This window comes from Clytia hemisphaerica, unplaced genomic scaffold (genome assembly GCF_902728285.1).
Source record: "Clytia hemisphaerica strain Z4C2 unplaced genomic scaffold, Clytia hemisphaerica genome assembly, whole genome shotgun sequence".
In the NCBI taxonomy this organism is placed as follows: domain Eukaryota; kingdom Metazoa; phylum Cnidaria; class Hydrozoa; order Leptothecata; family Clytiidae; genus Clytia; species Clytia hemisphaerica.
In genome coordinates this window covers 200,670-334,374 of record NW_027104114.1, presented here as the reverse complement: position 1 = coordinate 334,374, position 133,705 = coordinate 200,670, and the positions used below count along the sequence as shown (strand labels likewise).

Below are 133,705 nucleotides of genomic sequence, written 5' to 3'. Positions count from 1 at the left end.
AGACTAATTCAGTTTTTTTGTTCACTAGTTTGCGTTTGGAAGTGATAATGTGAAATTTTTCTGCCAAACAAAGGTTGCACGTTTTTGTTCCATTTTTGTAGGATGCAGCTTGATCAATAATTTCCCAGGAGAGAATTGGGTCAGTGACGCCTGATCTTTTCAAATCCCAATAGTAGTTTGAGAGCTGGGTGTGGCTTGTAGCATCTTCGTGTCTCAGTGTGTATTTGTGTGTGTTCCAACGGTCCTTGAAGGTGTTGCCAGTGAGACCAATGTAAAATTTGCCCGGGTCGTTGATAGTTGATTTGATGTGACATTGGTAGATGACGTTTTTTTCAAGGCAATTTCCTTGAAGTGGACAGATATTATTCTTACGACAGTTACACGCAGGGTCGTTAGTTGTTGGATTTTGATTGTTTGAAAGCACTTTCTTATATGTGAAGAAAATTATTCTTGAAATGTTTGGTAAACAACTATAACTAACTTTCAAAGTGTTTCTGTTCAAGATTTTTCGAAATTTGTGATTTTTTGGGAAATTCTTATCGACGATCGCAAGAAATCTTTTTGCAACGTTAGTTTTGACATTCAAACTGAATGGTGGATTAAACCATATAATTTTTCGTTTTCTTGATCTTGGGCGATTATTTGTTCGTTTTTTGTAGGTGATTGATTCTTTGTAACCGCTTGATGTAAGCGCATTGTTATATTGTGGTGCTGCTTTTTTGAAGATTTTTTCACTGGATGAAATTTTTGAAATTCGATCCGAGATCATAGACGGTATGTATTTTATTACATTTGGTGGGTGATTAGAGTTTCTGTTAATATACATTATATCGTTGTTCGGTTTGAAAGTTAGTTATAGTTGTTTACCAAACATTTCAAGAATAATTTCTTCACATAATAAGAAAGTGCTTTCAAACAATCAAAATCCAACAACTAACGACCCTGCGTGTAACTGTCGTAAGAATAATATCTGTCCACTTCAAGGAAATTGCCTTGAAAAAAACGTCATCTACCAATGTCACATCAAATCAACTATCAACGACCCGGGCAAATTTTACATTGGTCTCACTGGCAACACCTTCAAGGACCGTTGGAACACACACAAATACACACTGAGACACGAAGATGCTACAAGCCACACCCAGCTCTCAAACTACTATTGGGATTTGAAAAGATCAGGCGTCACTGACCCAATTCTCTCCTGGGAAATTATTGATCAAGCTGCATCCTACAAAAATGGAACAAAAACGTGCAACCTTTGTTTGGCAGAAAAATTTCACATTATCACTTCCAAACGCAAACTAGTGAACAAAAAAACTGAATTAGTCTCTAAATGCAGGCATACAAACAGATTCATTCTAAAGAACTATAAATCAGTCCCTCCGGACAAATAGCTTTTATTTGCACCTTTTCAACTTTTTAATCATGTACATTATGTAATCACTATCCTATTATGTTTTATATTTTAGCGCTTTATTTAGATATTCCCTTTGGGACTAGGTATTTCGATTTCTACGAGTAGAATTTGTTCTTAGAAAAATTTTTATCCACATCTGATGATCGCCTTGTGCGTGAAACACTGTGTAATGTTTGTTTTTAATATTTGAAGAGAAATATATGAAATGATTTAGCTCTACTTGTTATTGAGCACTATCTTCTTCACCGTTCTTCATGATTTGAAGTTTCAGTTTTTTGAAATTTTGGGTCTCATTGCTCTTATAACTCGTTCAAATGGGAATTTTCTTGTTTCGAAGAGGGCACACTAATCTGCCAAGTATTATTTCAGATAATCAGATAAACAGACAACCAGACCAGCGGACAGACAGACAGACAAACAAGTTGACGAGAAGGTAGAAAGAGAAGTTTGAGAGCTTTCAAACACATCTTATTTACATCTTGTCTAATTGCTGGGTTTTAATTACACTGTCTAGTCTTTTCTGACAGGTATGGTGTAAAGAACATCAAAACACTTCAAATATTTGGCTCACAATCAAATAAGCACCCGAAAGAGAGACAAAACAAGACGACTTGAAGTCGAAAATTTCGCCTAGAGTTTGAACTACATGGGAAAAACAAGAAGTAGATGAAGCTAATCTGAAATCTACTTTACATCGAGCCTTGATGAAACAATTTTACAACAAGAACAACGAGGCTTAAAATCGCTAAAAAAATAAGACCAATTTAAGAACAATTGCTGTTTAATTTTTAAAAATTCTCATAAAGTATATGCTTATAAAAAATTGATATGCTCTTATTGCACGCCATCCCTTGTTTACTTTGTAAGAACTAAGTACCGAAAGGTATATCACCATCCATCAAGAGTTATTGATTTGATTCTTATAAAGTAAATGCTTATAAGAAAAATAAATATGCTCATATTGTGCGCCGTCCCTTGTTTTCTTTGTAAGAACTAATTACCGGAAGGTATATCACCGTCTATCAAGAGTTATTGATTTGATTCTTATAAAGTAAATGCTTATAACAAAAATAAATATGCTCATATTGTACCCCAATCCTTGTTTACCTTGTAAGAACTAATTACGAAAGGTAGATCACCGTCTATCAGAGTTATTGATTTGATTCTTATAAAGTAAATGCTTATAACAAAAATAAATATGCTCATATTGTGCGCCGTCCCTTGTTTACTTTGTAAGAACTAATTACCGAAAGGTATATCACCGTCTATCAAGAGTTATTGATTTGATTCTTATAAAGTAAATGCTTAAGAAAAATAAATATGCTCATATTGTGCGCCGTCCCTTGTTTACATTGTAAGAACTAATTACCGAAGGTATATCACCGTCTATCAAGAGCTATTGATTTGATTCTTATAAAGTAAATGCTTATAAGAAAAATAAATATGATCATATTGTGCGCCATCCCTTGTTTACTTTGTAAGAACTAATTACCGAAAGGTATATCACCGTCTATCAAGAGTTATTGATTTGATTCTTATAAAGTATATGCTTATAAGAAAAATAAATATGCTCATATTGTGTGCCGTCCCTTGTTTACTTTGTAAGAACTAATTACCGGAAGGTAATCACCATCTATCAAGAGTTATTGATTTGATTCTTATAAAGTAAATGCTTTTAACAAAAATAAATATGCTCATATTGTGCGCCGTCCCTTGTTTACTTTGTAAGAACTAATTACCGAAAGGTATATCACCGTCTATCAAGAGTTATTGAGTTGGATGCTTATAAAGTATATGCTTATAAGAAAAATAAATATGCTCTTATTTTGCACCATCCCTTGTTTACTTAGTAAGAAGTAATTACCGGAAGGTATATCACCGTCTATCAAGAGTTATTGATTTGATTCTTATAAAGTAAATGCTTATAAGAAAAATAAATATGCTCATATTGTGCCCCATTCCTTGTTTACTTTGTAAGAACTGATTACCGAAAGGTATTTCACCGCTTTACAAGAGTTATTGATTTGATTCTTATAAAGTAAATGCTTATAACAAAAATAAATATGCTCATATTGTGCGCCGTCCCTTGTTTACTTTGTAAGAACTAATTACCGAAAGGTATATCACCGTCTATCAAGAGCTATTGATTTGATTCTTATAAAGTAAATGCTTATAAGAAAAATAAATATGCTCATATTGTGCGCCGTCCCTTGTTTACATTGTAAGAACTAATTACCGAAAGGTATATCACCGTCTATCAAGAGCTATTGATTTGATTCTTATAAAGTAAATGCTTATAAGAAAAATAAATATGATCATATTGTGCGCCATCCCTTGTTTACTTTGTAAGAACTAATTACCGAAAGGTATATCACCGTCTATCAAGAGTTATTGATTTGATTCTTATAAAGTATGCTTATAAGAAAAATAAATATGCTCATATTGTGTGCCGTCCCTTGTTTACTTTGTAAGAACTAATTACCGGAAGGTAATCACCATCTATCAAGAGTTATTGATTTGATTCTTATAAAGTAAATGCTTTTAACAAAAATAAATATGCTCATATTGTGCGCCGTCCCTTGTTTACTTTGTAAGAACTAATTACCGAAAGGTATATCACCGTCTATCAAGAGTTATTGATTTGATTCTTATAAAGTATATGCTTATAAGAAAAATAAATATGCTCTTATTTTGCACCATCCCTTGTTTACTTAGTAAGAAGTAATTACCGGAAGGTATATCACCGTCTATCAAGAGTTATTGATTTGATTCTTATAAAGTAAATGCTTATAAGAAAAATAAATATGCTCATATTGTGCCCCATTCCTTGTTTACTTTGTAAGAACTGATTACCGAAAGGTATTTCACCGCTTTACAAGAGTTATTGATTTGATTCTTATAAAGTATATGCTTATAAGAAAATAAAGAAAAATCAAAACTGTGAAGCTAAAGACACAAAGATATAATGACGTAATCCAAAGAAAACCTTCCGTGGTTATACGAGCGTGTAATTTGTAAATTGATTTTAGTGAGTTCGTCCACCGTATCAAGTACTTTCGTTTTCAAAATTTTCTTCCGATATCGCCGCACCATGCCTATTGTAATACTTTCGCTAAGGCGAAATTAATAAACCTCAATATGGAGTGGAGTGGAAACTTATTTCAAGAGATGGTTAAATGGTAAAGTCGGGAAAATGGACTTGCTTAGGTGAACAAGCTTATTGAAGTGACACAAATTAGGTAATCAGACCCTGCTCATACATCAAAATCGAAGGGCTAATTCAAAAGAAATGCTAAGAAAGCATAAGGAAAACAAATTAATAACAATCCCAGCCTCAGTTTTCAGAATAGGCTTATACAAAAATTAGAACAGCCGAGCCTCCTTATTGCATCAATTTGATTGTGTGAATGAAAAACAATGCAATTTCATTATGGTTTCATGTCAGCAAAAATAAACAAAGCGTTTCAGCGAGCAAGCTAGTCATTTGCGAAGCATAAAATGAGCTTATGCATGTATACTAATGCTGGTCTGTTCCAGAGAAAATGTAATCCGAAGAAAATACGTCAAACGGCACGTTTTAGGTAAGGGGCTGTGGTATTGTCTATTGTCAATGACCTAAATTGACCTCACGTTCTTATCTTATCATAAAAAGACAACGAACGAAAAAAGATAATTACAACTTTGGCAAAAAAGGTGGGCAAAATAAACTTAGTAACTTACAAATGAACCCAATATAAAGTGACACAAAATAAATTATCCAACACAATTCATGTCTTTGAATATTCAAAAATAATCATCAAAAATACAAAAATTTAATGCAAAAAAAAGCATACCATATTGACGTTCTTTAGGAATAGGAATTAGCTTTGTGTTTTGGTAAGAATATGAAGTTGTCTGGGACTGGTCCAAGAAGCATCTCGCTAAAATAAAATGAAAGAAAGAGAAATGAAATTCGATTATCAGCGCACAATAGCAAGAAACGCTTCAAAGGAAACAAGCAACATGCTGAATGGACCTACCTAATGATTAACATCAGATGAAAATAAGAAAAAAGTGACAATAATTATACAAAAATTCAGAATGGAAAAATAAAGCTTGTGTGTTGAATAATGTAAAATGGTAAAAAGGAATCACTTAAACCATTCAGGCCCAAAAAACCTTTTAAGCTGTTTTTGGCCCAAATTGGCCCAAAAAATTTCCTTAAAAATCTGGCTCCGTCACATTTTGGGCATTGCCATTTTGCATCATTGTGCAAAAAATCAGAAAAAAAATATGAGTCAACATTGAGAAAAGCTATATTTTCTTATTTGGTTAAAGGGAATTTCCCCAAAATACTAAAATCCGTCTTTTAAAAGGCGAATAAGAATTTTCCGGGAAAAACCACTTCAGCCATTCTTTAGAGAATCTTGCCCTCCATCTTTGTACAAAAAATCAGAAAAAAGTAATAACAGGATTATACACAAAGTCCAAAAAACCCTATTTTTAGGCAGTTTTTGGCCCAAATTTGTCCAAATATATATTTTTTCGAAAACCGGGCTCCGTCACATTTTAGGCATTGCTATTTTGCATCATTGTGCAAAAAATCAGAAAAAAATAATGAGTCAACTTTGAGAAAAGCTGGTAACAGACAGACGGACGGACGGACGAACGAACGGACATGGGTTAACCGGGGTACCCGGAGGTAGGTCCAAAAATACGTATGGTCATTACACGGAACAGGGAACAATTTTTCGAGTTTTGATCTTAGCTCTAGTTTAGACGGCCGACTTTCTGCCCTGCCTATTCTAATTGATAGAGTAGGCAGAAAGAGGGCATAAAGTTGGCAGTTAAAATCTTTGTTTGGAAAAGCTGGAAAAGTTTGAAAGAAGACATTGCATTGACGTCAAAAGAGGGCTATGCATTGGCATTTAGACAGCTCACTTTATGCCCACTTTAATTCACAATTAGAATAGGCAGGGTAAAAAATGGGCCGTCTAAACTAGAGCTTATTTATACGGAAAACTATGAACGAGTGTCTTTTTTAATGTTTTGTTCTTTCTCTTCTTGTTTTTTTCTCTCTCCTTTATTTTGATGAAATCAACATCAAAACATTCGAAAGAAAACCGAATGGTCATTAAATCTTGACAGCTCTTTTTTTTCAAAATGATGATGCTGATGATGATCAAAGAATCACTCGTGTGAAAATGATAATTATAGCACAGTTATTGAAGAAATTGATTTTCTTCTTCTTCCTTCATTTTCAATCTTCATTTTCAGACCTTTTTGGAATTTTATTTCCGATAATATTCCACTCATGTTTATCTTTTCAACAAGCACAAACCCGCTATTTCAATTCGAGCTCTATCAAGAGCTACAGCCTATTTGTCTCCGCTGCAGGTTATATTGAGACAGGTTTTAATTTTAAATATTTCTCCTCCCGAATTTAGAATTGTGTTTTTCTTTGAAAGAAATATTGTGAGTTGTTTAGGGGAATTTACGTGAAAATTGAAAGCGAAAGTAAAAGATACTCAAGTTAAGAAGTTTTTGCAGCCGGATATAATCTGATACTAGTAACTGACATCTCTTTGGCATCAACAAAACACTTAAACTCCTAAAATGCGAAATTCACGCAAAAGAAAACCCGCGAAATGACGTTATGGATCGATTGCAAGAAATATTTCACTCTTAAGCACCCTCAAGTAGGCCTGCAGTCCCGCACGGAATTTTGCAGAAATTTGGCGTTTGAACATTTCAGGACCTATATGAATTTTAGCTTTTAAAATTTTGCAAATCACTTGGTTCCTGATTTTCAAAACGATACCTAAACCAAAATTTTAAAATGACTTCTAATCCGCTGAAACAAGAATTGTTAGCTTAATTGAATTTAAAAAAAAATGTACCAGAGTGATTAACTCTTTAAGTGCCACGGTCATTTTTTCTAAGTTTTTTTGAAGAAAATCGCTAGTTAAAACTTTAAAGGCTTATATCTTTAGATCGTGCCTTTGCCACCACCCAATTTAGGAAGGGCAGGTTGGGCGGCATTCGGACGTAATAGGTGTTTTCTTTCTATATGTTTTTGCCAATTTCTGCACCCATTCGTAAAAGCATAACAAAATTGTCGACAACAAGCGGTTAGTGTAAAACACAGGTCACAGGTCACAGGTCACGGGTCACAGGTCACAGGTCATACAAATTACAGACCGGAAAACTGTAACGCACTCGTAACATACAACCCATAACATACAACTCATAACAAAAGTTCCTGAAAATAATAGATGTAATGGAAATGTAATATCAAAATATGGTATTTAGAAGACTTAAACGACAAATCATCAACCCCAAAAATTGACAACAAATGACACTTAAATTATGTAAATAATGATGTTATCTCGAAGTATGAGGTTTTGTACACCAATTAACAATAAAATATCTATCATGCGTAATAGGATGCCAACGCTGCAAGTGGATATAGATTGACAGGTTTTGAAAACAATAAATACTCCAAGAGAGCTGTTTTAGAGAGATGAAAATAGTGACGTCATTTTATCAAAAATACGAAGCAGGGGATAAAAATAATAAAACATTTATAAAATAATAATCCCATTGACGCTATTTTCATCAATTCTTGTTATCATACCCAAGGTGATGCAGGAGATAAAATGAGATATGACATTAGTGATTGTGAAATAGCTATTTTCCTGTTAGGGGCTGTATAAGGCAAAGGTGAGATCGATATTCGAATATTTCTTTATTCTTTGTATATAACATTCGTAACATGCGTATAACATTGAAAGGATAACTTTTTTGCATGTGTGATATAGATGTAATATATAATACAAGTATCACAGGTCCGTGTTATGCACGGCATAAAACGCGAAATCACGTGGTAAACACGTGGGATGATTTTTAGCTTTAAAATAGTTCTATATCAATAAAATACCTTTGGAATTATATCATTGACATTAACAACTGTTTTTCAAACATTTTTTTTGTGTTTCACAGTAATCAACGCTGACCTGTCAACACTGACCTGTGACCTGTGACCCGTGACCTGTGACCTGCGTTTTACACTAACCGGACAACAAGGCGGAAACAACAGGCGGCATGGTCCAACATTAACCTCAAAAGTATTTCTCTTTAAAGTTACAACAGTATACACTTGGTATTGCTCCCAACGGAAAAGGGGGATGTATTGTGTCAGTTTATTTCAGTCTATTTATTTGTTATTTCTTTCTAAAATTAAAGAAAAATACTTTTGAGGTTAATGTTGGACCATGTCACCTGTTGTTTCCGCCTTGTTGTCGACAATTTTGTTTATACTTTTACGAATGGGTGCAGAAATTGGCAAAACATATAGAAAGAAAACACCTATTACGTTTGAATGCAAGCTTTACTGCTGGTAAACAAGAAATTAGGTACAACCATTTTTATGAACTTGCTTGGAAAACTTCATTTAGGAGGTTATTTGTAACAATTTAAGGAGTAGACGACAAAGTTTTAGGGGAAAACCAGGAAGCATTATTCATTTACCGATTTACTTTGATTTATAGGGTAATTGGTTTGGGTATGAACGGACAATGGTATGAATTCGAAATACAAATCTCGAAATTACGTTTCAGTAAGATGATGTTTTTTGATCATTATATCTCTCCAGTACAGTAGGTCAAAGACTTCATTTGAATCGCGACAATTTAAATTCTAATAAAAAAAATGCTTACAAAATACTGCTGAAATACACCAAAAACTTGCTCACTTTCTGCGAACATTTTTGAACTTTATTGGTGACAAACAACATGGAAAAATATTTGTTTTGATGCAGCTTGCTTGATCTATTTCCGTCTCAAATGACGTACTTCGTCACCAAGCACTCATATTGTTAAAAAGCAAACTTTAACAAGAACTTTGCTAATGTAGCGCCAAATGGGCTTGAAATTGGTTAGAAATCAGATGCTAAGAAGGGGCATATCATTCATTTATGGTTTAAGTCAATAGTACATCATTTTTGTTATTAAAAGGTGACCTCAACATTCGAAATTTGTCCCCTTTTTATATGAAGAGCCAAGTCCAGATTTTTTTTGGGCGTTTCGGAAAAATAAATAACGTAATCTTGAATAATATACATAAAACGTCGTTTGACTGCTAAATACAAGGCCTCAAGAAGAACCACAAAAATATCAATTCAAGAGAAAAGCTACCTTGTCAAGAAATACGAGGGGTGACTAATATTTGGGCTAGACAGGTCTTTTTCAGGAATTTTGCCCATCTTTTATTTCCCGCCCGAAAATCCACCCAGTGAGAAATGCGCGATGAACAGAATAATGTAAAGGTGTTAAATTTGAAGCCAAGGCGTGATGAGAGGGTAACTAGGCTAATGAAAAGTAGAAAAGTAGAAGTCGGAAGGAGGCGACTCAAAGGTTCCTTTTTCAAAAGTATACCAATTTAAAGAAAATGATTCAAATTTCTCGAGGTACAAAACAATGCGCCGATTAAAATGCTTACCGACTAAAGTAAGCATCCATTCGCGCTAAAAAACTGTTAGTAAAGTAATACTTATCAGATGAGAAAATGTACTTGGCAGATTTAGGTACATAAATAAAATGACTTTAAAGGACAACCCATACGTGAGCAAAAAAGAAAAAAAATTCTTTAAGTACTTTTCTTTCTTTGGTCAAGACTCATCTGAAGTGTAAGGACGTTAAAACCCACCTAAAAGACCTTTTTGGAAAGTCTGCCAACTTTCTTTACCATTTTTTTTTTAGTAGCATCGGGTTCGAAAGTGACAGGTTAAACTTTTCCGCTTATCAAAAAAATTACACGTTCTCTTTATAAGAACATCCAGAGTTTTTGCAGCCTTCGAATGTTCTTAACTTTTTGAGTTTTAAGGCTTTAAGGTTCTTAACATGTTCTTATTTTCACCATTGTGTGAAATTTTTTTTCCATTTTCTTAATATTTTGGTGATTGAAGCCTCTTGTTCTTATATAGTTTGTTCTTATAAAAAACGTGTACATGGCCTACCAACGAAAATTGAATAGCAAGTTAATCTTAGGTTCCAATTAAACGCCTACCCCCGCTTGTTAATTTTTCGAAAATTTTCCAGCCCCCCCTCGTTTATTTATATTACTTGTTTTTCTGTAAGGAGGACGTTTATTATTATTTCTTAGATCCTGACTAAAAGGACGACGGTAAATCAGCGTTTTTAGCCTTCTTGATTGCAGGTCAAAACTGCAGGCTGGCTTTAAATACATTAAACATAATTTGACCAATCGATTGCCATTGGTTCAGGACATCTCACTTTAACCATCAGTTAATTTGAAAGTAAGACGTTTTATGAAACATTTTATGCTTGTAGATTTAGATTTTAGGTAACAAAAAGTCACGTATCACACAATCCTGAAAACCCGCAAATATCAAAAAAATCAAAAAAATATATTTTAGGTATTAAATTGGGCTCGAAATGTCGAGTGTTTTGGACTAAAACTGTTTTCCTTGGCCCTAATTTCAGAATGTTTGCCTCAAAATATTGCGTCGTTGCATGTTTGTGTAATAGCTTTACGCAGAAGTAAGATTTCGCCTTGGTCCCTTGCTTAGTAACATATTTTCATGGACTATAAGGCACGGTAAAAAATCTTAAAGTGTTTGTTTATTGTGCAGGTTATTTTAAGATGTTTTTCAAGATGGTATATAAGTTACTTTTTCCTTAACGTTTTCAAGACATTCAAAAGTGGGCTTTTTCAAGATGAAGTAACTACCTTTCTATATAAGGTAATGAGGTTTTGCAAGCACCATGATATGAACAATATTGATATTGGAATAACGGCCAAACCATGCTTAGAAGCAACAACATTTTTTAGTACCAACAACTTAATGGCAAAATTTTCAAATCTACATTGTGTTCCTTGTTCATTACTAATTTGTCCTCAAGCGTTTTTCGAATTTGTCGGATTATACGTTTTAATTTACTCTTTTTTTAGTTGCACCACGAAAAAGTTTACCAGTTTGAATTCAATTTCCTCAAGTTGTTCAAATATCAGAAAAATCAATTCTTTCGCATCGGAAAGAGGAAAGATCCCGGGTCAGTTTAAAAAGGACCGCAGGTGCGGCCAAATATTAGGCTTTTGAAATTGGACCCTCACAACGCAGAGAAAAAGTCAAATTCGAGTTAATTCGGGCGAAACATCGAGCCTTGCGTGCACTTTCCTGGATTTTTTTTTAATTTCAAGGCAGTAAATGATTTCCAATTTTTTTCCCAAAAGACTTCGTTTTGCTCACTTTTTACACGCAGAGTGCGCTTTCTCTCATTTTTACTCATTTCGACTCTTACAGTGCACATTTGTAAGCCTGAAAAACGCACTTTAAGGGCCGCACCTAGTAGGTCGCTTACCTTGAGTGCCCCTCCCCGGGGGAAAGATCAACTTAAATTTGAATGGATCATTTATCAAACTTCGTAAAGAAAATCAAAAGTCTTGATTTAAGGATAGAAGATTCAGAAAGAAGATAAAATGAGGATTCATTTCGCTAAGATCCAACCCCCATGGATTCTCCCTTTTTGTAGAATGATTAAAATTTCAAGAGCGGAAGAAAACTTCTCATATGGATAAACAATAGCGGAAAAGTCGAGTGCACTTTCAACTAATCTCCTCACCTAGTGATGGTGGGAAAGCAACACAAAAGTTTCAAGAGGAAAGAAAGTAGATAGGTAAGTATGTAGAGACTTTAAAGCTCGAGATTTCGTGTTATATCATGCGTAACAGTTGTATTTGAAAAAACTTTACTTTATGGTTGAAGATATTAAGCAATGTGCCCTGATATGTTTCCATCGACCACCCATGAAAGAAGTCAGAAGCTTTGTTCAAGGTGTGGAGGAGAGTAGTTTTAATTTTTATTTCCTTATCTAACAGAAGAAGGTTCTCCTCCGTAAAGATATGACTTTAGTGAACTTTAATATCGAAACTTGCTTTAATAGCATAACGAGGAACTTTTTTTAGGAATTTTTTAGTTTCAATGGTCTACCATGGTCTACTTTACATTCCGAGGCATTGAATTAGTGAGTCATGAGAATGTGGACTTTGAACTTACAGACAAACTTGTTTTTCCCTGATTTCAACCAGATTGATCGAGTATGCATCAAAGAAAAAGTAGTGACGTAGAATGTTGTTTTTTTAGTTCCCAGGCAAAAATGAGGTCCCCCGGAGTTTTAACCCCCCCCCCCAAAAAAAAAAAAAGAATTCATGAAATTTTTGGTAGCCCAAGCTCTTTCGACTCTCGACACGTTTAACGAAAAAAGGGTTATTCAATGTAAATTGCGTTGTTGTAGTTCGAAGGTTAAGATAAACTTTTTGGTCATTTTATCTGAAAATATTGCACCGCAGAGGAAAATCTTTCAGCTTCACGAGCTTTAACTTGAGTAATTGAAGCCATCATTTTAAGATGAAGTCTTCAGCCCCCACATTAAATGATGAAATTTCAGCTCCCCAAGTAAATCAGTCCCCCCCCCCCCCCAAATACTAATTGAAACATCTTTAGCCCCACATTTTTTGGGCTTTTTAGATGCTATGAAAATTAGGTTGAAATGACGTGCCGAGCCAATGTCCGAGCCAAGATCTGAAAATAGACTCTTACGAGGAAAATGTTTTGCCGTTTTTGGGATGAACAATATAGAAAGAAGACCATTAACAAATTTTTGTCCGAGTCTTGAAGTCAAGACCTTTTGAAATTTTCAATTTTCGTGATTTTTGGGACCTTTTCAAGGAGTGTTTTTTATAACTCTCGATAATTTCTGGAGCTCTAGAGAAGAAGATTAGTAACCTGTGAGCTTTTTTGGTGAAAGCTGATCAGTTCATTATTATTGTTTGATCTCTAACAGCAGAGGCCCAAGAAATGCAGGTTGTTTGTTATGCTTGATGGAGGGAGTGAACCAACTGACCAAATTGTTGAGAGCTATCATCGAGTTAGACATCACGAAAAAACAACAACCCTTGAGCTGTCAAAATGCGGTACGGATAACCTGTTTGCTACAGTCTAAACTACATATTAGGATAGAAAGGTTTTGTTTCATTTAAAAACAGTTTTAATTGATCTAAAATTAACATGGTGCGTGTATAAAACCCAATGCTACCAAGAAAATAGAAATCGAGGCTGAAATCCAACTTAGTCCTCATGCATTCCAGGCTTTATAAACGTTGATTGAGGCTATCAGCAAGCATCGAGAGGCTGAAAATGTACTAGGAAGTTGAAATATTGTATTACCTGAGCTTGACCCAATCATTTGCATTACGACTCGCCAGCATCGTCTCCATATCATCCCGCCCAACATAAGCTGGAGGGCGTTGATTGATCTTTTGTGGCGGCTGCTCTAACACACCTACTGGAATGTATCTAAAAGACAATCAATGGGGAAATTTAAAAGAGTAGTAGGATGCAGAAGAGAGGGGCCAGGAGTAGTTCTCTCGACAAACTTCATGCAAAACATTGGTATATTACCGAGTGACACATGAAAAAAGTATAGGGGTCTGATGACTAATTTGTGTCCGTGGAAATGTGAGTTTATTTGCATAAATGTTTAAGAAAACGAGGAGTTAATTATCCAAAGTCGCCTGAAAATAAAGCCATGTTATTCCTTGTTAATTGTTACGGCTTATATGAAGATCTCTTTTAATAAACAGGGGGGTCCAATTAGAACCAAGCCAAGTGTTCATTTATTAGGCTCCTAAGAGTACTTCTTTGTTGACGAATCTAGACTAACAAACACGCTTATCTTGTGTGAAATAATTATAAATCCAAATAACATACACATACTTTCAAAACATTCATCAGCCTTCGTTTACGACCTTATTGGGCCTAAGGAAATAGCCATGATACAACTATCCCCATCTGATCCTTTATCAAGGCTATGAATGGTGAAAATACTACAAGCACTGGATTGCTAATCTCGGGACGTAACTCCTAAAATTACCTTGGCTCTACTTGGAAAACAACTGACTTTCCATAGCCTAAACGACAATAATACAACTGATTTATAATTTATGACTACGTTGAATTTGCTTAAGATTTCTTAAATGTTTTAATCATAGTAACACATAGTAATTATTTTCAAGTGTGATGCCTGTCTAGTAGTCTAGATGGTCAATCTTAAGTAGCAAAAAGTCCAACAACCAATTCCAACAAACAACCACCGCTTCAATTCTGAAACTCGTAAAAAAATTTGAAATCGTGCCTAATTCGTATCGGGGAAAGTTCAATTTCAAAGACATTGCGTAATGTCTGAGGCTTGACTTTCTAACCTCTCGCCAGCTAAAAACTGTCTTTGCCGAACGGCTAAGAGCGGCAAATCTCTGGAAAGAGGATTTACCGACTATTAAGCATCCTCTATAAGAAGTACGAATTCAAGCAGCCTAAGCAAAACTTTGTTGTTGGCACGACGATTCAAAAGTTAACAACATTTTTTGAAGTTAAAACTCCTGATTAAGATGTGGTGCAAAAGCAAGTCAACACAAAGTCTAGAAGAAAAATTTGTGTTTGAGCACTTGATGATTTCAGCGGATTTATATCAATTACATACACTTAATTCTAAGTTATCTTTCTTCATTACAATGAACAGCAAATTTCGTAAAAACCGACATTTTCACTAACACATATAGGCATGGAACCCATACACTTCTTCGTGTGTCCATCAGAAATACATTATAAAAAACCCTTACCTTACCAGTCCGAACAAGAGGATACAGTAGACTAAAAACAAGCTCTCATGAAATTTATCTCGAAAAACTTTACCAGGATGATACTTCAGCCAATCAAAACTCACCTGTGCAAGAACGACAACCATTCTAGAAGAAACCTTCGTGTATTTTCAACTCCTTTGTGATCAGAACCCCAATGTTCCAGCCCAAAATTCGTATATTCTCTTAAAATCTCGAACCGCTCGTGTGAAGAAATGTCCCAATGTCTATAAAATAATGGAAAAAGTTATAATCCGGATCTAAATGTATAACAAATGATGCAAATAAAATACAGATCCCGCTGTGTATGAAGCTTCCCACAAACAAAAAATTTCGATAAGTCGTGGTCTTTTTCGCGAAAAGAATTCCTTACAAAGCAATTCACTGCGAAATTCTTTTTTTAATTTGGAAATAATGTAAAACTTTAAAATGAACTTTAAGCCTTCGACATCCCTTTTTAATTTTAAAGGATAAATAAACAAAGCAAAAATCTGACAATGAAATAGTACAAAATCACCTTTGCTCCTTAATTTCTGTGAAGATCCAAGGTTTGATAAGCGCACCTCTGAAAAATTAAGGAAATATATTTTCCAATACTCGAACACGTAACGCAAGGGGAGCACAATATCGTTTAAGGAAATTTCGAGTTATGGGGTGAGGTTTATAAGGCTTTGTTAACTGAAGGGACCATAAAGCATGTTCGAGTTGAGGAGACATTCGAGTTAAGAATTCATTCCACTTATTTGCGTTGAGTGTAAAATGATTTTAATATAGGACCTACAATTGAATAAAAAGATGAGGTGGCCACTTCATGACATTTGTAAAATAATTTATACCGTGCGATCATTAAACCAGAAACATGGGTGTTTTCACGGTGAAGGTTTGCATCTTCGAAGGATAAAATATCTCCGTTTCCTATGAAAAGGGTGACAGTAATTCACTAAATTCTTTAATGTATGTTCACGAGGGCGTTATTATGGTCCAACTTTTAAGGATTCGGAAAATATGTTAAAAAAAGAAGACGAGTAAAACTATTTGCATACGGCCATCTATGAAGAATGTGTTGTTACCGAAGAAAGGGATTGGGTCGGACAGTTGTGCGCATTGGTTGATGTATTCCCAATCAGCTGCTTTTGTGTATCTCTGTTCTCGAGTTCGTCCGTGTAACTTTGTGATAGAGAAAGTGATAAAATATTTACTAGACTGGAGCTGAATGGAATAACATTCACTGTAATTTTGGGATAGTTCGCAATGGAGTAAATATGCCAATCTTTCAGGGTTGACAGTATTAAGATTGTTTTAAGATTGCTGATGCAGTCAACAACAAAAAAATCTATTATCAGGTATCCCAAAAAACAGCCGTAAACAACGACGAGGATGGGCCGACAAGTAACGTAAATCAAAGCCTGGAATGAAAGTTTAAAGAAACTGAACCTGTCACTAAAAAGTGAAAATGGGCTTATAGAACGTATATACATACAGCCATAGCGCCAACGCCCCATTCTTTGATCATTGGAACAACCTTATGGGCTGTGTTTTTGTTCTCATAAATTCCTGTTCGCATTTTGATTGTGATAGGAATGTCGGAAACCTACAAAAAAGAATCAATCCTAATAAAGATGATACAACCGTATATGAGATATTTCAAAAAAAGTCACTAATCCTCAAACGATAAGCTTCGAAATATTAACTTCATATCAGAAGTTTTGAAAAACGTAGATGTAAATCAAATGAAATAAGGAAGCAAAAGCAAAGTGTACCTCTACCATACCACGTACAACCTTCTCTAATTTGCTCAATCGACCCATCAACGCACTTCCTTCACCCTTGAATATAACGAGAATGAAAAACGCTGATACAAGAAAAGGTATTGCTATGATTGTAACCAGTGATACTTCAGGACTTTCTTACCAGTGTAGAAAGTCCTTAGTTATTGTGTCCAGCACCTGCCCAATGAAGTTTGATAGAATAATCATCCAGTCTCTAACCAAGAATCGACAGACTCTACTATTTTATTCATCCTACCTACCTTTTTGAAAACAAGATCGATAGGACAACCCATGTTTATGTCTATGAAATCAACATTACATTCCGCATTGATCAATTCCGCTACTTTTGACATACTATCCGGATAACCACCACATATCTGGAAAAATAAAACTTTTTTTGTGAAAAGATCTCCGAAGCTTTTTAAAAATCATATATCAATGGCAACTCAATTCTTCTCATCAAATATATGTCCCTATCACAAAGCATAAGCGGAGAGGAGCAATTCTTTTAATTTGCTCAAAGACATATCAAAATTGCCATTCCTTCAAAACAGTGCAACAGTGGACGCTTCAAAATGTGATACTTTACCTGTACGCCAAACACATCTTCAGAGGGGTGTCGTCGAAGTAGTGCCCATTCTCCTTGACCGCCCTGTAAGAAATGGAAGAATAACAAAAGAGGCTTCATTAGGTGTAAGGGGGAAAGCGCTTAAAAGGGTACTACTTTACGAGACCTTTCTTTGAAACGACCCTATTGGTCCAAGTCGAAATGAGGAATAGATAACATAAGAACCACACTTCGGGCACATTTTAAGTTAACAGAAGTAACCAATCAAAGGCCCTGGAGTAATAGTGTTCTGAAATCAATCACGGACGCACCTGTAGTAAATTAGTAGACATAGCCATTTCACCACAAGTTATATCAACTCCCAACCGTTTGCATACTCGACGGTAAGGAAGATTTCCCACCTGAAAAAGTGAAGATAGTCAGGTTGACGCACATTAATTTCACCACCAAAAACATTGATTAATTCCTCCCCCTTGCCTATTCTCTGAAGAGAGCCTTTCAAACATAAAAACATGTAAATACCATTGTGCTTCAATTTACGGACCCATTTACCGCTCGGGAAAGTTTGAAGTGTTCACAGAGGGTTGCATATCAATAAAATGAATGTGTAGATTCAAAAATAAGACTAACAGAACAATAGATATGCTTAAGTATGTTGATTCTTACTGTGGTCAAAGGAGCCAAGTACAACTTGTCTTTAAAATCAACCTGGAAGTTTGAAAAGACATAACATGATGAAGCGCTCTGAGACAAATTTTTAGCTTGAGTAGAGTGCGTTCTTTGTCGTTGCGGTAAAGGAAGATACCGCATTTGAAATACCAAAGGGCTAATTTCCAACCTTTTGATTGACTTCTTTTTCATAGAAGCACATATCTTTGAACCGCAACAAAATTTGAATATTCTCTCGTCAGTCCGATATTCAAATAGATAAACTTATCCACATTTTGAAATTTTAGTTTCAAATAATTTTGGAAATTTCAGTTTTAAAAAAGTACCTTTTTCTTTTCACATTGTCTTAGCTTGATGACATCTTCGTCAGTCACACATCCGACGGTTGTCGCTGGGGATGGAGTCGCCTCTTCCGGTTGACTGGTTACTTTTTCAGGGATATGATTTTGTGACTATTGACAGATTAGAGGACATGTTTTATTATTGGCAAAAAGAAACCCAATACTCTACTATAAACTACTTTAAAGGGGGGTTCGTTGACGAAGAAAGCTAGAATAGAAAATGGAAACTCTCGACATTCGAATTTCTCTCAAGGGAAAAACTTATGAGACTTTAAGACTATGGCTAAACCTTATGGGCCCTTTTTACACCGGCCCTTATCGGCGTTATTTTTGGGCTCGTGGCGTAATAAGGGCCGGCGTTAAAAGGACCAAGATTTTGCAATGTTACCCTAAAAGCGGCGTTAATTTTTATCATTATTTCTCAATTTAAAGGATTTAAGGTATGATTCGAAGATGAAGATTATCCATTGTTTTACTCTATACTTAAAACTTAAGTGAAATAATTAATATATTTAAAAATCAGTGATTTTCGATGAATTTCCAACAGTTTACTACTGAAAACATTTTAATGTAAATTTTAGTCATTATTTACTAATTTGAAGCATAAGTATAGCCGTTTTTACAAATTTTGGCGTTATTAACGGCCCTAATTGGCGTAAGCCCAAAATTAGGCTGTGGCGTAATAAGGGCCGGCGTAAAAGGGGCCAGCTTTAAATTATGGCCGAGGTAAAAAGGGCTGATAAGGTAGTAATAAAGAACCTTAGGATTTTAAATTTAGCAATTAACTAAACACTTTCCTTGCATCTTGAAAATGTTAAAATAAAAATTTCTGACCTTGGACACCGTTGTATTTTCATTGTTATTTAAAACGTTTTCAGGGACACCAGGCATCTCATTCTTTGTGTTTTGTTGGCCGTCTTCTCCTCGTGAAGGCCTCGAATCGACCAGCGCCATTTTCTTTAAATACTGACTCGTCTTCTCATACTTAAATTTCTTTTTCCGTAAAATGTTCATTAGGTCTCTCGTTAACACATTTTGATCTTTCTCAGAATAATTTTCTAAATATTCTTTATATTTTTCTTCTACAACTATATTTTCATAATTTTCCGTTAAATGACTCTTCGCATATCGGCATTCGACACCATATTTACATTTGCCAGTCAGCTGAAAATTGATGCACTCCTCACCTATGTCCTTAGGTTTCTTCTCCATATATTCACGTACGTCGTGCATAAATTTACACTTATCCCCATACTGACATACAGTGCCGCGGTGAACGTTGGGACAGATTCGAAATTCAGACGCGACTTTTGGAACAGTTCTAGGACGAGCTTTGTTTTGGCCTTTAGTTTTTTGTTTCTTGGGAGGTGGAGGCTCAGTCGAGGCACTTTCGCTTTCGTTTTCCTTGCCATGATTTTCTTCGGGAACTTCACTTTCCTTTTGAGCAGGTGGTTCTTTTTGTTTTGGTTGCTCGTCTAACATCACCAAGTATCTAAAGTAATTTTAGAAGATTATAAGGGAATTTCAGTTCAAACACTTTCGACAAAGTGACAATGACTATAAATACATCGCAATTTCCCTGAGAACGACACTACAGTATAAACAATCAGCGAAAAGAAAAAATTCAAAACGACATAATGATCTTCTAATCATGAAAAAGAAGATACTTACTCTTGTTTGATAGCCGCTTCGCCTGGTCTCATGGCTCAATCAAAAAGTCGAAAATTTAGATCGTATTTGTTTTGTATTGTTGAATATTTTATATTTGGATAAACCTAAAAAAGATAAACACGACGTCATATTGAAAAATGTCAGATGTCATAAAGTTTCTGAGTTTGAAGAACAAATCATTGAAAAGACACAAGGTACAATATATAAGGAAATGACATTGCTGGTGTGAAAATAATCCTTAAATAAAAATTAATTTACCGTACAATTCATTTCATATAGATAATAGTGATGTACAAAAAAATTCGTATCGAATAAAGAAACATCAGTAAACTAAACTACACACTTTATCATAAGAACAAGTTTATAATAAGAACAAAACTGATGTCTGGAATAGCTGAGATAATCAAATCACAAAGACGCAAAATCATAGAAATAGGTTATGAATACCCCATTTTTCGGCTAAAAGTAAGAACAAAAATGAGGCTCAAAGTGCCAAAAAATAAGCACAGCTGAGCTTCAAAACATGCAATGATTCCTATAAAAAAGTTCGTTTTTTTACTACACCCATCTAAAATCAGAAATCGAATCCAATACAGCTTTTCGACCGTATTCACGCGGTTAGGTGCGTGCCACTTTATTATTAAATTTACCACCCTAAACTCGATCCAATCCTTTTTTAACACTTTTTTCTATTGTCTTTAGGTGCGAAAAAAGACCGGGACGGTTTTAGGGTAGTAAAACGGACAAAAAAATGCCCACACGGCAATTGGCGGCTACAGTCGAAATGTTGTATGCTAAATGACGAATTAAAAATGCATTGGTACCAATGTTCGCTTCGATCCAAACTCAAGATTGCTAGCTAGAACATGTAGTTCAGCACCATATTTTCACCACAGAAATCCACAGAAAAATAGCCTACTTGAATTAAAAACCTTCTGCTCTATAAGCTTCAAACTCAATCGAAAGATTTCTTGAGATTCTCATTATTTCATTTTCATTTTCAACTCCATTTTTAAGAACTCTCTGATATTCGGATCAGGGACCTTCTCAAGAGACTTCAGAGCGGCTTTCCCTCCATCACGGTAAAAATCCATCAACTCTTCCGCGTAAACCATCCAAACACAATTAGCACAACCTGACCCGCAGCATAAGCCTTCAGGAGGAGGGGCAGGTGGTTTGCCATTCTCCTTATTGGGTTTGGAGTTTTCCTCCGTCGTGGGAGTATTTTGATTGGCAAATGATCGACATTTTGTGAAGTGATGAGGTGCGAAAGGTGTTCGAATGCTTCGTGTGATTGTCTTGATCACATTGCTCCAAAACATGTAATAATATTAATTTCGTTCCTTTGTTTATGTTTTTATCTAAAGAAAAATCACAAGAAATGCATACACAGGAATTAAGAAAAAACCATCTATCATCTTAATCTATAGATTCTGTATATGGAACCAATCAATAGGCTTTGGAAACCTTTGGAAACTCCCTGAATAAGCTCGGTATCTACCGACCATTTTTTTTATACTACCGGAGCAATATGATAATTATTCAAGATTGGGTAAATCAAATAAATACAAAATTATTCAAAAAAACAACAAAAAAAACACCTTAACGAAATTATTGTTTAAGTTTTTATGTATAAATTCAAATTGTACGTATGGAAACCTTAACATTATTCAAGTGAACATTAATTCCTTATAAGGAAACTAATTTATTTGGAAATGAGTTAAGGGGGTTTGGCAGACTTTCATGTTCCAGCCACCTTCAAAAGCTTTTTTCCGCGAATTCACGTATTAAAAAAAATAGAAAATAAAAAACAGCAATAAATAATTTTACTTCGCTCAAAATCAGACGAATTCATTTATGCCGTTGCGGACGCAGTCTAGTGAAACTTCACTAGAGGCTGCGGACCGCAGGCTACGTCCTTGTTTGTTTCATTCCTCGAACCAAGATGGCGGCATCTAAGCCCGAGGATGAAACTATGAAAACGAACGAAGAAGAACCTGCAAAAATCAACAACATCAATGGAAGTAAGACCGAGAAAAAGTCAAGAAAAAGGAAACGAAAGGATAAAGATCGATCTGTTTCACCTAGTTCCAGTTCAAGTGGAAGCAGTAGCGAAGAAACATCATCTTCGTCTAGCTCCAGTAGCTCTGAAGAAGAGAGGAAAAGAAAATCAAAGAAGAAGAAAAAGAAACATACTAAACGCAGGAAAAGAGAAAAGCAGGGTAAGAGACCCAAGCTCCAACTCTTCAGCATGGAAGAGAACAAAAATGGCTGGGACCTGGATGAAGAACTGGCCCAGTACATCGAGGACAATACTGTCAACTATATTCCAGACAAGGACATCTTAAAAGATGTCATGGACAAATATCCAGTCCCTCAAAATGTATCAGAAGTCCTAAAAATGGATCTGACTATGGATACTTTCCTGAAAGGGAAAAACACCCCAGGAAAAATAACAATCTCCAAGGACAAATCTTTGTCGAGGATTTCAAATAAAGTCCGAGATATCCTTGGACCATTGACAGCAGTATGGCAACAAGTCGAACAGGTTCGCAGTGAGAAAAGCGACAACCACCTCATTGACGTTGAAGAGCTAGCACGCACATTTCAACACAGTGTGCTATTGATTGGACAAGCCATGAATGCTATAAATTTTTATAGAAGAAAGTCCATCCTCTTAACACTTGGGATGAGAGAGGCTGATATAAACCAAATGTTCCGAGAAAAATATGTAGAGGAACTTAAAATAAGCGAACCACTGTTATTTGGTGAAGCTTTTTTCAAGACCCTGAATAAACAGGCAAAAACTGTAAACAAAACAGCCAAACAGATCCTGATGCCATATCCATATCATATACCACACCGTCCACCACCACCCAGCGACAGACAGTCCTTTCGGAACACCTCTTCATCAAGATGGGAACGAAGCCGTGATGAGGAGGAACGCAGAGACGGCAAGAACATCCAAAGATCAACAAGAGGTAATTTGCAAAAAGAGAGCACCCTCTTCCAGTCAGAGAAATCCTCTGATATTGACTTGCAAAAAAGCAGAACCATACTCCTTAGAAAAAATCCATCTGAGTGTGAAAAATCTAATAACTCAGGTAACAAGCCAGAACCTTCAGGCAGGTCTGGTAAGTTCATACTATCAAAATTGGAGAAAACTGACTCAGGACCAATCAATCCTAAAAATTATAAGGACAGGTCTGGAGATCCCATTTCTGGAAAACCCTACTCAAAACAGGGCACCAAAACAAATTCAATTTGCCTCGGAAATGAACCAGCAAGTCAACATAGAGATCTCAAACTTACTGGAAAAGGGAGCTATTCAAAAAGTAAAACCCAGAGGAGATCAATTTTTATCAAATCTATTCCTGAGGGAAAAGAAAGAACCAGGGTCCTATCGACCAATAATAAATCTAAAGGAACTAAACTCCCACATCCCATATCAGAAGTTCAAAATGGAAACTCTGAAGGATGTAAAAGATATCCTGAAGGAAAAAGATTTTATGATAAAAATCGATCTCCAGGATGCATATTTCTCGATACCACTGAACCCCAACTCAAAAAAGTATGTAAGGTTCAAGTGGGAGGGCAATCTGTACGAGTTCCAGTGCCTAATGTTCGGGTTAGGTCCAGCACCGAGGATATTCACCAAAATTCTGAAAATACCCATTTCACTATTGAGGAGAATTCAGATAAAGCTAGTCATTTACATAGACGATATTCTACTGGTAGCCTCCTCACCAGAGGAAGCATGTCAGGCAAGAGACACGACAATATTTCTCCTGCAAAACCTAGGATTCAAGATAAACTACAAGAAGTCGGTGCTGGAACCAACTCAAATAATAGAGTACTTGGGAGTAGTGATAAACAGTGTCTTAATGACGTTCTCAGTACCAGAGGGGAAAATAATGAAACTCAGGAAGCTTCTGAGGGAAATCTTAGAACTGAGGACAATCCCAGTGAGAAAATTAGCCAGTGCAATAGGCAACTTGATGGCAACAGCCCCAGCATTCACAGCAGCCCCACTACAAGTGAGATACTTACAGGTGTGTCTAAACAATCAACTAAAAGGGAATCAAAATTACGAAACGTGGGTAAAGCTAGATCACCAGGCAAAGAAAGAACTGAATTGGTGGCTGGAGAACTTAGAACGGGAGAATGGGAAAACCCTGAGGATCCAGCCACCAGACATGATCATCAGTTCAGATGCAGCCAAGGGGAGGCAAGGAGGCTGGGGTGCCAATTGTGGGGAAACATCAACAGGGGGGATGTGGTCCCAATGGGAGAAGGCACTACACATCAATATTTTGGAATTAAAGGCAGCCCTGCTAGCAATAAAAACCTTCACAAAGGGTCTAAACAATTTCTCCCTCCATCTTCTGATAGACAATCAGGTAGCCCTAGCTCATGTGACAAAAATGGGAAGACCAACAAGCCAAGCATTGCTAGAGTTGTCCAAGGAGATTTGGACTTATCTCATAGAGAGAAAGATCACTCTTACAGCGGAATACATCCCATCGTTACAAAACAAAATTGCGGATTTCAAGTCGAGAAACTCAAGGGACTGGGGGGATTGGAAATTAGATTCCCAGATATTCCAGAAAATAGAGCAAATATGGGGAACTCCAAAAATAGACCTCTTTGCATCAAGAACGTCTTATCAACTTCAAAATTATTACAGCTGGAAACCAGACCCCTATTGTCTAGCAGTAGATGCTCTCCTCCAAAATTGGGACTACAAACTCCTCTACGCATTCCCTCCCTTTTGCCTGATAGGAAGGTGTCTAGAGAAAATTCGGAGATCAGAGTCAACAACGGTGATTCTGATTGCCCCAATGTGGATGTCCCAACCATGGTACCCAACACTCCTAGAAATGGTCATAGCACACCCAAGGAGAATTCAAATGAACAAGAGAACCCTAACACATCCCTCGGGAGAGGAACATCCTCTTCTACAAAACAACTCCTTGAATCTTGTAGCTTGGAAAGTTTCGGGCGATATAAGGGCCCAGAGGGATTATCAGAAACAGCTACCACTCTTATCAGACATTCAAGAGCAAAAGGGACAAGGGGCCGTTACAACTCCGCCTGGAAAAGCTTTATGGGTTGGTGCAGTGAAAGAAAGATCGATCCCACTTCATGCACTATAGGAAACATAATTAACTATCTTAGCTCTCTTTTTGAAAAAGGACTGGAATATAGCACAATCAATGGGCATAGGTCGGCCATTTCTGCATTTCACCCAAACATAGAGGGGAATCCTGTTGGACAGCACCCTCAAGTGGCAGCCCTCATGAAAGGGATAAGTAGAGAGAAACCACAGACCCCGAAGTATACTCATATATGGGATATAGACACTGTTCTAAACTACTTCAAAAGTTTACCTGAGAATGAAAATTTAGACCTCAAAACCCTTTCACTGAAAACAATTACATTATTAGGCCTGGTGGCACCGAAACGAGGCTCAGAACTGGTACTCTTAGATACAACTTTTATGGGGAAAACAGAAACTACCTTCAAATTCCAAGTGGTAGACCCAACAAAAAATTTTAAACAGGGGAAAAAGAATGAACCTATAGAATTCCACAAATTTGTACAAGAGACAAAGCTATGTCCACATCACACTTTATGTACATATATAAGGGTAACCTCAGAGTTCAGAGAGCAACACAAAACATCAAAATTGTTTGTAAGCCATGCAGCCCCTCATAATACGGTTGGGAAAGACACTACTGCAAGGTGGGTAAAAGAAATGCTAACAAGAGCTGGTATAGACCCTAAAATATTTCAGGCACATTCTAAAAGGTCAGCCTCTACCTCCAAAGCGCTAGTTAAAGGAGCCAATATAAATGACATTCTCAAAATGGGCAATTGGTCAAATGAATCTGTATGGCAGAGGTTTTACCACAAAGATTTTAGTCCGGCTGAAAGATACCAGTCTATTATTCTAGGAAATTAGGCTTTAAACAAGGACGTAGCCTGCGGTCCGCAGCCTCTAGTGAAGTTTCACTAGACTGCGTCCGCAACGGCATAAATGAATTCGTCTGATTTTGAGCGAAGTAAAATTTACAAATTTTCGGAGGCCGAAGGCCGAAAAGGAAATTTGAATTTTACGAGCTCAAAATCAGACGAATTCATTCCCGTCCCACCTCCCTACTTTCAGCATGTAATACCAACGGTTTGTATTTATCATAGGGAACAATCACTCACGTGGAAGAAGATCGCACAGAGGAGGCTGATCATCTTTAAAGGAAATATACGACTCTTAAAAACCATTCGACTATTTGTTTCACTTTACTTAAGCTCAAAATCACTTAGTTACACTCCTTTTAGTTCGTTTTCATAGGACTCAGTTTCACTTTGCCTTACGTCAAACTTTCACGTAGACTGCGTCCGCAACGGCATAAATGAATTCGTCTGATTTTGAGCTCGTAAAATTCAAATTTCCTTTTCGGCCTTCGGCCTCCGAAAATTTGTAAATTCTATGTTTCTTCAGGGAAGTAGCCTGGAACCCAGTAGAGTGTTTCTGTGGCATCTTGTTTATCAATCCATACCATGCCTTCGTGAATAAGGTGATTCTAAAATTCAAAGTAAAGAATTGACGAGATGCTCAAAGGGATTGATCCTCTTTATTGTTTGGAGGGATTTCATCTCCAGCAACAACAATCCGTTCGAGTTATCACAGCCATAAAAAAAATGAATATCAAATCATCACAAATATTATAATGATCAAAATTGCTCTGGGTTCACGCTTCAGCCAAAAGTTTATACTTTCAGCGCTATTAACCGAAAATTGTTGCAAACGATAATTGAAGTCAACTATTGAAAAATAAGGTGAGAAAGTCCGCCCCATTCAAAGGTAATAAGATTACAGTTCCCTCATTTAGCCGCCCCTAAGTTTATATATGAGCTGTTTTCAAAACTAGGTAGAACTGTCACTGACCAAACTTCTCGTGGTTCTTTCTTTTTGCCAACCAAGTTTCTGTTGGATTTGTGATTCAGTTGTATATCCAGAATTCTGAAAAAGAGGGTTTCGCTAATCGTTTGAAAAAAGGTCTCTGAAAATATTCAAGCACACGTAATATGCTCTATTTTAGATAGCGTAGTGTAATATTAGTTAAGTGGTCTTCGAAAGGTGATGGGGTATGGTATATATTGGGTCAGTAAAAACCGTAATGGTGGCGAGGCTTGCGGGGTCCTAATACAACTTTTATTGACCCAATAAATATATATACTGCATCATACTTCGGGCGACGGTGAATTTTGAATAAGTTTAATTCTTGATAAAAGGCATTCACCTTGAATTGAATGCACAAAATCCTTCTTTCTTACTCAAATCAACCCCCTTACAAACCATTTAGCGTGACAGACACAAAACATGAATTTCTTTAGTATAGTAAGATAATGACAATGACATGGCCCTCCCGCAGTCAATTTTTTAAATTCAACAGTCATCGAAGAATATTTTCGCACAGGTTAAATATCATAATACCTCAGCAAGTTGCAGGATTTCCGTGTGGTCTTTGTTTAATTCGCTCGGTACTGACTGCACCAGTTTACGACCTTGTAAAGGTAATACCTGGAAACCACTTCCCAAGATGGATAATTTCTTTATAGCACGTGTTACATCGTCCCTACAAAAGAAATAGGTATCCGTGAAAAAAACACGGGAAGAGAATTCATAAATTTTGACCATATGACAGCTTCAGTAAAAACAAGATAAAACTTAATCCGAAAATTGATTTTGCCATGGATCAATGTGGAGTCAGATCACAAACAACAAAATTTTCATTTTTTGAAAAAACTAATATTTCGCTTCACAACAAAAGCATCGTCAGAGTGATAGTAATACTGAAAATGTTGAACAAATTTCTAGAAAAATCAAAAATCAACTAGCGGAACAAATTCAAGTCTCTAGAGGCTTTCAAACCCGAGTTCATTTCTGGATTTTTATCTTTAATTGCCAGTGCCTCTTTAAACAAAAGAACAGACCAATTATCGCTTTTGTCAACAACTCGAATGTTATTGCGAACGTGATTAATCCGTTTATCACGTATTTCATCATCAGTGAGCGATTCTGTGACGCCAATCAACAAGAGGGAATCTATATAGTTAATGCCTTCACACTTAGTGAGGTGACGGTAAACGGCAGATCCCTTGACAGTTGCATGTTCTCTGGTCCTTTCAGATAGGGTACGATCACTTTTCCCTATGTATTTAGAAGAACATCCAGGACATTTAAACTCGTACACAACGTTGGAAGAGGTAAGTAAAGGCGAGCGATCTTTGGTATTGCAATAATAGCTGATTTTGGTGGTCTTAAATCTTTGCTTAAAAATGATTTTCTTTGATCCAAGATTCAAATTACGTTTAATTTTCTTAACACAAGCTAGAAAATTACTAAGACTTCTACTTCCAAGGTAAGGCATGTTAAACCAAATTACGACAGATTCTTCAACATGGTCTTCATTCACAGCCGATGAACGAGGGGTCGATAATTTCTCAATAAAACGTTTAGTTTAACGAGTTGACGAGGTATTTAGGAAAAACCATTCCAAGATGCCATTTCTTTAATTTTCTTGATTTCAGCAGGTAGCCTATTAGGTGAACAAATTCGAGTAGCACGAACAATTAAACTACGAAACCAAGAAATGCGATGTTGCCACGGCACGAAACTATCAAAGTTGACATAAAGTCCTGTATTTGTTGGTTTTCTATACACTTGAAATTCGTCAGTGGGCATGTCAATGTCAAGAAAATGAGGAGTCTCGTTTTTAAATTCATCAACAGTGAACTTAAGATTTTTATCAAATTTCTCAAAGGCTTTATGAACCTTTTTGACATCTTTCGGTTTGATTGCCAAAAGCGTGTCATCCACATAACGACCATAAAATTTCAATGTCCCTTTGGTTATAAGAGGACGAACGACTTTTTCTTCGAGTTCTGTCATGATCAAATTAGCTAGTACTGGACCAAGGGATGAACCCATACTAACTCCGTCACATTGTTCATAAAGGACATTATTACAACTAAAAGCTGTTTTGGTGCAGGTGTCCCGGATCAATTTTTTGAGAGTTCTTTCTTGTAGGGTAGTACCAATACGCTTCTCTTTGAAAACTCGTCGACAAATGATATTTAGTGTTCGTTTGAGAGGTACATTAGTAAATAAAGACTCAACGTCAAATGAAACAAATTGGTAGCCATTTTGAAAAAGTTCAGGAGGTATGTTCTGAATTTTCGAAACAGCATCGTATGAATCTTTGAAAGTGAATTCGTTTACAGTAAGTGGATGGAGAAGATTGGTTAAATATTCACCAACTTTGTAGTGGGAAGTGCCTGTCGTGTCAACAATAGGACGGAATTTCGGAATGTTTTCATAACGCTTATGAATTTTAGGAAGACCATGTGCACGAGCCGGTTTAGAATTTTGTGGACGCATATCATCGTAGTCAGAGGCGGTGATTTCATTTCTTTCCGTTAGCTTGAGGAGATATCTCTGCAGTGACGTCAAATTCATAAGCGTTATGAAAACATTCCGAAATTCCGTCCTATTGTTGACACGACAGGCACTTCCCACTACAAAGTTGGTGAATATTTAACCAATCTTCTCCATCCACTTACTGTAAACGAATTCACTTTCAAAGATTCATACGATGCTGTTTCGAAAATTCAGAACATACCTCCTGAACTTTTTCAAAATGGCTACCAATTTGTTTCATTTGACGTTGAGTCTTTATTTACTAATGTACCTCTCAAACGAACACTAAATATCATTTGTCGACGAGTTTTCAAAGAGAAGCGTATTGGTACTACCCTACAAGAAAGAACTCTCAAAAAATTGATCCGGGACACCTGCACCAAAACAGCTTTTAGTTGTAATAATGTCCTTTATGAACAATGTGACGGAGTTAGTATGGGTTCATCCCTTGGTCCAGTACTAGCTAATTTGATCATGGCAGAACTCGAAGAAAAAGTCGTTCGTCCTCTTATAACCAAAGGGACATTGAAATTTTATGGTCGTTATGTGGATGACACGCTTTTGGCAATCAAACCGAAAGATGTCAAAAAGGTTCATAAAGCCTTTGAGAAATTTGATAAAAATCTTAAGTTCACTGTTGATGAATTTAAAAACGAGACTCCTCATTTTCTTGACATTGACATGCCCACTGACGAATTTCAAGTGTATAGAAAACCAACAAATACAGGACTTTATGTCAACTTTGATAGTTTCGTGCCGTGGCAACATCGCATTTCTTGGTTTCGTAGTTTAATTGTTCGTGCTACTCGAATTTGTTCACCTAATAGGCTACCTGCTGAAATCAAGAAAATTAAAGAAATGGCATCTTGGAATGGTTTTCCTAAATACCTCGTCAACTCGTTAACTAAACGTTTTATTGAGAAATTATCGACCCCTCGTTCATCGGCTGTGAATGAAGACCATGTTGAAGAATCTGTCGTAATTTGGTTTAACATGCCTTACCTTGGAAGTAGAAGTCTTAGTAATTTTCTAGCTTGTGTTAAGAAAATTAAACGTAATTTGAATCTTGGATCAAAGAAAATCATTTTTAAGCAAAGATTTAAGACCACCAAAATCAGCTATTATTGCAATACCAAAGATCGCTCGCCTTTACTTACCTCTTCCAACGTTGTGTACGAGTTTAAATGTCCTGGATGTTCTTCTAAATACATAGGGAAAAGTGATCGTACCCTATCTGAAAGGACCAGAGAACATGCAACTGTCAAGGGATCTGCCGTTTACCGTCACCTCACTAAGTGTGAAGGCATTAACTATATAGATTCCCTCTTGTTGATTGGCGTCACAGAATCGCTCACTGATGATGAAATACGTGATAAACGGATTAATCACGTTCGCAATAACATTCGAGTTGTTGACAAAAGCGATAATTGGTCTGTTCTTTTGTTTAAAGAGGCACTGGCAATTAAAGATAAAAATCCAGAAATGAACTCGGGTTTGAAAGCCTCTAGAGACTTGAATTTGTTCCGCTAGTTGATTTTTGATTTTTCTAGAAATTTGTTCAACATTTTCAGTATTACTATCACTCTGACGATGCTTTTGTTGTGAAGCGAAATATTAGTTTTTTCAAAAAATGAAAATTTTGTTGTTTGTGATCTGACTCCACATTGATCCATGGCAAAATCAATTTTCGGATTAAGTTTTATCTTGTTTTTAAGAGAATTCATATAAAAACGAATCACGTCTGAAACTTTTAAACGCGTTGTTGAAAGTATCTGTTATGACTTGAATCTCTTGAAATTTGAATGTTGGCGTCAAATAATCCACAACGAGTAAACCTTCTCTAACTGATGACTATCCTCCACATGGACGGCATGTATCTCTTGAAATTTGAAATTTGAATGTTGGCGTCAAATAATCCACAACGAGTAAACCTTCTCTAACTGATGACTATCCTCCACATGGACGGCATGCGACTTTTAGTTAAAAACAGGAGACAAGTTTTATTCTTAATTTTTGCAACATCGAGACTAAAGATTTTTTAAGTAGGTTAATGAGATACTCAGAGACGTCTTGGCGTGTTCGGCCTCGCCCTTTCAACACCAATCTCAACAAATCGTCCAATGAGATTAAACCACCATTGTTTGCTTTTGTTGCTAAACAGACTTCAGTAATCTGAACACCAAGCTATGTAGAGAAAAAGGAAGCGATCATTGTACATCATTACACAGCCTAATAGAAAACAGAAATATGCCATCGATAGATGTCACTCAGATTTTACTAGCATTTTAAAGATTCAGCCCGTTTGAGGAAAAGATTTAATTTTAAAAATTTCAACCAGAATGTTTTTTCCAGTAAATAAACGAAGTATCTTTATTATGCCCAAAGGCAAGGTTATAAAATTGAGATTGAAAATGAATAAAAACATGTACATACTTCATAATAAAAATCCCCGACACCCAAAATTTCTGCCCAGAATCCTTTGCTTGCTAAAATAAAGAAAAATCGAGACATTAACTCACACGCCATAATTAGAAACAAAAACTTTTGACAGAAAAGTGATTGCAGAGCGCACTCAGGTGAATCTAAATTTCAGTACATTTTTGCAGTCTCCAACCTTTCCACTTTTGAGATAGTTCCGTTGGTATCCACTGGTAATATTTTGAATTTTTGTGAAGGAGCAAAAAAACACGAGGATATATGAAAAGAACACATAGAAAATAAAATGGATAGACTTCGTATTAATGCATGAAGCTCGAAAATTAAAAATTTTCTAAGGTAATGGCTTACAAGCAAGTGGATCCACACCGATTTGCGAGCAAAGTTTTTGAAAATGTTGACGAAATTCAGGATTCTTTTTTATATCTGCTTGATGTTTGGCTGCAAAAGATTCCAAGAAGTTTTTGAAGGAATCGAGTTGTTTCACCATCTAAAAAAACGGAAGAAGAATATGTAAAGAAACCTGGAGAAACATCAATGCCTAGCTACAACAATTTATAGGTGATATAAATCAAATCATCTGCATAATATAGTTCTGAAAGAGAAGGAAATATCTGGAAAACTAGTTGCCGTTACATTTTTGTTCGTTATTTAGCAACTTGTTTCTTTTGGTTTATCTACATATAATAATCTATAGGTATAGTAAAATAATACATCGACATTCTTAACGTCAGCCATTGATTCTCTGCTTTAAGAGAGGGAATCTTGGATTTTTTAGATTGCCCTCCTTCAAATCATTTGAAAATGACCGATAATTATTGCTAAATTAGCAATTTTGCTTAATTATTGGGTGATGCTGCGAACAGGCAATTAAGTAAACCGCAGATTTTTATGTAGACTTTGTAGCAAAAACTCCTTGTAATTATTGGTGGTAAGATGTCTGTGATTTGTATTCTTACATAACTTAGAGGGTTGGTTTTACAAATCAAATGCCATTGCATAATCAACCAATTTAGTGGGGCAAATCTCGTCCAATCATTAAATATGGTGATCACAAAATCAGTATAAAAAGGATACAAAATACTTGGAAATCATCACAGCTCATTCAAGCATCAAAGCATTAACAACAGAACAACGAGCAGATAAAGGCTGATATATCTTAGCAAACACAGAGCTCGTAATGGCTTTAGTTTTGATTCTCATTGCAATGGCATTATGCAGTAAGTAAATTTCATAAGTCTCTTGACCATTATTGTAGCAATACAAAGATAGCTCTCTTTTTTCTGGAACTGGGAATAGGTTAATGCATCAATTCTATTTGAGATGTTAAAATTCCATAACGATATAAAGCTTAAGAGACTTGATCTTGATATCTCAAAAAATAAAGAAGACTTTATCCCCCCCCCAAAAAAACTTCTTCAACTTGATGACCATCTTTTCTCAATAATTTTGGTTCTCATTCCACGGTCTACTTAACCTGTTTTTTCTTTTCCAAAGACACCTTCCAATCAACATATGGTTTGTACGAGAAATGGAACAACAAAAATGAACTCAACCCTTACTATATGAACGTCACTGGTCAAACACCTCCACCCAAACTTTGTGAGTTGCTATTGATAATTTTCATCGTCTGCCTGAACTAGTTTAGCTTTAACAGTTCTTCTTTTTCCAAAAGTTATAGTCTTTGGTGGTTAACGTTCAGTTCAAAAACTCTTTTTTTAATAGGAATGACAACATAAGGACAGATATTAACCTAAGTCATCAGAAGCCGGTCTTTAGCATGTTATTCAGTAATTGAAGTACGAAAATCATTGACTGTGAACGAACAAAACATTCTTCAACAAAATAAAGCAACTTTATTTATTCTCGTGTTTCCCTAGGCTTTGATTCGATGTGCAATGGAAAAGCCGATGGAAATTATGAAGTCAGATATCCAAATGGTGAATATGACCCAAACTATTTCTTGCAATGCTCAGGAGGACAAGCCAACTGTCAACCTTGCTGGCCACAAAGTTTGGAGTTCAGTCAAACTTGCAATCAGTGTTTGTACAGTCGAGATGGTAAGGATAATAACTCTTCTTTTTTTGTTTTTGAATGAAAGCTATCTTTAAATCCAAAATTTTCTAATAAACCTTTCATCAAAACTATGCCATCCCCAAATTATCATTAATAAACTGACAAAAAAATCCACTGCTTCGCTTATTTCTTCTACAAAAAAAGACATTATCTTTCATTGCCACTGCAACTTTGGGCTTACAAAATGAAAGGATCTCCACAACCTTCTCAGAAAAGATATCATATCTTAACAGATTACAATGCTCAACTTTATACTTTCAACCTTTAGACGAATGCCTCACAACAGAGGCTTGGAAACCAGCTTCAACCTATGATTGCCCCGACATCTGCGGTCGAATGGGACCTGAAGGACGAATGAACATCCGTGACCCTCAACAACCACGTCAATATGTCGCGTGTTGGAATGGAATGACGGTTGGTTGCGTCAAATGTCCAGGAAATCTTCTCTTCAACGAAACATTCAACGCTTGTTTGTACGATGGGAAATACTGGACACAGTCACTCAATTAGGACCAATCGATACCAAAGGATGGATGATAAAGCATCCTTTACGACCCTTATCCCCCCTTTATCCCCCTTACCCCATAAACGATTATGAAGAAGGAGTAATGTGTATTATTTATTTGACGGTATAATTCGAAAGGTAACTTATTTATTGATATATTTATTCAAAACCATTCTTATTCATTCTTCAATTTTCATAAGAACTTATTATAAATATTTGTATGACCCTTATTTTTTTTCATTTATTTATTCAGAAATAAACGGCATGTAAAATTTATAATATACCTGTGAAATTTCGGCATCAGCAAGTTCAGTCCCTTTAGCGGCAAAACGTTGCTAAAAAAAAGAGAAGATAAAAATCGGTATTATTCAGGACAATGAACAAATGAATATTAACTTTAAAACTAAATTTTCATTGTATCTTTGGAGCTAAAAATTTCTCGAGGATAGGAACTGCTCTCTTATGATAGCCAGTCTTATCGACCGCAAATCTGGAGAGAAACTATTGCTAGGTTTGATCTGATTTGGTGACCTTGCGTGGCGTTTTTAACGGACCAAACAAGAATTAATCACACAACTTATTGGAATCTCAAATACACTCTTCTCGAGAAACATAAATTTATTGTTGTCTTCGCTTTCAAACAGATTTCATTGCTATGAAATTACACACAATTATAATTGTGTTGTTTACACCTCATGAGACATTTTGAATTTCAAGTACTTTTGTTTTAGAGTTAATGTTTGCCTTTTGGGAATTTAAATTGGTTTTAATGTATAATTTCATAGCAATGAAATCTGTTTGAAAACGAGGACAACAATAAATTTATGCATCTCGAGAAGAGTGTATTGGTTCAAACCGGATCCTTCCAGCTCTCCTTTTGAAATTTCTTACAAGACTTTAAGTTTTGTGTACCTTTGCAACCTTGTTTCGATCGACTGCTGCTAATCCAGGCCCACGTCTCATTCTGACGTCTTTCCAGTTCAATTCTTCATAGTTCAATTAATTTTATATTTTTTTTATATTTCTATGCTTTGTTCATCTAAAGAAAAATAGAGGATGATGGTAACATAATGAATCGTAACATTCAACAAAACACTTTTTCATGTTATTCGTTTAACAATAATGACAAAATATTCAAAGAGAGGGCTGTGGCGTAAAAATGAAGAAATGTCAACGAAAACCCCCTAGAAAAACCCCAATGATCTTTGGAAAAATGGTTTTACAAGAATAAATTCACAGGCTAAAAAAATCGAACAAATAAATATCAAATTTGTGCGGTCGCTTCCCAAATGACCAAAAAATGTCACTTATGAGGAGATTGTTCATTGTTAAACTATCCATATGCGTCTTGTCAAAACGGTTAGAAAGATCCAAAAACACAAGCCATTTCCTTGCGGTCCATCCTCGATCAATATAAAGCACTTTTTGTTTTTGATCCTCAACATTTTGAGGCTTTTTAGGGTGCTGATTATTAACCAATAATCGTTTTTAGTATCGACAAAATAAATAATATAGCATTTTGTTTTTTTTATCCAGGTATCACGACAAAATAACGTTTTTAGATTCTTCCGAAACATTTCGCTCTTGATAAAAATGGCCATAAATTAAAATAATCGAATCTTTCGTTTGCAGCTTTAAGACTTTTCGTTTCGAGGTAAACTAAATCGGATTAAAATACCATCGTATTACCATAGTAAACGTCTTTCTTTGATGTCGACGACTAGTTGGTTGGACATCTTCAAGCGATTGTGACAGATGAACGGAAAGACACAATGAAATCCATCTACGCCATTTTAGCTCTCCAATCAAACATTCCATCAATATCTTCATCGTCATCAGATTCATCACTCGATCCCCCAGAATCGACATCCATTGACGTTGAAGTGTTCGAAGTACTTGTTGTGGGGGATTTCTTTTGGTTAATCAATTCTTTGAGACGACCTACTCTTGAAAGGCAAGATCTAAGGAAAGGAAGTTTAATATACAGAAATATTATCAGTAAAGAACGAAAATGTCTTTCCAAAGCAAAAGAGACCGAAAATTGCTACCTTCAAAAATATACCACGTCAAAAATGGGGCCGTGCAACAACACCAACAGTAAAACAGCAATTTTAAAATACTTTTCTTGTGAACAGGTTCAACACCGAAATACTGACATTTTCATCTTCTAAACTCCGATTCACGGAGAGAGATTCAATGAGAGTCAATGCCGACTCAATTATAACTCAAACCCTGTTAAAACCTCGACATCCCCTAAACAAGCAGATAAAGGAATCCTTACTTCATGTTATTGAATTCATCCATGTCTTTCAACATTTCTGATTCTTCATCCTCCTCTTCTTGTATGGTCTCCGCTATCTGGAAAAAATATGGAAGATCACACAATAGCATGGACAGTGAGATACTATCAGAGTATATTAAAGGCTTGTTTGAGGGTTGATTAGCCTTGATAAAATAAGAGAAGACATTCAAGAATTCCACGTTGATTTAACTTCACGAATGGCCCTAAGTAAATTCTGAAAAAGAGGTCTTAAAACAAGCCAATTTCGCCGAAAATAAATGATTTGTGCAGATTTTGCATTAGAAATGCGGTTTTGTAGATTTCGTGTCAATTTAATTTTGTGAGTAAGCAATCTCACGCATTTTCGCAAGGGAGGTTTATTTTTGGTAAGGTAAAAAATTCTTCATTCATTCTTTCAACATTGTTCGTTTGCTTGCGGACCGGCAATTTTGTTAGTTACTCCAATGATTTGAGTTTTCACAAAAAGCTTAGGATAATGAAGATCGGTGTCATAAATGATTTCAAATATTTTGTTTACGATTCAAAAAATAGGTTAGATTGAATTTCAGTACTTGGAAAAATGGATACAAAAAGATATGCCTTGTTTTGATAAGAAAGTCAAAAGCACCCTTAATAATTAAGTGATTTTCAATTCCTGTTGAATATTGTACCTATCTGAAGTGCTGATTGGTCAGCCCCGGTGACCCTTCAAGTCCCTTTTTTACTTCGTTTAAGATTCAACTTATAATTCCGATTTCGGATTATTTTCGGAAAACAAGTTATCGGGAAAACTTTGGCTCGAAAAATATTTTTTCTTGGAAGAGAAAAGAAACACATAACTTCATTAAAAGATTTGCGCATAATAATAAAAGAACACTATAATTAAAAAAAAGAAAGTGAAATTTTTTTTGTTTATTCAATAAATTGAATGAAGCTATTGCATTGTAAATAAATAGAGAGTGTAAAAGAAAGTTTTTTATGATTGGTTTTGAGGGGAGTTTCTAAACATCGACCAGAAATGGCGACCACGACCAGCGAGAGACATAAGCAAAGAACAACATAAGCAAAGTCAACTTTACATCGTGTACCAATAAAATTAAATGGAAATGATTTTAATTAAACTACATTCTCGATCAAAAAGCAAAGAAAAAGTGACCTTGGTTTCTTCTTGAATAATCTTTTGAAACTTCTCCCATTCTTCTTCTTTTGGGTCTTTGTATTCCACATTTCGTGCCTGAAAACATAAAGAACAAGAAAAGTGATAATTGAGAGGTCTAAGGTGTCAGTGGCCTAAAACTAGGGGTTCCTGGTTCAAATCTACGCAACTTCCCATGTTCTGTTCAGTTCATTCCAACCAGCTGTCTGTGGCGTGGATCCTGTTCTCCTCTTTGTAATCCACCAAACCAAATTAAAAGGCTGTTTAAAATTCCTAGACCACTAATCTATCTATTTTGGTTCAAAGTAATCTTTATCGTCTCTGTTTGGGATTGGTGGTACATTCTTGACAAGAAAAGATACCAGTGACTTTTATAATTTCAATAGAAATTCTTACCTTGGCATCTTGTTTTGGATCATCAAAGAAACCTTCTGGCAGTTGTTCTGATGATGTTGAGTCACTTAGTTTCCTTATAAATGAAAAGTTCATGAAAATCTTAAATATAGCGTCCATCAATTAATCTCTTAGCTCTTTTGACTGTAAATTACGTATTTGATACTCCTTAGCATAGCCTGGCACCAAAAGCTTACAATAAGAGGGAAGAAGAATGGAGCGAGGGGGGAGAATAGCCAGATGGTCAAAGACATCAGCGTCTCAAACCAGGGGTTTGTGGTTTGAATTCTCAATTCTTCAAATGTTCAGTTCATAGGTTACATAATCCACACTATCTACATAAATTAACAACTCTATAATCTCCTTGCACAAGCTATATAGCCTTCTGTAGTCATTAGGAGGAGCAGTAGCAATCAAAGCTTATATCGAGAAAACTTAAAAGCAACTAACACCATACTTTTCATGTTTATGCTTTTGAATAAGCTTACCTTTTTCGATCGTTTGTTTTAGAATCAGCATTAGTATTAGCTTCAGTTTTTAATGGAGGATCTGGCTTAGTGACTCCTTTATCAAAGAAATCTAAATAGAAAATAATAGGCCTAGCTTTAGAACCATTTGTAAGCTACAGTCCGCTTTGCTCTTGGTGAGAAACTGGATGAGAATCTCCTTAAAATATTCTTAAGATAAAAAGGTAACAAAAGTATAAATACATATCGAACAACACTTGCTACAAAAAATGAGAGGGGTATATGGTTCAGTTTATCAATTTCAAAGACATCAAATGTTTGAAGTAATTGCATCTAAGTGCACACAGATGCAACTGGCTGTACTGACAACACTGAAAACCATTTTTACCTGAAGGTAGACCAGATGGTACGTCTGGCAACTGTGTTGGTTCTATTTTTTCTGATTCAATTTGTTTTATTTCCTCATCCTTTGGTTTAGTTGTTTTCGGTGGAGCATTCTTTAAAATACTTTTTGGTGGAGCATTTTTCAAAATACTTTTGACTTCTTTTGGTTGGTCAAAGAAGTCAGTTGGCAGAGAAACTAAAAAAGAAAAGATAAGATTAATGTTTTCATCTAATTTGCTGTGATTATTTGAAGATTAAACAATTTTCTTTTTTTTTTAAATGTATTTATTTATTTACCTTTGGATTTTTTAATGTCTTTACTTATTGGGACATTGTCTGCAGGTCTCTAAAGAAAGTATTCAACATTTATTATAAAAAGAAAATGAAATGCTTGTTCAGAGAAATAGTCCTTTAGATGACAGAGCAGGCTCTATCCAGAACAGCACTGCACTTACTCTTAGGTTCCAAATAAACGGGGGGGGGGGGGTTCGAATAAACGGAGGGGTTGGAAAATTTTCTAGATTTTTATAAAAAGTGCCCTTTATGACCACTAGCGAACACTGCCCTGCCTTTCTAAAATATTGATTAACAGCCACCTTTTTTGTAAGTTTGATCATACTAAAAGCTCATCAATGTTCAAAGGTTATACATTCATAAAGAAAATCTTACCTTAGGTGCTATGCTTTTTTGCTTCAGTGCTACAACATTCTAGACAAAAAAATATTAATATTAAATTCATTAACAGTAGAGCGTTCAGTTGTTAAGTGTTATACTAATTGTTACACTTTTAATTATCAGTAACACCATGCATGCAATTAAATAATTATTTATTGATAAACTTGATGTATGCTTATTAATAGTGATTCTTATAGATAAAGATGCGCACCCAAAATCTCATGTCTAAACACACATATGCTTCAAAAGTAAGCCCTCGTGAGCAAAAAGAACATCTATCTCATAAAAAAATTGAGCAATTTGACTAAGAACATTAATGTATGCTTATTAATAGTGATTCTTATAGATAAACATGCGTTTTTTAAGCCAACAAATTTTTTTTGCAAAAATCTACCTGAGCCATCTTTTACCTATAATGGTACCCTACTTCCATGCAAAAAATAAGAAAAAATCAATGACCCAATTTTTTACAAAGTCCAAAAACCCCGTTTTTTAGCCGTTTTTTGGCCTAAATTTGCCCAAAAATTTTTTTTTTTGAAAATCGGGCTCCGTCACATTTTGGCCACCACCGTTTTGCACCTTTGTACCAAAATTTAAATGATTCCTATGATTTAATCTTGAGAAAAGCTGGTAACGAACGGACGGACGGACGAACGGACAGAGGTGAATTTATAGGACCTCCACCCCACCGGGGTGGGTCCAAAAAAGAAGAGAAGAAACAAAAAACAAAAAAGGTAAGGTTATTGAGTGGATACACTACGAGTTTTAAACTCACTTAGAAGGATTACTCACTTCTTTGTGTTTTCGACTTTGCAGATGAGTATTCCATAACATTTCATTTTTCAATGGTGTATTACAAATCTGACATGTTACTTGGCCAAGAGCATTGTATCTAGAATGAAAAAATATAATAGAAAGTGCCAAAGAACAATTAGGCATGAAGAATAATGCTATAAAAATGGATTCACATTTATAAGAGCTGCAATAAAATATTTTTAGTCTCTCGGACATTTTTTGACTGAAACAAGATCTGGTTGGTCAAACTCAAAATTCTGTTTCTACCCGAAACTATATATATTAATTACAGTTCAGTCCCGAAAGATATCCCTTTTACACTATTTGCAGTTCCAGTCCAGAAAAAATATTCTTTAAATGCTAATCGCAGTTCAGTCCCGAGGAAAGTTCAAGATTGAAATTCAGTCCCAAAATCTTTTGGAGTAAAATTCAGTCCCGAAAAAATATGAAATCCCTTATAATTGGTGCTAATTATTAAAGATCTGCCTACTTCCCTGTTTTTCAAATTCAAGACACCAATCCTTCTTTCAGAGACGAAATTATCAAAGATAAAAAAACGTTACGGTTCTTTATACTAATGCAGTTAAGTCCCAAAAAATATTCTTTATATACTAATTGCAGTTCAATCCCAAAAACCTTCATTATTTTCGGGATTCAATCCCAATAAACTTCTTTATTTTCAGGATCAAATTTTAATCCTGTTACTCAACTTCAATTATGCCAAAAGATTTTTAATGTTTTGTAAGTACTGTCAATTACTTTTTTAAGTGAAGGGAAACAATAATCAACTCCAAATTAAAAGACCATTAAAAGCTGCTAATGATTTTGTCATCAGAGCCCAACGCAAGTAGTAGCAATTATGGCTACCATTTCTATTTTCTGCGGGTTACCGTTGTTTTGTATAGATTCCCTAAGATTCCTTTGCCACTTTTTCTGGCACTCTGGAAACGTCTGGAGCAAAAAGTGCCGTTTTTTGTGCTCTGGAACACTGGAAGATTCCAGAGCACTACAAAAAAACTACATGAAAATGAAAGAACTAGAATTAGTGAATATGATTTTTGAATTCCTCACCCTTTTTCTGATAAACATATAAAGTTTCAACCTTCAACTATGTATTCCTCCATTTCCAGAAACATTTGTTCATCAATAGTTGCAACTTTATTTTCTCCCGTCAGCAAACATGCCCTCTAGCCTGTGTCCAGAGTGTTATATACTGCTGGAAAGCTAAAATTTCTTTTAGTAAAACCTGAAACGCTTTAGCATACATAGAAAAAAAGTTAGAAGGGTTCAAAGTTCACGGAAAAATGAAACATTTGGTTTGACGTTTGTATATGATATACCATGTTTAAACGGTTTTTTAAAACGTGTTACAAATCACTTGCTTCGGAAGGACCAAACCAGTGGTGGTCGGTAATTCCGATGAAAATCCATGTACTTTTCATAGTGGGGTAACCCTATGTAGGTGGGGGTAACATTTTTCAGGTGGGAGTTGTCAAGTTTTCTGTATTTAACTTCGTTTGATTTTGTACTTTTTTGTCTTTTTCAACTTTCCACATACTATACTAGATAAAAATATAAACAAATGACTGTCATAAGTTCTGAAGGTTAAAAAGAGTTCATCCATTACCTATGACATATGTTTCCTAAAGGAAAAAAGGATAAACTGAATTTTCAGGTGGGGGTTCAAAGATTTTACAAATTTAGGTGGGGGTTGCTGAAAAAGGTGGGGGTTGGGCTGATATGAGATTTCAGGTGGGGGTAACCCTATGTAGGTGGGGGGGACCTTTTTCAGGTGGGGGTTGGAGGAGTGTTGCCCACTATGCTTTTGCAAAATGTATCAGAAATTCCACTCTTTTTTGCCTTTTTTAATTCAATTACCTTGGAAATTCATACCGTCAACTGCTTTAACTTAAAAAGATGATTGGTCGATATCTGGCCTGTATTTTCACTTACTGTTAAATCTTTTTGACAACAAATTTGTTTTGAGAACTCTACTATTTATCTATCCATCTATTATGGCCGAGTTACAGGAGGCTCTGGGAGCCCATTCTCGCAACTATAGATGCTTTTGAGTAAGCATCCCGTCAGCACCTTGAACTGACTACTCGATTCCCCTCACATGGCATGGGTTGGCCCGTGCGAAGGTTTGTTCACTTGCCAAGTGAACCGTTGTGAGTGGGAATCGAACCTTGGTCGCCTGTACAGGAATCAAGGTTGATGTCCACTATACCACAACGCCTCCACCAAGTTTATCATACTTTCTGTCATAGCATAACTTTCACTGATAGCGCGTCCTTTTTTATATTTTTTGTTTTCATTCAAAATGACTAAACGTCGATTGGAGAATTAGAGAACGCCCCGCCTAACTGCCTATCGCCTGATGGGATTAACAAATAACGAGTGTGTAACTTGCCTTGTGAGTGGTCGTCAAATGATTCATCGTTTTGCGTTTTCTTCAGAAAATTTTTGTTACCCCCTGTCGAACGACATGTATTTTTTATTTTTTTCTAGCCTCAGAAATAATTTTTCTTTTCCAATGGTGGTCGGAAATTCTGATCAAAATCCATGTACTTTTGCAAAATGCATCGGAAATTACACTCTTTTTTGCTTTTTCAATTCAATTGCCTTGAAAATTTTTCTCCCTTCTTGCGGCAAACAAAGTGTAGTCGTAAGGCTGATGGCAGTTACATCAATATGCCTTCTTACCTGTCTTTAAAAATATAAATAAAAGTAATCACGGAAAAGGACGCAAAAAAAAGACATAAGTGTGAGAACAAGTAATCAAACTCGTTAGAAAAAGTACCATTAGAAGTCATAAAAAATCAACCTGAATAAATGCAATCGAAATTCCAGAGAAATTCATAATTCCCCAAACAACATTACATTACTATGTCAAACTCCCAACACAAAAATTTTACAATTACGTCAGAGTAGACTACGCGCGCCACCGAAGAGGTTTATTTGGAAAGGGTAATTATATTTTATTTTTCGCTTCTTTTTTAAAGATTTGCCGGGTTGGAAAAGTATGAATTTCTTTGTCAGTTACATCAAAATGCCTCGAAAATGTCAATATCAAAATTGCGTAATCAGAGAACGTATGTCTCGCTCATTATAAAAAGGCCGAGACAAACTTTCAATAATTGGATTGTAACATCGAGTTAAGTCTCTTTTGTTAAGTCACCAGGGGGTAAATAAAACAGACCTTGATACATTTATCGTTCGTTTCAACTTGACGATTCGTTTAAAACTCAGCCTCCTAAATATTTGGGGTAGGTAAAATATGTACAAAGAAATTCATACTTTTCCAACCCGGCAAATCTTTAAAAAAGAAGCGAACAATGAAATATAATTACCCTTTCCAACAGTTTCCAAATAAACCTCTTCGGTGGCGAGCATAGTCTACTCTGACGTAATTGTAAAATTTATGTGATGGGAGCTTGACATAGTAATGTAATGTTGTTTGGGGAATTATGAAGTTCTCTGGAATTTCGATTGCATTTATTCAGGTTGATTTTTTATGACTTCTAATGGTACTTTTTCTAACGAGTTTGATTACTTGTTCTCACACTTATGTCTTTTTTTTTCGCGTCCTTTTCCGTGATTACTTTTATTCATATTTTTAAAGACAGGTAAGAAGGCATATTGATGTAACTGTTTGTACATATTTTACCTACCCCAAATATTTAGGAGGCTGAGTTTTAAACGAATCGTCAAGTTGAAACGAACGATAAATGTATCAAGGTCTGTTTTATTTACCCCCTGGTGACTTAACAAAAGAGACTTAACTCGATGTTACAATCCAATTATTGAAAGTTTGTCTCGGCCTTTTTATAATGAGCGAGACATACGTTCTCTGATGACGCAATTTTCATATTGACATTTTCGAGGCATTTTGATGTAACTGGATGGAAATTAATGATATGTTTACCGTAATGACGATTTTCAGAATTCGATGCGGCCAAGTTTTCATTATTCATTATTCATTATTTTCCCATAAACATCTAAATTTTTACCAGATTTTTCGTTTTCGTTTTCTCCTCTTGTGTCTCTGGAACTCTCGTGTTTTTATTTATTCTTTTGGTTCCCGTTTGTACGAGCTTAAAGAGATAAATTTTTTTCTTCCCGCTAGAGAATTATATAATGTTCTCCACAATATGACAAAATTAAATTCACACGGTAAAGACTACTAGAGGGCCGCTCGGGTTGTTAACAATCTAAAAAAGCCACGGCCGTTTGTTTTGATATCAACTTGGAAAAGTTTTGTTCTCTGCTCAAATGGGAGGAAAAATAATGACAGCTTTTCGAGAAAATGGCAAATAATGACAACTTGATGCGGCAGGTTTTTGAACACGCGGGCGGTTTACGGTAAACATAACATTAAATTCCATCGGCCTAACTCCTTGCCAGTGACCCCGCAGAGAAGTTTTTAGTAGGCAGACACTGACTTTAGGTTAGTTTGGAAATCGTTTTATTTTGAAATGTAATCTTCACTTTAGATGAATACTTTTATTTATTTGGATTCCTGAAAGGTTTGTTTACTTTTTATTTCAAATTATTTCATTGATTTATTGAGCTGCAATAGCTGATTGAAAAACAAAGATTTTTGATAGTTATCAGCGTGGACTTGGCCGCCATTTTGAATTTTCAATCTTTTTTCTCCTGTACTCAGCAATTTAGAGGTTGTTCGTAATACGCGATTTAGCTTACGCGTAACACTTCCAGACCCCCGCGCTCGATAGGATCGATCATCGGAACGGCTCGATGACGGATCGATATGTGATCGATGGATTACTTATCGATCCGGATAGGAGATCGATGGAAGATTCAGCCATTAAAAAGTCTTGAGTATCGATCCTTCGTTGATCCATTATCGAGCTAGTATTTCAATCGAGTATATCGATTCGTCATCGATCGTTAATCGATTCGTTATCGATCGTTAATCGATTCGTCATCAATCGTTAATCGATTCGTCATCGATCGTTAATCGATTCGTCATCGTTAATCGTTCGATCGTTAATCGATTCGTCATCGATCGTTAATCGATTCGTCATCGATCGTCGTCATCGATCGTTAATCGATTCGTCATCGATCGTTAATCGATTCGTCATCGATCGTTAATCGATTCGTCATCGATTATGCATCGATTATAAATCGATTATGCATCGATTATAAATCGATTATGCATCGATTATAAATCGATTATGCATCGATTATAAATCGATTATAAATCGATTATGCATCGATTATAAATCGATTATGCATCGATTATAAATCGATTATGCATCGATTATAAATCGATTATGCATCGATTATGCATCTATCATGTATCGATCATGTATCGATCATACATTGAGCCCGTAAATCCTCGAATAAGCTTATTTAATTTTTCAGGCTCTAAGGGGGGGGGGGCGCTTATTATATTAGGTACCCGAGAGTACCATATCGGCCATTTTTAAGCCGGCCCCCTCCGCTTTTTTAAGTTCGGAGCTAGGGCTCAGGCGAAATTCCGTAATCTAAACCTTCCAGCAGATGTTGAAAGTTTCCCCGACCTTTTCCAAGAGCTTTCTTAGCGTGTCAAAGAAAATTTCTACATCGGGTGCCAGATAAGTACCGATAAGTAAATCCGGTTTGACGCCATTAGATCGATATGGATCGATTAATCAATATAAAAAAACGGACGATATTTTGATTGGATCGATAGAGGTGTCGATAGGTAATCGATAGGGACATGTTCATAAATGGTGAGTAAAATGGAGACATTTGAAAAATGGCAAAAATCAGCAAAAAGTGGATAATTTTGTAACAAATCAATTTTGAGATTCCAAAATTTGTGAAAGGGTGACAATTATTGTTTAGCATAACTTAGAAGTGCTTTCAGAAAAAAATATGTGTTCAAAGGCCTGCTATTGGTAAAAATGTAACAATTGTAACTTTTTTATCATTAAAGAAGTTCAATGTTGTCTGCATTGTTCAATTTTCTTCAAATGGTTAGTTTTATCCATAAGAAAATAAAAAATCAATAAAGGGCAATAGTGTAACAGGGTCTACGGCTAAGAAAAAGATAAAATAGTAACAGTATTAGCAAATAGCAAAAATAGTACCTAAAGTCTCTTTAATCATGTCAATCTCACCAAAAAAGGCCCTCCTTTGGGGAAAATATTAACGAGGCTTATGACCTTCAAAAATATGTCTTTAATTTCCAAAAACGCTGCATTTGGGTAAAAATGTAACACCACAAACTTGTTTAGTACCGGACAAGGCGTGAACTTGTTGTTGAAAGACCATTAAAGAAATTTAACTGGTGACAAGAAGGCTATTTCTTTAATCTAAATTGACCCTAAGAACAATATCATGTCTTTTGTATCATCATGTTTTCTTTGTCTGTTTTAAAATGGTAAATCTGTAACAAACAGAGTGTCTATACTACAAGTTTAGACTTATGTTTGTTTGTACTCTTGAATTCCTGTTACATATTTATCAAATTGAGACTCTTTTGAGGACATGAATGGTCACTATTTCCATTCATTGACCCTATGGCTAGTTAAAACCATCCAATGCCTATTTAAAAGTCGATAAAAACATGATAAATTTGTAACAAAACTGAGAAAAATTGCGAAAAAATAGCAATTTTGTTACTTTATTACCACTAAATGACCCAATACTGTTGACTTATTAACATGAAAACTAGTGCTTTAGTATGTTACTTTCCTTCTGAAGAAATAAAATTCATCTCTGAAACCTCTTTAATGCCAATCATGTAAAAATGTAACATATATAAAAACAGTGAAGTCAAGTTTGAAGATATTCTTTATTAGAAAAACAGTTAAAAGCAGTCAAAACGCAATTTACCTTACCTCCTGAGTTTGTCTTTGTTATGCTAAAATATAACAAACCTTTGTCCTGCTGTCTAATTACAAAAACCTCCAATCACTACTTCTCCGCCATCTTGTTTCACTTTAAATGCCGTCTTTTAAAATTCCTTAGCTACATCATATGTACGGAAAAGGTTTTCTCCAGCTTTTTTTCAATCCCGGGATTAAACTTCGAGGGCGGTTCCGCCCACTTATTTTTATTTCGGCGTTAAGCGCCCCGGGATACTTAACAATAAAAGAGATTTTAAGATTAATGTTGAAAAGCATATTTTTTCGATAAATTTAGGCGATACTCAACAAAAAATAAGGTGGTTTTAAACAAATCTTTGACAAATTGGCGTTTCTTTCTGTTCTAATATATGCAAATCACGTCGAACAAAGATTATATTTCCGCCTTGACTTTCACTTTCGCTTTCGTGTTACGCGATTCCAATTGGATGAATACTGCTCGCCAACAAATTCTGATTGGCTGTAAGTCTTTAGCTTCGGGATTCTGATTGGATCATTTCCCGCGTCACGGTTGAATTTTGATTGGTTGAAAGTTTCTGAGCGTGAATTCTGATTGGATGAATACCTGAAAAGTAAACAATAGTATGTAAGTATTTTGCTTATCAAAACCTAAAGATTTCCAGGGGGTTTTATTTACTTTGCATGACGATAATTAAGCCTACAAAACACCGAGAAAAAAACCCAACATAGAACAGGTGTATTTTGTAATGTAGAATATGATAGCGTGAATCTTTTTGAAATTCTATGTCAGGATTTTTTCTCAATGACCCGTAACTATGCCCGGGGTACCCGTTGCTAAGACCTTATGTTAAAAACGAAAGCGATTACGGCAAAAAGTAGCGATTTTCGTAATACCTCAAATATTCATACTTGACTGTACTGAAAAAAGATGCCAATATTATGAAAGAGTTGAATTTGATGTTACAAAATTACCCTTTTTAGGCCTTCTACAATTTAAAAAAATATATAAAGCACAATTCCAACCTATTTTGTTCAATAAATTACAAAAGAAAAATAATTTTACTTGGATTTTGTTTGGTTCAAGGGCTCTTAAAAGTATCAATTTCAAGGATTTGAAATGTTACTTTTTTATCAGATGAGCAGCCATTGATGCATGAAACTCAAAATGAAGGTCCGTGTATGTATAACCTGTGATGTGTAACATTTTCACATCTTTACAATACATATTTCATGAGTTATGGCCATTTTTATCATCTTATTTATTTCTTGCTTGTTACTTTTTTATCATTTCACTGACCCTGAAACAAACCTTCATAGCTCCAATTAAATCAAGTCTCTAGTTGATACAAGATTATCTTAAGAAACCTCAGCTATATAGCTTAACCACTGCAGCAGCTAGGACCTCTGAAATTTTGTTACATTTTTATCATGAGTAAAATTGTAACAGTCATTTCAAATGTCTCCAAAAGGCCAATATTTACTTCATCATTTATGAACATGTCCATAGGTGTCGATAGGTGTCGATAGGTAATCGATAGGTGTCGATAGGTAATCGATAGGTGTCGATAGGTAATCGATAGCGAGAAAGATCGATTAATATTAGAGCTCGATTTTTAGAAAGAGTCGATAAGATCGATGATAGATCGATGATAGATCGATGATAGATCGATGATAGATCGATAACTAATCATAAGCTTAAAAAAATCTTGAGTATCGATCCTCTAACGATCTCCTATCCGGATCGATAAGTAATCCATCGATCACATATCGATCCGTCATCGAGCCGTTCCGATGATCGATCCTATCGAGCGCGGGGGTCTGGAACACTTGTGAGTGGCTCGCAACTTGCGAATTGAGGTGGAGTCTGGATCGCTTTCCAACCCTTATACAATACGACTAGTCAAACAAATAAAAAATGATATATAATAATACTTTGCAAGTGGATGATTGATTTTTCTGTTGTTGTTTTTCTGTTGTTTCATCAAACGACGTAATTCTTGCGCTTTCGCAGCCGCCATTTTGGATTCTTCGATTCCGATTGAATCCGAAAGTATATCCCGCGTGAAATATCGGGAAATCGGGAAACATATATTGATTCGTGAGTTTTCACATGAAACATTCTATTAAAAAGGGTAGCCAAAGCAGTGAGAGTTTCATTTTCGCGCGAGTGCCTTCTTCTCGATAACGCAAACGTGACAACAACGGCGAAATTATACTTATACATTTTGACAAAGAATCGGAAATGGTTTCGCATCCAATTCAATCACAAAACAATATTGTTCACAATGAAGAAAACGTTTCTGTTTATTACGGCGAAGAAAATCAAGGGAAAGGTAGCTTAGAAATTAATGAAAATGTTCTTGAATGGAAAAACGAATCTAAAACATTGAAATTTAATTATATATCTATTTCTTTACATGCAATTTCAAGGGAAACTTCAAAATTCCCACATGAATGTATTTATTGTTTGGTAGACTCGGAACCAGAGTCAACAGAAGAGAATAGAGATCCGGAAAATCCTGTTTCGGAAGTCAGATTTGTTCCAGATGACAATTCCAGTTTACAAGTCATGTATGATGCAATTACAACCTGCCAAGAACTTCATCCTGACCCTAATGAGGAATTTTCCGAAGAGGAAAATGAAGATGATCAACCCATGTATGAGGAATATGAAGAAAACGCACCAGTAAATCTTGACGGGTTTTACACAGCAGAATCAAACTTGGATGATGTTCAGATGTCAGAAGAAGGTCTTCAAATCTTACAAAGGTTGCAACAGAATATGGTCATCTCATCTTCAAACGATGGAAATAGCAATGGTGGCCAAAACGATCAGTTTCAGGATGCTGAGGAATAGCCTTTTATGTTGGCAGAGGGAGTTTGGTTTAATTTTTTAGTGCTTTTTGAAGATTTTGTATTACAGAAAATATTTATCTATGTAAAAAAGACATACAAAATATTTATTGCTACTGTTATTGCTTAACACTTTGATGGGTTAATCACTGACAATGGGCTCTTCCAGTTAAAGTCTGTTACAGGGGGTGGACAACGGCGGAATTCCGAGGCAAAATGTTTTTTTGAAATTCCTGGACTTCCAATACAAAAGCAATTAAAACTCCTGGATTTCCAATACAAAATCAATTTTTTGGTGGAAAAATCTGGAATTTCCAATATATACTTTTTTCAAACCTTTGATAAATTATGTGGAATTTCCAAGGGTTCATATCAAATAAAAAATTGAGCAGAATTTCCGAAGTACTTTGAAAAATTAACTGAATTTTTATCTGAAAATTCCTGTCGTCCACCCCCTATATCAATTTTTTTCTGGAAGAGCCCAATCTACCTCAGCAATAAACCTTTTGCTAGACTTGATATCATTAAAAGCTGGATAATTAAAAACATTGACAAAATTCTAGCCAACATCCTTCTTCAGAGATAGGAAAAATAGAAAGTCGAAATCACTGGTTGAAAAACAAGGTTTCCTCTCAATTTCCACAAAACAAAGAAATATAGTTTAATTAGCAATACTATTAATCCCAGCTCTAAAGGACCAACCTACAATATTGCCCTTCCTGATTGGAAGATTAAGTGGGAGTGGAAGCCAAAGGAGTCGTTAGCAAATGTTCTCTGTCATGTCATATACTGTAAGTGGTCCTAAATCCAACAGCCCTGCCTAAATCCGACCCCCCAAATAATTGTTATGAAAAAAAATTCTATGTTTCCAAACATTCCCTCTCCAAGTTGAACAATAAATGTAGGGCTGTCTGATTCAGGACCACTCACAGTATATTTTGGGAAAAAGGGGAAGCTAAAAACTGGGTTTGTGAAAAGATGAATGGCCAAAAGATTTTAAAATTGGCTAATGAAGATTTCCTACTTTAAAAATCTTTCATTAACATTTCTATGCAAAATTCTCAACTTCAGTTGAGCTAGAATCTGAGAATGTCTGTGTGTCTGTCTGTGTGTCACAAAAACTTTGGGGCAGACTGGAGACTTCAAAAATGGTCAGAATTTGGTGGAAATTTTGCACACTTGATCCTTGGGTGAATCCCCCCCCGTCTATTCGGGAGACAAGAGTAGGTTTACAATTGGGCCTACAAATGATTTCAAAGATGCTGAAGTTGAGCCATTGTGGTTAGCACGTTCGACAGTATTTTGAGAATCTGTAAATCTTTTAAAAGGGCTTTTTAGTTTTAGTTATCTCACCCTACTAATGATATACTTGAAAAAATGAATGAATTTACCTCCTGAGGACAACAGGGTTTTTTGGAATTTCTTTTCACTTGAAAATCCTATTTTCTTGCTAAAGAAAATCCAAGATTTTACCTTAAAACATCTTGAATGTTATGGAAATCCTAATTTTTTTAAAAGTAAATTGTTACGGAAAATCCATGTCATCCACACGGGAGTAGCAGACCATACTGGAACCCCCAATTAGTGCCATATTTAGGCTGTTTTTACCAATAACCTGACACTTTAAGGGCATGAAAAAATGGCCTGTAATTTAACAGAATTTTTTTAACATTTTTGTTGAAAACAGAGTGTTGAAAAAATAAATTTTTTAGGCTAAAAGTGGGTAACAATTTGTCCTTTAATACAGACAAACATGTTTACTTCTCTATTATTTTCTATTTATAGACAAAAATAAAAATATATGAATCTAATAAATAAGTGAGTGACAAACAAAATGGATGAATTAGAAAGACTTGAATCTCTTTCACTAGTCTCAAAGGTGTGTACTGAGTTGGAAAACCATTTAGGCATGAACGACAAAACTTTAGGTGAGTATTAAAATAACTTCTATTATCAAACTGGTGACTATGATTTTGTGTTAAGGTTGTTACAATTACAAAGATTGACTTATGAATTAGAATTATTTGGAGGTGATATAATTTATGTTACGAATATTTCTTTCGATTGCATTTTAATAAGGGAGCTCTGAATTTTTATATTCGCAAATGATACTTAACAAAATATTTAGCATATCGGTTTTTTTAAATGTAAAGTTTTTTCTCTATTTGCTAAGTAAAAAAAAAAAATAACCATCTTCTGAAAATTACATGAAATTGCTTTGAAAAATCTTTGTTCAAGGTCCGGTCCGGGTCCGGGTTATACAGTACGCCCTCCAAATCATAATTTTCTTCTGTACCAGGCCTCAAAAAATAATTGAGATTTATGTCATAACATTTTCATCAAAGAAGCACCGCTAGAGTGGCTTCAATGTTAACGGTAACAATCCTAGAAATCATAAGACTTCTTGTAAGACAATTTTTTTGTTACATGATGCAGGTCTTTACCCCTTGACTAGATTTTCTATGCTTCGAGGATATGTGTTCGAAGGAAATCCAACTGTTCAACCTCTAAAAGCAAACAAAATGTGTGCAATTTGAAAGTGCTCTTTGACAAATCTTGTACTAATGTGATCAAAAGTTTTTTTCTGTGTTTTTATCTTTTTTTATTTCCATATTTATTCTAGCCGAGTTTGTGATAATGTTGGCAGGAAAGAGCAGCTCCACTGAGAAGTTTGAAAAATATTTAAAGAAAAATGGAGCAGAATTTCCTGTAAGTTGAATCTTTAATGATCATTTACTACCTCTTGCCTACATTAGAAAATAGAGGCTTCTTGGTTATAAATGTTTCTTGAGGAAAATTACCATTTACCAAATTCACTAAATCACTTCAATCAATTCAACTAAATTCACTTCTGAGTCAGAAAAGACTTCAAAACCTGGTACGGTAATAACTTATGTTTGATATAAACATGAGATATTCTTTCCCTTTATAGGATTCTTTGGTTTCAAATCTTTTTCGTCTCATCAAGACAATGCAGCCAGACACTAAAAAGAAGAAAAAGAACAGTAAGTTTTTTAAGTAAAGAATCTTTACTGAAAAAGATCATAGATATGGAGAGACAAATAATGTATTGCCCAACCGTTATTTCCTTTCCCGGATTGGCAGCATCAATGCAGTATCTCTATTTCTTTTTTATATTAAAGTCTGTTCACGATAAGTGTGCACTCTTTTTTCTTTTACCTATAACTTTTGAAGGAATTCTTCAATCTTTAATAAATTTGGTATCGTTGGAGAGATATTTGAAATGATAAATATTTTAGTGAAATTTCTTCACAGTGATGACCTCCTATAATCAAAGAATCTCTCCTGTGAAAATGATAGTTATAGCACTTTTCTACAAGATCTTAATTTTTTTCTTCTTCATTATCATCTTAATTTCTAGAATTCTTTTAAAGACTTTTTTATTTCAAATTGTTCCACTCACTAATATCTTTCCAATGATACCAAATTTATAGATTGAAGAACTACTTCAAAAGTTAAAGGTAAAAGAAGAAAGAGTGCACACTTATCGTGAATAGACTTTAATATGATATGCATGCAACACTTTCTGAATACATTTTTTTTGTAGAGAAACAAAAAGAAGAAGACAAATTTGATGAAACTTTTAATCCAGAACTTGAAGAACGTAAACAAAAGTATCCTGGTTTAAGTATTCCTGACAGAGCTCCTGTTACTTTAAATGATGACATTGATGATGCAGATGATGTAAGTTTTATCAGCTAACAAGGTCACCATTAAACGAAGGAAAGGAAATATTAGTTTTAGGGAAGTTGAAATTATATAATATTGTTATTTCCAGATTGTTAGTTACCAAAATTACTCGGGTAAGTTATGGCATGTCTTAAAACTACCATAATTTTTAGATCGCATTAGCGAACAGAAAACGACCAAACAAATACTTATTATGACAGCATAATAGATGAAGTCGTAAAAACTTGAAAATTTTGAAAATTGAATTTTTCAAGGTTTGTTTATCCAATCTTCTTCAAACTTTCACCAAAGATGTATTTCACTGTACTTTCACTTTCATGTAAGTCAATCATTTTAAAAGTAACTTTTTTTCGAAATTCTGATTACGTCAGCAAAAAATAGGATTTTTCCTTTTTTCCTAATTTCTGCTGATGTCATCAAATTTTTGATAAATTTTCTGTTTCAAATGATTGACTTTAGTGAGATACATCTTTGGTGAAAGTTTGAAGACAATTGAATAAACCATTCTTGAGAAATTCAATTTTTAGTTTTAGTTTCATAGTACCCTTCATGTTCATACGTCATCGATTATGACGTCATAATCAGTTTTTACGGTTTTTCGCGAAAATCAGCAAAAAAACAATTAGGTTACACATCAGGAGGTTAGAAACTTAGTAGTACCCTTCATGTTCAGTCGTTTGTTTGGTCATTTTCTGTCGACTAATGCAATCTAAAAATTATGGTAATTTTCAGTTTATGAGACATGCCATAACTTACCCGAGTGAACAGGATTTATGTATTTGTACTTTTTTGCCTATACATTTTTATAAATCTTTCTTTTGTTAAGGTCAGTTTTGAGGTCAGGTCACATTCACTTTTCATTGAGAAATTGTTAAGTTAATTCTAAGATATAATACTATTATTTGAAAAATGTATGTATGCATTCAAAAATAAGTTCAAAATATTTTTACAAACCATTGCAGTTTGAAAAACAACTTGTTTGCAAGGTTTGTTCATATTTTTAGAACTATTTTTTACAGGACGATAATAAAGAAGACCAAGCTGTTGCTATGTCTGCTCTAAGTGAGGTAAAGACCCATTCTTTAATATAATTTACTTGGTTTTATTTGCTTAAAATGGCTTTTTTCCTTTGATATGAGTTTCAATTTTTGATTCTTTTATTTTACAGCTTGAAGCTCTGATGCCAAAAGCAATAGAAAAAGGGTAAGTTAATTTTCTTTAGGTTAAACACGTCTGTTAGCTTTTAATATACAGTGTACATAGTTTGTGTACTAAGGACCTCTCCTCCCTTAAATACAGTATTATGATAAAGCTTTAAGCAACTTTTTTACATTCAGGGAATCTTCGAAAGAAGTTAACAGAGAAATAGAAAATTTACGTGGTAGGAGAAACAGGTATGCAATTAACAAGTAACACAATAACATCTCAAACCGCATCTATATTTATTTTGTATGTCTGTTTGCACATACTTTTGAATATCATTTTGTAGATGTAAGATATTTTATTTTAATGTTTTATCCAACAAATGTATTATCCTAACAATACAACAGTTTGCTTTATAATTTACAGATCTCGATCTGGTTCACCAGATAGACGAAGAAGGAGAAGTCGCGATAGAAGTCGTGAATCAAGAAGACGTCGGTCAAGAAGTAGGGATAGAAGTGGTGATCGAAGAAGAAGAAGGTAGTCAAAAATTCTTGTGTTAAAAATCTTTCATCTAAGCAAATGATAAAAAAAGGCTTTTCAACCTTGAAAAATATTAAGTAAACTTATTAAATTATCTAGAGCTTTTTTTATGCTTTCTACTGATGCAATCTTCTTCAACAGTGTTGTTATATTGAGATATTATTATTGTTTCAATATAGTTTTTAGACCGTTTGAATGACTATCTGGACCACTTTCTTTAGATCACGCTCCAGGTCACGTTCCAGCAGCCCTAGAAGAAGAGATAGAGGGAAGCAGCGTAGGGAAAATTTTCAATCTGAAACAGCAGAAGTGGGACAGGTATGTTAGCTATAAAAGAAAATTCCTTTTTGTTACTACAGTTGCTTCAAGTAAATATCCCTTCTATGAGAGACAAAATGCTTCTCGATGATTGACATCCCTATAGGTATTTATTTGAAACAAGAAGCTGTGTGGAGGTACAATATGAGGAAAAACTTAGATCTATGATAATCATTGTATTTTTTTAGTATTTTAAATGATTTTGACCCGCTTCAGTGTCCATTACTTTACATAATTAGTACTCAAACAATAATGAAGCCAAAATAAGGTTTTCTTTTTACATAATTAAAGTGACCTTGGTTATAGATTATTAGTTATTATCTTAGTTAGAGATTATAACACCCCACTGGGATAAACCTCCTTCGTAAAATCCAAATGTTTTAATAAACATCAGGCTGTTTATGGAGTAACATAATGCATTAAGAAAATGCCACTATGCTATGGAAAGTACTCTTGGGTTTCTAGATTTTGAAAAGGGCAGAAACCTAAAATAACATTTCCCAAGAAAATGAGCAAAACTTTCTCTCAAATCAAATAATAAGAGTTTGCATATGGGCTCTTTCCAATTCCCAATGGGACTTAATTTTGCAGATGAGACCCAAATCTGATAACTCTGTGAAATTTAATCCCAACAAAAATTTATGTCACTAAAATAAAAATAAATCATTTAGGATGAAAACTACAGCTACAGTCTGTTCGTTTATTTTACAATTTGCATTAATAGTTGCTTAAAATTCTCTCACCTGTGCATTTGCATTCATTCTGTAGTTTTGTTATTACGAAAGACTCATAACTGTTAAGATATACAATTGTTTAAATGAAATTTTACTTGAATTGCCTTTATATTTACAAAAAAAATTCACAAAGTTTTTTGTCTAAAAAGCTTTATTTCTAATAAATCTTTGAATAAGTTTTTGATAACTAGAAAACTTTTATTTGATTTTATTCAGATTTATGATGGTAAGGTGACCAATATAATGCAATTTGGATGTTTTGTACAGATCTTTGGCATTCGTCAAAGACAAGAAGGCCTTGTCCATGTTTCTCAGGTAAACTTATATATCCCTTTAGCAATCTGATTGGTTTACATGGGTAATGTTCTATTGGTTATTGGTTAGATTATATTCATGACTGAAATTGGACCTCAGGGGGTATAGGGTTTTTTTTGGAATGACCTAATTTTGCAAATTCATGTTCACAACTTTTAGGGATCAACTAAGGGGTAACTAAATCATCTAAATTATTTGAGGTCATCTCAAAGTCTAAGCTATGATTCACAGATCGTCAGAAAAAAAAAACTAATAAGATTCTTATAATATTGGGTTTTTAATTCATTTTACACAATTTTCACGGTATGAAAAAAGGAAAGTTATCAGTCAATTTTTATACTTTCAGTTGCGAAGAGAAGGGCGAGTGAACGATGTGAAAGACGTGGTCACCAAGAATCAGAATGTCAAAGTCAAAGTGTTGAATATTGTTGGCAAGAAGACAAGTCTCTCAATGAAGGTATTTCTTAAAACTCTTTCCAAAGTTTTATGCCTAATTATACTCGGTTGTGACAGAGTGTGTGGTATAATTTATTTTAATTCCCTCATTCTCTCATCTTAATTTTTTTACTTTGAAACAATTTTCTTTCAGTCATCAGAATGAATTTATCTTCTTTGAGTTTTAAAAATATTTCCAGATATTTCTGATTTGAAGTAATTACATAGTCAACAACCCAAAACATTTTTCAAGGAGGAGGGCAAAAGGAATATTTTCTGGGGGGAAGGACTTTTCAACTTTTTAACAGAAGCTCTTCTGTATATCCAGTATATTCATTATATCTTTAACATAGCATTTAAGCAAGAGTTTTTATTTAGATTAGCAATTTATTTTTGGACCTACCTTGGAGGTCCTATAAATTAACCGATGTTCGTCCGTTCGTTCGTTCGTCAGTCTGTTACCAGCTTTTCTCGAGATTGGCTCATTAGTTTTTTCTGATTTTTGGCACAATGATGCAAAATGGTAATGCCCAAGATGTGACGGAGCCCAATTTGCGAAAAAAATCATTTCCGGCCGAAAATGCCGGAAATATGCCGGAAAAACCGGTTTTTTGGCATTTTCTCAAGATTCCATCATTAGTTTTTTCTGATTTTTTGCACAAAGATGCGTATTAGCAATGCCCAAAACTTGGCCGAGTCCAATTTTTGAGAAAAAATCTTTTCCGGCCGAAAATGCCGGAAATATGCCGGAAATCGCCGTTTTTGCAGATTTTCGTTCGATTTTTTCCTTGTATTTCTTTGTTTTTTCACACAAAACACTATTGATAACAATGCTCACCATCAAGCATGATTCAATTGTTAATAAAACTGATTTTTGCGACCAGAACTTTCTATTTATTTTTCCCCTAAAACCCTTCCCTCTCCCCCCATCAACAATCAATGATGAATTTATTGTGTTATGCATTTTCGCTAAACGCTACATTTTTTGACTGATTTTTTTCTCCTCGCATTGCGATCCAACTTTCATCATCAGGTAGGTCCATTCAGCATCTAGCTTGTTTCTCTTGTTGTGATATTTTTTAAGAACTATATTATGTAGTGTGCCAGAGTGTGCAGCACAAATGTCAAAGGTGCATAAAAATAATTGCCCTGATCAAGGTTTAGACCATCACCAGGTACCTCAAAACGTTTCACTTTTTTTCAAAATGTCGGTGAATAAACTTTTGATATCTTTCTTGGCCAATTTGAGGGTGCTGATTCGGAATTTGAATGTTACCAATCTTGAAAACCCGCAGTTTTTACGTAATTTGCGATTTTTTGCGTTTTTAGGCAAAATTGTAAGCCCTGAAAATTCATGATTTTGGGGGAGGGGTCTTCAAAATCAAAAAAGACCTATACCACGTGATAGAGCTCTTCAAACTGAGCAAAAAATGTATTATATCAAAGTCTCAACTTTTCTTAATCAAAAGTTATGGGCGTTTTTGTGGTAAAAAAGTGCTATAATTTTGCATAAATTATGCAGATTGTGGGGAAATTCCCTGTTTCAATCAATTTTTGACCATAAAATCGTCTATAACTTTTGATCTAAAAAAGTTGAGACTTTGATATAATACATTTTTTTGCGCAGTTTGAAGAGCTCTATCACGTGGTATAGGTCTTTTTTGATTTTGAAGACCCCCCAAAAATCATTTTCAGGGCTAAAAGCGCAAAAAATCGCAAATTACGCAAAAACTGCGGGTTTTCAAGCTTGGTAACATTCAGATTTGGAATCAGCACCCTCAAATTGAGTAAGAAACATGTCAAAAGGTTGGTCACAGACATTTTGAATTTTTTCTTTATTTTTGAAACAATAACAATCCACTGGCCACGGCCTAGTTGTGAAAAGGGGGAATAGAGAAAAATTTCAACATTTCTGGGGAGGGAAAACACAAAAGAGTGGGAAAAGAATATTTTCATTTTCAGGGGGATTAACAACCGTGCAGTCTGAAATTTCGGAGGGGCTGATCCAGGAGGAAATGATCATAGATGATGATCATATTGCACGGCTGTCTATTCAAGGTTGAGCAAAGATATTATTTTGGTAAACATTTCATTTTATCTTTGCTTCATCAGGATGTTGACCAGATAACCGGAGAAGATTTGAATCCAAACTCAGGAGTCAGGCTACCAACTAGTCGTTCTCAAAATGAAGAAGATTTATTGAGAAATCCTGACAGGTTTGTTTTCATGATTATCAAAACCATGTTTCGATGTTTTTAACTGTTTATGCAATATCTATGTGTTCTTGTAGGAAAATCTTCAAAAATGTCACCAAATGTAGTAATCATGTGGATTTTTCTCAATGCTGGTCTAGTACGGAACTTCAAAATCATATTTTCGCATTACAGACCATCAAACGTGAAGCCAGTCATTCCCATGTATGAAGAAGAAGGGACGAACGTCAAAAAGAAATTCAAGCGGGTATCATCCCCTGAGAAATGGGAGATAAAACAAGTAAGATGATTTTTTTAAACCACACTCTATAGCTAGACATAAGATTTCATTTTGACTGTTCTGCTTTGAAAAAAATAGGGTTTTAATAAGAAAAATGAAGACATGAACTGTAGTTTTATCGACTTTAAATTTGGGAAACTATGATTATCTGTGGAAAATCAATGCTTGTTTTTTTTCAGTTAATATCAGCTGGTGTTCTTGATAAAGCAGACTATCCTGATTTTGATGAAGAGACAGGAATTCTACCCAAAGATGACGACTCAGGTTTGAGCTGACTCTTTGATTTTCTTCCGAAAGTGTTCTTTTAAGCCTTCTGGACAAACTGCTTTTTGTATGTAGTATATAATATATGTCTTGCATATCACTTGGTGAGTTTGAAGACAAACTATATCCTATAACGTTCATTACAGACCTATCAAACATAACTTTGATACTACTAAAAGGTTATATCGTAACTGAGAAAATACTTAAAATACTTCAAATATTGGATTGCGTTCTACCCCGATAAGGTGGAACGAACCTATTCATAGTCTAACTTATGACAAAAGGTTTTCTTTCCAGCTTATGTGTATCCTAATGTACCCGATTTTGTTCTACAATTTTGAATTACATTTTTTATATAAATCGTTTATCTGGCCCCCTTTTTTTCAGATGAGGAAATTGAAATCGAATTGAAAGAGGAGGAGCCGCCCTTTCTTCAAGGACAAACCAAACTTTCTGTTAACGTCAGTCCCATTAAAATTGTCAAGGTAAGTGATAATAGTTAGATTTTTCGTTAGTATTAAGCCTTAACATCTTTCATCTTGCACGAAGACTCACAGGAAATAGTATTTGAAAAAAGTGACAAAGATACATTCAACCACGTTCGATTTTTTCATAGATTTGTAGTGGATAGTTAATCATTGTATTTTAATCATTTTAACCCATATCATATTTCACATAGACCAAGTTAAAGAATAGGTAAACAATATTTTCTGTTATCGCCGGGTTCATCAATCTATGGTTTGATTTAGAATCCTGATGGTACATTACCACGAGCAGCTATGATGCAAACGGCATTGTCGAAAGAACGCCGTGAAGTCAAACAACAACAAAGAGAGGCGCAAGCGGATACAATACCGAAAGATATCGGCAAAATGTGGATTGATCCGGTCCCTGATGGTATGTTTTGTTAAGTTCTGTTTTTCTTTATTTATAAGCTTTGCTTAACAAAAATTACAAGTCTGCTAAGGCGTAAGGGATGAACTAGAAAAAATAACTTTGATATTTAAGGCTCAAATACCTTTCACTACATCAACGGTCTCGTTGAAATTGCCTCATCAATTAAGATCTTATACAATCAATTTGCAGATTTATGACTCAAACTTTGATTGAGAACATAATTAAGCTCCACCTTGAAAACCTGGAGATTTAGAAATATATGGGAACTTTTCAAATCGGGATAACTCGGGAAAACAGACTCTAGATTCTCATATTCATAATCATGATTGTATTTCCTTTTCATCTTTCAGTCTTGGATGGTGACAACAAGCCATATTTTGCACAAGATATGAAAGGAGCTGCCATGCAAACACAAGACGTCCCAGAATGGAAGAAAGCTACTTTTGGTGGCAAAGGAGGCTCTTATGGCAAAAAGACAAGTCTCACGATTCTGGAGCAGCGACAGAGTCTTCCAATATATAAATTGAAAGATCAACTCGTTAAAGTAATTTTTTAAATAGATTTTTATCGTGTTTATATGCCATCTTTTCTTCACTTATTGTAGCAGACCTTTACTGCTACTTGCGATGTCAACAAAAGTAAAGTGTTTGGTGACATTCTTCCCTATTTATCATCTGTTACCTTCAGGCTGTAATGGACAATCAGATCCTTATCGTTATCGGGGAGACCGGTTCTGGGAAGACGACGCAGATCACACAATACCTTGCAGAAGAAGGCTTCACCGCCACTGGGAAGATCGGATGTACACAACCACGTCGTGTGGCTGCTATGTCTGTTGCTAAACGTGTCGCTGAAGAATATGGTTGCCGGTGAGTAATTAAGGACTATTTTATAAAAGAATATTTTGCTAGAACTAATGTCTGACACACCTTGATTACCCTTGCATGAATAACAATAAATGACCGACTTTTATCTCTTTCGAAAGTCGACTTTAATGCTTGAATGCCTGAAATATCAATAAAATAATCATCAAAGTAATGACAATGGATTCAGTGTTTTTGAGCAATGATCTTGTCTTTCTATGCTATGTCGACTTTGAGACGAGTATCAGACAGTAACTCTTCGAATTCCCGCTTCAATATTCTTCCATTTGGTTTTGATTTGACTTCACAATGCAGCTCTCTACTATCAGACTGGATGTAGAATATCACTGTAAAAAATGGTAAGTCATTTCTTTACTCTTTGTTTTTTTCTTAAATCAGGTTGGGGCAAGAAGTCGGTTTCACAATTCGTTTTGAAGATTGCACAACACCTGAAACGCGCATCAAATACATGACAGACGGTATGCTGCTGCGAGAATGTTTAATCGATTCCGAGCTCTCCCCATACTCCCTTATTATGTTGGATGAGGCTCACGAGCGGACCGTCTCTACTGATGTCATGTTCGGTCTACTCAAGAAAGCTGTACTAAAACGTAAAGACTTGAAACTCATCGTCACCTCAGCTACACTCGATGCCGTCAAATTCTCTACTTATTTCTTCGAAGCGCCCATTTTTACCATCCCTGGTCGAACTTTCCCCGTTGAAATTTTATACACTAAAGAAGCGGAAGCTGATTACCTAGATGCAGCGCTCATTACCGTCATGCAGATTCACTTGACGGAACCGCCCGGTGACGTCTTGGTCTTTTTAACAGGTAAGAGTCTGCTGGGTCATTTTTTCTTACATTGCCTGAAGTTATTTCGGTTCTCTAGTAATCAAAGCGACAGTTTTCATTGAATCGACGGAACACCTTTTGATTTAAAATCAGAGCTTCCTTTTTTACTAGTACTTTTTTTATTAAGTAACAGTACTCGCACGGTAAAAGTGTGATAACTGGTTTATCGTCAACTTGAAAATATTAACAAACTTTCTCTCTCCATGTGTCTTTCTCTGTGTTAATTTTTTCACCTCGTGTATTGTGTAATCAACATCAAACATTCGAAAATGATTCGAATGGTTACTTATTTGTGCTTTAGGAGAAAACATTTTTGAAGTTAAATTTCGGTATAAGATACAACAAGGAAGTACAAAATATGATCTCTCGCTTACCAGACCCCTTTTTTGAACGCGGTCTTGTATTTGGACGTTCAATATGAAATACATATTTATATATGCGTTTTTATCCAATCAGATTGGTCATATCTTTCATGTTGACGATAAGTACTTTTAACCAACAGTTTAACAGCATTCAACAATAACTAAATCACTATGGTTTTGGCATGCTTCTGAGATGAATAAAAATTTGATGTCAGCTAAAAGCCTGACCCAATATGCTTTTTCCCCTTACAAAAACTTTATTTTGTTCTCGATTTTCAGGTCAGGAAGAAATTGACACAGCTTGTGAGATTCTGTTCGAAAGAATGAAATCGTTAGGTTCAGACGTCCCCGATCTCATCATCTTGCCTGTATACTCAGCGTTGCCCAGTGAAATGCAGACACGTATCTTTGATCCAGCGCCGCCTGGTTCTAGAAAGGTATAAATGAGATCATTTTCTTTTACTTTCACTGTGTTCTTGTTCCTATTACCTTTTCCAGCCCAGTTCTTTTTCTATTTCTATTTGGTTGAGTTGCAGGAAGCTTTGAGGCCCATTTCGCAACTGTAAGTGCTTTCAATGAGCTCCTCGTCAGCACATTGGACTGATCAATTTCAGATAAATTTCAGGTAAATGTCTTTCGTCTTTGACTTTAATCGATCGGTTTTTTCCAAAATGTGTAGATTTTCGAAGGATTTTCTAAATAATGACAACTAACCGCTTTTTGACGGCAACCACTGACAATTCCCCAATTTCCAGCTAAAACCTAAAAGTATTCATGTTTCCACTTTTCAATGTGCAGGTGGTAATCGCAACCAATATTGCAGAGACGTCTTTAACGATCGATGGAATCTATTACGTGGTGGACCCTGGTTTTGTCAAGCAGAACGTTTACAATTCAAAGACGTGTATCGACCAATTGGTAGTGACGCCAATTTCACAGGTAGATAACAACCATGTTTTGTAACAATTTTTTAAACTTACTAGACTTATAGAGCCGGTTAATGTCCGATGCTTGACCGCTTTTTCACGTCCTGCATTGTATCAGTAAGGTAACGCAACTATACTTTTAACACATATTTAAGAATGATTGCAAGTGTAGAAATTTGATAAATTGTCGGCACATCTCTGATAACCTTCACTATAGTTATAACAAATACTTACGCAACCTTTCTTTTCACTGTACACAGGCACAAGCCAAACAACGTTCAGGTCGTGCAGGAAGAACAGGTCCTGGAAAATGCTACCGGTAAATAAGATTTCTTATTTTTTGTTAAAGGGTGTTAACTTTAACTAAAGTCTGTTCAAAATAAACTGTATGGTGTGTTTGAATATATAGAGATATTTGAGGGGAGCAGGAGGTGTAGAATTGAAACGGTTGGATATCCATTAAGTTGGTAAAAAAAAAAACACATTTTCGTGCATTGGTCAAAAAGTCGTGGATATCATGGAGGTCGAACCAAAAATATGCTAAGCCTATCAAATTACACAATTCAATAATTGTCCATAAGTTGTCCTCGACACCCCGCATATTTTTCTCGAAAATCCAAAGTTGTTCAACGACTGTTGTGTTTTGTTCGATATTATATTGGTTTTAATTGATGTTTTAGGTTATACACAGAGCGTGCTTATCGTGATGAAATGTTATCGACAAACGTGCCAGAGATTCAACGAACCAATTTGGCACAAACCATTCTCGAATTAAAAGCCATGGGAGTGAACGATTTGATATCTTTCGATTTTATGGACCCTCCTCCTATGGAGGTGAGTATTTCAGTTTTTGAAGACAAATTTCCACAAGAGAACCAAATCAGCCTAAAAATTAATTGTGTTGATTCCAGAGAGGTATTTACCTATATGTCTTTCATATCAAGAGGAAGTTTGAAAAAAATACTGACTGCTAATTTTTTCGGGACAGACTTTTGTAATATATTGTTACATGTTTTGGGGAGTAAATCCAAGCGCTTCAACGATTAAAATGTGAACTGAATTTTATCCTCAGACTTTAACAACAGCAATGGAAAATCTGCATTCGCTAAGCGCTCTCGATGACGAAGGTTTATTAACCAGACTTGGTCGAAGGATGGCAGAATTTCCTCTTTCTCCACAACTGGCGAAAATGTTGATTCAATCTGTGCACTTGTCAAGCGCGGAAGAAGTCCTGACTGTTGTTTCCATGCTATCTGTCCAAAATGTATTTTACAGACCTAAGGTAAGTTTCATTTCATTGACCTAAGTTTTGTCTTGTCTTCCAATGTGGTAAATTTTGAAAATAATCTCAAGGGAAATATCATAATGATTGAAACGTGCACTAAAATGCTTTTCAAAGTGTCAGGATTTAAAATCTACCTTTCCAAGGCCCTGGTTTCGGGGTTCTTGTTCGTACAAACCAGACATCAATCAGCAAGATCCCTTTTTTTCTTGATACTAACATTAAAGAGGCATAACAGTAATAACATATCAGCATTCCTCTAACAATGACCAAAACATAGAGAAAGCCGTTGTGTTTTAATTTTTTTTAACATGTGACGTTTGTTTTAATTATTGCGGTGCATTTAGTTTATTTTCAGATTTTCAGTCCCCTTAAAATGGCCTTGACTTTTATTACTCGAATGGTTTTTGGACCTACCCCGGTGGAGGTCCTATAAATTAACCTTTGTCCGTCTGTCCGTCCGTCCGTTAGTTGCCAGCTTTTCTCGAGATTGGCTCATTAGTTTTTTCTGATTTTTTGCACAATGATGCAAAATGGCAATGCCCAAAATGTGACGGAGCCCGATTTTCGAAAAAAAAATTTTGGGGGCAAATTTGGGCCAAAAAACGGCTAAAAAACGGGTTTTTTGGACTTTGTGAAAAATTGGATCATTAATTTTTTCTGATTTTTTGCACGAAAGTAGGGTACCATCATAGGTATAAGATGGCTCAAGCAGATCTTTGTAAAAAAATTTTGTTGGCTCAAAAAACGCATGTTTATCTATAAGAATCACTATTAATAAGTATGCATCAATGTTCTTAGTCAATCTGAGTCAATTACTCAAATTTTTTATGAGATAAATGTTTTTTCTGCTCATGAGGGCTTACTTTTGAAGAATATGTGTGTTTAGACAGGAAATTTGGGTTGCTTGGCGTGTTTTTATAGAAAAACTGGCCAAATTCGATATTTTTTTGTAAGCACATTATCAATTACTTAGGTATTGGCTTTTCTCGAGATTGGCTCTTTCATTCTTTATGATTTTTTACACAAAGATGCATAACTATAAACCCTCGAATGTGACGGAACCCGATTTTCGAAAAAAAATGTTTTTGGGCAAATTTGGGCCAAAAAACGGCTAAAAAACGGGTTTTTTGGACTTTGTGAAAAATTGGATCATTAGTTTTTTCTGATTTTTTGCACGAAAGTAGGGTACCATCATAGGTAAAAGATGGCTTAAGCAGATTTTTGCAAAAAAAATTTGTTGGCTCAAAAAACGCATGTTTATCTATAAGAATCACTATTAATAAGCATACATCAATGTTCTTAGTCAAATTACTCAATTTTTTTATGAGATAGATGTTTTTTTTGCTCACGAGTGTTTAGACAGGAAATTTTGGTTGTTTGGTGTGTTTTTATAGAAAAACTGGCCAAATTCGATATTTTTTTATAAGCAGGTATTAGATTGATTGGCTCTTTCATTTTTTATGATTTTTTGCACAAAGATGCATAACTATAAATCCTCGAATGTGACGGAGCCCGATTTTTGGAGAAAAAAATTTTGGGGTAAATTTCAGCTAAAAAAACGGCCATAAAAAGGTTTTTTCGGAAATATTGGACCATTGCTTTTTTCTGATTTTTTGTATGAAAGTAGATAAAAGATGGCTCAAGCAGACTTTTGTAAAAAGTTTTCAGCTCAAAGAAAGCATCTTTATCTATAAGAATCACTATTAATAAACATATATCAATGTTCTTAGCCAAATTACTCAATTTTTTAGAGATGTTTTTTTGCTCACGAAGTCTTGAATATGAAAGAACATTTCAAGAGCATGAAATTTTGGTTTCTAAACGTTTTTTTTATAAGAAACAAACGACTAATTTTAATAGATCGTCACTATTTGTGTTCTGAATGATTGTTTAATGGTCACGTCACGTAGATATCAATTTTAAACGTGTTAAATGCATAATCCAGGTAGGTCCATCAAAGTATCACTTGTTTACCCTCACAGGAGAAACAAGCAGTAGCGGATCAAAAGAAAGCGAAGTTCCATCAAGTGGAAGGCGATCATCTCACATTACTTGCAGTTTACAATGCGTGGAAAAACAGCAAATTCTCGAACGCTTGGTGCTTCGAAAATTTTGTTCAAGCACGATCGTTGAAGCGAGCGCAGGATGTGCGGAAACAGTTGCTCGGCATCATGGACAGGTACTAATTCTTAAGGGAACTAATTATGACAAGAACTAATCATGGCGAAGGAGTAAAAATTGTAAAAAAAATTATTTAGCCAGGACTTATAGTTTGGCGGGCAACATACACGTTTTTTATAAGGAACCTTGACTTGGCTCCGAGCCTGGATTTCCATATTTTTCCATAGAATTTCAGACTCTCTCAACAAAGTTCCTTTTTATTTAGCTTCTAAGTTTGGATTTACTAAGTATGTAACATGTAACATACTTAGTAAATCCAAACTTAGAAGCTAAATAAAAAGGAACTTTGTTGAGAGAGTCTGAAATTCTATGGAAAAATATGGAAATCCAGGCTCGGAGCCAAGTCAAGGTTCCTTATAAAAAAACGTGTATGTTGCCCAAAGAAAAAGACGTTTATTGACTTTTTGTTGAGGCCATTACAAGTTCAAGTTGAACTCTCTGCTCCTTAACTTTTTTTCTTATTCTCAGCCTGGGCAGTTCCTTCACATTCCTTATTTTTCAAGCCTTATGTACGTGTTCCTTATAAAAAACGTGTATTTTTTTATTTCGGTGAGAACGAATTGCTTGTTATGTCAGTTTCTTTTCGAGTTTCTAGTCTTGTATTCTTCTTTTCTTTTATCATTCGTGATACTTTCAAACATTATCGGAAACATGTTTTGAACAACATAGAAATAACATTTGATATTCGCAAATTTCAGACATAAACTTGACGTGGTATCTTGCGGAAAGAATATTGTACGCTGTCAAAAAGCCATTGTAAGCGGTTATTTTCGTAATGCAGCGAAGAAGGACCCTCAAGAAGGTTACAAAACACAAGTGGACAATCAATCTGTTTACATACATCCCTCAAGCTCACTTTTCAACAGGTAATTATATTTAGTTCATCATTACCCTGTATAATTGCCCCTTTATTGCTTTCTTCAGTTAATGGCTGCGTTTAGACCAGCCTGGCATTTGTAATTGCTTGTAGTATTCTTTTGAATTCTATTGTTCCGCGCAATTGTTCGGTTTGTCAAATGCCTAATGATGCCAGCGTGTTGGCATTTCGTTGACATTTGAAATGCCATTTTGAGCAAAGGAATCCCCTTTTCTGGCATTTCAAATCAAACAAAGGAACCAAAACAAAGAGAAAAAATGACATTTTTGATTTTTTAAAGTATTTGCACGTTTTTTATTCAGTTCTTTCTATAGATTGTAAAATTTGCAAGATTTGCCATAACCTAGCCCTACGGCAAAAAGTTTCAGTCTTAATGATTGCAGTTTTTGAGAAATTCCATGCTTTTCATTGTTTGATCTGTCAAAGTTGAACTTGAGAGAATCACCTTTTCAGTAATGACTCTAAAAAGACGATTCCTCAAATGCCATGACAGAAAATACAATGGAAAAGCTATTAAAATCGAATCCCTCATGAGCAAATGCCAAATTACAAATGCCTGTTGGTCTGAACGCAGCCAATACAGTGTAGTCCACACTTTTTCTAAACATTGCTCTCGAGAGAAGAAAGATATAATGAGAAATTATACCTCGTTGGAAAGATGGGTTTTAAGTGAAGTGATGTAGTGCTTCTAAAAATTTGGAAATAACGATAAAAGTGTGTTTTTCAACTTGATCAAAAAGTTTTATCACACATACCTTTATAAATCTTTGAACTCCGCTGATTTCAAACATGTATTCGGATACGATACATTAAATTAAATTCGAATTATTTTAACTGAATTTTATTATTTTTTGTTTCTAGGCAACCAGAATGGGTAGTTTACCACGAGTTGGTGTTGACCACAAAGGAATATATGAGAGAAGTAATCGCTATTGATCCCAAATGGCTGGTGGAGTTCTCGCCAGCTTTCTACAAATTCTCCGACAAGAACAAACTCAGTAAACGTAAAAAGGAACAAAGGATTGAACCATTATACAACAGGTATACAATCATCGAAAAATACAAAGATACAATTTTTTTTTGCATACAAATTTCTCTGTGACACTGCGAGCATGAAACAAACTTAATCAGGGCGTTACTAAGAAAGACGTGTGATTTTGTACAAGCTTTGTTTGTAAGAGTTATAGCCTTAAGTCTGGGACTCGGTATATTGGCAAATTTTAAACCCGCCATTCGGGCTTGAAGTTTTTCAAAATTAATAAACATATCATTTTTTCATGACAGGTACGAAGAACCGAACGCATGGCGGATCTCGAGAGCATACCGGCGACGTTAAAATTTTTCCCTTGATGAACATTTCTGCTGAACGTTTAAAGGAAAACGTTCATTCGAGAGAAGAATATTTATGTATCAATATGGAGTACAAACTACACTACACGTTTTTTATTAGAACCCAGGTTAATAAGAACATTTAGGCTGGAATTTTTGGGAAAGAGTAATAACATGACCGGTCTTAGAATCACAGTACTGTAGTTCTTTCACTTCCTCTCTTTAAATTAGAGCAAATTTGTTCGACTTGAAGGTCAACATTTACAACTTTACAGCCCAATGCATTTCTGTATATCCAAGTGAATTAATGTTAAGAACGCCAATAAGAACACTTTAGGCTAAAAATAGTGAAAAAACACATCCAGCCTAAAAAAAGACGTTCTAATAAAAAACGTGTATTGTAATTTGAATGTGTTCCATCAATCGATATATTCCGTGGTGTAATGATTAATGAGCAACGATACGACCTCCACGATATGTACTATACTATGTAATCCTTTCTTCAAATATTTTTCCTACCTCATTTTCAAACTAATTTGTCTTATGGCGAAATGGATTAAAAGTCGTATTTTTTGTATTCTTCTCAGAAAGAATTCTCCGCGAAAGTCTCCATAACTCGATTACGTATGGGAAACACAAATTTGTTCGAGTTCAGGAAATTTCGAGTTATGGAGTAAGGTTTATAAGGCATTGTTAACTGAAAGGCACCATAAAACTTGTCCAACGATGTAAAAATAATAGATAACCAACTTGCCTTGATTCTCAAAAAACATCCGTGTTATGGTTGTAAAAATATAATGACATTTTGCATCGTAAAAAGTGCAATTAAATAAAAACTTGCTTCATTTGCAACCTTCTATTGGACAGAATCGATCACGTGATGTATATTTTTCCAAAATTTGGGTTAGAAAAAGTATATTTTCCTATAGGCAGCCTCACAGAAGGAATTTTTTAATTAGATATTATTGTTCTATAAACATTCATCTGTTTATTTTGTATCAGGCAACCTTCATGCACTTTTCATTCGTGAGATATCGCACTTCAAATCACACATATATTTTTCAGAAAACATCATTTTATGAGCGTTTATTTATCCAGATGAAGATTAAGTGGTATCAGGCCGATCCGTAGTCAATTTGTCTAAAGATTGGTACCTTTATCTTTTGAAAAAAAATCCAAAATTTGCAGTAAATAACAATTCAAATTTTCTATCAATTCAGTGGATGTCAAAAAGTGTGTCAAAATCTAGCTAAAAGCATAACACGCACTGCACACAGAGCTATTTAAAGGAGTGCTCATTTCAATAGGAAAACAATGGTTGTTCTCTTGGGAGAAGTGCCTTCTAGAGGTAGTTGGTTATCTATAGTGGGGTTGTCTAGCATAATTTAAGGGAAAAAAATAAGATCCAGCTGAAACTTTCTCCAGACCTTCTCTATAGGATGGTTATGCCTCAGGAAAAATTCCCCTAAAATCCCACTGGTGGAACATCCTTTTTTTGGGACATTTCTTTTTTCCCCAGGCAAAATCCTAAGGGCGAAATTTTTTGAAAATTTCAAACTCATTTTTAGACATTATCAATTATACCATTCGAAAGCTCTCGAAAAGTTATATAGAAGACTTTTAAACGGGTATAGCCGATTTCCTTACCTAACTCGAGATATTTCATGCGCAAGTTCCACTTTTCGCCACATTTTGGTTATTTTGGTCTAAAATTGACCATATATAGCATCTTATGCGTGAATTATCTTGACTTAGGTAATGAAATCGGCTATACCCGTTTAAAAGTCTTCTATATAGTTTTTCGAGAGCTTTCGAATGGTATACTTGATAATGTCTGAAAATGAGTTTGAAATTTTCAAAAAATTTTGCCCTTAGGGTTTTGCCTGGGGAAAAAAGAAATGTCCCAAAAAAAGGATGTTCCACCAGTGGGATTTTAGGGGAATTTTTCCTGAGGCATAACCATCCTATAGAGAAGGTCTGGAGAAAGTTTCAGCTGGATCTTATTCTTTTCCTACAAACAGCCTGTATTTTTGTAACACGACCACACTACTATTATTTTTACATCGTTGACTTGTCCGAGTTATAGAGGTTCCAGTTAAAGATACTCAACTGTATATCGAAAGAGGCTTTTAACTTAATCTTGTAAATAGATTTTCTTAATATTTTCTTTTTCATTAAAATGAAAGAAAGTCAGCTAAATTTTATTTAATCGACAAAAGTTTGCTAGATCTTACAAATGAATGTTTTCTGATCTTTTTTAATGTCGGCTTCGGTGACTCTTTTCGAATCAGTTTGACAAGGTTTTTATTTGGGTGATGGAATTCCCCTTAAATTCTATAGACTGAGGGAATAATGCCTTATTAAGCAAAAATATGCTGAGAATTTCCCTCTACTGAGCAAAAATCCCTCTCTTAATTTCATATGTTACTTTCTCAGCATTGTTGGCGAGCATCGGGCTTTTCATTAGTAGGTCAGTGTCCGTAGGGCTGTATGTAAGTTTTTGAAAAAGCAGCGCTTTGTCAATTCTAGTTCATTTTGGAAGAAAGGGCGCACTGTAACCCTTCGCATTTTTGGTCCTATTCCCCATTCGTTCTTGATGGTCATTTCTGAAATTTTCAGAGTCTCACTGTTGAAAGTATTTTGGGGAATTTCCCTCTGTCACATGTTGACCACGCCCTTTTTCGATATTTTTAATCCCTCTAATGACCTCTGTCATCTCTTTTATTTGAAGTAAATATATTTTGCCATTAATCTTTATTGCCGAATTTCTTAAGGTGTTCTTATTTTCGTCATTTTGTGAATATCTTTGTTCATTTTTCCTTATATATCGGGTGTTTTGGAGATCGGAAAACCTTAAATTGTTTTTAAGTTGTTCTTAATATTTTGGCCATCGAAGCCTCGTGTTCTTATATAATTTGTTTTTATAAAGAAACGTGTAACTCCTGTTCTGTTCTATAAATCGCTTTTAAAGTCTTTGAAATTTCCATAAAAATATTCGGCCCTAGGTTTTCGATAAATGGGTCCGAAAATAAAGGCTACCCCTCCCCTTGAAATTTTTCTGGGCCGCCCTTCTAATATCAATCCACAGGGGATTAGACAGGCATGTCTGGTCCAAATTTAGTGTTTTGCTCCAAATTCGCTTGCGAATACAACAAAATTTGTGTATATTTTTTCTTTACGTTGTGAACGTACTAGTAATAAAATTATAATTCTAAAAGAAAAACTATTGTATAATATAGCTCCATAATAATATTGTCTATGTGTAAAATGTAATATTTTGAAATAAAATTCACGTCGTGAAATCTCGCTAGATCTAATCCTACAGAGCGACATACCCATAATACACAACTAGAAGCCATCGCTTCTAGCCACCTCTGTAACTTCATTCTCTGAGAAGACGGACGCGATTAGCTAGTTTTTTTATTTCAACTTTAATTTTTTTGTGGTTTCATCCCTAATTATCTTTGTAATCACTACATTGTGAGTGAAAATGTAGTTGAGCAATGGGGTTGTAAGAACCCTTATATATGTCGATATGGACAGATAATTTCATGTCAGTTTGGACGTATAAATAAATAACTCGTGAGAGTGGAAATTGCCTTAGAAGGGCAGCCATTAATATGTACTTTTTAAATTATCAGTTCCTCTCTGATGATTAAGCTCACGAAGAAATCCCCCCTGGTTCTGTTGAGCCAGGCACAGTTAATGAAAAATGGGAAAAGACCTAATGATGAGAGTACACCCCAACAACCGAAAAAGAAACGTTTTGAGACCTCATATGCTGAAGAGGCTGAATGGGATTTAACTGGAGACATGGCTGAATACTTCAGGAAACAGATGAATAACTTTATAAAACCATCGGACATAGCATCGCTGCAGATTACCCACCACCAAGAAACTTAGATAAAGTTCGTATTCTAGATGAATCGTTTAAAGAATTATTAAACGAAGCTGGCAAAAAGGTTTGTGATAGAGCAGGATGAGGTACTTATGAACATCCAGAAGTGGGTTTGGTATGTCCTGGGCCCCTTCTGTAGTATTTGAAAATTGTCAAGAATGAAAATACTCCAGAAGAGCTGATTGAAGGAGCAAGAGCAGCATCTACATCCTTTGAGCAGACAGTGACAATAATTGGTCAACTTATCAACCACATTTTGTACCAGAGAAGATTGATTCTCTTTTCTTGTTTAACGACAAAAAGAAGGCCAAACCTCTACCCAAAGATTGGAAGCACCTTTTGGTGAACGATGAAATTTATCTTTTTGGAGGAAAGTTATTCGAAGACAACGTTGTTAAAACTCAGAAAACCAAACTAAAGACGAAACAGTTACTAAAGGACTCGATGTCTCCTAAAAACTCTCGCTTTCCGAAAGGCCCTCCTCCTCAGAGACCGCGAAGAAGAGGGCGAGGAGGATACAATTGGTCATTCAGAAATTTCCGTTCCTATCAAGGCAACCAAACAATCCCCAACAATTCTCCCAATAATATTGATGGATTCACCAATCGTAAGAATTTTAAAATTTCCTCTGTTTCAAGTGGCGTCAACCGAGGCAACGTACACAAAGCCTTGAAAGGCCTTTTTGGGGACTCGACACCGTTCGGTTATAGAATAAGCAGTCAGGCTGAAGTATTTCCTAAAAAACTGGGAAAGGGTCACAAACGATCAGACTATTCTAGACCTTAATTAGGGTTACAAGATTCCCTTTGTTCACTGGGAAATCCCAATTCAGAAAATTTCTCCTTGTCCATTAAGAATGAACAGAGAGGAAGAGATGATTATAGATCAAGAGATAGAGAGCCTATTGGGAAAAGGAGCCATAGAAGAAACCGCTCCATCTCCGGGTCATGTCTTGAGCACTCTTTTTACGGTGAAGAAAAAAGACAAAAGTTATCAACCAGTGATAAATCCAAAATTTCTAAACTCTCACAATCAAGGTTTGCATTTGCTAAGTGATCTATTTTGTCCGGGAGACTTATTAATCAAATTGGATTTGATGAACGCTTTCATGTCAGTAGCTTTAGGGAAATAGTACAAAAAATTTGTCAGGTTCAAATGGAAAGGCAGGTTGTATCAGTTCCTGTGTATGTGTTTCGGTCTTGGTCCAGCGCCCAGATTATTCACCAAACTGATGAAGGTTCCTATAACTATCTTGAGAAGACTGAATATTCGGTTGATTATCTATCTGGACGACATTTTGGTTATGGGGAGTTCTCGAGAGGAGATTCTTATGGCAAGAGACTCTTTGATATTTCTAATACAAGGTCTGGGTTTCATCATAAACATTCAAAAATCCCAACTAGAACCATGCTAGGAGTTGGAGTTCTAGGTGTGACAGTGAATTCAGTGAGGATGGAGTTGACTTTACCATCGGAAAAAATAGAAAAGATTGTCAGCCAGTGCGAACAGATTCTGTCCCAAACAAAGGTGAATCTGATGGCTCTGACCAAACTCCTGGGGAGGTTAATATCGTCAGCAGTAGCAGTGTTGGCAGCACCACTGCATTACAGAAAGATTCAAAGATGACAGATAAAGGGGCTGATAAGAGGTTCTTACCAATCAGAAATAAGCCTGTCTGGGGAGGTGAGACTAGAGTTAGAATGGTGGAAGGAAAATCTGAAATTGTCAAAAGTCTCCGTTAAAGAAGAACCCAGACATGGTAAAGTTTACGGATGCATCCAAGAAAGGCTGGGGAGAAGATTGTCAGGGGAAACGAACAGGGGGCATGGTCAATGAAAGAAAGTGGACTGCATATAAACATTCTAGAATTGCTTTGTTAGCAATAAAAACATTCACACATACCCCCCCCATCATTCAGATGGACAACGCTAGACTCTTCCTACATAGTGAAAATGGGGGGTAATCAGAGCCAGGTGTTGTTGAAATCGAGTCAGGAAATTTTGAATCATGTACTATCAAAGGGGACAATTACTGTGGAATACCTTCCTGGAAAACTAAACAAGACAGCAGATTAGGAGTCGAGAAACGTCAAGGACTTCAGCGAGTGGAAACTAGACCGAGAAGTTTTCAGACAGATCACAAGGAGTCTGGGCCACCCACAGATAAATCTCTTTGCCTCTCGAGTGTCGTACCAGTTTCCTCAGTATGCTTCGTGGAAACCAGAGCCATTTTGTCTCAGGATAGATACCTTCCAAATGTTCTGGGGAGGTCATCCAATGTATACATTTCCTCCGTTTTGTCTGATCGGCCAAGTACTAAACAAACCCGTAAACAAAGTAGCCCAAATAATTCTAATACCAGTGTGGCAAGGTCAGTCATGGTACCTAAAACTGATGCAAATGTGTGTCCAGAGATCATTACTGGTCCAACCGTTCGCTGTCGGCAAACCCTCAACGAGAGTGGCATCCTAGAGGATGGACGTTGTTAGATGATGAACGAGTTAGAACTCGAGAATGAATACTAACTCTAGCGGCCTGGCGAATTTAACGAAAACACTGGAAGTAGAAGGAATTTCAGGAAAGGCAGCCAACCTTATTTCAAGTGCCAGACGAAAGAGTTCAATCTCTCATTATGAACCGGCCTGGGGGAAATGGGCTAGCTGGACTTTCCATTGAAGGTTGATCCAGTTTCATGCTCTATAAATTTTATTCTAGATTTGTTGGCGAAATTGTTTGATAAAGGCTTGCAATACAACACTATATGCACTTACAGATCGGCGATTTCAGCATACCACAACCCAGTTGAAGGAAAACCAATTGGTCAGAGTTCTAGAATCAGTGCAGTAATGACAGGTGTTTTCAATCTTAGACCACCATTACCCCGTTATACGTTTGTGTTGGATGTGTCGGTTGTTTTAGGCTTTATTCTTAGGTTGCCAACTGACAACTCCATCTCAAATAAGGATTTGACCCTTAAATACCCCCCCCCCCAGTGGACCTTCAATTCACGCAATCACACAAACTTTTTTCCCAAATTCACACATTCACGCAATGTTTTTTCACAATTCACGTAATTTTTGTTCACACAAAGATTTCCAATTCGCACATCACGCAAGTGAAAAAGCCCATTTACGCATTTACGCAAACCACTGTGGGGGGGGGGGGGGGTAGGTAAATTGGTTTCTCTTCTTGCAATGGCTTCTGCTGTTAGAGCTTCAAAAATCTGTTAATTTGATACTAGATACTTGGTGAAAGGTAAAAGTTCATACCAGTTTCACTTCATTAAATTGACGAAGTAAAACGATTGACCAGTATTTGTCGAGGTCTAAAGAATGGAGGTCTGAACAAGATACTCAGCTTCTGTTGAGTCATATAAAGCCTCGGGACCAAGTGGCAGTAAAGACAGTTTCCAGATAGCTCATGGCAATGTTGAAACTTGCGGATAGACATGTACACTTTTACAGGTCATTCAACACGGTATGTTTCTACCTCAAAAGCAAAGGCAGTGGGCATCCCCTTACTGGATATTGTGAAACGAGGATTGTGGTCTTCGAATTCAATGTTTAAGACTAGGTATTGTCGGGACATTAAGGAGGGATCCTGTCTAGTTATGATAAAGTACTTTTAAAAGGAGCTTTGAACAAGGTGGCTAGAAGCGATGGCTTCAAGTTATGTATTATAGGTATGTCGCTCTGCAGGATTAGATCTAGAGAGATTTCACGACGTGAAATTGAGGATTGTGCAAGGGCCGAAGGCCTGCAATGCAATCCCGATTTTACTAGTGACATCGAAGCTATAGATCTGATCCTGCCTCCCAACCTCTCGCCATAATCATAGTTTCATTTTGCTTATATTTTAGGTAACTTTCGCGGTAGACGAGGTCGTTGGGGCTGGGGTTTTGATTGAATCGATCCGGTGTTCAACTTCATGTATTTATAAGTTCGTACGTTTATCAAAGAAGTTCGTGCTAAATTCCTTGAAAACGGAAATCACGAATAAGTTACCACAAATCTATCAAAGTAGGCTCCAAGTTTTGACTTAAATAAGAGCGTGCATCAATCATAAAGACTTTCTCATCTTTGACGATATGTGTGTTGATCCAGGATGAGCTGGAGTTTTTATAAGATACTTCACTAATTGGTCATTTGAAGTAAAACTTTAGAAAAAGTAAAAGTTATTTTATTACAGGTTAACGACCAACCAAATCAAATAAGAGCTTGTAAAAACTTCAACTTGTCCCGTAGCCCGGGGTCCACTTAGAGCTTTTTTATGGACTTTTTGGCGCTGATAAGTGGCCCGGTAGTATATGGTAATATGCTTTTGCCTAGGCGGACTGTAAAACAGTCCGCCAGATTTTAGATGTTTTTGGAAGGTAAAAACAGTATGAAGCAATATTTTAATTTGAGAATAAGGGATTACAAATCTGTTAATCGTGTTTGTTTCTCATTTTTGATTATATCCTTCAACTCCAAGTAGTTTTATTGTTATTTGGATTTTTAAATTTTTTTTTTCAAAATGGCGACCTCGCCAAATGCTCCTAGTCTACTTCACTGGACTCAGCGTCATAAAAAATTATCAAAAAGCAAAGTTCAGCCAGAAGTAGACTCTAGTCTACTTGTCCCGTTGACTAGAAAGTTCCAGCGTTAGTTTCAACTTTTGATTCCAAAGGTGATAAGCAGTGGATGTGACGTGTCAACTGTCACGTGATCAACATTTTCACCGAACGCATTTGATGTGCTCACCAATGAACCGAACTCCATCGAGTCACCGTCTAAATATCAATGAAATAGTAGGAATCTGGGAAGCCACTGTGATTAGAGGAACCTACGGTTGTGGGGCTAGACACTAGTATTTTAAGATTTATTTCATTGAGCTTAGACGTTTGATGAACATAGATATTCCATCACTCAGAATATCAAATGAATGTTTGATGCCATTAATGTTGACCAGCAAAATACTGGTTAAGTCTATGTAACATTAGATAATGCAGACACTATTTCGAAAAAAGGTATGGAAAGGAATCTTACCCAAATTCCATTTGAATCCGGTTGTGGTGACTTTCTCTGCTTTGCATGCGATAGGAATTAAACTACACCATCCACCTTTCAACTCTCTCTCCACCTTTATTCTTGTCTTTCCCTGGAGAATAAAATGAAATATCGCGAGATTATAGTATAGAGTATAGAGTGGGCAAAAAAATATGGTCAAACAAAAAGAATGCTGATGACAGAGCAATTAGTGCCATAGAAATTCTATTTCTCTTTTTCAAGTTGCGCTAGAAAATCCTCATAATCGTTCCAATTAGACACTTTTCTCGTGTCAGATACATCATAGAATATGATACATAATACATTCCAAAAAAATTAATCTGTCATTAGTTTTTCATTGTTTGAGACATTTCGTTCATTGTTTATAAAATTCGTCAGATAAATATATTTTTGCCCACCCTGTACAGGGTGTCCCTAATTAAAGTATCGATTTTGAACATGCGATTGAGTAGAAAAGTTTGTGTGTGTTATCGCTAAAATATAAGAACGTTCTCCATCACACAGGCTTATTACAAAAGGTAGTTACAACGTATAAATTAATTGTAATGACGCACATAAAACTTTCTACTCATAGTTGTGTTTCGACTCGATACTTTAATTAGGGACACCCTGTATTTATCACAAATAAGAAACAATAGATAATTTTATCTTACATGCAAAATGACCCTCATGCGAACAAAAATCAAACATAAATTATTGAAACATTTTGCAGCATTCTCCTCAAACTCCTTAAATCATATCCATTCATGGAACATGTCTCCATGCAATTGGTTTTATGGCAAGAAAAATTATCAGGAATTTCTCCACGAGTTATTTTACAACTCAAAAAATTTCTCCATCACCTTTGCCAACCAAGCGTCTAATTTCTAATTTGCCAGGGACTCTATTCTACAGGGTGTCCGGAAAAAAAGAATCGAGTTCGAACATGATTCTGAGTAGAAGGTTGTTGCGTGTGTTTAACAAAATGTAAGACAATATATACCAATACAATAATTGTTTTTACAATAGTCATTATGATTAAAAAAAAGTTACCCTAAAGTTATTAAGAATTGTTTTTTGTAAAAGTTATTCATAAAAGATGTCTTATGAGAATTAAAATGACACAGAGAGAAACTTTGCAAATTTAGTGAAACACAAGGAAGAACTTTCTTTCTATAGAAGTGGTACGACTCGATACTTTTTTCCGGACACCCTGTATGTACAGTAACACGATTTCGAAATCGTTTTAAACCTTGTCGACGAGAAAAGCGATATCATCATCAGTGATCAAATAACACGGTTTTTTGGTCTTTTCTTTCAATTGAAACATCGTGTTGATGTTAGCCATTGTCTGGTCCAACCGTCCTCCAAATGCTGGGTAAGCTACCAAACAATCAAACTGCACGAATCAACAAAAAAAGAAAAGTTTACCTTAGCACATAGTCAGAGCTTGTTTTCTTCATTATTTGAACTAAAGACCTTCCGATTACGTATAATTATCAAATGTAATTTCCTTATATAGGTGTAAGGTAAATCATCATCCTTTTGATGCTATGAAAATACCCATTGTTCTGATTTTCACTTTGAGCCTCTGTTAGAATGTTGGGGATTCAAAAATACTCTGTACCTTTAATCATAAAAATGGTCTGGTCTGTAATTTTTCAAAGTACCTATGAGAGGAGGGAAGACAAGCACTCAGTGAACAAAAGTAGACTTTTTTAGTACTTTTTACAAAAATGACTAAAGTTACAAAGCAAATGAAAACCTGATTTCTCTAAATGACTGTTAAAAGGTTACATATTTTCATAACGTATTTCCACAAATTAAAACAATAGGCTTTCAAATATTCGGGCAAAAAGGGGTACCCTACAACCTAACCCAATTGGCTACCGCAATTGGCTATGTACCCTGCTTTTTAGACCAACCTATCTACTCTCGGGTACCTAATAGCCGGGGGGTTTTGAATAAGCGGGGGGGGGGGGTTGGAAAAAAATCTCAAAAAACTAAATAAGCGGGGGGGGGGTTTGGAATAAAAACGTCCTGGGTGGAAAATTTTTGAAAAGGAGGCTAATACAGCGAATTAGGACAAAAGAGGGAACTTTCAAAAACATTTTCCCAAAAATTAATAAGCTTGGGGGGTTGGAATAAGAATGTCCTGGGTGGAAAATTTTCGAAAAATTAATTCGCGGGAGGGGGGACGGCTATTAGGTACCCGAGAGGAATCTAAACCCATTGGAATCTAAAAACTCACCTACCTTAATCCCATTAATTTTCGCGCCTTTAATTTTCACGCAGCTCTTAAAATAGAATATCGCGCATCCTTTAATTTTCGCGCATCTTGCAATTTCTTGGATATTTTCTGAGTGTTTTGACGATTTAAAGTGAGTTTTACTCACTTTCAGTGTGTATTCAAGCTAGATTTTACATCCCAGAGGCATATTTACCACGAAACGAGGTCCCATTTATTAAAAGAGCCCTAAGATGAGATTTCTACACGATCAGAACGATTACTAATTCATCCACCCTTTAATTTTCGCGAAAATTAATGAAATTAAGGTATTAATTTTTATGAAACATTTAGTTTAAAAATCCTGACTTTAGTATCTGGGGAGAGAGTTTCATGTATTTGAGAATATTAATTTTTTGGGCTTTACGATGGGTACTATACTTGTAAATCACAATTTAATGTACAAGATCTGATTTACTGTTTAATTATCTCTGATTTTTATGATTTTGATTTCAAATTGATTAATGAAAAAGGGTACAAAATTTTTTTTTGAGATATACCCCTCGGGTTTTTATCACCCGTTGGCAAATTTTCACAGTCGGTGTAAATCGAATCTGAGTCATAGATTTATAAAGCCAGAAGGGCTAGATGTCGTGCTTTAAGCTTTTCCAAGCAAGAAAAAGTGAATATCACCAAAAATATTGCCGTTATTGTTTTTGAAAATCCCCGAAGTTTCTGATTGGTCCAAAGCACGACATCTAGCCCTTCGGGTTTTATAAATCTATAGTCGGAGTCGGTAGAGGAGTACTGCTTGTTCGTTAAAGAAAAGGTTTATATAGTGAGAGAGGTTTAATTTAAAGAACTTACCTAAATAGACAAACATGTTTGACAACGAATGAAGTTAAGGGGAGGAAGGAAAAACCCGTCACGGTCAAATCTTGACGTAAAAATCATCATAATTTAATTTTGGGCGCGTGCCGTATGTAAATTTAAATCAATTTGAATAATTTAGCTTATCAAATCAGTTGTTAAAAAGTAAAAACAAGTTAAAAGATTAATCCAATTTCAATTTCAATATTTTGTTATCAATAAATCTATCCACGCATGCGCATATTTCATTTTCATGTTTTTAATAACGAAACAAATATCCGCGAACTTTATTTACGATTACCAGATTATAACAGGGGGGTGAAGAAAAAGAAAAACAATAGAAATTTCGGCAGTTCAAGGCGCCAATCCAAAATAACCTTTACATTTTGCGGGAAAGGAAATTCAAAATCGATCAAAAGAAAATCTAATCCACGAGGGCGCGCGTTCGTTAAACTAGAGAGTCTTATTTGAACGTTCATTGGGACATTAAAAAGACGTCTCAGAAAAGAGACGCGCGTCTTACTCACCGTCAGGTGTAAGTGCTATTACAATTCTATTGTAAAGTTGTTAAAAGGTGTCAATAGGTCTATTTAAAATAGGTTAAGCGAGATCCTTTGAAATCCTTTCATAAAGTGTTAATAATTACTTGTTATAAACGCCGACACCATTCCTTTAGTGTATCAACAATTAACTAATCAATCAAGGGTGGTTTCTATAATCAGTAAGGTTATTAGTACTGTGTAATCTGATGTCATATGGAAACCACCCCTTAATAAGCGTCAGGTGTTGATTTTGAGAGAGAAGAGAGAGATTACTTTTTATGAGTGAAACAATTTCTCATATGAAACCTTTTGCTTTTCCATGCGTACATTTTATTGAGAAAAAGGTTTGGAAGAGAGTGCAGAGTTTTGGTTACAAACAGATATTATAATTTTGGGAAATAATTTCATTTATTTTGGGAATTTTGTTTTGATTTATAATGGAAAGCGGTGAAGAATCGAATGATTATGGAAATGGACCTGTTAAAAATAAGGTGAATTTTGAGTTCTGTCTTTGTACAAGGTGCTTTTTTATTGTTCGACGCTTTTAAAAGAACCCTCAAATTAGGATTAGGTTTCGATGGGTTTCAATCCGTTGATCTCTTTATCAAATATTTTTTAAACCAAGGCTGACATTCGGCATTGATATAGATAAAATCGAACAAGAGGCCCTCCTGTTAAGTTTTGTACAAAGTACTTTCAACCTTGACAATATACTGTGCTCGAAATTTAATCTTTTCATATTACGGTAGTGGTTTTAGAGGTATAGTCCAGTAATGCAAGCTGATAATGTAATGCTCTAGCGTCTAACAAATCTAACGAACCAAAACTTACGATGAATTTTCCTTTTAATTTGAATTTCAAAATCATTACTGTCAGATTATTTTCTTGCATTCTAAGGTAGAAGTAGAATAGCGAGCTAAAGTTTAACTTTGTAGTCATGCTAACTGTTAACTGAACTTCTTTCTTATCTCCAGATGCGTAAACAAGAAGTAGAGCGAAAGAGAAGATTACGAATGGCCAACGCGCTTGATCAAATCAAAGACATCCTACAAGAAAATACGGTATGTCTTATTGTATACAGTTGTAATACCTGTACTTATACGCATTATGGGTAACGCGTTATAGTTCTTGTTTTGGCAACTTTTGTGCCAATAAATCTTGGCTATTTTGATGAGTTTTCTAAAGGTAATTTGCCAAATTCGCTAGTCTTATCTTAACCATTTATGGTTATAAAATGTATTAATCCATCTAATCTTATTATATGATTTGCGAGGGGTATTGCCATAAAATGTTATATATTCAAAAGCCTATATCACTTCAAATTTTACATCTGTTGATATTAGATTTAATTATTTTCTTCAGGGATGCGATTTGAAGAAAGCAGACAAAGTGGAGGTATTGGAGTCTACTGTCAAATTCCTCAAAGAACGAAAGCAATCACGTAAGTCTTCATCTGTTCTCATTCATTTCATAATGTTAAACAGTTTATCAATTCTTCAAATGCTATTCCATTATAATCGACGTGTAATTCGATTGACGAAGTTAACTTGTGACCTTAAAACGTTAACTATACGATAAAAACGACAAAATATTGAACAAAAAACACCCACTCAACACATCTCTTAAAATCAGCCTTATTGGATGCCTAAAATTGATGAATGCTTGAGAAAGCAAGACTTTAAGTATTAGAAAAAGTTTCTCCGTTTATTTCAAAATATTTCTTATTTTTTTATTCTGTTCAGAACAAGAAGACAGTTTCTGCTCTGGTTACAATTCATGTCTTGTTGAAATGTCTGGTAGCCTTATGACCGCAGACGATATAGACTACAACACTAAATCAACACTATTAATGCTCATCTCCAAAATGTCTACAACACGTCACACAGCACCTGCTAAGAAGATGATTCAAGACGAAAAGCAAAGGAATAACCAGGTTCAACAACAGAATGGAAACAGTAAACAGCAACAAATTTACCAGCAACAACATTCAGCATACCAACAAAGTAGTATTAAACAAGAACCATTTGACAACCAAATCAGCTATCTACAAGATCGCCAAAACCGTCAAACAAACGATCAAAGCAGTTTCAGACAAGACCCCTCTGTACAAAGATGTAATATCAAACAACATGCTCCACCGCAGCACCACAGTTACAACAACCAATCATATCCTAGCAACAAACAAGAATATCATCCAGTTCCCCAACAGTCCAACTATAGACCACACCATCCGGAACCTCAGCATTGCAACTTCAAGCAACCATCAAATGATATGAATTCACCATTACCAAGTCCAGTCTATCCATCAAATAGTACACCACAATATCACCAGCAGCATCAAATCCATCAGCTACCAGCAAATAACCGAACACCTGTGACATTACAACACCAACCTTACATTCAGCCAGAGAAAAGATCTCCTCTTTCAAACATCAAAAATATCAATCCAAGTCCACCATCTACACAACAAGTTGTTATTAAAAAGCAAACAAAAGGGATGAAGAGATGTCATTCCGATACTACCATGGAAAAAGAAAATTTCAAGAAAACTAGAATGGAGGAGCGCCAGGTAGCACCAACAAACACCAAAATTGAGTTTAAACCTTCTCCAGTCGAGAACCAAGCATTCCATTTTCCAAACAATGGTAGTATATCAGTGCCAGCAAATCATACTATTGACAATACTAACATTGCAGTATTACAGAAAAATGCTGAAGGGAAATTCACTCGAATCTCAAATATTCCTCTCAAAGCACTATTAGGTAATATTGAAGTATTCAAAACAAAAGACTTGAATTCAATGAGCGATGTTAAAATTCGACCAAAACAAACGAAACCAGTCGCATCATATCGCACTACAGATCAGAGCAATAAAGCATTATCAGCTTCGCATCCTAATGGTTTTAGCTTCATGAAACTTTTACAAGAAGAAAATATTGACTCTGAAGGAATGAATTCCTACCACAAACAAAAAGAACAATCTGATAAATGTCAAGTCATTTCAATGCCTCCAATCGGAGCCTATATTGTAGATTCCTCTTAAAATTTATTATGCCAATTTTATCCTCTGAATTGTTTTATAATTGTACATAAATTTATCGAAATGTTAATATAATTTCAAAATGTTAATATAATTTCAAATTGTATATAAATATTAAAATTATCCATTTCATTTTCAATAATGCAAAGATAAATCTGAAATTCAGGATAGCTTTTTCTTGAACTTTAGTAAGATTTCCCGGCTTTCATTTCTTTGATCATAAAAAATTTGTCTTCTCTGTCTTAAAACTATGCTTTATCAAAGTGTTGTTGTGGTATAGTAGCTATCAGCATTGTTTGCTGTGCAGGCAAACAGGGTTCGATTCCCACACAGGATGGTTAATTTTCATATAATAAGCAGTGATCAAGGTTAAACAGAAATGCGACAAGATTCTTCAAATTTAGCAGAATTTTGATTAATTTGGAGATGCAAAAGTTCCTTTCTGTATCTTCTTTTTGGAAGAAAAAGCGCTGTACACTTGACTAAAATAATCACATAACCTTGAATCCAAACTTTCAATATTAGAATCCTTAGAATCCTCGAAAATGAAAAGAACAAATACTTAGATTAAGTTACTTCACTTTTTTGTGATTCTTGGTACAGGATTGGATTACCTCAATTCCTTTTTGATGACATTCCTCTAACGCAAACATTGCAGTCTTAGTGAAGTCTGTATTATCCTGATCGTACAAAAATTCTAATTTGACATTCTAAAATAAAAATTGTTGGTGAAATTGTTAAAATAGTGTTCATTTTTTCAAAATTGCTTTCAAGGCTACTAAAGATTTGACTCGTTATAAAAATGTTCTTAAATATTTAGAGTGTCATTCTTGCTTACTTAATGATCAATAGAAGAGGCATTGAAGATCTCAATCACAAAGTGTTTTTTCAACGGTTTCATACTTACCTTTTGTAAATAATATGTCTTTGTTGTTTCTTTCAGACTGTCCAAGTCGCCACAAATGAAATCAGGAATAAAGTTTTCACTAAAAGGAAGAATATAAAACATAGCTTAGTCGTTTTGAAGAAAACAGTTCAAACAAGCTTTTTCTGCTTGAGTAATGATAGTCTTTCTTCTTTGAACAGGGACAGTAAAGTAGAATTCCATTACGACAAAATTTAGAATTGTTAAGGTTAAAATACAATTTCAAATATTTATAAGAAATTGCAATTAGAGAAACTAGGATACCTGTCTTTGGATGCATCAAAAAGTCTGTTAGAGCCACCATCACAACAAAATTTTGTACAGGCTAAATAATAAAGAATTTTTTTAATAATCATATTGAAGGTTGAGATCATGGCTGGGTATACTGAAGTTAAAGATAGCAATTAAATCTCTGGGAAAAATAGACCTTTTGTAGACAATGCTTTAGAACGCCATGACACAATGTCACGTTGAATAATTAAAAGCTCCAGCTTCACAATAAGAACTCAGGAAAACATAATTAGCAAATATAAGGAATTGAATATTTTCTTATCATTGTTTTGACAGTGGAGTTTTCAATCATATTCAGAATTTCCTTGCATTCCATGAAAGGTTTATTATACATCTTAGTAATAATAAGTAAAACAACCAAGTCTGGAAACGATGCCTTTGCCAAATTATTATCCAAGGATGACAAAACTTTCTTATTCCTGGCAAAACCTTCATTGCACATTTCTAGAATTTTTGACAAACTAGCAAAAATATTTTCCTCTGTTCTGTACAACAAGAGAGATAATTGTTTGCTTAATATTTCTGGGAATACTTTTTTTTGCACTTTTATAACCCGTCTATTATCTGTGAAAATCCCCCTTCTAATCCTGATAACCTTTCAGTCAGGCAATTCCCTCAATTGCAGTATCCCTTATTTAAAGATAGCAAAAGAAGGACGTTTGACTGATTGGCATCAATGATAGAAAATTCTTTAGAAGCCAGAGAAGGAAAAACTTTTTTTTAATCAGTGATTCAGCTAATCCTATCTTTTGAATCTTTCTCATCCCTAAAAAAGGACGTTTGGATTAGAAGGGTAACCATCGACATAAAACTAGCCTTCCAACCTAAAGGAAAGCAGGAATATAAAGATATATATAGTGTGATATATTTCTGCTTTTTATTTGTATTTCATTCACTTGTCACAGGTCAATGCAATAAAATACCACAGGGAGATGTGCACCATTTCCAGACTTGGTAAACAACCTAAGCTTACATTTTTTCCATAGTGTAGTAAAAGTCGAGTTTACTGTGAATGGCAGATTCAATACAAGTAACAAAATCTTTTGTTGAATTCCTATAAAACAAATATACCCCTACAAAAGACTGACAAACAGTACAAAAAATTACCAGTTGGGTATTTACAGGTATTTAAGAGAGAAAAAGCAATTATCGGTTTTTTCAATGATGAAATGCTGAATAAGCAAAATGTGTTGGCCTTATAAGGGCAAAGATATCAGAGGCGTTTGAAAATTGTATAAAATTATACAATTTTCAATAAAAATATTTTCAATTTTTTGTTGCCCAATAACATGAAAAGTTCTAAAACTATATGCAAAAATATCCAGCATCAATGCCGAAACATGCAGCCAGAAAGAAACAACATAACCACCATTTTAAGTTTGTTTACATACTGCAGGTACATATGACTTGATTTGCTAGCCTGCATTCCCAACAAACTGACAAAACCAGTTAAAAACAAAGAACTAATCAAGACACAGTGGGCCTACTTACAAGGGTGTCAAATACCATGTGTTCAATAATAAAATAACTTTTTTTTCCACCAAAAACGATAATAATTTCTGCCTGAGAAAACTATAATTTTCATTTATTTCATTTTTTTTTTACTTTTCTGCTGATTCAGCATTTCATCTTTGAAAAAATTGCAGTTTTTGGCAATAATTTGCAAAACGAGCAATTAAATGTTTTTATCTTAAAACCCAACTGACGCAATAGATGTTTTGCGAACGCGACAGTCTTTTGAATAACTAATTACTTCATTACTTTCCCTCAGCCAATAAAAAACATGTTAAATTATCTTGTCCCTAGGTAACTGCTGTGGAGTAATTAGTTATTAAAAAGACTGTTGTGTTTGCCAAGGCGTCAATCACAAATATCTTCATTTCGCGTTCTCGTTGGGTCTAAAATATGGCGGGCCAAAAGGCTTTTTAATACTAACTTTTTTTTATAATATCAACTTTCTTTTATAATACTAAATTTTTTTTATAATACTAACTTTCACTTTTATAATACCAACTTTCATTTTTATAGTATCAACTTTTTTTTATATAATACCAACTTTTTACGGTTAGTGTAAAACGCAGGTCACAGGTCACAGGTCACGGGTCACAGGTCACAGGTCATACAAATTACAGACCGGAAAACTGTAACGCACTCGTAACATACAACTCATAACATAAGCTCCTGAAAATATTATATGTAATGTAAATGTAATATCAAAATATGTTATTTAAACGACTTAAATGACTAATCATAAACCCCAAATATTGACAACAAATGACACTTAAATTATGTAAATAATGATGTTATCTCAAGGTATGAGGTTTTGTACACCAATTAACAATAAAATACTCTTCATGAATCATAGGATGCTGACGCTGCAAGTGGATATAGATTGACAGGTTTCGAAAACAAGAAATACTCCAAGAGAGCTGTTTTAGAGAGATGAAAATAGTGACGTCATTTTATCAAAAATACAAAGCAGGGGGATAAAAATGTTGAAACATTTATAAAATATAATGTCATTGACACTATTTTCATCAATTCTTGTTATGATACCCAAGGTGATGCAGGAGATAAAATGAGATATGACATAGTGATTGTGAAATAGCTATTTTCCTGATAGGGGGCTGTTTAAAGCAAAGGTGAGATCGATATTCGAATATTTCTTTATTCTTTGTACCATATAACATACGTAAAATGCGCATAACATTGAAAAGATATTTTGTTTACATGTGTGATATAGATGTAATATATACAAGTATTACAGGTCCGTGTTATACACGGCATAAAACGCGAAATCACGTGGTAAGCACCTGGGTAGATTTTTAGCTTTAAAATAGTTCTAGATCAATAAAATACCCTTGGAATTATATTTTTGACATCAACAACTGTTTTTCAAACATTTTCTTTGTGTTTTACAGTAATTGAAGCTGACCTGTCAACACTGACCTGTGACCTGTGACCCGTGACCTGTGACCTGTGACCTGTGTTTTACACTAACCGAACTTTTTATTATAATACAAACTTTCATTTTTATAATATCAGATTTTTTTTTTAAATAGCAACTTTTTTTTATAATACCAACTTTTTTTATAATATCAACTTTTTTTATAACAGTAACTTTCATTTTTATAATATCAATTTTTTTGGTCTCGCTTAGTCAATTTTCTTTTTTCACCATGTAGACGGGCCTTTACAGTTCTTCACTGGAAAATCTACATGAGGCACATGGTCATGGATGTCCTGTCCTTGACTTGGCTGTTGGCTGCTTGGGTAAAGGTCCAAAGACTGCTGGTAGTTCAGCTTATTTTTATCATTTGTGTTGTTTGTTCTCTCTCTGGCCGGTGGATTGATTCTTCAGACCAATCAAATCGGTTGGCTAGACGCAAAAATCTTTAAATTTTTTCAAAACTTTGGACCAATAATAAGTCGTCATCGGCGCGCAGTGGCCCTGATTACCCATTACGCTTTGGGACTGTGAAATGGCATCATCCAGTCTATCAAAAAACCTTAAGTGGTCTCCAGGCTAGGTGTAATCGCGCTAAGACTCTTTCTACACTTGATCGATTATACACGCATAGTAAGCGAGACAAAAATTGGTGTCATGAAAACTAACAAAAAAAGTTGGTATTATAATAAAAAAAGTTGGTATTATAATAAAAAAAGTTGGTATTATAATAAAAAAAGTTGGTATTATAAAAAAAAGTTCGTATTATAAAAAAAAAGTTCGTATTATAAAAAAAAAGTTGATATTATAAAAAAAGTTGATATTATAAAAAAAAGTTGGTATTATAAAAAAAAGTTAGTATTAAAAAGCCTTTTGGCGCGCCATACTAAAAAGTGAGTCGGTCGGTCGGTCGTAAAAATAAATGAATTTCTTCTTCTCGTCTGACCTCCATCATACATTTTTGAAGTGTATTCTTGAAGGAAACTGCCAGTCAGCAAGCAGCCAAAACATAACCGTGTGTTATGGGTGGTTTCAAATTATGACCTTTGAACACTGTGACCTCTGACCCAAAATGGCGAATGTAATGATAAACAAAGTCAATATGCCGCAAATGCACTAGAAATCACTCGCAAAAAAATTGGCAATAATAAAATTTTTAAACGAAGGAAACGTCATCGTTAGAAAAAGTCTGACAAATTCGCCAACTCGCCGACTCAATTCTACTTAATTTTCGAGAGTCGGTCGGGCGACGCGAAAGGAAGATATTTGTGATTGCCACCAAAACATCTATATGAATTTCTTAACGACCCTGCCGATTCCATTTCCGGACTCCAGGGATTTTCTTGTTGCGTGTCTGGGGTTTACAGTCAGGCACATCCTGGCAAATGAACGGGGTATTTTTCACTTGCGACCATTGGCAAATGAACGGGGTCGAAAACGCAAGTGACGTAATAGCGCCGAATACCCAGTTTAATTGAACCGGGTTGGAAATATTTTGCTTCATTTCAAAGAACTGCATAGATGAAATTTTTTTTCCATGGGTCAATTTTGTCTTCGAAGATTGAAGAAACTTTTAATGAAAAAATAAAGTTCCCAGTTTTCTTCCTTTTTTCCCTTTTTCAGTTTGAAGTTAATTTTTATTCATTTTCACGCTTTTAGCCTGAGACGTCCTATCTCATTTACACTGGGTGACGAATACCCCATGCAAATGCTCACCCCGTTCATTTGCCAGGATGTGCCTGACTGGTTTAAACATTACTTCTTGAGACTTCCCCCAGACTGAACGCGAAGCCCGCATGATGTGCTTAAACGATCGGATGATTGCATGATGGGCGTCAATTTTGCCATTCCTATTTCGCTCGCTTTCCACGCTATAATATAACCAATAACTTAGTCGACCGCAGGTCTACCCGCGATCACGCACTCACTTATCCGGCTGCACTGTTCACTTATCCAGTCGCGCGGTTTGTTTGTCCGGGGATAGAAATATTTTTTTCGTTCCCTGGACATTTGCCCTGGACATTTGCCCCATATTGTTTGGCAGTTACATCAATATGCCTTCTTACATGTCTTTAAAAATATAAATAAAAGTAATCACGGAAAAGGACGCGAAAAAAAAAGACATAAGTGTGAGAACAGAGTAATCAAACTCGTTAGAAAAAGTACCATTAGATGTCATAAAAAATCAACCTGAATAAATGCAATCGAAATCCCAGAGAACTTCATAATTCCCCAAACAACATTACATTACTATGTCAAACTCCCATTACATAAATTTTACAATTACGTCAGAGTAGACTACGCTCGCCACCGAAGAGGTTTATTTGGAAAGGGTAATTACATTTTATTTTTCGCTTCTTTTTTAAAGATTGGCCGGGTTGGAAAAGTATGAATTTCTTTGTACATATTTTACCTACCCCAAATATTTAGGAGGCTGAATTTTAAACAAATGGTCAAGTTGAAACGAACGATAAATGTATCAAGGTCTGTTTTATTTACCCCCTGGTGACTTAACAAAAGATTACAATCCAATTATTGAAAGTTTGTCTCGGCCTTTTTATAATGAGCGAGACATACGTTCTCTGATTACGCAATTTTCATATTGACATTTTCGAGGCATTTTGATGTAACTGTTTGGGGAATTGGCAGGGTTGTATTTCTTGCTTATCACATTCAACATTCAACGTGACATCCTGACCGTGAGCCAGTGCTGGCGTGATTAAATAATCTTATTCTTTTGTTCAGAAAGTCAAGCTTAGTATCAAGATTATAGCTGATTATAGATATTTCAAGTAAACGTTTAAAAAATTTCGCTTTCAATTCAAACATAAAAAAATTCTTCTTTCTCACCTACCATTTTCACCATTCCTCAGTAAATCAAAAGGATCGAAGATAATATCATGATTACTGCAGGACATTCTTGAAAGGCAACACGTATGTATTGAATAATTCTAACTAAATTTAATTGTTGATTGGAGCTTATCATCTAGCAAAATTTTAGCTTCTACAGCTTTTGGGTTTTATTTTCTTATTTTGCTGGATTTTTTGCTACTTTCACTTTCGTTTTTTCTTTTACTATTAAACATAGGGGGTAAAAATGATTTGAAATACCCTAGATATCCACTGATATTAGATGAAGTTTTCCCCCGGACTAAACAGCAGTATTGCTCCACAACAAAGTTTAAAGCCTAAGAAGAATCGCAGTCTCGAGGCTAAAGGGTTCGAATTCAAGATGGCGGCATTTTCAATGTAGACTCGTGAGTTTTTGTTTTTGTTTTTAAATATTCTTTCAGACTTTTAGTGTTTAGTTTTCCATGCTCTCTTCTTTATATGTTTATAGTACCAAATCAAGGTACAGATATTTTTTATACACTTTACCTAGGATAGGTGCATGCATATTTCTAGCGGTATTCTACTTGCTGTACTTGGTGCTAACTCCTTTCTGCGTTTTTTCTTCGATTCGTAAGTAGATTTTTTGTTATTCAATCCGTACGGGTGAAAATCGTTTATATTGGTTAGGATCAGGGTTGGAGTTCGAGAGTCAAAATAGGCATTTAATAAAAATACTTCGATTTGTGAAGCATCTTTACGTCACATAGAACAATAAATAAAAGAAAATAGCAAAAGAACGAAGGCAAGGAATTACCCATAGCCACCATTTTGCAACCATATGGGGAATCTCGATTTTACAGAAATGGGAATCCTGATATTGACTAAAGCATCTTCTGAAAATTTCATTCTTCCCCATAAATAGACCTTTTCAACTTTCCATCCGCCATATTGAACTGTATGCAAAAATTATGGTGGCAATTTTCAATAAAGGGTACATGAAAAACTCAAACGGGACTCAATGCGGGTTAAGTAAATAAAAACTCGTAGCGAATGATGATTCAAAGAAGTGCTTAGCTATCAAAAACTTTTTCCGACATTTTTCCGTACAAGCAGTACATAACATGTCGCTGCTTTGTATATTTGTTTAAGATTTTATTTCTTATCCTTGGTTGAGTGAGAAAATTAACTCTTCTTTTCTTGTGTGTAAGTGCACTTTATAGTTTTGATTTCCATTGAAGAATCATATTCTGGTTTTTATGTTATTAGATGCTGTTTTAGAGTTAGAGCTAGCCTGACGAAGAAATCCCTACATTAATGACTTTCTAATGAAAATTAATTCTGACATCAGTTATTCAAAATATTATATGATGTGTCGTAAATTTTCAAATTTAAAAAGGTGTGGCACTTTCTACGAAATAGATATAAAGATGAGATTTTTTTAAATCAATGCACAAGTAAAAACAGAGGTTTTCTGCGCGAGAAGTGGATATAGGTTGTTGCCCCGTTAAGATATGCCTCTGATTATTTCTTTTGAAATCAAAGTATTTATTATTTTATTATTTAAGGTGCTTCAACACGTCAATTCATACAAAGAGCAAGATATATAGTGATAACACAGTCAATGCTCTCCAATTTGACGCTTATTGTGAAATGGCTTTTCCTTTAGCCTTTTGAGCTCTGTGCCAAGTCATGACACCCCCTAGGGAAATTTTGGGGGCTTTGTTTCATCATCATTTAAAAAGTCTGTATAGTGAATAGAGATAACTAAAATAAGATGTCAGAAGAAATGGTGAATCTTTTTGGCAGTGGCAGTGACGACAGTAATGATAATAACATGTCATCACCTGAAAGAGGTGGTGACAATAATGAAGAACAAGGTGACAATGATGGCCCACATGAAGAAATGCAATCCACTCAATCACAAATGAAGGATTTATTTGGTGCAGAATCAGATGCTTCAAAAGATAGCAGTGACAGTATATAATGTTTTTAATTTCAAAGTTATATTAGATGCCATAAAATGAATAGAACCACAAAGTGCTCCAAAAATATATCCGGAAATAATGAAATTGCTGGGACAAAAGTTTCTTGGTACTGTTTACATATGATTAGAAATATTCAGAATAATAAAAAACATCGATGATCCTGGATAAGCTATTCTTCTTCAATATTCTCACTTTTTCCTATTTTTTACCAAAAACAGTACTTTTTGGCATATCTTTCAAGAGTTGTATAATACAACATACCATTTAAGTTTTCTTCTGAAACTGGTAATAGTGTTGTATATTGTTAGACTCTAGGTAGAAAAATAATGAAAACTTTAGGATTAGTTATGATGGATATAAATTCCATATAAATTCCCTCCTCTTTTTCTAGGTGCAACTAGTAGTGATGAAGGAAATGCAGCAGAACCAAAAGCTTCATCGGATGTAAGTAAAACAAATTTGGTCTGAAAAGTTGCAATTTCAGCAATTTCTAATGGGTTCATGTAGAAATACCATGTTCCTTCAAAAGAATCTATTAGTAATTTCCCTTTAAAAATACAGGAATAGATGGCTTCTGTTAAATAAAAACAGAAATTTTCCTTTAAAAATACGGATAAATAAAAATATTTGGGAAATTTGTCCAAAATACGATCTCTCGCTTACCAGACCCCTTTTTTGAACGTGGTGTTGTATTTATACGGTACAATATGAAATACAGCATTTATGTATGCGTTATAAGCCAATCAGATTGCTTATATTTTTCGTGTTGATGATAAGCAAACGATATCACTCTTATTTAAAAACAAAACCTTTAAGCAATTGAAATAAAAGCATTGAAATTTGAGTTCTCCCTTTAACAGCTATTTGCAGTAAACTTCCAAATTCTCACAAGTCAAATTCAAAATGAGTATATAAATGCAGGGGTTGAAAAGATACTCAGACCCTTATAACCTCCATAAAAGTAGATGGGAAACGGGGCTAAATTCAAAATTTAATTTTAAAACTGTAACCACAAGATATTTAACTCTGTAAACAAACTAAAAAACATATATGATAGGTATTTCCAACCTGTTTTTATTACTATTTTGATTAATTTGTTAGCTTATTTTAGAAATTCATTAGGTCAAAAGAAGAGCTCAAAAGAGCGCCCATGACACCTTTCTTTTTGCACATCTTTTATAATATGTCTTCATCTTTTTTGGGTCAATCTATATAGGAATGTCTCAATTCAGTCAAAAGTTCCTCAAAAGCTTTTCCAAGATGAGAAAAAGTCATTAAGTCTTGCTAATTGTTTGGTTTTTATAACTACAAAAGTCTGTCCCTTGAACATTACTTTATACAACAGGTTAACTTTGATGAGCCAAAAGAGGAGAATAGCGACGAGGAAGGGCGTGACCCTCCACAACAAGCAAGCAGTGACAGTGATAGTGACATGGGCATTGGAAGAAATAAATCAAGTACAGGAGGTGGAGCCAGTGCTGCGCCCACCACTCAAGATCTTTTTGGTGAAGATGTCTCCTCTGACGAAGAAACTCAAGACAAAGTATGTTTTTTTCTTGAACGTTTGAATTCGCTTCAATGGTCACACTTTCTTGCCTAATTGATTCCGTCTATTATGTATGGCAAAATCATAATAATCCAAGCTGTCCCATAGGGGTTACCCATTAAACTATATGAAAATTATCCAACATGAGTTTGATATAATCAGGATATTTCTTTACTTTTTTGTATTCTCTTAAATATTCTCTTCATAATTTAGTTATTTGCATAATTGCTTCTTTGGCTGCCAAAAGATTACATTGAATTATACTGAGCACATACAATTTTTGTCATTATTCTTTTTTCTACTAGCCATCAACATCATTTCGACCTGATATATCACCTTTGTCCGGTGATGAAGATTCAATGAGGTTCAGTGAGAGGAGAATTCCAAGTCCTTCCAAAGACAAAGAAGATGAGGAAGAAGAAGACGAAGGTCTGTACACACCTCCTTTTTTGGCTAATGTTGGCTAAAATTGGCTAAAATTGGGATGTTCTCATTATTGTTTGCGATTTTCAGACGGCGTTCGGTGCACGTGTTTCCGTTTAGCGAGATTCGGCTGCTCTCATTTTTCAAACATCAGGCTTGGATGCTCTTAAAAATTGACTCGAAAAGTACTTATAATCTTTGATTTGAGGCATGCATTGTTCTTAATTAGTTCTTAGGTTCTGGCCAAAATTAAGTCTTGTCATGTTCTCATTAAGCTATTCTTAAACAAATATTTTTTGTATTTGCACAATTTCCACCTATGAATCCAGTGCTGCAAATAACGGCCGGTGACCGGTAATTACCGGTCATTTCGTAGTTTCTACCGGCCAATCTGAAGCTCAATCTTTCATTTTGTCCGGTTAAAATTTAAAGACTAGAGGCTTAGATAAATACTTAATAACGTTTCCAATTAAAAGAGGAATAGATTTTGAATTAATACAGGTGTTTAGCCAATCTAAAGGTCATTTCAGACTTTTCTAATGGGGTTCTGCCAGACCCCCTGCTCAGACCCCCTGCTCAAATTATTTTCGTTGCACTCAAAATATTACCGGCCAACTGAAATTTCCTTATTTGCAGCACTGGAATCAGTCAATGGAGGACTAATCAAGTAGGTCCAACACGTGTAGTGCAACAATTAATCTCAGTGTAATCAATGACTGAACTGAGATTTCGGACTCAGAAATTTTGCTCTACCGAACGAGCTATGCAGTCTACTAGCGATGTAAAAGTCACGAGTTTGAATCTCACTCCAGCCCTCAGTCTACAAGTTCAAATAACATTAAATTTAGATCTTTGCGCTGTGTGAATATTTTGGCTCTTTATCTACAAATTCATTCAAAGTATCTCCTTAATCCAGCTCATAAAGAGCTTTTTTTCATTACCAAAAGGCTAAATAATTGATTAGATTGAATTCATATATCACTTTATTTTCTTGTTTTATTTGTGCAGGACTCTCAATTTCCATCGAGCTTCCACGCTGTAACATATCACTGGGTAAAGAGCTGTACTTCGTTAAACTACCCAATTTCTTGAGTGTGGATACTAAACCATTCGATTCGAACTATTATGAAGATATTTCATCAGACGAGGACGAAATCTTGGATGAAGAAGGAAGAGCTAGATTGAAACTGAAGGTAAATATGAACGAAACAACTAAATAGAGAAAAGTGTTGAATTATCCTGGTTATAAACAACTGCTTTACAGTACAATACTCTATATTGAAGTAAAATGCCTTCGTCATATATTTTTTTCGGCTTCAAAAATCACTGGAATTAAGAAGATTGCTTTATGAAATTCGCTTCGTACATCTAAATGACGCTTCGTACTCCGGCCAATTTATTTGCAAGTTACAGTCAATGAAAGTGCCTCCAACTGATTTCAAAGCCACAATACCTATTGTAAAAGGGTGTAGGTAATTATCATCTTTTGTCTGAACAAACAAATTTTCAACTCTCTCCCTTTGTACTTTTCAGGTGGAGAACACAATTCGCTGGCGTTACTCCAAAGATAAGGATGGTGAAGAGATCAAAGAATCAAACTGTCGTTTCGTTCGTTGGTCTGATGGCTCGCTGTCCATGCATCTTGGTAACGAAGTGTTCGATGTCTTCAAAATGAAAGTCGACGGTGAACAAAATCACCTCTTCGTTCAACAGGTATGTGGTTGGATTTTCATAGGAAATTGTCTAATTAGATGTAAGTTGACTGGTTCGATGTCTTCAACATCCAGGTTCTAATGGCTTCACCAAAAGTAAAGTTACACTTGCTATAAAACCCTACTCCCAGTTCATGTTGTAAGCGAAAATCAATAAAAGTGAGTTTTATACTAATAGTTTGAGTAAAGAAAACGAGTTTTCAGTCAATTTCATACTCCCATAGAATTTGCCAACTTTTTGGTTACAGAAACGGCTAGTTGATTGATTGACATTGAGATATCGACATAGCTACCAAACAATGAATAAGTTTTTAAAAGGATATTTGTACAAGCTATATCAAGGGCGATGCCTTTATCAAAACGACAGTTTTACGACAGTTTTTAAATTCCTGGGCAGTTTTATTGTACGCCGTAGTTGTGCGTGTTCTTCTTAAAATGAATCGAGGTTTAAACATTGTTTGTGAGGCGTCCTTTTAATCCTTACTTTCAAAGAACGAAAAGCTATTACAGTTTATAGAATGGTGCTGAAATTTTCCAAAGATATTAAAGACTTGGTCTTTATTTTCCAGGGAACAGGTCTTCAAGCACAAGCTGTCTTCAAGAACAAACTCTCCTTCCGTCCTCATTCCACTACCTCTCAAACACATCGAAAGATGACGCAATCTATTGCAGACCGTATGAACAAAGCACAGAAAGTCAAGATGATGCCTGCTATGGAAAAAGATCCTGAATCACAACGAGAATCTGCTTTGAAGGTAAAACCTATTCATAATATTTGCATCTTGTGGGCCCACTCCCTTTCTAAAGGAAGCGCTCTAACCTTTCCAAAAATCTATAATTATTGTAGTAAAGAGTAAAAGAGGGTTAAGTAATAGGGGAGGGGTAGATTTTCAAAGGAAGGGATAGGATTTTTAGTATATTTTGTGATAATGTGCCATAAAGCTTGTTTTTTTAAAGGCTTTTTATTTTTAGCAGTAAATTTTTGTAAGACTTTTAAGTTAATAAGTATGTGAAAATATTAGAATAAAAAATATTGTCTTGAAAGATTGACTTGAAATGGGAGAAAAGGAAGATAAGCTAATTTTTAAAGGGCCCCTAGATTTCTTGATATTTTCAATCTGTTTTTTTTTTTTCAATGTAGAAAGAAGACGAAAGATTACGAGCAGCTAACCGTCGTGAAAGTCAACAACGACGCATGCGCGAGAAGAGCCATTTGAAAGGGTTATCGTCAGGTTATTTGAATGACAATGATGATGACGACGGTTATGAGAACAGCATCGCTGCCATCAAAGCTGATTATAAAAGTAAGTATGATTAAGAAATATTAGGAATATACCTAAAAATACCTAGGTTTACTTTAAGGGAGCTAATTATTTCGCCGGAACTTTTTCGCTTTTTCGCGGTTTCTTTCCAAGAATTTAATTGATAATTTTCATGAAACATTAAAATTATCTTACGTAAATTTCCCTCTTCGCAAATACAAGAAATGTGCTTTATCTAATTTTCTTTGGAAAATACAATAAGCATAATGAGTATTCCGCGCTTAAAAATAAACATAACGTTCGTGAATACTTTCTCCAAGATGAAAAACGTTAACGTTAACAAAAGAAGGTCTTTCTGTAATCTAGTATTTAGTCTGTACTTTCAGTAATTTTTACCATTTTTACAGAAGGGGTTCTTACCATAATGTATTTAAAACCAGCTCAAACGTTACTATTTTTCTTTCTTGCAGATAAGAAACGTCGACCATTAGACATTTACGATGACGACGAAGACGAAGAAAGTGAGGACAGTGCAAAAGAAGATCGCCTTCGTAAAGCCAAACAACTGAACGATGACGATGAGGATGACGACGGCGACGAATTTGATGCCGACACACGTCGTAAGAGAGACGAACTTGCTACGCGCAAAAAGAAAGCTGGTCGGAAGATTATTGAATCAGATGAAGATTCGGATGCTGAGAGTGATTAAGGGTGATTATCGATGAATGATGGAGCTCGTCCTACTTTTCTAGGGTGCTATCTATGATGTGCCTAATGTATATAGCGGTCAGATTTTGTGTTATGACAGGTTTACCTTGAGGGCTCTGACCATAGTCGGAAAATTAATTTTAGTATCTGAACATAAAAGTTATGTTTTAGATTCTTTAACACTTTTGACAAAGAATTGCCTTTATAAATTGCTTTTTAATCAAACCCCTTAAGAGTAATTTTAAGAATTTAATTGCAAAAATGACATTATCAACTTTAAAAAGACGTTAATAATATGTTGCATCACCTTCTTTTATAAAAAGTGCTGAGTTTTATTGGGTAATTAACCTTTTTGTTTCGAATTTTTTTCAAACTGTCCGCAAAGAATTGAACTCTTTTAAATTTTTCGGAAAAATTTTCTAAATTAATACATCAAAAGTTATGGTTGTTTTTCTAGGAAAAATTGGGATGGAAAATTGTTCAAAAAGCACTATTTTTAATATTTTGAAGGAAATAAGCTTTTAGAAAAATTTTCTGAAAAACTAATTCTAGTTTGATAAAAGATACACCATCTACCGCAAAAATCTTTTCAAAATGTTTTTTCTTCGCCGAAACTAAGCTCTTCAAAGTCAAAATACTCTTCTTCGCAAAAGTCTTCATTTTTTTCTTCATCAAATTTTTCCATTGCAATTTTTAAATTTTCAGACTCACGGATAGTTGGCCTACAGTATGTAGCCCCCAAAACGTCGACCAAATTTAAAATTTCTCTCAAATCTAGGAAAAGAGGTTTTACAAAAATTTTTGCTGCATGAAAAACTTTAACATCTCTACTTTATTTCCCAGAAGTTCTTTTTCAAAATTTTCAATTTTAACAATATTTTTCAATCGCTTAAAGATAGGTAGCTTTTTTCTAATGGCCCCCAAAACGGAGGTTTGCAATTTTAGCGATTTCTGGAGATATATTTAAGATGTGAATACAAAATTTTGACCATAGTTTGGAAATGTGATTTAGAGGTTTTTGGGCATAAATTTGTTTGATAAAATTTTTACAGTATACCCCTGGTTGTCAAAATGCATGTTTGGGGCCCCCAAAACGGAGGTGTAGTTAAAATCAAATTATTAAGCCCAGTGGTAGTAGGGGGGAAGAAACAATGAACATATTTGTGTTTTTCCTTAAATTTACGACCCGATGGAGGTAAAATTTATGATTTTTATGAAATAGATTTTCGATATTGCAAAGTCCAAACTGAAAATTTAGAAATTTTCAAAATGACAATTTTGATTTAACAACGTCTTAATCAAGTTTTTGAAAACAAATCTCTTTTGAAAATAGTTCCATTCATGTATGGAATAAGCTGTGAAAATTTTAGAAAAAAAGCTTAACTGAAACTGAAAATATTAAGCTTTAAAGATATTTTTCTCCTATATTTTGCAAAAAAATGACAGAATTTGCCGTTTTTGCTGATTCAGCGAAAAATTTTATATATAATGTTAATTTTTTGTTATAAACTTTTAACTCAAGGTGATAGGAATGGAATTCCAAGATTTTTTGCTGTTTCTCATATTTAGAATTTTCGGTTTTATCAATGCTGATTCTAGGGCTCCAAAATACTGGTTGACCTTCAAGATGCTATATCTTTTACCCAGCCTCTAAAGTCACAGATATATCTGCATTTTCTTAACGGCATTAGGTGTAGAAAGTTTCCTATACCCCATTTCCATAACTTATTTTCAATATCCAAGTAGCTAGAGTGAGTTATATGCAATTTTTATCTAATTTTGGTGTATAACCATCATTCTTTCAAAATAAACAAAAATCGTTTAATTCTGATAAATCTACAAGTCAGAATCTTCATTTTAATGACGACCTCCGTTTTGGGGGCCGTCCCCGTTTTGGGGGCCGTCCCCGTTTTGGGGGCCATATACTGTAACAGAAAATGTATGACATGTCAAAGTTTTGTCCGCTACATCAGGCAGAAATTATTATTTTGTAAGTGGCAAATATTAAAAATTCACTATGGTCAGAGCCCTTAAATCAAAGGATTCTTTAGGACCTTTCCAAAGAAAATGTTATCTCGCTAAAAAATTATTATTTACCCTAGTAAAAGGCTTACATTAGCTTACATATTAGGCACAGCAGAAAAGCACTTTGCGATTGTATTTATTATGCTGGATTTTATCCATATGCAACTAGTTCGGAGACAAGTTTGCAGGCAAAACGTGATTCCGGCCAAAGAATTTGTTTTGTAGTTTTTAACCTGATGTATTATATCGTGATGTCGTGTTTTTGATAAAGGACGATGGTTGTATTGATTTCTTCATTGAAAGGATGTTGGAGAGTATCATAATGCACGTATTGTGTTGACACCAAAGAGTTAATGTTTGGTTGTAGTATCACTAGAACAATAACTATTACAGAATTCATTTGAAAAATTATGATACTGGTTTTTTAACAAACATTTTTTAATCGTTTTATTATTTGGTACTCAGGCACACAGTAACGTTGCCTGAGGTGATCACTCCACTCCATGAGCTGTTAAGGGGGTCCCTGTTATTGTAGCCCTTTATGAAGCACTGTCTACAACCGTATTGTTGCAGTTTTTGAATGTTTGCTGATACACATTTTTTGATTTCTTGTTTCCTACGTAATGCAAATTTATTAGAAAATTGTCAATGACCCCAATATAATTATTTTGAAATTATCGAGGACATCCAGGGATCTTTTTTTTAATTTACTGGCAGTTGATCTCGAGAACTCATAATGTGGTAGTCAATGGCTTCATTTAATGTTGTCTTGATGTATATCTGTAGTGGAAAACAAAAAAGCTGTAACTCCAGATAGAATTCGAACTAGATTGCGTTTTCGCGGTCGTTGAAAGAGTATTTTTGAGTGGAGTATTATCATTTAATAAAGGAGATTTAGAAAAAAAATTGAACGTGAAGATGAAAAATTATCTTTCGATTAAAGAAGTCTATCAGAGTATTTCTTTTCCCATTTTTACATCCTCTATAACTCATTGATATATTTTCAACGAAGCAAAGCGGCTATATAATTCGAATATTGTTTTCTTGCAATCAGGATTTTGTTACTGGAAAAAGAAACTATAATTTTAGAAAACGAAACATTTTGTGTCTTATAGTTTCTAACAATCCCCTTAGTCTAGCAGGGGGCCTCCTTAAATAGTGACAGTGTCAATTTTGAACCAGTTCTTTTTCTCGGGGGTTGTGTACGGAGGGATGTTTGTGCACATACCTGATACACAGGTAGCTACGATGTCCAAAAATTGGAAAAGGGCTAAGAACTATTAAAATGCGTCACTTAGCTCCTTTAAATTAGCTTTTGGTGCGATAGTGATGAATTGACAATTTCTGCATGGATATAAAAATACACTAGACGTCATGGGCCATATTGGCAATCGTATGTGACCAGCTTATTGTAACTTTTGGACCTACCCCGGTGGGGTGGAGGTCCTATAAATTAACCTTTGTCCGTTCGTTCGTTCGTTCGTTATTAGCTTTCCTCGTGATTAGCTCATTAGTTGTTTTTTTTGCACAAAGATGTATATAACTATAAACCCTCGAATGTGACGAAGCCCGATTTTCGAAAAAAAAAAAAATTTTGGGCATGAAAGTAGGATACCATCATAGGTAAAAGATGGCTCAAGCAGATTTTTTCAAAAAAATTTTGTTTGCTCAAAAAATACATGTTTATCTATAAGAATCACTATTAATAAGCATACATCAATGTTCTTAGTTAAATTACTCAATTTTTTTATGAGATATATGTTTTTTTTTGCTCATGAGGGCTTACTTTTGAAGAATATGTGTGTTTAGACATGAAATTTTGGTTGCTTGGCGTGTTTTTATAGAAAAACTGGCCAAATTCGATATTTATTTATAAGTGCATTATCAATTACTTAGGTATTAGCTTTTCTCGAGATTGGCTCTTTGATTCTTTATGATTTTTTGCACAAAAGATGCATAACTATAAACCCTCGAATGTGACGGAGCCCGACTTTTTTTTGAGCCAATTTGGGGATTTGGGCCAAAAAACGGCTAAAAAACGGGTTTTTTGGACTTTGTGAAAAATTGGATCATTAACTTTTTCTGATTTTTTACATGAAAGTAGGGTACCATCATAGGTAAAAGATGGCTGAAGTTGTTGGCTCAAAAAACGCATGTTTATCTATAAGAATCACTATTAATAAGCATACATCAATGTTCTTAGTCAAATTACTCAATTTTTTTATGAGACAGATGTTTTTTTGCTCACAAAGTCTTGAATATGACTTGAAAATTCGCGCTGTGATACTCACGGTATGAAATTTTGGTTTCTAAACGTTTTTTATTATAAGAAACAAATGACTAATTTTAATAGATCTTCATTATTTGTGTTCTGAATGATTGTTTAATGGTCACGCTCACGTAGACGTAGATATCAATTATATATGTGTTAAATGCATAACCAGGTAGGTCCATAAAAGTATCACTTGTTCATAATTAACTTATAGCTATGTAGTCTAATAGCTATGTAATATTGTCCAAATAACATGCCCGGACTGACAAAATAGAAAATCTGTCAAACTTCTAACTTTGAATAAAATGTAATATTTATGACATGGCACTATTTAGCCTGTACTAGGGTTGCGAGCTGACGGGGGGGGTGCCGCCCGACTTTCGAACTTTTGACCCTTACCGGGACTAAAAAAGAGAAAACCAAGGAAAATTTTGGGAATTTTACGACCCTTAGCGGGACAAATTTGACCAAATTTCGATCTTTCAGGGGGTAAAAAGTTGAAATTTTACTATTTTTCCGACCATTACTTAGTGGGTCTGAAATTTGATTTTCTGACTTTTCCGACCCTTAGCGAGACTTTGGAAGTCCAAAAAAGGTACCCTTAAGGGCGGCACATACCGTACTCCATTTGCCTAAGTACCCCCCCCCCCCCGGCCGGGGGAGGGGAAGTCAAAAGAAAAAAGTTTATTCACGTTTTGTTTATAAGAAGAATCTATATAAGTTCAATTGCCAAAGAACAAGTTAAGAACATTTTAGAAGGCTTTGCAAGAAGAGTTTCTTAGGAAAGTGGAACAAAATACTCACAAAATAGTGAAATTAAGAACATGTTAAGAACACTTTTAGGCTTAAAACTCAAAAAGTTAAAGCACATCCGAAGAGGCTTCAAAAATTTTGGATGTTCTTATAAAAAAAAGTGTATTAGTCCCTCTATAAGCCACTTTTCTATCTGTTTTTATTCACGAAAAAATGTTTCGTCGAATTCGCAAAAAGGTAAAATGTCGTAAATTTTGTAGTTTGATTCGCAAACCTCTATAGATATCTTACTATACTAAATGAGTTTATGAAAAATGTCTGTAACGCTAGCCCAGTAACATATGTTAAGGTTTCTAAAATTTGAACGCCGCGACTCGAAAACCTATCCACCTTCGATACAAAAAGTCTCGCGCTAAGTTTGACAAGCGTAGAAAACTCGGATTAGAGAAGACTCTACACTGCTATTTGTAAACGAAAGAAGTTCTGACGTCAATTTCATGAAAATGTACTGCGACGTCACAAAGTTTCAAATAAAAAGGTGTGGCATTTTTGGGGCACGATTTCGAATTATTTTATATCAGCACACGCAACAAAATCCAACATTGTTGTTTGATGATTAAACTTCTAACACTAGTCATAGCTTTCACTAAATGCCCCCACATAAAGATCATGTCATGCACTTATAAAGCTTTAATGCTTTAAAGATTAAACATTAAAAAATAATCAGGAATAATTGATTGATTGGTTGATTGATTGATTCATTGATTGATTGAGGCGTTTGCTTGAAAAAAAAAAATATATTCCATTATAAAAAAATACATACTTGAAAAATTCATGCAGCTTGATAACTTAATAAAATTTAAGGAAAAGCTGGAAAAGCCTCTCAAAAATATATTTAAAAAGTTTATGGTACCATTATCTTACTGATTTTTACATCTCCTGTTTGTTTGTTTTTTCTCCTAGTTTCTTTCTTATAACGATATATGTCATGATTACTATTCACTAAATAGACCTTTTCTAATAATGTCGCAGACATCTTAGATTGTAGGCAAAATATATGGACATACGCAGTGAATAAATCCACAAGGTAACCAATCAGAAATAGCTTGTTTTTTTTCATTGGCTGCTATATTTCAACATTTCTCTGTTGCTACTTTGCCTAATAAACAATAGTCAAGAGGATACTGCGTATAAAATTTATCAAAAAGTTCTGCGCCATCTTAAGTTGAGTGAAATAGAAACTCACTTATCCTAGTTAAGGCCCGGGGTCCACTAGCATACGCTGTGACTGCACTTCTCAAGCAAAATCTTCTATGTTGTTGGTCAAAAGAAAAGTAAAGGAATGCCATTGTGGTTCATTCAGAGGTACAGTCGAGAAAAGTTAAAATGCGCCTAAATTTCTTTTCAAGTGCATAGTCCTTTTTCATGATGCAATCTTTTCTCCAAGCTGATCGCAGCGCAGACAATGAAGAGACGCGCCTTCAGGAAGCTAGACTTTTTGAGTTTATAGCTAGCGATATACTTTCCCTTTATGGTGTTTCTGTATGACTGTCTGTGTACCTAGTCTAACCACCGTTAAATGCCTTCGGGAAGGTCTCTCCTAACTTAGAAAGCCAGAATTTGGAGCTTATTTCACCAAACCACTGGAGCGTAAGTTATTTAGGCTATCACAACTGCATGAAAAAGTTTAACGTGCGCATGTAAAGTTTAACGAGTAAACAAACTTTTTTCAGGTTTTTGAAAAAGATTTACCACACTGAAAAGAAGTAAAAACACTCTAAGTGAGGTAAATTATTTTGAAGACCAAAAGAAAAAGTCAACCACGTTTGGATTCAACTTTACATATGCGTACATTCATCTTTTTTGTACTTTGCCGGTTGTTTTACTAAGTTAAGAAGGACTTTCTCGAGTTACGACCATATGATGGTATTTAAATTAAAGCTCAAGAAGCCCTATAAACAATAAAGGTAGTTATCAATAAAATGACAGACAAAAATAAATTAGAGTTTGAACAAAAATATCAAATGTACATTTGAAAACTTAAGCAAATTTCTTTAAAGATTCTGGAAAAATAATTGAAATCATTGCTGAAGTGAACTTCTGACTAAATTACAGTAGTTAGTATTCAGTTTCAAAGACAAGAAACTAAATTTGACATACAAAACACTTTTTCTAGTCAATGAATCAGCTCATCATCATCATAACCAGTCTGCCATTTTGTTTGTTTTGATTTGCACAAGTAATATTGTAATTCGTGTTATATCATACACTGTTTTGATTTGCATTTATAACACTCGCTTCAGCTTTTCAAAGCTAAATCAAAACTAAAATTGTAATATGTAATAATGATAATACCATATAACGTAATATGAAAACCGAGCATTTACGGAAGAGACTAACTACGGGGATGCTTGGGCGACAAAACAAACAACAAAATTTCGAGATTCCAGTCCAATATCTATGCGTGAAACTATGAGTGCCTCCTCGTCGCTACGCTCCTGCGGGGGCAATTATACCGCATGTGAAGCCAACAAACGGGAAAACCTTCAGTGCTCAATCGCAAAGCGCGAGCCTCTCCTTCACAACTAAGGCTTTTTTCTTTCCTAGAAGCAACCCTCTCACCACCTCAGACGCCTTTGGGCGTCTGCAACGACGGGTACCCTCGATAATTTTGACAGGGTCACTATGGCATTTTATTGAACACAAGCTTCCGTTATCTTAAAAAGACATATCATCGTGGCTTATACAGACACAAAATTTTGACTAATGCAGAAAGTTTAGAAGTATAATTTTTATTATTGTGTTCGGCATTTTAAGCCTAAACGATGTCAGGCATTAACCCACATTATAGTATTTTAAAGGCTTTTGATGTGCAAGCAAAACTGTTAACCGGCGTTTGCGACGACGGGAACCGTCTAAGTATCTCCTATAGGAGTTTTCTGTTTTTCCCGCGTCTTTCGTCTAGCCTGTACTATGTAAATTCTCGAAAGTGATTGGCCGATTGGCCCAGTTGCTTTTAAAAATGGCTGACAAAGTTGCGAAAACTCCAAACAAAAACAAAAAGGTCACGAGATGAACAAACTGCAATGCAAGAAGGCAGGAAAACGCAGGAAATCGCGACAAGACAAAGCAAAACAGCGAAATTGAGGAGGGTTTAATTATCTATTTACACCCACAGGTAAAAACAAAGCTTTTAAACTGTTCATAGACAGTGAACCCGGAATAGGGTTAACTTGTGTACATGGACTTTTATTGAAATTTGATACGAAATTATCATCATATTTTAACTAGCCGTATTGTCCAGACGATGTCAATCGAACGGAATCGAACGAAAATTCCAATCGAATCAATCGAACGCAATCAAAAAAATCGAATGATTGCGATTCGATTGCCGAACGCAATCGAATATCAATCGAACGTAAAATTCTGGGTAAAATTCGATTGATTCGATTGATATTCGATTACGTTCGATTGATATTCGATTACTACGTTCGATTGATATTCGATTACGTTCGATTGATGTTCGAAATAAAAAATACATACTTTACTTTGACCCAGACGTCCGCGCTCGATAGGACCGATCATCGGAACGGCTCGATGACAGATCGATATGTGATTGATGGATTACTTAACGATCCGGATGGGAGATCAATGGAAGATGCAGCCATTAAAAAGTCTTGAGTATCGATCCTTCGTTGATCCATTATCGAGCTAGTATTTCAATCGAGTATATTGATTTGTCATCGATCGTTAATTGATTCGTCATCGATCGTTAATCGATTTGTTATCGATCGTTAATCGATTTGTTATCGATATCGTAAATCGAGATCGATAAAAGATCGATGATAGATCGATAAATAATCAATAATTAATCATAAGGTTAAAAAAAATCTTGAGTATCGGTCCTCTATCGATCTCCTATCCGGATCGTTAAGTAATCCATCGATCACATATCGATCTGTCATCGAGCCGTTCCGATGATCGATCCTATCGAACGCGGACGTCTGGTTTGACTTGTTTTTGTCCTACAATGGGCCATTCCAGAATTTTTCTGTAACAGGGCTCAGGGGGGCAGACAACACGGGATTTCTGAGGCCAAAAGTTTTCACCAAAATTCATAAGATTTCCAAGGCGAAAGAAGAAAATTTAAGAATTTCCAATCAAAATCGACAAAAAAGAATGGAATTAGATATTTGGAGGAGGACCCTCCCAGCCAGAGGGTTTTCCAGAGCAGATAAATAAACACTATTTTTCTTTCCAGAAAATTCTGGAGCTTTTCCGATGTTTCTGGGGCAGAGCAAGTGATTTTTAAAACTTAAAAAAACAAACTTTTTTTTTTTATTTAAATCTCTTTTATCACCATTAGATTTGGTATAATACTTACATCCAAAAAAAAATTTACAACTAAATAAAAACTATGTTTAAAATAAAATGTACATGTTCTCGTTTTTATTTGAAAAGAAATGCATAAATAACGACACCCGATGTTAAAAAAATACCCTGGGTCACTTCGTTATGGAGGAGAGACCGCGATATCATCAGGGCCTACCAGAGATAAAGAAGCGGCCTTGCCTCCAAACGACCTAAAGTGAACCCCATAAAGATATGAAACTCTATAGACTAAGAATGGATCAGATGCCCATAATGGATATGAACTGTGAATCGAAAAAAAAAATAACAACAAAACTACAAGGATGGCTACCCCTATGTGCATAGAATAGGTAATATAGTATCTCAGAAGTTTCAAAAAAAAAAAGAAAAAAAATTACACAGAAAAAGTAAAAAAATTAAATAAAGTTCAAATAAAATATACCGCGTAAAACACTATCTTTGTATGGCAGATTCTAAAATCTCCACAAATCGTTGTCTACACAAAACATCATACCATTCCAGAGTACAATCTCTCAACTCCAATTGCTCCTCCGAAAGTGGAGGGAAGCTTACACTAATCCGTTTTGACTTTTTATTAAATATGCAGTCGTAGATGTTCACATCGTTAACCAAACAAATTTCATAGATTTCGTCAACGATCGAAAACGAGCGATCATGCTTCTCAAGCGATAACATAGACAATATGTAGTCTCGAGTATTATGATTCATAAGAGTCTGATTAATTTTGATTTAACTTCCGATTGCATAGGTGAGAACTAGGGATTTTGTAGATGGTGTGAATGTGATTCTTGGAAAACTTCGATACGCCAAGTAGAGATTTCAAGGCACATCTTGCTTGTCTGTCGATTAATTCACGGTGGTGGTTACTAAGTTTTACCAGCTCTAGACCATAAAGGAGTTTAGGTATCACAAGAGTCTTAAAAACGTTTACAATTTGATTAGGATGCAGGTAGCGAACTCCACCTGTAATCAACGATGAGACGACCGACCACATCTCTGAAACTCGGTAGTCGTTATGGTGGTTCAGCTGAAGGATGCTTGATGACTTTCCCCATAGAAGACCAAGGTGTTTCAGTTTGTTCTGAGGATGAATAATTTTGCCATCGAGTTGGATTGTAAGATCTGCGAGGAGACTTTTTCCTGATATAAGATACTGAGTTTTTGCGTGGTTAAATTTGAGGTTGTGTTTGTGACCATAACGAATACAAATGTCCATTAAGGATTGCAAACCAGAGAGAGTTGAGCTTATCAAGATCAAATCGTCTGCGAAAGCGATGACTGACGTGTCGGTGCCGTTCGGGAGAGAGGCTCCACATTTCTGATTGGTAAGTTTCGACAATAAATCTTCGGTATAAAGATTGAATAAGTAGGGAGAGATGATAGAACCTTGTTTGACCCCCTGAGAAAGTTTAAAACTGTCAGATTGGATACCACCGTAAACCTAGCTGGATTCACTGCTTAGATACGTAGCAATAAGGTATCTCACAATCGGTGTGGGTACTGATTCTTTGGATATTAGTTTCTCAAACAGAAGACTCCAGTTACAACTGTCAAATGCTTTAGACACATCCAAGCTGCAAATGTATAATGGTGAATTGTTTCTGTTGTAGAATCTGATGGTGTCTTGCATTAAAAGCTCGGCATGGATTGTAGATGATTGGCTCGTAAAGCCGAATTGAGAGGAATGAGAAGCTTCGAGAATAGGACATTTGTTCAGTATAATTATTTCGATTAGCTTGGCCAGTATTGGCATACTGTTTAAACATAAGGCGTCAATCACATATAAGTTGTGTTCGCGTCATTTCCAGCCCCAAAAAAGGAGTCGGTCGGTCGGTCGGCACTAAAATCGTCGGAAAAGTGCGCTCTGAACCTAGGCAGTTGGTCAGCACTAGAATCATTGGAAAAATGCGCCCTGAACATAGCCAGACGATCTCAATCGAACGGAATCGACGATCGAACCAAATCGAACACAATGGACCGATTGAAATTCGATTGTCGAACGAAAATGGTTTGTTCGCGCGGCAAGATTTATCAAGCGCACTAGCTGCATTATGGTCTTTTGTTACATATCACGGTTGCAAAAAACAGTCACATAGTGCTTTTTAACGCAAACAATCTTTGAAAAAATTACGGACGGAAAGCTTCTTTGAACTAACACTGGATGATCAAATCGGCAACTAACGATGAATGTTCAAAATGCTTTGAAAAATATTGGTTAAAAAATTCGATAGATTCCCGACTTTCCGACTGAAAAGTGTCCGATTTTTAAGATACGCCTAATAGTGGTTACTACAGTACAAAAGAATATTTGTCCCAGGTAATGGACTTTGGTCAAAGAAAATACTTTGAGGATGATGTTTTCGCGCAAAATGGGCAACAGTTTTTTTCTCAGTCTTTTTTCCAGACGATCTCAATCGAACGGAACCGACAATCGAACCAGTCGAACCAAATCGATAGCAACTCCAGAAGATTTTTCAAATTTTGATTTTTTTTTCAAAACCTATCCTATTTTGTAGACCTTTGAAAAAGAAAGAAAATGAGGGGTCATAGGCCTCTCAGAGGATAAGTGGTGGTAAAGATATTCAAATTTTAGTGTAAAAAATTTGACTAAAAATATCAAGAAAAAGGTTAGGAAAATAGCTTGGAAGAATTCGAAAAATGTGTCAAAAAAGAAAAAAATGGTAGGACCCATTTTCAAGGGGCCTCTGGAAATGGAGGAACAAAAAGTTATAAGTAAAGAATAAGTTTTTCTGTAAGGAGAAACCCCAAATGAAAAGAAAATCCATTTTGGCAGAAATATAAACTTTTTTTGGGACATTCCCATGCTAAAGAAGCAAAAAAGTGAAAAAAAACTACATGAAAATGAAAGAACTAACACTAAAGTCTGTCTCAAAATAATTTGCAGCTGGAGACAAAAATGGCTGTAACTTTTGATAGAATTCGAATCAAGCTGCAATTTTGTGCTCGTTAAAAAGATATTTGTGAGTGGAATATTATCAAGTAAAAAATTTGGAAAGAAAAAGGAAAATGAAAATGAAAATTCAAAAAGAAAAAAATCAACTTCTTGTAGAAATGTGGTATAATAATATTTTCAACCGTTATATACGTCAATTTTGACCCAATAGAATTGCTTCATTTTTCAACCGACCAATTACCTTTCAAAACATTAAAAAGTTTCCGCTCACACAGGAAAAAATATCGATTTCCAAGGTTGGAAATTCAATATTTTTGGGTTGGAAATTTTGGTTTTATAATTGAAGGTTGGAAATTTGAGCGACCTTAAGCTGATTTGGAAAACATAAATTACACATAGGTTTTGTAGAATAAACCAATGCCCTTGAAAAATCAAGTGGATAAAAACCCATGTAGAAATGACAATTTTCCAAGGCTGGTTGGAAAATATGACTTTTTGGGTGGGAAATTTTTATTAAATCCAAACAGTTTGGGAATTGAAAAAAAGGTCAAAAATCGATGCGAAAATACATATTTTTGTAAATTTGATACCTCGGGTTGAAAAACTAGACTTGTTAGGTCGGAAATTTGTATTTTTCCCAAACAGTTTGGAAAACGTTAAAAATCCATGTGGAAATTACATTTTTCTAAGATTGCCACCCTTTCTTGGAAAACTAGACTTTTTGGGTTGGAAATTTTGTGTTTCTCCCAAACAATTTGGAAAGCGTTAAAAATCCATGTGGAAATTACGTTTTTGTAACCATTTTCTGCGCATGTCCTTTGAGAAAACCACAAGCAATTTTTCGCTCAAAACTGTTTTGATGTATAGCTAACCTAGATATTCAGTCAGGTGAGGCGTCCTTTCGGAGCGGCCTCGGTCAATCACAGTGAGTTTGCACAGTGAAGCACATAGGGTACTTGTGTCATAGTTTCAAATGGTACCCTGCTGAGCTGTGTGAATGATCTAAGATCAACCACAAATCTGTGCGAACAATAACAAGAGATTGACCGGGAGCCATCGAGCCTAGGCTAGCAAGTGACTGTTCACAAAAACAAAAACCTTGTTTAAGATCTCTTTTTCCACATCTCTGCCATCACTTTTTGGATTTTGGCTTTTTTCAACCTGAATTTTTGAAAATTCCAACCTTTTTTAGCTTGGATTTTGGCTTTATTCAACCTGGATTTTGAAAAAATTCCAAGTTTGTTTACTTTGGATTGTGGCTTTTTTCGACCTAGATTTTTGAAAATTCCAAGCCTTGGAAAATGCAAAATTTCCATCCTTGGAGAGTGTCCCAAGTTTTCAGGTTGGTTTTTCTATTGAATTTTATCTATTTTCCAACTAAGAAATCTTGAAATTTCCAACTTTGGAAATCAAATTTTTTTCCTGTGTCATTTCACACAAAAGTGAAGACCGGCCTTCAGCCATTAATGAAATTGAATTTGTCACAATATAATCCAAAGTATCTATCAAAAGTAATTATTAAGTAAATATCAAAACTACCATGAGTCTCCTGATTTTTTACAAAATATGCGCACGTTCGCAGTTATTTTTCACATGATTAGCACAGCGAGCCCTATCTGAAATTATATCGCGAAAATCCTGCTCCGTAACACCAGAAGTGCACTGGAATGTTCCGGAGTTCCAATGCAGACCAATCGCTGAAAAATGTGCTTCGGAACACTGGAAGTGCTCCGGACTCTTCTAGTGTTTTGAAGCACGAAAAAACGGCACTTTTTGTTTTGCTCCGAACATTGCCGGAGTGCCGGGAGGGTCCTTATTTTGGCGAATACGGCAGTCTTTTGAATAACTAATTACTCCACATACATCACTCTCTCTCAGCCAATAAAAAAATGATAAATTATCTTGTCTCTAGGTAACTGCTCAGGAGTAATTAGTTATTCAAAAGACTGTTGTGTTCGCCAAAACATCTATTTACAACACATTTTGCGAAAGTACATGGATTTTCATCAGAATTTTTGACTACCTTGAAAATTAAAAATTATTAATTAAAAATTATTTCCGAGGCAAGAAACAACTTAAAAATGTACCTTGTCTGAAGGGGGTAACGCAAATTTTGTGGAATTTCAAATGTACCTAATCCCCGTTAGAAAGATATAGTCTAATTTTGTAACATTGGTATGAAATGTCACAAAAGCCTCAAAAACTTGCCTTTTTTATGAACATGTCCAATTACATTTCAGGGTTCGAATTATAGCTTCGCACTTCGCAAAATGCGAAGTGAATTTTAGATTTAGCGACCAAAAAAGATTTTCTAACTCAAAAATGCGAAGTTAAAAAATACCTTGTGACTTTCTTCATTCGTTAATCTATTGCTTTATCTACTCGCTACTTCGCTACTTTCTTCATGTGTTTATCTGTTGCTTTATCAACTCGCTACTTTGCTATATTATTCATTCCTTTATCTATTGCTTTGTCAACTCACCACTTCACTTCTTTATTCACTCGTTTATCTTTTGCTTTATCAACTTGCTACTTCGCTATTTTATTCATTCGTTTATCTGTTGCTTTATTAACTCGCTACTTTGCATTCAAATAGGTCAGTGTTTGAGGTCTGGCAAAATTTTCCGGAAATAGCCTATCCCAAGATGCACGACTATCTAGATGGGTGTCTTCTCCCAGTAGATCTTTTTCTTTTTGGGAAGTTGTTCTTAAAATTAGTGTTGAGGTTGGCTTGGGTCAAATTTTTTTGTCTATGGCTCAAATTTTAGTTTTTAAAAATGTTACTTTCATTAAAAAAGCACCCTATTTTATAAATCCATTTAGAAGTTTTGTGACGCACTGTTTTGCTTTCAAGTATAGTAAACAATATAACACTTTCACAGCATTAATTTGACACATTAAAAAAGCACCCTATTTTATAAATCCATTTAGAAGTTTTGTGACGCACTTTTTTGCTTTCAATTATGGTATACGATATAACACTTTCACAGCATTAATTTGACACACATCCACAGGAATCTAGTGACTAACTGCTATTTATTTTCATTTCTAGAATATTTACAAAGAAAAGGCAAAAAAACTAAAGTTGTATTTTTTCGCTGCCCTGTTCACATACTCAATACTTAATTTGAAAGATCTTACAAAATTCAAATATGTGCTTTGCGTATTTTTTTTTTAAATGAAAAAAAATCTTAACAAAGGCTTTAAAATGAATTTAATCGCAAGGTCATGAAACAGTCATCAAACGATAATAAAAAAGATGCAGATATTCTTAGGCTTGTCAGTATTTGATTATTAGTATTTGAAATTTCGGCGTAATCAAAAGTTCAAAACATTCGATTAGTACCATCTGGTTTTAACCAGCTTACTCAGAAGGTTTTATTTGTTATGTTTATACTTGTTGGAATTAGACAAGGTATGTCAACGTTACTCAGATTTGTGGTAGAGTTTATTCTCAAGGTTGTCTGTGCTAAATTTTGCTTTTTATCTTTCAACTTTAAGTAGTAGTATAGTGCATTCTTAGTTCATATTTAAACTTCCTGAAAAAAGTAGGTGGCTTTAGTCGGCCAACGTGGTATGTTTTTGAAGATAAACTTACAAGGGACATTAATAATATTGAATTTGCAAAGCTGGAGGATAGACTTAAGTTTTTTGCAGATATTGATAACTGAACAAGTTGAAGTTCATGGAAAAATGGAAATTGAACCAAAGTTGCTCATTCAGAGGAAAAAGTCTACTTCTTCAAAACATTTTTTAGATCGCTAGGTTTTAAGACTACCACCAACCCATATTTTCCGAAGGTCTTCCTGAACAATAAATTAAATTTGTTTCCCCTAATCTGAATATTTTTGGAAGTCCCTAAGATTTTCACCTCTTTAGACCACAACTTGAATGACTTGGTAGCAAAGTCGTCAAAAATAAATACGAGCATCTCACGCGAGGCTACACAGCTCTATCTGCACACACTGATCTTTCATAGTAAAAAAATCAAAAGGTCTTGGTATGTAACATGTTCTCTGAAAGACTTTTCCTTCTTCACTATTTCAGAGTTCTGCACTAAACTAACCAATTTACATACCAAAGGGGCAAAATCAATTAGTTTTTTTTTCTGCTGATCAAAGGAGTAAATGAATAGTAGCACTGAATGCTTTAATTTGTCTAAAGCAGCTGTTGAGTGTTTTTAAGGTCTCTTGCATGTTGTGTTAATATTTCCATTCCATTTTTTCTGTAATTATTTTCTTACATATCATATTCTACTGTAGTTTGAAAAAAAAGAAACGTCTCTTATTATTGTTGAAAATAGACATTTACTTTCAAAAAGTAAACCCTGGCAAACAGTCAATCATGCAATTCAAATTTTATGACACTAAAGCAATCTTTTTTCCTTTTTTGTCCTGCTATATCTTTTGAAAAAGCAACATTTTGATTATTTTTTGTTTAAACTCTTCCATCAGTTATTTTCTACCCATACTTTCTTGGAAACAAAGAAGGCATCAAATTTCCTCTTATAAATACTCTATAACAGATTTACATGCATTGGGTCATCTTTGTTTATTGAGTACTTTAAAGTTTGTTTTTGCAAGAAATAAGGTTATTGCAAAATTTCATATTATCTTTTAGTTTATTTTAATCTTAAGTTTCCCCCTGTCTAAGGATTTGTGCTGAATCAAGTATTGAATGTGAACATCACATGATCCAAGCTAGAAGGATTGAGAACAGAAAGTCTTTAAAAGCTGGGATTTTTTGATTTTTTTGATTTTTTTGACCACAAATTGCACTATCCAGGACAAGGAACTGTTAGTTTCATTTTCAATTTACTTTGGGGTTGGAAACTATTTGTCTTTATAATATTTTCTTTACATCATTCAGAATCACTTATTTCCTCTCTTATTACTTTATTCTAGCTAAAAATAAAATGAAAATATGTTTAAAGTGCTGCTGTTGATAAGTTTTGCTTTTACAAGTATTATAGTATCAGCAAAATGTCCAACAAATCTTGAATGCCCTTACAAGAATGGACAATGTTGTGAAGATCTTTCAACTTGTTGCCCATCTGGATACAGATGTGACCCAAAAAGATCTGGGTATTGTATCTCTGCCGATGAATACATCAGATTTCCAGTCAAAAGTAAATCAGTAAATAAGGTCAGTGCTTTCTTCTATTTTGCTTTTTTTTTTCAGCCTGAATAACAGACTTCATTATTAAGGCAAGAATTTTGGAAAGGCAAAAATTTGTTTCACTTGTTGCAACCGTATACACCCTCGCATACTCCCCAAAGTTCTTAAAGTATTAACCAAATAAATTTATGTTCTGCCACAATTACTTAACACTTTTTGACCTACCTGGAAATCCTATAAATTAACCTGTATTTGTCTGTCCGTTCAGGTCCGTTAATTTGTTTGTTTCTTCATTCGTTTTCATTCATTGAGGTGCATAATATCATTTCAAATATTGAGTGTGGTGGTAACGATTTCCTTGATTTTTACTGGGTTGAGTAAAATTTTGACAACTTCTTGCATAAGCTAACTTTCGGTTTAGTGCTAGTCAGATTCTGTTTCTTACATGGTAGAAGTGTCATCTTAAATAAACAGATCCATTCTTACACTGTGACAGAACTGTAACGAGGTTTGGGAAAAGGGGGCTAGGGGCAGTATGTTATATCAAATTTTCTCAACTCTGCAACGAAGTAATGTTTAATCAACATGGTTTAAATAGAGGTCCTTTCTTTTTGGCATCTTATCAAGTGAGGAAGCCTCTAAGCAATTTTGGAGGCTAGAACCTAGGTTTAAAGAAAGAGAGGGCAAATAATTGTGACTTTTAAAGATGTACTACAACCTTTGTTTGCCAAAAATGGTTTAGATTTTCGAGAAAAAAAAATTTTCTTTTTTTTCATGTTTCTGACAAAATTGTCAAATTTTCATTTTATAATCAGGTAGGTCCATAAAATTATCACTTGTTCTTAATTCATTCAATGTGTTATTCCTTTCAGGTTGATAAAGCACTATTTACATGTCCAGATGGTTGCACTCAGTGTGCCAGTGGAAGCACTTGCTGCGTACAATCCTCAGGAAGATATGGCTGTTGTCCTTTACCTGATGCAACATGCTGTAGTGATTATGTTCATTGTTGCCCTTATGGATACACATGTAATGCTCAAAATTATTGCACTAGAAGTGCTAATCAAATCACACAAAAGCTGGTTGGTACTACTCCAGCCAAACAAGCTCCAGTTATTGAAGATGACATTGTTAGCTTCAATCTTGGTGATATTTATTGTGGTGATGAGAGAACATGTCCAGAGGGTAGTACCTGCTGTGCAACTCCTGATGGAGAGTATAACTGTTGTTCTTTCCCTGGAGCTAGCTGTTGTAATGATGGCATCCATTGCTGCCCACAAGGATTCACTTGTGATTCTGAGAAGCAAGAATGTAGAAGAAATTCAGAGAGAGTAGCAATGCAACATAAATTCCCCGCCAAGAAATCATTGCCACCAGCAAATATTAAAGAAGAATGTAAAAAACAACCAATAGATGAGAAGCCAAAGGTTGTGGAATGTGGCACTGATAAGCAGTATTTCTGTTTAGATGGTGAAACCTGTTGTCTGATCAGCCCTGGTGTTTATGGATGCTGTCCAATGGTAGAGGCAGTTTGTTGCAGTGACAAAAAGCATTGTTGTCCACATGGTGCTACCTGCGATGTTGCTCACGGTACCTGCTTATCTTCGTCAGGAGAAAAAGTTCAAATGCGTGCACATAAACCAGCCAATGTCCACAAAGAATATCCAGAACCAAAAACCAACCAGAAATGCCCTGATGGTAAGACAGAATGTGCCGATAATAACACTTGTTGTGAATTAACATCAGGCCAAGGTTATAGATGTTGCAAATTTAAGGATGCAATTTGTTGTGAAGATGGCTTGCATTGTTGTCCAACTGGATTTACTTGCTCTGCTGGGGGTATATTAAATATTGCTTGCTTTTCAGTTAAAACAGTCTCCACGTTTCCTTTAATTTTCTGGGACCAAACTCTATTCTTTGCTATTTTTGATTGTTGCTCTGAAAGCCTTTTCAGTGACTTGGTTTTATGGACAAACTGTAAGTTACAAAACAACATTATATAGTAAAATCGGTTATTATTTCCACTCATTATACTTCTTTTTTAACCAATCACAGGATTGTGCAACAATGCAACTGTTAAAGCTACTGAATCTAAACCCATGACACTCTATAAACCGATGTACAAAGAGTGTAAAGATGGATCAGAATGTCCATCTTACAGTACCTGTTGTAAGTTAAACAATGGTAAATATGGTTGTTGTCCAATTCCTGATGCCACCTGTTGCAGAGATGGTGTACATTGCTGTCCAAATCACATGAGATGTGATGATGGTATGTAGTGAAATTAAGGGACAATTAATGCTAATAAACTAATTTAACAATTAGGTTGATTAGTCAAATAAATCAGATAAAATCAAAAGATGACTTGAAAAAGTTCACTCTTTACTTCTTCAGACTTTTTCTATGTATTGATAAAGTCAGGTTTATCATGTCAGGTTTATCTAAATGGCTCCTTGAGTGTCAAATGAATTTTGTTTGATGCGTGACCAACAATTTTAAAGCCATTAATTGAACAATTTATAACAATTTTTCAAAGCAAAAATTAATGCGCACTTCTATAAAGGCGGTAATTCCAATCCTTTTTTTTCCTCCTTTTCTGTGATCCCAAATAACGATCTTCGTTAGTCTGATTTAAGAGAGCTAACTTAGATTATAGATGATATACTTAGATTATTAGATTAAATTTTGAAATATTTTTAGGTCATTGCCATCATGGAGATATTAGAATCCCAGCAACTAAGAAATTCCAGTCCATCCAATCCAACCAAGATGTATCTTGTAATGATGGAAATGCTTGCTCTGAAAATAGTACTTGTTGTCATTCAGAAGATGGGTCTACTGCTTGTTGTCCAGCACCTAGTGCAGTTTGTTGCTCCAATGGTAAACATTGTTGCCCAAGTGGTCATGTATGCTCCGAAGGTAAGAAGATTGAAAAACAATTTTTATATTTACAGGGCGTGAACCATTCATGTTATAAAAACATATTTGCCTGGTTTTCAGAAAGCAATGGTCCAAAATTCCTAGAAACTCAGCGTTTTAAGGGATAAAGTTTTCTGATTTTTTTTTTTCGATTTTCAAAGCTGAGATTATTCAAAGACCTTTATTCAAAACGAAGGCCTTTGTTTTAACTTAACACGGGAAAAGTAAAATGCGACAATTTATTAACGCGAAAGGCAGGGTTTTCGAAAATTAGCTTGCTAAAATTTTACTAAACGGTTGTAATTAAAGCGAGGGTAACCAATTCGCGTTAATGACTTGAGCAGTTATTGTAAGTGTAATAAGGTAACAAACACATCGCCTCTATAGAGGTAAGGTGTTATTTGTAAGTATAAAGCTGTTTTTGGAAATATTGAACCGTGAAAATCTAGAAATAGTGTTTTGGTGTGCTTTTTTTATATGGATGGACCATAACCATCTTAACCATTGGTTAAGACTTTAAAAGTGTTAAATTTTAGAAATTTATTAGACAGAGCAAAGTATAGCCATAATGGTCATAGAAAGAAAAACATGTACAAGATGTAGATCTTGGGCTAATATGGAAGATTCCAAATAAGTTCTGCAAAGCTTTAATAACTCAATGCTGAATGAAGCAAGCTATATTTTTTTAGCTAGACATCAAGAATTTGGATTAGAATTCAAAATAGTTTCATATGAAAATGCTATTCTAGGGCAATGTATTCAAGGTCAGACTGCTAGTCCAGGAAGAGAATCAGAATCACTGACCTATGATATCACCTGTCCTGATCATGTTGCAGCTTGCGACGATAACCAGACTTGTTGTGAAGCTGTTAATGGTACTTATAGGTGCTGCCCCTTACCAAACGCCTCCTGTTGCAAGGATAATAAATTTTGTTGTCCACATGGCTCTGTTTGCACAGAAACAGGTATTACTATAAAAGACCAAGATAAGTAGACTGTCTGCGATTATTGTTCTTAAAATTTGAAATGAAAAAGCCTTTCCGAACATTGAGATTCAAAAAATAAGAAAACGACCTCTTTTTTATTAGGACTATGTGAAAAACCCAATCAAAAAAAGACCAAGGCTTCTAAAATAGTCCCAAAGTTAACGACCTCGAATATATGTGCTAATGGAGATAGATGTCCTTCTGGGACAACTTGCTGTCAAATATCTAGTGTTGATGCATTATGCTGTTGGCTGGAAAATGCAGTATGCTGTAATGACCAAACATGCTGCCCACAAGGATATACATGTGATGGGACAGGTGATGTCTTAAGCATGTTAGGAATATATAGATGTTTTCTTTATATGAGTTACGAATTTAAGTTAGTAAATCTCTTTTACTTCATGGCTTCAATAGTTAAAAGTTGTTCATTGTGAGAAAGATCTGTTTATCAAAGGAAATGAAATTCAAGAATTTCAAGAAATTAGAACGCTTTTGAGTAATTCCTATATTTCTAAACACTTTGCCAAATCAAAAGGATCAAATCCAGATTAAACGATTTTGAATTAACAGTCACGTTTCTTCTAATAAAAAATGTTCGAGATGTTTGTTTCCTTTATTTAGTTTACCTAACATTGTATTGATTGAAACATTTAGTATAACAGAATTTTGTTCTTTTTAATTCTTTAGGAGGTTGCGTAAAGGCAAACAAACAGATTGAAGCATACCAGTTAACAACAAAACTGGTATCATTGGAGAGTGTTAGATGTCCTGATCATGTATCAGAATGTCCAGACGGAAGTACCTGCTGTAAATTGTCATCTGGTCAATGGGGATGTTGTCCTTTGCCTAAAGCCACATGTTGTTCTGATGGAGTTCATTGTTGTCCAAATGGATACACATGTGGTTCAGGAGGTAGGTTTTTATTATAGACTCACAAGACGTAGCAACTGGTAATTATTTCTAATTGGGTGTTCTGTCAATTGCAAAATAATAGTGTTGTATGAATTAATGCAACCATGATTCTATTATGTTTTCCAAGCATATATATTACGAGTATTTCTTAAATTCAAATTTCTTGCAAGAACAGCATCAAACAAAAGTTACTGGATCTTAGATTTCATGAAATTATAATAGTGCTCTTTATTCAATCTGTCACAGGTTATTGCACCAAAGGAAGCGAAGTCATCAAAGCTTCTATAAAAAACGCTGCTATTAATAATTTAAAGAGTGTTGCATGCCCAGATGGTACATCACAATGTCCAGACGGAAGCACTTGCTGTAAATTGTCATCTGGTCAATATGGCTGCTGTCCTTTACCGAAAGCTACATGTTGCTCTGATGGAGTCCATTGTTGTCCTAATGGATATAGCTGTGCTGGGGGAGGTACTGTTGTATGCTTGGGAATTTATAGAATTATATAACTCTATTGTCATATCAATGACGGAGAATTTTGAAATTATAATATTAATATTTCTCAATGCCAAAAGCACTTCCCAACTTATCTTTGTGGTGAATACATGGTCGTCTCTTTTTCAGTGCACAGATTTATTTTTGAAATGGCTTTTGACTTGCACTATCAGATAATATCAATTTGCAATTTCATAGTCTTTTTTCCAAATTTGCCTTTCCAGGTTACTGTACCAAAGGAAATGATGTCATCAAAGCTTCGTTGAAAACCAAAGCGATTTCATTGAGAGATGTTGCATGTCCTGATGGTCAATCACAATGCCCAAGTGGAAATACCTGCTGTAAATTGTCATCTGGAGGATACGGTTGCTGTCCTTTGCCTAAAGCCACGTGTTGTTCTGATGGAGTTCATTGCTGTCCAAATGGATACACTTGTGGACAAGGTCAATATCTTATCTTTTCAGAGTTATTTTCTCAAAATTAGGATTTTTTAAGCTTTAACATTTTTCTTCCATGTTATGTATTTAACTTTATCTCAGTCTAAGGTCCCGAAAAAACGTCCCACACCCAGTTATTAATTTTCAAAAGAAATGTCGGACTCCCCGTTCTTTTTAGGACCCCCCCCCAACCTAAATTATTTTCGAAAAAATTTTCAGCTATCACAAGCTGAATTGCCTTTTGTACGAGTACAAGTGTGACAACTAGTTTTCCGTCCACTTGAAAAGTTATCATGAAACTTTTCTCTTTCTCTCTATTTTTTGTTTTTTTCGCTTGCTTTATCTTGATAAAACATCAAAAATATCAAAAACATACTTTTCGCAACTTCTAGGTGAGAGGGGGAGGGGGCGGGGACATTTCTGAGAATAAAATTTTGGGATAAGATACAAAAGTATGTACAAAATATGATCTCGCATTTAACCCCTTCATTGAATGCGGTTTCGTACTTTTACGTGTAAGGTATGAAATACAGCATTTATGTGTTGGCGTTTTTAGCCAATCAGATTGCTCATTTCATATTGACGGTAATAGACACTAGTCAAAACAACAGTCAGTCTTTTTGAAGTTTTGAAAACATGAGACTCCAAGGGAACTGGCATTGGTAGAGGGGTCAAGATACTCTTCTGCATCTCGTTTGATTTTCATGAAGTTGTACACAAGTTCACGACATGATTTTCAAAGTTTCTTTATAATCGTCAACTTCTCCCTAATCCACGACGTTCATTTGTTTTATTTTCTTTGTTTTACATTAAGGCACTTGCATGAAAGGTAATGAAATTATTCAAGCTTCAACAAAAACGTTTGCTTTTCAACTGAAGAGTGTGACCTGTCCAGATTCCGTTTCTAATTGTCCCGATGGCAATACATGTTGCAAGTTGTCTAGTGGTGAATGGGGATGCTGTCCGGTGAAGGATGCCGTCTGCTGTTCAGATGGTGTGCATTGCTGCCCAAGTGGCTATACATGTAGCAAAGGTACGTATTTTAAGTTCATGTCCGTTGTCATTTATTATTTAAAGACCAAAGAAGAATTTTGATTAAAAATTAAGAAACATTTAATATAAATAAGCTTGGCAGTTGCTTAGTGCTTTAGCTAAATTTGTGAAAATTACTAATTAAAGGAACCTTTAAAAGCCCCTTTTCTTTTATTGCTCCCTTAAGATATCAGGGAGGGGATAGTGTATCCTCTGTCACCACGCTACTGCCTCGCGCACACTCCCATTGAAACACAAAGATATTCCCTCTTGTAAATCAAGTTTTGCCCGTTAGTTTTGATACATTGGTATTCAGGGCTTATCACAGATATCTGTAAAGCTGGAAGGGCTGGCAACTTTAAGGTTTCTCCAGCAAAAAAAGTGAAGCGTGCTGGGGGAGGTGAAAATTTGACTTTTTAAATTTCGTGCCGATGGATAGGATCTAGCATTTTAGTTGTTTTTGGAACGCGAGATCAAAAAAAGTAGGCGGCTATTTCGCATCTCTTAAACCAGTGAAATTGCTTGTTGTCACATGATTTCTTTTGTAGGAAATACTACTAAAACTTGCTTCACTTTTCGATAAAGGCCGCGGATCTAGCCATTCGGGCTTTACAGATCTGTGGGGCTTATTTCACACTGTTTGTACATAAAAGTTACCTTTTAAGTTTTATTTCAATGATCTTAAGCAATCAAAAATAGCAAAAAAAAATTTTCCAGCCGGCCGCATGAGAACTTTTTCCCTTCACCCGCATTCCGGAAACACTACATTTTTTTATTTTTGCATAACGAATCATTTAGTTTACCTTTAAGTTTCTCTGTGAAATCTTCTTTTTTTTATTTAGGATTTTGCACACAATCTTTAACGAAAGAAGCAAATAAAATCGTCATAGCTCAACTTAGGAGTGTTGAATGTCCTGACGGGATGTCAGAATGCCCAAGTGGAAATACCTGTTGTAAATTATCATCTGGTCAATGGGGATGCTGTCCTTTACCAAAAGCCACTTGTTGTTCTGATGGTGTTCATTGCTGCCCAAACGGATACAACTGTAACTCTGGTTAGTTCTAACTACCCCTTTTTATTGTTTGAGCCATAGCATGGTAAAGCTTTTTATGAGTTTCTATAATTTAATTATTCTATAGATGTTTCAGAGGACTGATAGTAATTAAAACAACTTTTTTGAACAATGGAAATATTACTTATCAATTTCAAGATATCTGGCCTAATTGATTTATTTTGTTTTGGCAAAAATTAATAATTAGCACTAGAGGCGTGAGTCTCAACCTTTGGAGTACGAAAGCGATGCCAAAATCGGCTACTCATAAAGTTAAAGATACTCTCACAACTCGTCTATAGCTTCATATTTGAATAATGGGGGGGGCACAAAGAAAAGTTTTAACATTTACTGCCTAACTGATACCAAAAGAAATCTAGGCTAAGCTCAAAGTTACTTTTTGTAGATAGCTGACTTGAACTTTAAGTATAACAGAGTTGCCTCCAAGTTTCTTAATCTTAACCATTACTTTTATTTCTCCTGAAAAGGAAAAATCCAGGTGGGAAGAAAATCTAAAAATATAAAACTAGAAGTTTGCGGCTGGCCGATTTCGTTGAGTATAAATTTGCATGTTAAAATTTGTTAAAATTTGAATGGACTTTAGTTGTTACTTGTTGCTCTGGTGGAATTCATTGTTTTCCAAATGGATAGATACCAATGTGGAGAGATTAAAATCCAATCAATAAAAAAATTGAAATGTTTTTCCCTTCGGCAATCATATAAGAGAAATAAAAATTTACATTAGCTATAGGACCAAGTTTTTGAACAATGTTCTATCATTTTAATTCGTTTTTGGCTTTGCAATAAAATACTTTTCGACATGTTTTTATCTTCCCATTTAGATTAATCTTCTATTAAAGGTTTTGAGTCTTAGTACCTTATAATTTTCACAATCGTAATTTAGTTGTAAGTATTTCGACGATTTTAGGTACATGCACCAAAGGTAATGAAGTGATCAAAGCCTCATTGAAAACCAAAGCGATTTCATTGACAAATGTTGCATGTCCTGATGGTCAATCAGAATGCCCAAGTGGAAATACCTGCTGTAAATTGTCATCTGGTGGATACGGTTGCTGTCCTTTGCCTAAAGCCACATGTTGTTCTGATGGAGTTCATTGCTGTCCAAATGGATATAGCTGCGACGGTGGTTAGCATTATTGGCTATTATTTTAATCTATTTCTGATACCTTGATGATCATGTATTAATGCTTTAAACCCTGCTTTTTGATTCTAGAATCAAACAGGTTGATTTAAGGCCAATGTCTGTTCTAAAATGATTGAAGATTTGTAGATAGAATTATGAAACACTTTGCTTCAAGAAGGCAAATAATATTTTCCAGTCAAAGACGTATTGGTTAACTTGAAAAATTGATTCTCAGTTTCGATGTACTTTTCAGGCTTTTGTCAAAAGGGCAATGAGAGGATCAAGGCTTCCACAAAGAAAATTGCCATTAAACTGAAGGATGTTGTTTGCCCTGACGGTCAATCAGAATGCCCAAGTGGAAATACCTGCTGTAAATTATCATCTGGAGAATATGGCTGCTGTCCTTTACCAAAAGCCACTTGTTGCTCTGATGGAGTTCATTGCTGTCCAAATGGATACCAATGTGGAGAGGGTAAAGTCCCTTCAATAAAAAATTTAAAATTTTTTTACCTTCGGCAATAAATAAGAGAAATAAAAAATGACAATTTGTCCTTTCAAAAGTTACATTAGCTATAGGACCAAGTTTTTGAACAATGCTCAGTCATTTTAATTCGTTTTTGGCTTTGCAATAGAATACTTTTCGACATTTTTTATCTTCCCATTTAGATTAATCTTCTATTTAAGGTTTTGAGTCTTAGTACCTTATAATTTTCACAATCGTAGTTTAATTGTAAGTATTTCGACGATTTTAGGTACATGCACCAAAGGTAATGAAGTGATCAAAGCCTCATTGAAAACCAAAGCGATTTCATTGACAAATGTTGCATGTCCTGATGGTCAATCAGAATGCCCAAGTGGAAATACCTGCTGTAAATTGTCATCTGGTGGATACGGTTGCTGTCCTTTGCCTAAAGCCACATGTTGTTCTGATGGAGTTCATTGCTGTCCAAATGGATATAGCTGCGACGGTGGTTAGCATTATTGGCTATTATTTTAATCTATTTCTGATACCTTGATGATCAAGTATTAATGCTTTAAACCCCGCTTTTTTATTCTAGAATCAAACGGGTTGATTTAAGGCCAATGTCTGTTCTACAATGATTGAAGATTTGTAGATAGAATTTTTGAAACACTTTGCTTCAAGAAGGCAAATAATATTTTCCAGTCAAAGACGTATTGGTTAACTTGAAAAAATTGATTCTCAGTTTCGATGTACTTTTCAGGCTTTTGTCAAAAGGGCAATGAGAGGATCAAGGCTTCCACAAAGAAAATTGCCATTAAACTGAAGGATGTTGTTTGCCCTGACGGTCAATCAGAATGCCCAAGTGGAAATACCTGCTGTAAATTATCATCTGGAGAATATGGCTGCTGTCCTTTACCAAAAGCCACTTGTTGCTCTGATGGAGTTCATTGCTGTCCAAATGGATACCAATGTGGAGAGGGTAAAGTCCCTTCAATAAAAAATTTAAAATTTTTTTACCTTCGGCAATAAATAAGAGAAATAAAAATGACAATTTGTCCTTTCAAAAGTTACATTCAGCTATAGGACCAAGTTTTTGAACAATGCTCAGTCATTTTAATTCGTTTTTGGCTTTGCAATAGAATACTTTTCGACATTTTTTATCTTCCCATTTAGATTAATCTTCTATTTAAGGTTTTGAGTCTTAGTACCTTATAATTTTCACAATCGTAGTTTAATTGTAAGTATTTCGACGATTTTAGGTACATGCACCAAAGGTAATGAAGTGATCAAAGCCTCATTGAAAACCAAAGCGATTTCATTGACAAATGTTGCATGTCCTGATGGTCAATCAGAATGCCCAAGTGGAAATACCTGCTGTAAATTGTCATCTGGTGGATACGGTTGCTGTCCTTTGCCTAAAGCCACATGTTGTTCTGATGGAGTTCATTGCTGTCCAAATGGATATAGCTGCGACGGTGGTTAGCATTATTGGCTATTATTTTAATCTATTTCTGATACCTTGATGATCAAGTATTAATGCTTTAAACCCCGCTTTTTTATTCTAGAATCAAACGGGTTGATTTAAGGCCAATGTCTGTTCTACAATGATTGAAGATTTGTAGATAGAATTTGAAACACTTTGCTTCAAGAAGGCAAATAATATTTTCCAGTCAAAGACGTATTGGTTAACTTGAAAAATTGATTCTCAGTTTCGATGTACTTTTCAGGCTTTTGTCAAAAGGGCAATGAGAGGATCAAGGCTTCCACAAAGAAAATTGCCATTAAACTGAAGGATGTTGTTTGCCCTGACGGTCAATCAGAATGCCCAAGTGGAAATACCTGCTGTAAATTATCATCTGGAGAATATGGCTGCTGTCCTTTACCAAAAGCCACTTGTTGCTCTGATGGAGTTCATTGCTGTCCAAATGGATACCAATGTGGAGAGGGTAAAGTCCCTTCAATAAAAAATTTAAAATTTTTTTACCTTCGGCAATAAATAAGAGAAATAAAAATGACAATTTGTCCTTTCAAAAGTTACATTAGCTATAGGACCAAGTTTTTGAACAATGCTCAGTCATTTTAATTCGTTTTTGGCTTTGCAATAGAATACTTTTCGACATTTTTTATCTTCCCATTTAGATTAATCTTCTATTTAAGGTTTTGAGTCTTAGTACCTTATAATTTTCACAATCGTAGTTTAATTGTAAGTATTTCGACGATTTTAGGTACATGCACCAAAGGTAATGAAGTGATCAAAGCCTCATTGAAAACCAAAGCGATTTCATTGACAAATGTTGCATGTCCTGATGGTCAATCAGAATGCCCAAGTGGAAATACCTGCTGTAAATTGTCATCTGGTGGATACGGTTGCTGTCCTTTGCCTAAAGCCACATGTTGTTCTGATGGAGTTCATTGCTGTCCAAATGGATATAGCTGCGACGGTGGTTAGCATTATTGGCTATTATTTTAATCTATTTCTGATACCTTGATGATCAAGTAAGTATTAATGCTTTAAACCCCGCTTTTTTATTCTAGAATCAAACGGGTTGATTTAAGGCCAATGTCTGTTCTACAATGATTGAAGATTTGTAGATAGAATTTTGAAACACTTTGCTTCAAGAAGGCAAATAATATTTTCCAGTCAAAAAGACGTATTGGTTAACTTGAAAAATTGATTCTCAGTTTCGATGTACTTTTCAGGCTTTTGTCAAAAGGGCAATGAGAGGATCAAGGCTTCCACAAAGAAAATTGCCATTAAACTGAAGGATGTTGTTTGCCCTGACGGTCAATCAGAATGCCCAAGTGGAAATACCTGCTGTAAATTATCATCTGGAGAATATGGCTGCTGTCCTTTACCAAAAGCCACTTGTTGCTCTGATGGAGTTCATTGCTGTCCAAATGGATACCAATGTGGAGAGGGTAAAGTCCCTTCAATAAAAAATTTAAAATTTTTTTTACCTTCGGCAATAAATAAGAGAAATAAAAATGACAATTTGTCCTTTCAAAAGTTACATTAGCTATAGGACCAAGTTTTTGAACAATGCTCAGTCATTTTAATTCGTTTTTGGCTTTGCAATAGAATACTTTTCGACATTTTTTATCTTCCCATTTAGATTAATCTTCTATTTAAGGTTTTGAGTCTTAGTACCTTATAATTTTCACAATCGTAGTTTAATTGTAAGTATTTCGACGATTTTAGGTACATGCACCAAAGGTAATGAAGTGATCAAAGCCTCATTGAAAACCAAAGCGATTTCATTGACAAATGTTGCATGTCCTGATGGTCAATCAGAATGCCCAAGTGGAAATACCTGCTGTAAATTGTCATCTGGTGGATACGGTTGCTGTCCTTTGCCTAAAGCCACATGTTGTTCTGATGGAGTTCATTGCTGTCCAAATGGATATAGCTGCGACGGTGGTTAGAATTATTGGCTATTATTTTAATCTATTTCTGATACCTTGATGATCAAGTATTAATGCTTTAAACCCCGCTTTTTTATTCTAGAATCAAACGGGTTGATTTAAGGCCAATGTCTGTTCTACAATGATTGAAGATTTGTAGATAGAATTTTGAAACACTTTGCTTCAAGAAGGCAAATAATATTTTCCAGTCAAAGACGTATTGGTTAACTTGAAAAATTGATTCTCAGTTTCGATGTACTTTTCAGGCTTTTGTCAAAAGGGCAATGAGAGGATCAAGGCTTCCACAAAGAAAATTGCCATTAAACTGAAGGATGTTGTTTGCCCTGACGGTCAATCAGAATGCCCAAGTGGAAATACCTGCTGTAAATTATCATCTGGAGAATATGGCTGCTGTCCTTTACCAAAAGCCACTTGTTGCTCTGATGGAGTTCATTGCTGTCCAAATGGATACCAATGTGGAGAGGGTAAAGTCCCTTCAATAAAAAATTTAAAATTTTTTTACCTTCGGCAATAAATAAGAGAAATAAAAATGACAATTTGTCCTTTCAAAAGTTACATCAGCTATAGGACCAAGTTTTTGAACAATGCTCAGTCATTTTAATTCGTTTTTGGCTTTGCAATAGAATACTTTTCGACATTTTTTATCTTCCCATTTAGATTAATCTTCTATTTAAGGTTTTGAGTCTTAGTACCTTATAATTTTCACAATCGTACTTTAATTGTAAGTATTTCGACGACTTTAGGTACATGCACCAAAGGTAATGAAGTGATCAAAGCCTCATTGAAAACCAAAGCGATTTCATTGACAAATGTTGCATGTCCTGATGGTCAATCAGAATGCCCAAGTGGAAATACCTGCTGTAAATTGTCATCTGGTGGATACGGTTGCTGTCCTTTGCCTAAAGCCACATGTTGTTCTGATGGAGTTCATTGCTGTCCAAATGGATATAGCTGCGACGGTGGTTAGTATAATTGGCTATTATTTTAATCTATTTCTGATACCTTGATGATCAAGTATTAATGCTTTAAACCCCGCTTTTTGATTCTAGAATCAAACGGGTTGATTTAAGGCCAATGTCTGTTCTACAATGATTGAAGATTTGTAGATAGAATTTTGAAACACTTTGCTTCAAGAAGGCAAATAATATTTTCCAGTCAAAGACGTATTGGTTTACTTGAAAAATTGATTCTCAGTTTCGATGTACTTTTCAGGCTTTTGTCAAAAGGGCAATGAGAGGATCAAGGCTTCCACAAAGAAAATTGCCATTAAACTGAAGGATGTTGTTTGCCCTGACGGTCAATCAGAATGCCCAAGTGGAAATACCTGCTGTAAATTATCATCTGGAGAATATGGCTGCTGTCCTTTACCAAAAGCCACTTGTTGCTCTGATGGAGTTCATTGCTGTCCAAATGGATACCAATGTGGAGAGGGTAAAGTCCCTTCAATAAAAAATTTAAAATTTTTTTACCTTCGGCAATAAATAAGAGAAATAAAAATGACAATTTGTCCTTTCAAAAGTTACATTAGCTATAGGACCAAGTTTTTGAACAATGCTCAGTCATTTTAATTCGTTTTTGGCTTTGCAATAGAATACTTTTCGACATTTTTTATCTTCCCATTTAGATTAATCTTCTATTTAAGGTTTTGAGTCTTAGTACCTTATAATTTTCACAATCGTAGTTTAGTTGTAAGTATTTCGACGATTTTAGGTACATGCACCAAAGGTAATGAAGTGATCAAAGCCTCATTGAAAACCAAAGCGATTTCATTGACAAATGTTGCATGTCCTGATGGTCAATCAGAATGCCCAAGTGGAAATACCTGCTGTAAATTGTCATCTGGTGGATACGGTTGCTGTCCTTTGCCTAAAGCCACATGTTGTTCTGATGGAGTTCATTGCTGTCCAAATGGATATAGCTGCGACGGTGGTTAGCATTATTGGCTATTATTTTAATCTATTTCTGATACCTTGATGATCAAGTATTAATGCTTTAAACCCCCGCTTTTTGATTCTAGAATCAAACGGGTTGATTTAAGGCCAATGTCTGTTCTAACAATGATTGAAGATTTGTAGATAGAATTTTGAAAACACTTTGCTTCAAGAAGGCAAATAATATTTTCCAGTCAAAGACGTATTGGTTAACTTGAAAAATTGATTCTCAGTTTCGATGTACTTTTCAGGCTTTTGTCAAAAGGGCAATGAGAGGATCAAGGCTTCCACAAAGAAAATTGCCATTAAACTGAAGGATGTTTGTTTGCCCTGACGGTCAATCAGAATGCCCAAGTGGAAATACCTGCTGTAAATTATCATCTGGAGAATATGGCTGCTGTCCTTTACCAAAAGCCACTTGTTGCTCTGATGGAGTTCATTGCTGTCCAAATGGATACCAATGTGGAGAGGGTAAAGTCCCTTCAATAAAAATTTTAAAATTTTTTTACCTTCGGCAATAAATAAGAGAAATAAAAATGACAATTTGTCCTTTCAAAAGTTACATTAGCTATAGGACCAAGTTTTTGAACAATGCTCAGTCATTTTAATTCGTTTTTGGCTTTGCAATAGAATACTTTTCGACATTTTTTATCTTCCCATTTAGATTAATCTTCTATTAAAGGTTTTGAGTCTTAGTACCTTATAATTTTCACAATCGTAGTTTAGTTGTAAGTATTTCGACGATTTTAGGTACATGCACCAAAGGTAATGAAGTGATCAAAGCCTCATTGAAAACCAAAGCGATTTTATTGACAAATGTTGCATGTCCTGATGGTCAATCAGAATGCCCAAGTGGAAATACCTGCTGTAAATTGTCATCTGGTGGATACGGTTGCTGTCCTTGCCTAAAGCCAACATGTTGTTCTGATGGAGTTCATGCTGTCCAAATGGATATAGCTGCGACGGTGGTTAGTCTATTGGCTATTATTTTAATCATTTCTGATACCTTGAGATCAAGTATTAATGCTTTAAACCCGCTTTTTATTCTAGAATCAAACGGGTTGATTTAAGGCCACTGTCGTTCTAAATGATTGAAGATTGTAGATAGAATTTTGAAACACTTTGCTTCAAGAAGGCAAATAATATTTTCCAGTCAAAGACGTATTGGTTAACTTGAAATTGTTCTCAGTTTCGAT

General features: G+C 35.1%; 11 protein-coding genes across 14 annotated transcripts in view; 7 read left to right on the top strand and 4 right to left on the bottom strand.

Moving 5' to 3' along the window:
- Positions 1–5,170: 5,170 nt before the first annotated feature.
- LOC136813371 (tRNA-dihydrouridine(47) synthase [NAD(P)(+)]-like) lies at positions 5,171–20,236 on the bottom strand. Its single transcript, XM_067069883.1, has 15 exons — positions 20,131–20,236; positions 19,294–19,951; positions 18,445–18,570; positions 18,116–18,157; positions 17,761–17,850; positions 17,471–17,533; positions 17,142–17,258; positions 16,873–16,938; positions 16,593–16,703; positions 16,183–16,279; positions 15,949–16,027; positions 15,630–15,677; positions 15,199–15,339; positions 13,644–13,772; positions 5,171–5,337 (listed from the first exon to the last, which is right to left on the bottom strand). Exons 1-15 carry the CDS (start codon positions 20,160–20,162, stop codon positions 5,265–5,267), a joined length of 1,872 nt encoding a protein of 623 aa, XP_066925984.1. The 5' UTR covers positions 20,163–20,236; the 3' UTR covers positions 5,171–5,264.
- A 6,380-nt stretch (positions 20,237–26,616) lies between these two features.
- On the bottom strand, positions 26,617–35,669 carry LOC136813373 (vacuolar-sorting protein SNF8-like). The gene is made up of 8 exons (XM_067069885.1): positions 35,544–35,669; positions 34,916–34,966; positions 32,402–32,540; positions 32,048–32,100; positions 31,674–31,798; positions 27,629–27,770; positions 27,080–27,154; positions 26,617–26,714 (listed from the first exon to the last, which is right to left on the bottom strand). The coding sequence occupies exons 1-8, from the start codon at positions 35,592–35,594 to the stop codon at positions 26,619–26,621; spliced, it is 732 nt and encodes a 243-aa protein (XP_066925986.1). The 5' UTR covers positions 35,595–35,669; the 3' UTR covers positions 26,617–26,618.
- LOC136813375 (uncharacterized) lies at positions 33,159–34,703 on the top strand. Its single transcript, XM_067069886.1, has 4 exons — positions 33,159–33,270; positions 33,548–33,652; positions 33,931–34,110; positions 34,395–34,703. The coding sequence occupies exons 1-4, from the start codon at positions 33,231–33,233 to the stop codon at positions 34,634–34,636; spliced, it is 567 nt and encodes a 188-aa protein (XP_066925987.1). The 5' UTR covers positions 33,159–33,230; the 3' UTR covers positions 34,637–34,703.
- Positions 35,670–35,816: 147 nt separating the features above from the next.
- Positions 35,817–49,679, bottom strand: LOC136813372 (zinc finger protein 830-like). The gene is made up of 10 exons (XM_067069884.1): positions 49,557–49,679; positions 40,780–40,879; positions 39,982–40,020; positions 39,610–39,658; positions 39,317–39,508; positions 38,950–39,040; positions 38,465–38,537; positions 38,069–38,146; positions 36,913–36,989; positions 35,817–36,592 (listed from the first exon to the last, which is right to left on the bottom strand). Exons 1-10 carry the CDS (start codon positions 49,640–49,642, stop codon positions 36,415–36,417), a joined length of 963 nt encoding a protein of 320 aa, XP_066925985.1. The 5' UTR covers positions 49,643–49,679; the 3' UTR covers positions 35,817–36,414.
- An 83-nt stretch (positions 49,680–49,762) lies between these two features.
- On the top strand, positions 49,763–50,607 carry LOC136813370 (methylosome subunit pICln-like). Its single transcript, XM_067069882.1, has one exon. It carries the CDS (start codon positions 49,867–49,869, stop codon positions 50,479–50,481), a length of 615 nt encoding a protein of 204 aa, XP_066925983.1. The 5' UTR covers positions 49,763–49,866; the 3' UTR covers positions 50,482–50,607.
- Positions 50,608–52,260: 1,653 nt separating this feature from the next.
- Positions 52,261–72,216, top strand: LOC136813369 (ATP-dependent RNA helicase DHX8-like). Its single transcript, XM_067069881.1, has 29 exons — positions 52,261–52,405; positions 53,101–53,186; positions 53,410–53,482; positions 54,046–54,182; positions 55,208–55,255; positions 55,357–55,391; positions 55,526–55,582; positions 55,758–55,871; positions 56,096–56,192; positions 57,143–57,241; positions 57,588–57,698; positions 59,789–59,892; positions 60,064–60,169; positions 60,349–60,433; positions 60,821–60,918; positions 61,183–61,330; positions 61,681–61,874; positions 62,018–62,199; positions 62,593–63,026; positions 63,689–63,846; positions 64,208–64,348; positions 64,596–64,654; positions 65,016–65,169; positions 65,408–65,617; positions 67,603–67,799; positions 68,500–68,667; positions 69,540–69,719; positions 69,963–70,735; positions 72,088–72,216. The coding sequence occupies exons 1-28, from the start codon at positions 52,312–52,314 to the stop codon at positions 70,012–70,014; spliced, it is 3,621 nt and encodes a 1,206-aa protein (XP_066925982.1). The 5' UTR covers positions 52,261–52,311; the 3' UTR covers positions 70,015–70,735; positions 72,088–72,216.
- Positions 72,217–78,048: 5,832 nt separating this feature from the next.
- Positions 78,049–92,822, bottom strand: LOC136813368 (thiamine pyrophosphokinase 1-like). Of its 3 annotated transcripts, none has more exons than XM_067069878.1 (8): positions 92,628–92,822; positions 87,800–87,880; positions 86,800–86,860; positions 86,518–86,596; positions 86,225–86,320; positions 80,184–80,330; positions 78,932–79,043; positions 78,049–78,675 (listed from the first exon to the last, which is right to left on the bottom strand). In XM_067069878.1, exons 1-8 carry the CDS (start codon positions 92,689–92,691, stop codon positions 78,554–78,556), a joined length of 762 nt encoding a protein of 253 aa, XP_066925979.1. In that variant the 5' UTR covers positions 92,692–92,822; the 3' UTR covers positions 78,049–78,553. The 3 variants fall into 3 exon arrangements, with proteins under 3 accessions (XP_066925979.1, XP_066925980.1, XP_066925981.1); XM_067069879.1 differs by having other exon boundaries at positions 92,624–92,679; XM_067069880.1 differs by lacking the exon at positions 80,184–80,330.
- On the top strand, positions 82,859–85,778 carry LOC136813367 (probable basic-leucine zipper transcription factor Q). The gene is made up of 4 exons (XM_067069876.1): positions 82,859–83,061; positions 83,545–83,631; positions 83,933–84,011; positions 84,313–85,778. Exons 1-4 carry the CDS (start codon positions 83,008–83,010, stop codon positions 85,611–85,613), a joined length of 1,521 nt encoding a protein of 506 aa, XP_066925977.1. The 5' UTR covers positions 82,859–83,007; the 3' UTR covers positions 85,614–85,778.
- Positions 92,823–94,325: 1,503 nt separating the features above from the next.
- On the top strand, positions 94,326–100,500 carry LOC136813366 (RNA polymerase-associated protein LEO1-like). The gene is made up of 9 exons (XM_067069875.1): positions 94,326–94,581; positions 94,982–95,034; positions 95,936–96,133; positions 96,442–96,565; positions 97,568–97,752; positions 98,093–98,272; positions 98,841–99,026; positions 99,413–99,575; positions 100,004–100,500. Exons 1-9 carry the CDS (start codon positions 94,380–94,382, stop codon positions 100,240–100,242), a joined length of 1,530 nt encoding a protein of 509 aa, XP_066925976.1. The 5' UTR covers positions 94,326–94,379; the 3' UTR covers positions 100,243–100,500.
- Positions 100,501–117,499: 16,999 nt separating this feature from the next.
- On the top strand, positions 117,500–132,964 carry LOC136813364 (neurogenic locus notch homolog protein 1-like). Of its 2 annotated transcripts, none has more exons than XM_067069874.1 (23): positions 117,500–117,742; positions 118,588–119,413; positions 119,771–119,986; positions 120,416–120,634; positions 122,308–122,532; positions 122,779–123,003; positions 123,252–123,470; positions 124,279–124,497; positions 125,339–125,551; positions 126,477–126,695; positions 126,946–127,164; positions 127,445–127,663; positions 127,916–128,134; positions 128,415–128,633; positions 128,883–129,101; positions 129,381–129,599; positions 129,856–130,074; positions 130,355–130,573; positions 130,824–131,042; positions 131,322–131,540; positions 131,791–132,009; positions 132,289–132,507; positions 132,761–132,964. In XM_067069874.1, exons 1-23 carry the CDS (start codon positions 117,521–117,523, stop codon positions 132,841–132,843), a joined length of 5,514 nt encoding a protein of 1,837 aa, XP_066925975.1. In that variant the 5' UTR covers positions 117,500–117,520; the 3' UTR covers positions 132,844–132,964. The 2 variants fall into 2 exon arrangements, with proteins under 2 accessions (XP_066925975.1, XP_066925974.1); XM_067069873.1 differs by having other exon boundaries at positions 117,506–117,742; positions 118,588–119,554.
- LOC136813332 (progranulin-like) overlaps positions 132,900–133,705 on the top strand; it is a 10,557-nt gene continuing 9,751 nt past the window's right edge. Inside the window, 2 exon segments of the mRNA XM_067069844.1 lie at positions 132,900–132,980; positions 133,231–133,237. Coding sequence (XP_066925945.1) covers positions 132,900–132,980; positions 133,231–133,237 — 88 coding nt within the window.

Bases quoted from the DNA above. Each gene is read 5' to 3' on its own strand.
- LOC136813371 (XM_067069883.1), bottom strand. From the start codon at position 20,162: ATGAGACCAGGCGAAGCGGCTATCAAACAAGA. The intron at 17,851-18,115 runs GTAAGAATCAAC...TCACTTTTTCAG, and splicing joins ACTTGGCTCCTTTGACCACA to GTGGGAAATCTTCCTTACCG. The intron at 15,678-15,948 runs GTATAAATTATT...TTAATTTTTCAG, and splicing joins TCTGGTTTAATGATCGCACG to AGGTGCGCTTATCAAACCTT.
- LOC136813375 (XM_067069886.1), top strand. From the start codon at position 33,231: ATGGCTTTAGTTTTGATTCTCATTGCAATGGCATTATGCA. The intron at 33,653-33,930 runs GTGAGTTGCTAT...GTGTTTCCCTAG, and splicing joins AACACCTCCACCCAAACTTT to GCTTTGATTCGATGTGCAAT. The intron at 34,111-34,394 runs GTAAGGATAATA...TTCAACCTTTAG, and splicing joins GTGTTTGTACAGTCGAGATG to ACGAATGCCTCACAACAGAG.
- LOC136813373 (XM_067069885.1), bottom strand. From the start codon at position 35,594: ATGAGACGTGGGCCTGGATTAGCAGCAGTCGATCGAAACAAGGTTGCA. The intron at 31,799-32,047 runs GTATGTACATGT...TTCTCTACATAG, and splicing joins TCGGGGATTTTTATTATGAA to CTTGGTGTTCAGATTACTGA. The intron at 26,715-27,079 runs GTCAGTGACAGT...TTTGAATTTTAG, and splicing joins AAAGAACCACGAGAAGTTTG to AATCACCTTATTCACGAAGG.
- LOC136813372 (XM_067069884.1), bottom strand. From the start codon at position 49,642: ATGGCGGCTGCGAAAGCGCAAGAATTACGTCGTTTGATGAAACAACAG. The intron at 40,880-49,556 runs GTATTATTATAT...TTTTCATTCTAG, and splicing joins ATCAATCATCCACTTGCAAA to ATACAATGCTCTTGGCCAAG. The intron at 39,659-39,981 runs GTAAGATTTTCT...TACTTTCTTTAG, and splicing joins AAAAAAGCATAGCACCTAAG to AGACCTGCAGACAATGTCCC.
- LOC136813370 (XM_067069882.1), top strand. From the start codon at position 49,867: ATGGTTTCGCATCCAATTCAATCACAAAACAATATTGTTCACAATGAA.
- LOC136813369 (XM_067069881.1), top strand. From the start codon at position 52,312: ATGGATGAATTAGAAAGACTTGAATCTCTTTCACTAGTCTCAAAGGTG. The intron at 52,406-53,100 runs GTGAGTATTAAA...TATTTATTCTAG, and splicing joins CATGAACGACAAAACTTTAG to CCGAGTTTGTGATAATGTTG. The intron at 59,893-60,063 runs GTTTGTTTTCAT...TTCGCATTACAG, and splicing joins TTATTGAGAAATCCTGACAG to ACCATCAAACGTGAAGCCAG.
- LOC136813367 (XM_067069876.1), top strand. From the start codon at position 83,008: ATGGAAAGCGGTGAAGAATCGAATGATTATGGAAATGGACCTGTTAAA. The intron at 83,632-83,932 runs GTATGTCTTATT...TATTTTCTTCAG, and splicing joins ACATCCTACAAGAAAATACG to GGATGCGATTTGAAGAAAGC. The intron at 84,012-84,312 runs GTAAGTCTTCAT...TATTCTGTTCAG, and splicing joins CAAAGAACGAAAGCAATCAC to AACAAGAAGACAGTTTCTGC.
- LOC136813368 (XM_067069878.1), bottom strand. From the start codon at position 92,691: ATGTCCTGCAGTAATCATGATATTATCTTCGATCCTTTTGATTTACTG. The intron at 87,881-92,627 runs GTAGGTGAGAAA...TTTGTTTTATAG, and splicing joins ACTGAGGAATGGTGAAAATG to GAATTCAACAAAAGATTTTG. The intron at 78,676-78,931 runs GTAAGATTCCTT...ATTGATATTTAG, and splicing joins CGGATTCAAATGGAATTTGG to ACGGTGACTCGATGGAGTTC.
- LOC136813366 (XM_067069875.1), top strand. From the start codon at position 94,380: ATGTCAGAAGAAATGGTGAATCTTTTTGGCAGTGGCAGTGACGACAGT. The intron at 96,134-96,441 runs GTATGTTTTTTT...TTTTTCTACTAG, and splicing joins ACGAAGAAACTCAAGACAAA to CCATCAACATCATTTCGACC. The intron at 98,273-98,840 runs GTATGTGGTTGG...TTTATTTTCCAG, and splicing joins ATCACCTCTTCGTTCAACAG to GGAACAGGTCTTCAAGCACA.
- LOC136813364 (XM_067069873.1), top strand. From the start codon at position 117,521: ATGTTTAAAGTGCTGCTGTTGATAAGTTTTGCTTTTACAAGTATTATA. The intron at 124,498-125,338 runs GTACGTATTTTA...TTTTTTATTTAG, and splicing joins TGGCTATACATGTAGCAAAG to GATTTTGCACACAATCTTTA. The intron at 132,508-132,760 runs GTTAGCATTATT...TGTACTTTTCAG, and splicing joins TGGATATAGCTGCGACGGTG to GCTTTTGTCAAAAGGGCAAT.